Raw genomic sequence first — 144179 nt, forward strand, 5'->3', positions numbered from 1 at the left:
CATATGGATGGAATTGACGGAGGAGGAGTATTTCTCACCCATTGTTTCAAAAACGAAATGTTTATGGATCTTGTGTTCTATGAATCTGATGTTGGGGAGAGAGGGTGTCTTCCACCCCTGAGCAATTGTAGCTTTTGTAGCAATCAGCACATGACCCGTAATATATCTCTCGCCACGTGATAATTCCCCAGGATAAAAGTGGAATAAGGCAACTAGAGGCTCCGCCTGAATAGTTACACCAACTATTTTACTTATAAAAAATACTGCATTCCACAAGGGGCGAAGTAGAGGACAGGACCAAAAGACATGAAAGATGTCTCCTACCAAACCACAACCTCTCCAGCAATATTGCGAGACAGAGGGCCAGATCTTATGCAGTCTTTCAGGAGTAAATTTGACACAATTTTAAAGCCTTCCAGCTTGTTTAGTTTAATTTAGCTCCCCCCCCAACGCTTCATAAAACAACGAAAACGTTGGCCACACACTTTGATGTAAATGACCCAGATTAAAATGAGGCAAATGTAAAAAACATCGTTTGGATTATTTAAAGTTCTACAATGTTTTGCCTTTGTGGGGCTGTACCTTGTGCTCAGAGCTGGGGTACCACATTCTGCATGCACTCTGGCCATTTCAATTTGAAAATGGATAATCAAAGCGTATACACATGCAAGTAATGTTTTAAAATAACAAATTTGTGACGCAGTTGCCCAACACTGACTGACACACAGAAATCACCAAATGTACTTAGGTAATGTCTAGCATAGTGAAATGGAGTTGCCTTTATTCACACACCTCATGAGATGCAGATCGATCTGTTGTTAAATGTAGTTAGCTGTAGTTAAGGAGTAGCATCAACATCCAAAGGTGTATTTTTGAGTAGTTAAAACACAGCCTCGCCTGCAAAAAGAGGCGACTCAGGGGCGTCTGATGGAGACACTGTTGTTCTTGATTCAATTCTGAATGTTTGGGTGTTTGTTAGCTGAATCTTTGGAGCTTGGGCCAAGGATGGTCAACACAACATTGATAACAAGTGTAGCTACCCATGTTGTATGCTCAACCATAACAATTCCAAATGATGTACCTTCATCCTCCGATTCTGATGGCTCACGCAGCCTTATCTGCTTCCTTAGGTCGGTGGTGGGCAAGGTCCTGGAGGTTCCTTGTTAATGAAACAAACCAAATTACTACTGTACATACACATTTGTTTGTCTAAACAAGTAAGACACCATGTATGTACCTGCATCCTCGCAATCAGACCCCTCACGGCCCCTAGAACGCCTTTGCTGTGCTGCTATGTCCTGTGTTCTTGCGGATCCTTGGTAAACAAGTTTTTCTTAATTTGAATTTGAGGCAAACCTATGGAGGCTGAAACAAAACGTGGGTAATTTCTAATGTATGTACCTGCATCATCAGAATCTGAAGCCTCACGCATCCATGTTGGCTTTCCCAGTGCCGCTGGTGCCTGTGTCCTGGAGGCTACTTGGAGCAAAACATTACATCTCAAAACTAGGTAAGTAGACATCTTGTATGCATGCCAAAGTATTGTACCATGTAAGTACCTGCATCCTCGGAATAAGGCCCCTCACCCCCCTGGAATGATTTTGCTATGCTACTGTGGCCTGTGTCCTTGTGGATCATTGCAAAATAACATATTTAACATTACAGTTGTAGGCACACATTTGGAGGCTGCCCCAAGACTTTGCACATTTAGGTACCTGCTTCTTCTGTATCTGAGGCCTCATGCCCCCCTGATGGCTTTTGGTGTGCTGCTGGTGCCTGTGTCCTGGAGGCTATTTGTACAAAAACAAAACATCTGTAACAAAGGTAAGTACACATCTTGTATGCAGGGCCAAGTATTGTAAGATGCATCCTCAGAATAAGACACGTCACGGACCCTTGAATGCTTTGCCAGTGTTGCTGTGTCCTGTGTCCTGCTAGCAGGGCTGCCATCAGAAATTGTAGGGCCCGGGACTGACAAAATGGGCAGGGCCCCCCTCCTCCCCTCTTTCCTTATCACCCTGAAGATGGCTTTTTCTCCTGGTCTGACTGGCAGACGCTTCTCACGTGCTGTGGCTATTCTGACCTCACAGTTGTTGCTACTGTAAATCCAAGTTGGAGAAAGGATCTCTCTGACATCACAACCACGTGACTGCTGCAGCAGGGCTGGACCGCTCCAGTGTTACCATCCATGCGGGCATGGAGGGGAATATAAACCTGTGGTGAGCGAAGTGAACCTGGGTCCCTTTTGACCCCCCTGTTCTGTACCTGGCCCCTCCCCCTTTGGTTGAGGGTCAGGTGGTTGTGATGTCAGAGATCCTCTACAGCACCTCTTTCTAGACCTAACCCTGACCTCACCCTTCCAGTGGCAGTGACTCAAAACAAAAAAACTTTATTAAACAAGTTGTATTTGTTTATTGTATTTATGCCCCCCCCTACATGTCTTACAATACATATGTATTTTATGAGTTTGTTCCCCAAGACCACCTTTCCATTATACAGTATGTGTTTAGTAATGTTGTGTCCCCTTTTTTTTTTTTTTAAACTTGCATGTTTCTCCATTTCATCCTCACCTGTTGTTTTATGATTGCTGCTGCTGGGGCTTCCTGGGAGGAACCTTTTTTGAAACATGAAAAAACCTAAGAACTAAAAGTACACATCTTTGAAGCTGGACAAAGTCAAAGAACATGCATGTACCTGCTTCCTTTGTTAAAGACCCTTCACGCACCCTTGTCCGTTTTTGATGTGCTGCTGTGGATTGTGTTTTGGAGGTACCTTTGAACATTTAATCAATGTGGTTACAAGTGAAGGAACACATTTGGAGGCAGGTGTACGTTGTGCTGTGAATAATTGATAATGCAAACTAAAATTAATCTTGTGTCAAAGTAAAGGCATTGTATTTATATGTTCCCAAAAAATGCAGAGTCTGAAACCATACATATTCTGCAGAAAATTAGGATTGGCAATAAATACAGATATTAAACACTTACAATATGATGTAACGTATAATTTCCATACATTTTTCAAAAATATTACAATGTTTACATGGGATTCCAAATAGGAAATACATGTTAAACAAGGAAACGTGGAAATACAACAAGACACAGACCAGATGAGTGTAATTTTTGGCCAAAAAATAGTTTCGACTGAACAACACATACCAGCATATACTGACAAACCAAAAAACATGGATTAATGATATCGCTCTGACAAGGCCAGGCTGGGATGTCCAGGAACACAGACTTACTAGGTTTAAGAGGAGCCAACCATTGAATGATGTGGGTTAGGGGTCTATTTACTAGTCAGTGTTAGGAGACAGAGTGAAAAGGTACCAGCCAATCAGCTCCCAACTGCCATCTCACAGGCTGTGTTTGAAAAATGACAGTTGGGAGCTGATTGGCTGGTACCTTATCACTTTTCACTCTGTCTCCTAACACTGCTTAGTAAATAGACCCCTTAATATGTTTGTTTTCAATGAAAAATTAAAACCTAGCAACTTAAGAAAATACCAGCAATCATTAGCTAAACCATGTTCTATTCTTGAAATACCATAAAAGTATAGAGGCTGACCCTAACAAACAATTACACTGACCAATAAACCTAATAATGCCACGTTTAAATAAAAAAAAAAAATAGGTATTGGAGGAACAACATCTTCACATCTTAAAACTGAAAGTAGTCATCCCCTATGTGTTTACATAAAGTATAACCCAAATGTTTCATGTGTGTTTTAAGCATACAATGCACAAATAACATAAAAATTGCAGGGATTGAGGAAAGCAATCCAAATCATACTAGGCCGACATTCAGCTCCCTCCTTCCGGGAGGGAGCTGAATGTCAGTTTAGAGCGGGGGGTGTGGCCGTACAGTGATGACGTTGCAGGGGTATGGCTGCGAGATCGCGTCATCGGGGCCACGATGACCGAATTTGGCATGAAACGCGTCACTGGGCCCCCGATATTCGGGAGTCTCCCGGCCAAATCGGGAGGGTAGGCAAGTCTGAGCCAAATCCTAAACTGTACGCCCCAAATTACCCAAACAAGAGACAGGTAATGTGGCTAAGCACAGACTTATTCAACTGAAAATAACTTAAAAAATAACACTTAACCAGCTGCCCATCACGAGTAAGCAACTCCCCCCCCTGCAACATCAACCTAGCGTGACATGGATAATTTGAATATTAGGAAAATACTTTGACATTGAATCCAAAAAAAACTAAAAATAAATAAAAAATAATTCCCATGCGGCTTTGGGGTATCTGTATCCCGCACATTGATGCGAGTTATGACCTCTGGTGGGATCATTGCCTGGACCGGTAACTCGTAGTCGAGGTAGTCTGGCTGGTATGGAGATCCACCACCGGTTTGTTGGGCTGCCTTTGCCTCTGCAGCCATCTTCTCCTTCACTTTCCGTATTATATCAGAAAAACATTTTTTTCTTTTTGCATTTATCCATGGTGCGTTTAATGGCCCCTTCCGCATTGACAGCACTGGCAACATCACTCCAAATGGCACTCTTACGTTGTGCAGTTGTGCTGGAAGACTTGAGCCCAAAAAGGAGATGGTGCGACTTCATCACTGTCTGCACGAGGGCCATGTTATCCTCCAAGGTAAACTGGACATTGCGCCCAGTCTTAGTCTTCCCCTTCTGCCTGGGGGCATCATTAATGCTGTCATCCAAGCTCAAGTGGGCTTGAGACCCAGCCACCTCTTCCACCTCACTCTCTCCCTGGCCTTCACGTCCCCTAGGCATAGTCTGCAGACTCACAAAACACAGACCACAACACAAACAAAACAGACACACACACAGCAACAAGGAAAAACACAGGATAACTTACACACACCAAGCACCAAGCACTCTATGCCTCTTCCACAAAATTTCACAAGCTCCTACTGTACTGTACACTCTCCCTTTTCCAACTCCAAACTGACAACCCCACAATGATCCAGCTGTTTGGCCTGTTCATATATGCTTGGTGATTCAGGACATAACATGTGACAAATTCAACCAATCAACACAGGTTTCCAGCCTCATGAATGCATTCCCACTTCCTTTCTCGTGCGAGTTTACACTTGTTGGAGTTTAACAAATACGTAGCGAGAATCATGCGAGTTTGGGTGTAAACTCACAAAAAAACACGAAGTCAAACACTATCAAAAATCTCGCTTTAAACAAACATGCTTCTTAGTAAAAAAGTAGGATAGACACAGCTCACCAGCACAATCACATAAATAAAATAATAAATCCCATTGGGAAAGTAAAAAATATATTAGACTCAAATCCTTTTATGGTAGTCCTCAAAAGAAAAGGGTTCTTGGTCCGGTCCTTTTCAATAATCAGTCATCATAAATCTCCAAGAAAAGAAAAAAGGGGTGTATATATAGTGTAATACAATTTAATAATCCAATTAAAACATGATACAAACAACAAAAATGACATGGATTAGTGAATCCCCCAACAGCTGAATGGGTAACAATTACCAGATCTCAGGGAAAAACTCGCATCAAACAGTCCTTTAGGAACAGTAGATGGTGTATTCACCAACAGGTATCCAGGATCCACAGCCGGCTAGGAATCCTTTTTTGTCACCAATATTCAATCAGTGGGGTCCTCAGTCCATAAACACCGACGCGTTTCCACCCCTATCCTGGGGTCTTTTTCTAGGTTCAGCAGCAAGCAGAATGACTTAAACCGCTAAAAAACATTCTATATATACCCAAACTAACCTATCATATCAGCGCTAGCACAGCTGGTTCCTATACATAAATAAACTACAAGTCCCATGAACCCCTGCTGTGCTAGGCCTTACCTACGTCAAACCGGAAAGCATCCGTAATCACCCCATTATTGCTGGATTCGCTCCTTTCCTTAGTACGTTCTGTTGCTATGGGAACCGTCTCCATAACAATCTGAGCGTTATCACTGTGTTCCATACGGAACGTCACTTCCAGGTAGTTACCCGAGTAACCGAGTACTCCTTTACGATTCATTTGTTCTGTTGTGATGGGAGCCATCTCCATGACGATCAGGACGCTAACGCTGTATTACAAGCGGAGAGTCCCTTCCGGGTTGTTGCCGGAGTGGCTAAGGAATCCTTTACATTAAAGTCCTGTGTCTCCACGTCTTTAATACTTAGATGTGAATTATCATCCAGCTTATCATCATAATGGAGTCCTACATGTACTTGAGGCATCCGGTATTAGTTTCTATGGCGTGGGACATGGAATATAGACTTTATTCTCTACAATAAAAAGGGAATGATATCAATAACACAGAATATAAAAAAGAATATAAAACCATTGAATAAGAACAGGACCTTAAAATAAATAATAAAGTGCCCAGTGCAGGTGAGTGTGTGATAAAAAACTTATAGGAACCATTTAACTTCAAAATCGAGATTTAACCCTCCAGACTTCAAGGTGTTAAATTCATATATTTTCTGCATCTCCAGCTTAGCTAATTCACTTGCTAAATCCCTTTGTCTCCAGTTGCCTTTTACCCACATCAACCCCACAAATCTTTTTATACCAGAGGGTGAGCAGTTATGATACATTTTAAAATGGTTGGACAATGCATGCGTCTCTAGCCCTTTCCTAATGTTCCTAAGGTGCTCACTAATTCGCACCTTAAGTGGCCTACTGGTACGACCTATATAAAATAGGCCACAGTTACATTCGATAGCATAAATTACATTGCTGGTGTTGCATGTTATAAATTCTCTGATTGGGCTATTTTTCCCATTTATCTCAATTTCAGTTGTTTTCATGGTTCCATTTCCAGAAATATGTCTACATCCCAAACATAACCCACAGCGAAAAAAACCTTTTGATTTAATGGTTGCAACAGTTTTCTTCTTGGGTAAAGCACTTTTAACCAAAGCCAATTTAATGGTAGGTGCCTTTCTATAGATACATTTAGGTACTACTGGTAATAGTGTACCAATAACTGGATCTTTTTGAAGGATTTTCCAATGTTTCTTGAGCGAATTTTCTATTAATTTAAATTGACTACTATAGGAAGTAATGAAATCCCATTCATACACTCCTGAATCTTCAACCTTTAATTTATCTTTCAAAAGATCTTCTCTTGGAATTTGGTCTACTACCTTCAAAACATCGTTTAATTTCTGTTCTTGATAACCACTCGATTTGAAATTAGACACCATCTCTCTCGATTGTGCCAAATACGTTTCTGTATTGGTACAGTTTCGCTTCAATCGTCTCAATTGGCTGCCTGGGATTGAATGTATCCAATTAGAATGGTGGCAGCTATCTGATTGTATATAAGACTGCGAATCCGTAGAATAGGTTTTGAATAGTTTTTGGTGTTTAGACAATTATTTTCAATAAATATCGTAACATCCAAAAAATTAACAGTATTTTCATTGGCTACAAATGAAAATTAAATATTTAAAATATTATCATTTAAATATCTAAAAAACTCAAGTAAAAGGTCCTGACTCCCCTTCCATATAAAAAATACATCATCGATGTATCTAAGCCAGGACACCAGGTTCGCACTATATGGGTTGGGGTTCCATATCGCTTCATTCTCCCATTCCCCCATAAAAATATTTGCATAACTTGGTGCGAACCTGGTGCCCATCGCTGTCCCTACTTTTTGTATATAAAAAGCATTGTCGAAGTTAAAATAATTATTATTTAAAATAAACTCTACTCCCTCAGTGATAAAATTCTGTAAACCTGGTTGTAACTCACTTTTTTGTAAACACATGGTGATAGCTTTTAACCCATCTTGATGCTTAATGATGGTATATAAAGACCGGACATCAGATGTAACCATCGTCATACCTTCCTCCCATTGGATAGACCCCAGTTTATTTAATAGGTCTTTGGTATCTTTCAAATGAGACCTATTTGTAACTACCAAGGGTTGCAGGGAGAAATCTATGAACTCAGATAGGTTAGAAGTAACTGAATTTACTCCAGAAACTATCGGTCTTCCGGGTGGATTGAGGGAGTCCTTGTGAATTTTAGGGAGTATATAAAGAACTGGAATGGTAGGATCTTTAACCATCAGAAATTCACCTTCTCTATCTTTAATAACTTCATTAGTCTTATATTTGGTTATCAGTTCTTGCAACTTCGCTACAATTCTTGTCGTGGGATCAGATCTCACTTTCAAGTATGTTATTTGATCCTCAAGTTGTCGAAATACCTCTTTTTCGTAGTTGATCCTATCTAGGATCACCACTCCTCCGCCTTTATCGGCGGGTTTGATAACTATTTCCAATATATCCTTTAGTTCTTTAAGCACCGTTCTTTCCTTAAATGACAAATTATGTTTACATTTTTTAGGATCTATTTTTTGTATATCATCCTGAACCAACTGGGAAAAAGTCTCAATAAAATTCCCTTTTAAATGTGATGGGTAAAAAATAGATTTTGGTCTAAAAGGAGTCTGCGACCCACTAACTGTTTCTTCTATTATACTTGTCCCCTTATTTAAGAAGAATTTTTTTAGAGTTAATTTCCGTATATATTTATTCAAATCCACAAATGTGGAAAATGTTTTTAGTGAAATTGCTGGTGCATATTTTAAACCCTTCTCCAAGACATCAGTTTGTTCTTTGGAGAGTACATGACTGCTTAGGTTAAATATTTTAACCTTCTTTAATTCCATAGAGTAATTTACATCATTATTTCCAGTAGCCTTGACTTTATTCTTTTTTTTCTTTTGTTTCTCTTATGTTTCTTCTGTAGAAGACCCCCTCTACAACCTCTTTTTTTATGGTGAATTATCTGAACCTGGGGCGACGTCTGTCCCTGGATAAAAAAGATTGATCATTCAAACTATCATTTTGTAAGGGCAAATACCTATTTCTTGTCAGCACAGACCTATCTGACTTTGGGGTCTCATCTCCATTTCCAATATGGTTTCTCCAAGAGGGGCCTGCTCCAATGTTTCAAGAGGATATCCACTTATTTCTTTGGGGTAAAGGAATATTATCCTTCCAATAACTACCTTTTAACCCCAACATTGTTTTTTTATTTTCACTAAAAAGATTTTGATCTTCTCTCTTATCACTTGCAGATAATCGTCTTTTATTCTTTTTTCTATATAAATTCGAAGGAACCCACATATTTTTAGGGGCAGTGAACCTAATCTCTCTCAGAGCATTTAACTTTCTCAAGCTCTTATTTTCTCCATCTTCTTCTATTGTTCCCACCTTAATCTGCTTTTTGTCACAATTGAACTTCTTAACTTTACAATCAATCAATGCTTTTTCCTCTTTTCTAAGGCTATACTCTATTCTTTTTTCAAAGTCCTTATAATCCTGGGAATCTGAAAAACATTCCACTATTTCTTTATAAGAGCAGATTTCTTCTTCAAATTCCCTAAATCCTTTTTTCTTTCATTGATTATAAGGTTCATTAGGGCCAGGGAGCATTCATTTAAAATAGCTTCCCAATTTGATTTAAAAGTTTCTGTGGCCATCGAAAAGGAGGCTGCCTTATGTATAACAAGTCCCTTTGGAACAATCTTGTTGGCCATGTACTTTTCCAATGTTACCATCTCCCACCACGCCCTATTTTCCTTAAGAAGGATGTTTTCCAATTTTCTCATAACATCCTCTAAATTTTCATCAACCACATCAACATTTTCACCCTCCTCTCTAAAGACATTCTCAAATACTGATCTTCTCTGTTCCCTAAATGTAAACATATTGCAGCACTCCTTGTGCTTCAACAGGAGAGATACAACAAATATTAAAACAGTGTGTGAAGAACTAAAGTGCGCAAGGCGTAATAAGAGCAGCTAAGGTATTCTGTGTCTAAAGGAGTTCTCCTCACCTCCACCAAACAGAATATGTAAAAAAGTAGGATAGACACAGCTCACCAGCGCAATCACATAAATAAACTAATAAATCCCATTTGAAAAGTACAAAATATATTAGACTCAAATCCTTTTATGGTAGTCCTCAAAAGAAAAGGGTTCTTGGTCCGGTCCTTTTCAATAATCAGTCATCATAAATCCCCAAGAAAAGAAAAAAGGGGTATATATAGTGTAATACATTTAATAATCCAATTAAAACATGATACAAACAACAAAAATGACATGGACTAGTGAATCCCCCAACAGCTGAATGGGTAACAATTACCAGATCTCAGGGAAAAACTTGCATCAAACAGTCCTTTAGGAACAGTAGATGGTGTATTCACCAACAGGTATCCAGGATCCACAGCCGGCTAGGAATCCTTTTTTGTCACCAATATTCAATCAGCGGGGTCCTCAGTCCATAAACACCGACGCGTTTCCACCCCTATCCTGGGGTCTTTTTCAAGGTGCAGCAGCAAGCAGAATGACTTAAACCGCTAAAAAACATTCATAGATAGGATCAACTACAAAAAAGAGGTATTTCGACAACTTGAGAATCAAATAACATACTTGAAAGTGAGATGGCCAACAAGATTGTTCCAAAGGGACTTGTTATACATAAGGCAGCCTCCTTTTCGATGGCCACAGAAACTTTTAAATCAAATTGGGAAGCTATTTTAAATGAATGCTCCCTGGCCCTAATGAACCTTATAATCAATGAAAGAAAAAGGATTTAGGGAATTTGAAGAAGAAATCTGCTCTTATAAAGAAATAGTGGAACGTTTTTCAGATTCCCAGGATTATAAGGACTTTGAAAAAAGAATAGAGTATAGCCTTAGAAAAGAGGAAAAAGCATTGATTGATTGTAAAGTTAAGAAGTTCAATCGTGACAAAAATCAGATTAAGGTGGGAACAATAGAAGAAGATGGAGAAAATAAGAGCTTGAGAAAGTTAAATGCTCTGAGAGAGATTAGGTTCACTGCCCCTAAAAATATGTGGGTTCCTTCGAATTTATATAGAAAAAAGAATAAAAGACGATTATCTGCAAGTGATAAGAGAGAAGATCAAAATCTTTTTAGTGAAAATAAAAAAACAATGTTGGGGTTAAAAGGTAGTTATTGGAAGGATAATATTCCTTTACCCCAAAGAAATAAGTGGATATCCTCTTGAAACATTGGAGCAGGCCCCTCTTGGAGAAACCGTATTGGAAATGGAGATGAGACCCCAAAGTCAGATAGGTCTGTACTGACAAGAAATAGGTATTTGCCCTTACAAAATGATAGTTTGGATGATCAATCTTTTTATCCAGGGACAGACGTCGCCCCAGGTTCAGATAATTCACCATAAAAAAAGAGGTTGTAGAGGGGGTCTTCTACAGAAGAAACATAAGAGAAACAAAAGAAAAAAAAGAATAAAGTCCAGGCTACTGGAAATAATGATGTAAATTACTCTATGGAATTAAAGAAGGTTAAAATATTTAACCTAAGCAGTCATGTACTCTCCAAAGAACAAACTGATGTCTTGGAGAAGGGTTTAAAATATGCACCAGCAATTTCACTAAATACATTTTCCACATTTGTGGATTTGAATAAATATATACGGAAATTAACTCTAAAAAAATTCTTCTTAAATAAGGGGACAAGTATAATAGAAGAAACAGTTAGTGGGTCGCAGACTCCTTTTAGACCAAAATCTATTTTTACCCATCACATTTAAAAGGGAATTTTATTGAGACTTTTTCCCAGTTGGTTCAGGATGATATACAAAAAATAGATCCTAAAAAATGTAAACATAATTTGTCATTTAAGGAAAGAACGGTGCTTAAAGAACTAAAGGATATATTGGAAATAGTTATCAAACCCGCCGATAAAGGCGGAGGAGTGGTGATCCTAGATAGGATCAACTATGAAAAAGAGGTATTTCGACAACTTGAGGATCAAATAACATACTTGAAAGTGAGATCTGATCCCACGACAAGAATTGTAGCGAAGTTGCAAGAACTGATAACCAAATATAAGACTAATGAAGTTATTAAAGATAGAGAAGGTGAATTTCTGATGGTTAAAGATCCTACCATTCCAGTTCTTTATATACTCCCTAAAATTCACAAGGACTCCCTCAATCCACCCGGAAGACCGATAGTTTCTGGAGTAAATTCAGTTACTTCTAACCTATCTGAGTTCATAGATTTCTATCTGCAACCCTTGGTAGTTACAAATAGGTCTCATTTGAACGATACCAAAGACCTATTAAATAAACTGGGGTCTATCCAATGGGAGGAAGGTATGACGATGGTTACATCTGATGTCCGGTCTTTATATACCATCATTAAGCATCAAGATGGGTTAAAAGCTATCATCATGTGTTTACAAAAAAGTGAGTTACAACCAGGTTTACAGAATTTTATCACTGAGGGAGTAGAGTTTATTTTAAATAATAATTATTTTAACTTCGACGATGCTTTTTATATACAAAAAGTAGGGACAGCGATGGGCACCAGGTTTGCACCAAGTTATGCAAATATTTTTATGGGGGAATGGGAGAATGAAGCGATATGGAACCCCAACCCATATAGTGCACACCTGGTGTCCTGGCTTAGATACATCGATGATGTATTTTTTATATGGAAGGGGAGTCAGGACCTTTTAATTGAGTTTTTTAGATATTTAAATGATAATATTTTAAATATTTAATTTACATTTGTAGCCAATGAAAATACTGTTAATTTTTTGGATGTTACGACATTTATTGAAAATAATTGTCTAAACACCAAAATCTATTCTACGGATTCGCAGTCTTATATACAATCAGATAGCTGCCACCATTCTAATTGGATACATTCAATCCCAGGCAGCCAAATGAGACGATTGAAGCGAAACTGTACCAATACAGAAACTTATTTGGCACAATCGAGAGAGATGGTGTCTAATTTCAAATCGAGTGGTTATCAAGAACAGAAATTAAACGATGTTTTGAAGATAGTAGACCAAATTCCAAGAGAAGATCTTTTGAAAGATAAATTAAAGGTTGAAGATTCAGGAGTGTATGAATGGGATTTCATTACTTCCTATAGTAGTCAATTTAAATTAATAGAAAATGCGCTCAAGAAACATTGGAAAATCCTTCAAAAAGATCCAGTTATTGGTACACTATTACCAGTAGTACCTAAATGTATCTATAGAAGGCACCTACCATTAAATTGGCTTTGGTTAAAAGTGCTTTACCCAAGAAGAAAACTGTTGCAACCATTAAATCAAAAGGTTTTTTTCGCTGTGGGTTATGTTTGGGTTGTAGACATATTTCTGGAAATGGAACCATGAAAACAACTGAAATTGAGATAAATGGGAAAAATAGCCCAATCAGAGAATTTATAACATGCAACACCAGCAATGTAATTTATGCTATCGAATGTAACTGTGGCCTATTTTATATAGGTCGTACCAGTAGGCCACTTAAGGTGCGAATTAGTGAGCACCTTAGGAACATTAGGAAAGGGCTAGAGATGCATGCATTGTCCAACCATTTTAAAATGTATCATAACTGCTCCCCCTCTGGTATAAAAAGATTTGTGGGGTTGATGTGGGTAAAAGGCAACTGGAGACAAAGGGATTTAGCAAGTGAATTAGCTAAGCTGGAGATGCAGAAAATATATGAATTTAACACCTTGAAGTCTGGAGGGTTAAATCTCGATTTTGAAGTTAAATGGTTCCTATAAGTTTTTTATCACACACTCACCTGCACTGGGCACTTTATTATTTATTTTAAGGTCCTGTTCTTATTCAATGGTTTTATATTCTTTTTTATATTCTGTGTTATTGATATCATTCCCTTTTTATTGTAGAGAATAAAGTCTATATTCCATGTCCCACGCCATAGAAACTAATACCGGATGCCTCAAGTACATGTAGGACTCCATTATGATGATAAGCTGGATGATAATTCACATCTAAGTATTAAAGACGTGGAGACACAAGACTTTAATGTAAAGGATTCCTTAGCCACTCCGGCAACAACCCGGAAGGGACTCTCCGCTTGTAATACAGCGTTAGCGTCCTGATCGTCATGGAGATGGCTCCCATCACAACAGAACAAATGAATCGTAAAGGAGTCCTCGGTTACTCGGGTAACTACCCGGAAGTGACGTTCCGTATGGAACACAGTGATAACGCTCAGATTGTTATGGAGACGGTTCCCATAGCAACAGAACGTACTAAGGAAAGGAGCAAATCCAGCAATAATGGGGGGATAACGGAGGCTTTCCGGTTTGACGTAGGTAAGGCCTAGCACAGCAGGGGTTCATGGGACTTGTAGTTTATTTATGAATAGGAACCAGCTGTGCTAGCGCTGATATGATAGGTTAGTTTGGGTATATATAAAATGTTTTTTAGCAGTTTAAGTCATTCTGCTTGCTGCTGTACCTTGAAAAAGACCCCAGGATAGGGTTGGAAACGCGTCGGTGTTTATGGACTGAGGACCCCGCTGATTGAATATAGTTGACAAAAAAGGATTCCTAGCCGGTTGTGGATCCTGGATACCTGTTGGTGAATACACCATCTACTGTTCCTAAAGGACTGTTTGATGTGAGTTTTTCCCTGAGATCTGGTAATTGTTACCCATTCAGCTGTTGGGGGATTCACTAGTCCATGTCATTTTTGTTGTTTGTATCATGTTTTAATTGGATTATTAAATTGTATTACACTATATATACCCCTTTTTTCTTTTCTTGGGGATATATGATGACTGATTATTGAAAAGGACCGGACCAAGAACCCTTTTCTTTTGAGGACTACCATAAAAGGATTTGAGTCTAATATATTTTTTACTTTCCCAATGGGATTTATTATTTTATTTATGTGATTGCGCTGGTGAGCTGTGTCTATCTTCACACACTGTTTTAATACGCTTCTTAGTAAATTTGCGAATTTAAAAAAAAAAAACTCAAGCGAGTTCGTGCAAAACTTGTTAGAGTTTAATCTCACCCAAACTCGATTCTTAGTAAATTTACCCCTTACTCTGGCTTCTGCTATGTGAATTAGCTGTATAATATTAACCCCTACAGCTCTATAGAAAACCTTAAATTGAAGTCTGTTATTATTGAAATAATATTTATGAACTCTGGTATAGAGGTTATCCCTGACATCAGGGTGTCTATTTAGCAGAGGTAATCTTCCTAAAAGAAAGCTTCAGACCAGGAGATACAACTAAAGAGGCAAATAACTTTAAGTACATTATAACCGGAGGTCATAATAGATACCACGGAACTACAACTAAAACTTTATCACAGTCAGGAGACATAGGGATTCGGACTTTTCTTCCCAAAGACATATTACTATTTGTTGGTGATATATGGTGGCATACACAAGGATAGGTTCCACCTGCTAGTAGTACTCTAATGAAAATGTATACACTGGATGGTATTGTGTAATGAATTGTATAGTGTGACCTGTAAGTGGAATGTTATGTAAGCTAACTACAACTGTTTAGGATAAAAAATAAGAAAATATATACATGTATGTGATTATGTGTATGTGAGTTTACTTACCAGGAGGAGTGTCGGTAGGAATCCAGAGCTGACCGGACCTGTGGAGAGAATAAGGGAAGTTGGTATACACATAAAAAGTGTAAATTATATATGTATGCATAGGGAGTTGAGTTAAATATCACTTCATATTCTTATACCATAACACATCCTAATATAGGAACATCAGTAGTCTAGGCTTACCCAAGCAAGTCTAACTAAGCATAACAGCATAGTATAGCTTTGGTGGAGGCACTGTTATCCCAAACCCTACACCAGGGTTACATTTACATCTAGCCACATATTGCTGCATCATATATCAGTAACCGCGCTACTAAGTCTTATATTTTGGAGAACTCTTTAATAAAAGTTAGTAATACCGGAGTCCTCACTCACCTTCCAGCAGGCTCTGCTGCTTGTCCCACTTGAGTGTTACTCCCTTTCCATCTCCCCCCATTCTGAATTAGCACTTCTATAAGTGTGGCGTCTGTTATAGGTTACAGAGAGCATATAGTGACATCTCTGTGCTGGGGCTCATTCACTAATGCACACAAATCCCAGATACAATGTCACACTTGTGCTTGGATTTGTTGGTGGATCCGGACTTGGGCTATGAACTGGACTGGGGTCAGAGTGAATGAAACTGGCTGACTTGAGATGTGATCTGCGCGTGTTCAAGAATCTCTGGGAATAGCTCTGGGCCGGAACACTGGATCACTGGAATGGGACCAGATGCTGTACAGCAGGAATGGAACCAGATTGGCTTGAACACATCAGGGTTTGGCCTAGGATTGGCCATTACTCACCACAGCACCGGCTTCCCCTGACTTCTCTTGTGGTCAGACATCAGGTGCGGTGGCGTGTGAAGCACTGAGGATTTTGCCTTAGGTTCTCTTGAACCTTGGTTTCTGAGGTTGCCATCATGGGCGCCGCCATGTTAGTCTTTCTTACCTGACTGTTCTTTCAACCAATGGTTGCGTAGTTTTGGTCAGCTGACGCTGATCTCCAATGAACTGCTACCTTAGGGTACATAACTGGGCTCTGGATACCAGGAATTTGCCTGTGCAACGTTGTCACTACTGGTATATGCTTATTGTCATTCCATTCCAGGTTCCTGTTCCTCACTCTCCAGTTATCGCCAAATATCATCTCGATACCACCCTCCGGTGCATCTGGATTCGCATGTTGTGTACTCGGTATACACAACTGAGTACAATTAACTAACCATCCTCCGGTGTGTCTGGATTCACACATTGCATACTCTGGGGCTGAATCAGACCCACTGTGCACTTGCAAGTGGATCGATGTTTACCCCCTGCACATGCACCACCTCTGGCGTGCGGATGCATGAGACCCGGCCAGCGACGGGCGCTCTGTCACTACAGGTCTCGCAAAATGGGGCGCCTGTCGATTGTGATTGACAGCTTGCTCCGTTTTGGAGGCAGGCAGGGGGGGTGGCTGGACAAACAGACAAACGTTTGTGGGCGGCCCTACTGACATCACTAGTGTTGTCAGTAGGTGGACTTCCTGCTCTATTAGAGCAGGAAGTCCACTGGGGCTTGCGATGGATGAGACCCTACCACAAGGGTCTTGTCGCAAGCCCGATGGTCGCGATGGTCGTGACTATCACCTGGCCACTCGCAAAAGCTGTGGTCACCCACAACTTAGCGAGTGGCAAGGAGAGCAGCCAGGAGACCAGCTCAAAAAAAAAATGCTGCCCTTATTCAGAGCGAGCGCTCTGAAAAAGCATCCGGCTCTGAATCAGGGCCTATGTACACACCAACCGAGCACAACCACTGAATCACCTTCTGTACCAACGGTGCACCAGTATCCATACTCCGTGCAGTCAGCGCAACCACCACTCGCCTCCAGTGCCAGCAGAGTAACCTACTCCTCAGTGAATCTTCCCTCTTGTCGATCTGTACCACTACTGGAAGCAATCCCCATTATGCCAACTCTGTACTGAAAGGTATAGAATACGTATTAGTACTTCTCCAAAGTACTTCCTCTGGGCCATAGTGATGTACCTCTCTCCATTTCCCACTCGTATCAGGTTTCCTGATGAAAGGGTCGCGACCTGCTTGCCGGGAGCAGCTAAACCCATATCCCGCTTGGAGGGGTCACTGGTGAACACCGTCCGGCAGGTTAGACTCCGCGCCTTTAGTCAGGTCTCGTCAACATCCAATATTTGTGGATGAGGAGAACTTACATTCAGGCCCCTCACCTCCAATTCCTTTCTCAACCCAGGACCGCAGCTGTCAGTCCCTCAGTAGGGGATTGCCCAGAGCCGGGCATGACAGAACACTGGAATGGGAATGAATTGGCTTGAACACCATGTCAAAGTCAAATAATTGGTTATGATCGATGTGCCATTATTATCTGACGATCTGATAGTCTATGGTCTGACGATGTGTTTCCATGACGCTACTTTGCCTCGCGCAAGCCGATGCGCTAAACTGCGTATTCACAACACACATACACTGATGCACATAATGCACTCACATATAAATGTGTATATATACATGGACGCTCATATGCGTATGCACATACTTACACATGGACGCTCATTTGTATATAGTCACATACATACCGACACATCTTTGCTATTTCGACACACAGATGCACATATGCAGACGCATATGTGCAAGATGGTTCCCACACATTATAGTTAATAACCAGAGTTATTAGAGGTTTTGTTTGTTAATAATCATGATGTAATATGTGCTTAAACGAGATCTAAGGTTTAGAATACAGTGGACATGTCATGTTTGGTATCATACTAAATCCCTGTTTATTTGCAGAAATTCGTTTCTATCGGCGAAGGATTCGCATCTTGCGTTCGCTAGTTATGGATTATAAGGAGTTATTGGTTAGAATGCTATTCTCTGTATGCAGTGTTTTTAGCCAGTTTAAACAAGTTCTTGGGAGGGAAACTACACAAAGAAGCTGTTGGAAAACTGAGCCATACCTCTGATGACACCGTATGAACTGATCAATGACCAAATTATCCAGATGCAAGAACCAATGAAAACATGCCAACTTGTCTCTTTGTTGTCCTTGTAACCGGTACCACATATATTCTGTGTGCTGGGCTCAGTGTTCAGTCATTCTCCATTTTGGGTGACCGCAGGATTCAGGATTGAAGGACTGCAGACTGGGACCAGTAGCGCATGCATATGTATTGGCTTGTACTTTATTACTGCTTTTTACTCTAATTGTTAAATCTTTCATCGTGTTACTTTTTCTTTATATAAATAACTTTTTGTGCTTTGGAACCACACGATTGGACTGGAAAGCAATTCTTTCTTAAGCGACTTGCAAAGCTAAATAGCGACTAGTGACTATTAGGAATTAATAGATGGGGCTCGGCCTTGAGGTCACACTACCGGAAATTACTCAAAGCGACGACCGGATTTCGATTCCTCAACAAAGGGTGGACGCGTCACATATGGATAACGTAATGTTTAATGGGTTTAATGTAATGGGTAATGTTTTGAACCTGTTTTGTACTCAGTGTTGTGAAATTGGATATCCGTTCTTTGGGTGATCTAAGGAGCGCTGATTAGAATCCAAGGACAAGAGAGAAAAGTCAGTTTCTTTTATTGTCACTTTGCGCTGCAATAGGCGATTCGCAAATAGCGTATGTGTCTTCCCTGTATTACTGCCGTATTTTTAAACAATCGTTGTAATAGATAGTCTTGTATCACTTGTTAAAATCCTCTGAATAGGTATTGCCACTAGGGAAATCATTTTTCTGGTCAGAAAACAAAGGGATATGAATGTGAACGTATGCTTGTGATGTGAAAATAAGGAAAAAGAAAAACTGAGAGGTTTTTGCTTTTTGAACTGTTGGTAATAGACAGGGCCGGCTAAGGTGTCCAAGAGGCGGTTAGGGCAAGCTGAAGCAGTATACATAGCAGGTATAACTGAGCGAGAAAACAAAGGCGCTTTTCTTGGCCGAACCCCAATAGTAATCGCAAAGTCCATTGATAAGTTGTAGTGTCTCTGGGCAATGTGATCGGACCGTATGGTGGTGTAAACCGTGATTGTGATTTGGGGGTTGTGGGAGGAAATCACTGGCAGGACTAAGTGTTATTGGAATACTTAGACGCTACCAGTGGAAGGTAACTCAAAGTAGGAAGCGGTAGACGAAGCTTGGTGTAATTCGTCTGGAAAGCAGGAGTATAGTATAGGCTAGATTCTGTTTCCTCATTTGTGCAAAACTAACAAAATACGCTTAGCGGTCGTTTGTGCACAGTGGGTAGAAGTGCGTGGACGCAGCTTGGTTAGTTCGTCCACCTGTTGAAATCTCTAGTGAAAGTAGCCAAAGCATTGTTCCAGATGGGTGCTAAGCAGTCGCTAGAGATGGTCGATGAGATGCTGCTTATGAATGGGCCGACCGGGTCGGCAAGGTATATAATGAATGTGAAGTATGGCGAGTACGCTACTGCATACTGCGACATATGGGTCAAAATGACCAAAGGATGTGTGAAACCCTTTCCTAAAGTTGGCAGTTTCGATTTGGAGGTACTAAATACAGTTAAAATATGTTTAGTCAAATCTTTAAAGAAAAGAGTAAAGTAAATGATTGTTTAAAGTTATGACAGCACGAGGGGAACACGTGGCACGGTGGTGTATGTGAGTCGCACAACAGCGTACTTATGCCGCAAAGCAAGACGCCACCCAGTAGCGTACCCACGCTGCAAGGTAGCGTCACAGTGCATAAAGAAGATAGCGCATTGCGCACCTCTGCCGCCTTATGCGGCCACAGGTGGAAGTACAGCCAATAACAAAAATAAAAAATAAATGTAACAAGTAACTTATATCCTGTTTTAAGGCATTTTTTTAAGGTAATGTTCCTGAAGAAGATAATGAACCCACAGTAAATTCAGCCACTGCCTGTGCTATTAACATGCAAGAAGTACCACGCAGGTAAGGAAGGGGAGTGCCCCCCCCCCCAGCAGGGGCAGCAGCTGAAATTAGTGAGATGAGTGTAAAAAGTAATGGTTATGTTAGTTCAAATGTGTTGTCAATCAAAATAATTTATCATGGCCATAAAGGGGCAATTGTTAACATTTTAGATATTTAAGTAATTTTAAGTGTGTGCAAGCCTTAGTCATTGTACATTGTGGAAAGATCAGGCGTCCTTGTTTACAGTAAATATTGAGATTGGAATATGGTAATAAGAACAAGCTTTTCTTTGGTCTCCCTGGAGGGTTAGACAACAGATTCATTTGTTGTTGCAAGAAGTTCACTTTGATCAAGTCACAATTGGTAAAATAGAACTCTTTATAATGTCATGGCTGCATTGCCATGAGGCTCCACCATCCCATTCAAAACAACACAAATCACCCAACACACACATGCACATACATGCACAAATAATTATTTTATCTGATAGATTGCTCTCCACAATCTATCTCTAGACCAGTAATGGGGCCGGAAGTGCTGGTGAATAATTAATATTCCCTTAAAATATACATACAGTATATCATATATCCTCCCATACACACACGTGTGTACACTTTACACACATACAACCACGGAATATCACTCCATTTCACCATGTAGCATATCTGCAGTGAAACATGTGCATTAAGGTCACATAATACCCATTGGCACATGAGAGAATTCATAATTAATTGCAACAAACCCAAAAAATGAATAATATTTTTTTTTTATTTTTTTTCCAAATTCTTTTTATTGAATCAGAGATATATAGACAAATGATTCAAGTCAACATTAAGTCGGAAAGAAGACAAATTTGTGGATATAGATTGACAGACATTTTCAAGTTGATGCAATCAAAATATCAGAACATATACAATATAATACATAAATAACAGTATATTGAAAATAAAATTACTTTTAAACATTGTAAATAATATAAGTGAAGGGTGCGTTGTGTGGGATATCACTATGGAACCACTGGAGGATCACTGTCAAGCAGACGTAAGAGGTACCATGAAGTAGAAGAAAAACATTTAATGAGAAGTTGTTGAGTGATTACCGGGAGTATAGAGATATAGCTCTCCCATATTTAAAAAATTTTTTCCACCCTAGACTCTTTGTCCAAAGAAGCCTCCACCCAATCCATTTGAAATAAATAATATAACTTCTCTTTAAATAGTGAAAAGGGCGGTGTACCTGGCTGATTCCACACCTGTAAAATGGTTTTCTTAGCTGCCGCGCTAACCACCAACAGTAGTCTGCGACAACCTTTTGTTATATGTTGATCTTGGGGAAAAATACCCAATACTGCCCATAAGGGGTCAAATGGCACAAAGTTAACTAAATTATCCATAGTATATTTGCGAACTCTCAGCCAAAATATTCTAATCAAAGAGCAAGACCACAGAGAATGAAAAATATCCGCATTGTCCTCTCCACAACGTCGACATGCATGTGAAGTCGAGGATCCCATCAGGAAGCTGCGATGTGAGCTAATATACGTTCTGTGGTAGACATTTAAAAATAATTCTTGATAAGAGCTAGCAGAGATAATTCGACAAGAGTCATATAAATTTTTAAGTAAAATATCAGGTGTGAGTTGGGGGAATTGGTGCAACCATAAGGGCAAACCAGTTTGAAGAGTGTTGTAATCTAAGCTATCTCTCAAAAATAAGTAATGGTGGGATATCGCTTTACATGAAGGTGGAGGAACTGATAGTAGGGCGTCTAAATTATTGACCCAATCTTTTTCTGAGAAGTATTTAATGACTTGCTTTATATAATGTTGTGTTTGGTAGTAAGTAAAGGGAAAACAAGATAACAACTCAAATTTCTCTACCGCCCTATGGAACATGAGAGGACCTCTAAGATCGGAATCCACCAGACAGCGCACAGACCTAATACCCCGGGCAGCCCACATTGAAAAGGGAAATGTAGCAGTTCCATGCTGAAAATCTGGGTTTCGATGTAGGGAGACAAAAAGAGTTTTATGGGAATTTAATCCCTGTTTATGCCTTAGTACATGCCATATCCTGCGTGTGGTCCATAAGAGAGGGTTAGATTTTTGGTCTAAGGTAACCTCACAGTCATGAAGATGTAAAAATGAGATTAGATTATAATATGTTAAGAAATTATCTTCCAGAGTTAAATCAGTGTATATAGATGTGCCATTCAACCAATCTCGTAAATGGCGCAATAAAGCAGAATGGTTGTAATGGACGATATTTGGGAAATTAATTCCCCCCGTTAGATTTACATTGTTGGAGCCGAATCAGACCAATTCAACTTCGCTTATTATTCCAGATAAACTTAACAAATGATGCGTTAAGTTTTTTAACGTCCTCTTGAGACAGCAGTAGCGGTAATGATTGGAACAGGTATAGTAAACATGGAATCGCTACCATTTTAAGCAAGCTAGCCCGTCCCAGGTAAGAGAGCCGAAGATGCCCCCAACCATTTAGAACCCCAAGCAGAGTTTTAATAGCCCTTGATATATTAGTATAATATAGGGATGAGGGATTTTTAGTTATTTGAACTCCCAGGTATGTAAAACAACCCCTCGCCCAGGTAAAAGGTACAGTAGCATGCCACTGTGGGCGAATGAACCCCGGCCGTAGATATAAAGCTATAGATTTTTCCGAGTTTACCCGAAGTCCAGAAATATCCCCGAATTCTCTAAGTAAAGATAATAGATAAGTTATAGAATTTTTGGGTTGAGACAGATATAGGAGCACATCGTCTGCGAACGCTGTCACCTTTAGTTCATTAGTACCTATCCTAATACCCTTAATAGAAGAATCCTGCTGAATAAGACGAAGTAGGGGGTCTAATGATAAATTAAAAAGAAGAGGGGACATTGGACACCCCTGTCTAGTGCCTCTATGTAATCTCATCACACCTCCCAGTAAGCCATTAATTAAAAAATTGGTCTGTGGGGAGTTATAGAAGTAATGTATTAAATTAATAAAATCCTTTCCAAAGGCTCTACTTGACAAAATTGCGAATAAATGGGGCCAAAGAACGGTGTCAAAGGCCTTGTGTGTATCAAGACTTAGCAATAGATTGGAGGAAGATATATCTTGAGAAGAAATAACGGTAGCCGCTATTGCTGACCGAATGCCCTTGACTGAGTGTTTACCTTTTACAAAACCAAGTTGGTGTGACGTCAACAAATTAGGAAGAATAGATTGTAATCTATTAGCCATAATCTTTGCCAGAATTTTGAAATCAACATTGAGCAGGGATATAGGTCGATAGGAGGCCACCAACTGGGGGTCTTTATCGGGTTTGGGCAAAAAAATAGTATGGGAGGAGTTAAATGATGGGTATGGAGGGGATTGTCTATGTATTAAATGATATAAATCCAACAAAATGGGGGACACTTCCTGGCGCAGCATCTATTAGGACTCACCACTAAAACCGTCAGGACCTGGAGCTTTATGAGAGCCCAGACCTGAAATGGTTTCCAAAAGTTCCTCCATCGATATATCCTCCTCCAAACAATCCACCTGGTCCTGGGACAATTTAGGAAGACAAGCACTATTCAGTAAACTATCTTGCCTAGCAATATCTACACTTTCAGAACTATATAGTTGTTCATAATAAGAGTAAAAATGTGAGGTAATGTCTGTGAGACAAGTAAAGTAGGATCCTGTTGATTGATCTCTAAGAGAGTGAACAAAAGTTTTTCTTTGTTTAGGCCTGGCCATATTTGCGAGTAATTTACCCGGCTTGTTTCCCCACCTAAAATATTTGATTTTAACAAAGTCTAACTTAGACTTGGATTGGGACAAAAGATAAGACTCTAAGAGACGGCGGGCTTGTTTATATGATGAGAACGTTTCATCACTAGGCCCATCCACATACGCCTGAAAAGCCGAGGCCATAGTTCTCTGCAAAGAAGCATAGCGAGCTCTTTCTTCTCGTTGTTTTTTAGCAAGGTAGCTGATAATATGGCCCCGCATCACTACTTTGGATGCTTCCCAAAACAGAATTCGGGTATCCCAGTGACCAATATTGTCGTCTAAATAGTCGTTCCACTTACAGGTGAGGTAGTTTCTAAAATCTTCTGAGTTTGATAGGTAAGAAGGGAATTTCCAAAGGCGTGAGGACAAGATGGGGGAGTGGTAACATAAAGATATGCTTATAGGGGCATGGTCTCAAATTACGATATCTTCTATGGTCGCATTTTGTACATAAGAGAATAAGGATTCTCCTATTAATATACAGTCAATCCGCGATAGGGAGCGATGGACCGCAGAGAGGTGGGTGTAAGAATGATCGGTGGGATTAAGGATACGCCAAGGATCGACCAAGTCACACGATGACATAAATCTAGTTAAATGTTGCCAGGCAGAGCTTCGCAAAGAGGTAGGGGGCGGAGATTTATCAAGTAATGGATCAGTCACCGTATTAAACTCACCCCCCACCACCAGACCTGGGGTGTCTCGCTGAGCTAAAAATTGGGACAGATCTAGCAAAAATTCAGCAGGATTATTGGGAGCATAAACATTCAATAAAGTATATTTAACCCCATAGATAAGTATGTCTAAAAGGATAAATCTACCCTCTGGGTCTAAAAATTGGTCTAATATTTGGTATTGTAATGAACGACTTAATAATATTGCAACTCCTCTAGCTTTGGTGCGAAAGGGGGCAGAAATACATTCCTGGATCCATCCATCCCTCAGAGCAGAGTCATCTCCAGCCCTCCAGTGAGTTTCCTGCAAAAATACTATCTGTGCCTTATAACGCTTTAAATGTGTGGCAATTCTTTTCCTTTTAATAGCTGAATTAAGTCCTCCCACGTTCCACGAGACTATATCAAGGCCCGAGCTCTGAGGCAAAGATGACGGGTCCCGCTCCAAAGAACAGGAAGTCATCCTATACCTCGAGAGGGGAAATAGCTATCAAAGATTAATAATGTACAGTAAGGCCTCTCCCCGTCCCAGCCTGCGAGGAGATTCAGCCATGACATAGAGCCAACACAACGCTTCACCTTCATAACATTAAAATTCCATAGAAAAAAATCGAACAATAATACCATAGTTGAATCCACAAAATATATACTACATAAGCAATAAAATGGACATGTCTCTGAAAAAAGCAATTTTCTATTTTTCCAACCAAAAAAAAAATTGAAGTGTCTCTTTCGAGTATGAAGAAAGAAACGAAAATTAACAATGATAATAACAAGAAAGCATTAAATTTACGAAGTATTGACACACTAGTTAAAACCAGTGTATAGAATATGAAGTGGGAACACTCCAGGTCCCCAACCTCCAGAGATCTAATACAAGTATAATCACAAATCAATATATGATATCATACTGAGTAATAGTAAACCAGGTTAAACTTCAGGGCGATGAGCAGGTGACCGCGGGGGGGGGGTAGGATAATGCAAAAAGTGAGCCTTAGCTCTATGTGGATCTGTAAAAAACCTTGTTTGACCATCTATGTCAACTCGAAGTCTTGCCGGGAAAAGAAGAGCGAATCGAAGATTATTCTCCACTAAGTGACGACAAACTGGAGAAAAGGCCTTCCTTTTCTGTGCCACCGAAGCCGAGAAATCTTGGAAGATTAACACACGGTGGTCTTCTATTATTATTTGGGGGGTTTTTCTGGCAGCTGCCAAAATTTTTTCTTTAACCCTAAAATCTAAGAACCTGGCTATTACAGGACGTGGGCGGTCATTGACTCCATCTCTCTCCAGGCCTAAACGGTGTGCTCTTTCAATTTGAGGTGGGATGGGGTCTGTAGATATGTTTAGAGCACGAGGTAGTTTAGTACTGAGATAATCAATTAAGTGTGGGTTTTTTACTAATTCGGGGATTCCAATAAAACGCTAATTATTTCTTCGATTCCTATTTTCAAGATCATCTAATTTTTCAGAGATCGAGTTTTGGGTTTGGGCTTCAATAGTGGCTTGTAAATAGTGTATAGTGTCCTCCGTGTGACTCAAACGTTGTTCAAGACCAGAAATACGGGAGGTATTAGAGTCTACTTTGGTCATAGCCACATCTAATGAGGCTTGCATAGTTTCGAATTGTTTGTTGATTTGGGGAAGAAAAGCCTTGGTCATCGCCTCCACCATCTCAGCGATTGACGCAGGAGCCACAACAACTCCCTGTTCTGAGTGGGCAGTATCTGAGGTATTCGAGGGACCTGAAGCCCCTTGTGAGGATGAGGCTTTGTTGTTTGTACCTCTGTTTCTGCCCATTTTTGATGGAGTTTCCTGTGATATATCACCGGGGTTTGTTAACTTATCAAAGTATTTATCCATTCCACACTGAGCGACCTATAAGAGAGGAAAAAATATTGCGGTCACCTGCTATAATATTTTGAAATACAGAAAATTTATGGCATGACAAGTATGATAGTAGACCTGGAGTGGGGCTCCCACATTTAAATTGAAAAAATCACTTCATATATTGCACAAGCAAAACACAGTAAAAGAGAAAAGAGAGATAGACAGACGAGAAAAAAATACAGTAATTGTTATGGCTCGTATGGTTTAAAGAATTCAGTATGTAGAAAGGATAACATACACAAAGCGCCCAAGAGTTCTCTGATTCTCCTCAACAATACACAGATTATTGTCAGGAGAAAAGGGGGGGGGTGTTACATGGGTATTTGAAGGTTGGAAATTTTAGAATTTCCCAGATTAGGGATATTTTCATTCTTTGGAGATTTTCATCGAAAATGTTGTTTAACAGATCGTTGGGAAGGCCCTTGCCAGGGGTTGATGACCAGTGCCACATCTTTGGGGGTAGCGGAAAGATACCTGGGTCCATTCCACTCACTGCAGAAAGGTCAACCACCCAAAGGAGATACAAGGCGGAGTTGAGACAGATAACGTGGACCTGTCGATTGCGAGCCTGTTCCGGGAGATCTAGAGATTGCAGTGAAAACACCTGAGCCAGAGACATGTGCAGACCACTATTCCAGCAATGGAGTGGCGGGCTGTTTTTGTGTCCTTACCTCCTTCGAGGGTTCTCCTCATCCTTATTTGTTTCGGGATTTCCTGCTTCTGTGATGGAGGACAGATGACGGAGAGGGAGGCCGATAGTGATGTCGATGGAGTGGAGTCAGAGAAGAGAGCAATAAAACAAACAGGGCAACCTATGGTCAAACCCAGTTTAGGAATTGTTAAGAGATCTGTTAGCCATGGAACTCGGAGACAGTGTGAGGGGTTATTGTCTGATGAATATTGTATTTGCGAGTACTGTGGGTCCCTAGTTGATGAGAAATGCATCCAACAATGCCAGTCCAAGAGTAATCTGTATTTGGGCAAGCATCCTTTAGAGGATTACCATTCCTTAGTGGGTAAGGTCTTAAACCAGACTGAATGTTGGGTGTGCACTCATGTACCTCAGGGACAACATAATGTAGGATTAGTACCATTCCCATTAAATTTCTCTGAGGTCCTTGAATTACAGGGAGGGAGGTCCATAGAAGGGAAGTATAACATTACCAGGTCCCCTAGTTTAAAGGTGCTCCGATACTCCATAGATTGTTGTTTGCTGTGTCTGAACATTTCATACATAGAAAGACTGGCAAATTGGGAAGCAGATGTATTGGTTCAGACAATGGCTCGCCACACCAGTAGTGACAAAACCAGAGGTGAGGACGTAGGAACAAACCGAATGTGGTGTCTATTGGAAAAGTTCCTATGGGGTATTGTCAAAATGTTATTAAGGCTGAAACGTGTCTTGAGCAGATGACAATAGGCATAGGTAGTTTTGTTAAAACTCTATGTGATATTGTGCAGGATCGTAATATACCATATGTGCTCCCAGATAATGTATACTATGTTTGTGGAAGGAGGGCTTATTCATGGTTATCTCCGAGTTCCAAGGGTTTATGTTTTATAGGTAAATTGGTCCCAGAAATCATGACCTTACACATGATGAAATGATTGGTATCCATAAAACTGCACCACCCCTGTACATACACACACAGTATGAACATCGTGACAAAAGGTGATTAGTGAAACAACTGGCTTCCAAATTTTGGTAGCATTAGATCCCACCAGGATCACTCGGGGAACTTTAATTTTAGATACATCCAAGACCTGGCTAAATTAATAGACAACATCACCGAGATGTATGATGACACTTTCAGGTATGTGGATAGGGAGCTACAGGCTTATAAAAAGGAATTGGTACAACATAGGTTATTGTTAAATTACCTGACAGCTGTTACTGGTGGATATTGTGTGACTTTGGCCACCCAATTTGGTGTCAAGTGTTGCATGTACATCACCAATAATACTGATGACCCCAAAGAGGTGATAGACCGGAAAATGGATGAAATCTTACAACTGAAGTGGGAATTTCAGAAGGACCATAATACTTCCTTGTGTGAGACTGAGGTAAAGGTAGAGAAATGGTTCTCGTGGTTAAACCCTGTAAAATGGTTCACCGGTCTGGGAGAGTGGGTACAGGAGATGGTTGCTAGTGTAGGTAAGCTCCTTATTCTTATGCTTGTTGTCATCTTAGTAATTGGTTTATGTGTCAGATGTGTTCTTACTGTGGTAAAATGTGGAAAATGTAACACCAAGGTTAATCCTGAAAATGAGATCATGATGGTGGTGAGTGGTGGTGGTATAGGTACTAAGGTTAATGAAGAACTGCATTAAAATCCTGAAATTGAATATACCATCAGATAATAACATGTGAATAGGCTTGGTCATGTATGATAAAATATTGTAAATGTTCCGTTAAACATCCTAGATAATGTAGTCTCAGTTCCCCCCCGAACTTCCTTTATAGGTTCAATGAGGTCCCACATCTTACCAATGGTCCCCTATAGATCCGCTGAGTGCATATAAGGGTTGTTTTACCCTTTCTTGAAACACATTATTGACGGTTAAGTGACCAAATTGTGTCACACCATCCAGAACATTGAATAATAATTTATTATGCATGACTAAGTAGGTTAAGAATAGAAGGTGATAGTTTGTTTGCTATTAAAGGGTGGACTGTCAAAGTCAAATAATTGGTTATGATCGATGTGCAATTATTATCTGACGATCTGATAGTCTATGGTCTAATGATGTGTTTCCACGACGCTACTTTGCCCTGCACAATCCGATGCGCTAAGCTGTGTATTCACAACACACATACACTGATGCACATAATGCACTCACATACAGTATAAATGAGTATATGTACATATATACACGGACGCTCATATGCGTATGCACATACTTACACATGGACGCTCATTTGTATATAGTCACATACATACCGACACATCTTTGCTATTTCAACACACAGACAAACATATGCGGACGCATATGTGCAAGATGGTTCCCACACATTATAGTTAATAACCAGAGTTATGAGAGGTTTTGTTTGCTAATAATTATGATGTAATATGTGCTTAAACGAGATCTAAGGTTTAGAATACAGTGGACATATAATGTTTGGTATTATACTAAATCCCTGTTGATTTGCAGACATCCGTTTCTATTGGCGAAGGATTCGCATGTTGCGAATGCTAGTTATGGATTATCGGGAGTTATTGTTTAGAATGCTATTCTCTGTATGCAGTGTTTTTAGCCAATTTAAACTAGTTCTTCGGAGGGAAGTTACACAAAGAAGCTGTTGGAAAACCGAGCCATACCTCTGATGACACCATATGAACTGACCTATGACCAGATTGACCATATGCAAGAACCAATGAAAACATGCCAACTTGTCCCTTTGTTATTCTTGTAACCTGTACTGTATATATGCTGTGTGCTGGGCTCAGTGTTCAGTCATTCTCCATTTTGGGTGACCGCAGGATTCAGGATTGAAGGACTGCATACTGGGACCAGTAGCGCATGCATACGTTTTCTTTACATAAATAACTTTTTGTGCTTTGGAACCACCGATTGGACTGGAAAGCGACTTGCAACACTACATAGCGACTAGCGACTATTAGGAATTAATAACCAGAATGGATGTAATCAGGTATTGGATTGGAACCGATGGTGCTGGTTATCAGACTGGAGCTGATGGTATCAGGTATCAGACTGGAGCCAATGGTATCAGGTATCGGACTGTAGCCAATGGTGCAAGTTATCAGACTGGAACCGATAGTGCAGGATATCGGATTGCAGGATCACTGGGATGAAACCAGATTGCAGGATCACCGAAGGGACAGTGTAAAGATTCAGTATAGCTCTCAAAAACTAGCCAGAAAAACCAAACTTGGCAAGAACCCGAGATAGGAAGAGCCAGTGGAGCCTGTCAAAGGCTTTTTCTGCATCTAGAGATAATAAAACCATAGGCACGGAACAAGCAGCTTGGGATTCCAGGAGGGAAAAGACTCTTCTGGTATTATCTGGGGCTTGTCTCCCCATGGTGAAGCCCACCTGATCTAGAGACACTAAGTTAGGAAGAATAGGATTTAATCTATTAGCGATTAATTTTGCATATAATTTAATATCCAAATTTAATAGAGCTATCGGTCTATAATTTGGGCATAGTGTCGGGTCCTTGCCAGGCTTCAATATGGTGATGATTTGGGCTTCTAACGTTTCTTTAGGAAATGGATTATTAGAGACATCATTATATAAATTTACTAAAATAGGAGTTAAAAGTTTGAAAGTGTGTATAAAAACTGTTAATGAGCCATCTGGGCCAGGTGCTTTATCTCTTTTAAGGGATTTAACTGCTCTTAGTACTTCACTATCATTCCAGGGAACACATAGAGCTTCTGCTTCTAGAGATGACAGACATGGAAGATTAACAGAGTCTAGAAAGGAGTTGATCACAGATTCAGAATGCTGTGGTATAGAGGTATTTTGAGAAAGATTATAAAATTTTTCATAATATAAAGCAAATTGTTGGGCAATATCTTTAGGATTTGAGATTGGGGTTCCATTAGGGCTAGAAAGACTTTTGATTCTATTAATTGCGTTTTTTCCTCTAAGTTTGTGAGCCAGCAGTCTATTAGCTCTATTCCCAAGAGAGTCAAATTTCTGATTTAATTTAGTGATAGCACGTTGGATTTAGGAGAGGTGTCAATTATTTAGTTTCTTTCTGGCCTCAAGTAAAGCACAAAGAACAAGAGAGTCCTTTGGATGTTGTTTATGTTGTGTTTCTAATTTTAATAGATCAGATTGATATGCGAGATGTACTTCTTGGTTAGTTTTCCGAATCTTGACTGCGGCTTGAATAGCAGCACCCCTCATACCTGCCTTAAGTGCACACCAATGATTTGTGGCCGAAGTATCATTGGGAGAATTTATTTCTACATAAGAAGTCAGCGCATCCTTCAGAATACGCGAGCCTTCATCATCTAATTGGATATACTCTTGTAAACGCCAAGGTCTAAAGTGGGGAGACGTAGGAATAGGGATCCAAGACCATAACAAGGAGGCATGGTCAGACCAAGTAATTAGTAATATATTGATCTGAGGAATATACTGAAAAGACCATTTGTCAGTTAAGAGCAAATCTATTCTAGAGTATGATTTGTGAAGTGCGGAGAAAAGGGTGTAATTGCGTGTTCCTGGATTTTTGACCCACCATACGTCATAGAGATCAAATTCAGCCAATAAATGTGAAAAAGAATTAACTAGAGAATGGGCCACGTTAAGTGATTGTTTATCAAGGGAAGAAGATTTATCCAATTTAGGATCGGGTGCAATATTAAAGTCTCCCATAATAAATATAGCTCCTTTTTAGTCTCCTGTAGTTTTAGTAAAAACTTTTTAAGAAAGCTAGGTTGTCAGGTATTAGGAGCATACAGTGACACAAGGGTGATGTATTTAGTCCCGATCTTCCCTACCAAGATAAGGTATCTACCACCACAATCCACCCATTTGCTCTCCAATGTAAAAGGACAAGATCTGCTTAAAAGTATGGCTACTCCATTTCTTTTAAATGGACTGCAAGAGGTTTAACATATTGGGAAAGCTTTATGAGTAAACTGGGGGGTGGAATGTAATGGGAAATGCGACTCTTGAATTGCCTCTACATCAGTCCTCTGATCTGAGAAGTATTTTAATGCAAGATGTCTCTTATGAGGCGAATTAAGTCCCTTAACATTGATACTTAATAAATTTACCATGGGAAAGAATCGGATAGGTGTGATGTGATTCGGCTAAGGTCAAACTCGCACAAGAATGGATAGTACATAAAGTGTGTACATAGTAAAAATAAAAAAAAATACACAAAAAATAAAATAAAATCACAGAAAACAAAAGGTAAGTACAAACTGAAATGGCATCCATAGAGGAGCTAAAGCTTCTGTCATTAAAACAAAACATGACAGAAACATTGGAGGTATGGGGGCATAAGCCCAAATGGAAAACCCACACAATACCCCTTACTACTTATAATTCCTTCAATTGTAATATTAATAAAATAGTTAGCTAACAGAGCAAAATTTAGTACCACATATAAAGTAAGAAAATATAATATAATAATATAATGTAACCACTAAAGCGATAAAAGACATTAAAGAAAAGGAACAGCTCCCAAAATAAAGGGAAGACTATCTAAACACAGTCCACCATTTATCTATGTACCTACTTATCAATCTACCACTGACACTGCAAATTTGCTTCTGCTACCAAACCTGTGATACAACTGCAGAGATATGATATATATAATCAGCTATAAATAGGCTAATCAAAAAACCCTATATATAGTACTTCATATGACAATAAGCCTAAATTACATAATAATTACAGGTATGAAAAAGAAAAAAACAAAACAAAAAGATCATATTAAGTAACAGATATCTAAATAACATGTTGGATGGTAGAATGACATCCAGTAACTGTAGGGATACTTCACCTCGAGGAATCACTTCGGCACAGAGGACCAGTCTTGGGGTCTAGGCTTAGGAGGTATATTGGTAGAGTTATCAATAGAAATACCACAGTTTTGAAGAATAGCTGGACCATCCTCTGGGGAGTGTATGATCGTATATGAACCATTTCTTGTTACAATCAGTTTATTTGGGAATCCCCATCTATACTGCACATTTCCTTTACGTAAGGCCAATGTAATCGGGTGGAAAAGGCGCCTTTTTGCAAGTGTCGCTGGAGAGATGTCGGGGAAAAGTTGGAGATTGACCAGACATTCTACTGTAGAGGAGGAAGGAAGAGCAGCCTTAAGGATACGTTCCTTAATATGGAAGAAGTGCACTCTAAGAAGAGTATCTTTAGGTGATTGGGCTGGAGCTTGTTTGGTTTTCGGTAATCTGTGGATTCTGTCAATAAGGAGATCTGAAGGCGAGGCGTTAGGAAGAGGTTTCTGGAAAATTTCCGTAGCATATTCATAAAGCTCAGCATTTGTAACGGAATCCGGAATGCCACTTATTTTAATGTTGTTACGTCTTGAGTGGTCTTCCAAGTTGGTCACCTTGTCGTGCATAGAAACTAAGTCTTCCTGCAAGGAATCATTTGCTGAGATTAGGTCATTATGTGAAGCTACCAGTTCTTCCATTTTTATTCCAAATGGTCGGTATGATCTCCAATTTATATAAGCTCTTAGTGATTGGATGGTAGATTTTAGTTATTTCCATCTTAAATGAAGTTAGCATAGTACGGATAGATCGCAAGGTAACAGGACCATCCTGAGAGTCCATGTCTTCCTGGGAAGGCAGAGAAGGGCTACGCACTTGTTTAGATGAGGTCTTTGAAGAAGTAGCCAACTCAGGTGGCGATTGTTGAGGACGACTTTTAGTAGATGTAGAGGAGGATCCAAAAAAGTGGACAGGTGGGGCTGATTTGGCTGCTTTTATTCTTTTCGGAGCCATAGGGAAATTATCCAATGAAGTAGCGATTCTAATTTGGAGTGTCATATAGATATAGGCAATGGTGGGGGTTCAATTTGTGATTAGTGGTTACATTGAGGAGGAAGGATTAGATCTGCATGTTGATTAATTTCAGAAGGGGCATCAGAGTCATCACAATGAGCTTTTTAGCAGGGAGACATAGTGTGCTACAGCTTACATGGTCTCTTCAGTGACCTGACAGGTTCTCTAGAACCCCTCCGCAGCTGAAGACCTTTCCAATCATACATAGGACACCCACCTACTGCAGCATAGAAAACGCTCCACATAGAGCTGAGAGCCTCTGGGATCCAAGATGACCACCAACCAGAGGAGTCCAAGCAGTCGTGCAGCAGTGGAGAGACCAGGTAAGTGGGTCGCTGAGGAGAGGCTAAGGCATGTCCAGAGCACCCCCGGGAGCCGCCGATTATCAGGAAAGCCAAGGGGGCAGCGGAAGGGACGGGCGAGTCAGCCACATCCGCAGCAGGCCAGAAATTGAGCCTGTGGCTTTGCATAGAGCTGACACCAATCACGTGGCTTCTGGGACTCAAAACCAGGTCCACAAGATCAGCGGTCAGGCAGCAAACACCTGTGAGGGAGTTCAGAGACTCCTGACCAGTATTCTTGAGACATTACTACTCACTAACCAGCTAAAGTTTAATTACAAACGCTCTTGGCTGTATGTGGAGTACATGAGATACTTTTCAACTAACCACACGCTTATTATGCTAGCTGCTATTTCATATGATTTTATCTTCTTGGAAGTGATTATTAAATATTTTACCTCTGTTCAGTGCTCTCTATTTCCTTTACTCTAAATTCGGAGATGAGAAGAAGCTGCGGCTGGAGGCGGTCTATCTCAGAGCTGGATCATGGAGCGGGAAACCAGATTAGTGATCCGGTGGCTGCAGCAGTTCTATGAGAATCACGTCATTTGGCCCCACCCCCTATTTATATATGTGGGATTCATGACATTTTACTGCGATGGGGCGGGGCTTAATGGTGCAGATAGTCTGGCCCCTCCCTCCCATCACCACCCACCTGCATCTCCTCTCAGGGCTTCTCCCAGAGAGGCAAAACAGAAAGTAGGCAAGTATGAGATTATGTTCAGACATCAACACCTCCCATTAGTAAATGCTAGCAACCAGACAGTAAAACCACCGGCAATCCACATTGGGTTCTAGTCCACACCAAAATGCTGTTTATTAAATTAAGCCCCAGATATCAATGAGTAATGCAGGGTCAGATCAACATGAAGCAGACTTAGGACTGGCTAAACAGAATGATCTGGCTGGGGAGTGACGCATAGTTGTGAGGGATGCTAAACCATAATGATGGGATTTCTTATCTGCAGGCCAGGCTGCCTAACCTCCCCCCTCAGCATAACCCTAACCATCCCGTCTGCAGCCTAATCCTAACCTACCCCCACAGTCTAACCCTAACCATCCCGCCTGCAGGCTCACCTCCCCCTCAGCTTAACACTAACCTTTCTGCCCGCAGCCTAACCCTAACCTCCCCCCACAGTCTAACCTTAACCATCCCGCCCGCAGCATAACCTCCCCCTCAGCCTAGCCCTAACCCTCCCATCTGCAGCCTTTCCCTAACCTCCCCCCACAGCCAATCCCTGAGCTCCCCCTGCAGCCTAACCCTAACTTCTCCACGCAGAATTTCCATAACCTCCCCCACACAGCCAAACACTAACCATCATGCCTGCAGCCTAACCCAAACCTCTCCCGGCAGCCTAGCCCTAACCCTTCTGTCTGCAGCCTTTCCCTAACCTCCCCCCACGCAGCCTAACACTAATCATCCCGCCTGCAGCCTAACCCTAACCTACCCCCGCAACTAATCCCTAACCTCCCCCCGCAGCCAAACCATCCCGCCTGCAGCCTAGCCCTAATCCTTCTGTCTGCAGCCTTTCCCTAACCTCCCCCCACGCAGCCTAACCCTAACCTCCCCCCGCAACCAATCCCTAACCTCCCCCCGCAACCAATCCCTAACCTCCCTCCGCAGCCTAACCATCCCGCCTGCAGCCTAGCCCTAACCCTCCTGTCTGCAGCCTTTCCCTAACCTCCCCCCACGCAGCCTAACAGTAACCATCCTGCCTGCAGCCTAACCCTAACCTCCCCCCCATAGCCTAACCCTAACTTCCCCCTGTCTGCAGCCTAACATTGTCATTGTCGACCTTTGGACTACATCCCCTTTCATTTAATAAATAAACTAGGTCTCTGTGCTGTTCATGTGTAAAATTGCTATATAATTCCGTAAGGACCATTTGCTATCCGCTGGCCCAATGAAGTCACGTAAGGAGACAAAGGACCTCATTCAGAGTTGGTCGTAAGCGGACGCTCGGTCGTACGCCTAACGACCGCAAAACTGAAAAAGGAAGCCATCGCACGGCCGGTCGGTCGCAACCAAAGTGGCGCCCATACGTGAACAATGCACCTCCTCTAGCTAGTCATTGTCAGTCGCTGTATGTTATGATGGTTGCAGCCGCTTGTGTTGTGTGTAAATTACTCCAAAAATTACCAAAAAACCTCATAGAATAAGCCATCCCCATGAAATGTATTTATTCTTATTATTCGCTAATGCAAATGCAGCTGAATCAATTACATGCCAATTAGCAGTGTTATTAGCTACAACAAACGAATATTAGCTGCTTGCATTGTGTGGCTCAAAATAGAAACATCACTCCGAACATCAGTAACATTCGATAGTATCGATTGTACTCTGGGGCTTGAGAGAGCACGTACCCTACCTTAAGCTGTACGATCAGCCAGGCCTCTAACCTTTTCGCAGAGTGACGTTTTACTACTTCCGGCCTTCTATGTCAGTCGTAGCAGGAAATTTATGTATGCCCCTGAAACGCCCTGAAAATGGTGAGGAACGCCTGTGTTTTCAGATCACCACCCCCGTCACCACCCACAAACGGCCTTTCATGTCAATCAACTCCTGGAAGCCACTTCCTGCTCATAAGCCATACGATCGACAGCATTTTGGATCGCAATGTCTCGTACGCACATGCGCACAACTAACCGTACGCATGCGTGGTTTGAAAACATCGGATGCGTACGACCGAGTGGCCGCTTACGACCGACTCTGAATGAGGTCCAAAATGCGTAGGGTAAAGAGGCTCTGAGATCCACTATAAGGATACACAATCGAACTCAGGGCCTGATACAGACCCGCTCGCTAGGATGCGTTCGCACGCAGGCGTCAGCAGCCAAAGTATGCAAATCCCACAATCGCTAGCAAGACATTAGCACGCCCACTGTGTCTTGCCGTGCGATCGCGGTATGTATTTCGACGCCCACCAACCTGACACAAAACGCCCACTGTCCCTTAGTAACATTCATCATCTCCAGGAAGTGTCTTAAACAATCGGTAACATCGAGTAACATCGGACCCATACGCAGCACTTGTGGCTGACCATACCCTACCGCAAGCACTGCGAGTGCTGCTGTGTGTAATTCAGCCCTGTGACGTGTACGCTGATTATGCGTCTTAATTATGCACGCCCCTGAAATGGCGTTCCAATGCACAGACACACCTGCGTTCGCACCACCACACCCCCGTTACCACTGACCACCCCCTGTCACCACCCACAAATGACACGTCCTGTCACTCATGTTTGCAGTGTGTCTGTGTACAGACTGTGAATGCTTCCCAATTGCATGTACTAGTCTTGTACGCATGTGCAGATTGCAAACATCGGCAGGCTGCGTGCGAACGCAGCCTTGCGAACGGGTCTGAATCCTAGAATAAGGGTGAAAAAGTCTTATGCATTTAGAGTGAAACTTCTGCAATTAACGGTGATATAATATTTACTGTGAAAAGTGTGTTTTATATAAATAATGTTAAAAAGATTTTTTGTAGTATTGGGTTTGCAGCCCTATGGTAGTATCTACTGAATATTGGGCATAGCACCACTGATATTCAGGTTTGTTGTGGCAGGTTTGTAATTTCCAGACACTAGATGCCCCCTAGAACAATTGAATCATTTTCAGTTACCAGAAAATCTCCAGTTAATCAGCTAGGAAACAGAGGCCCTGATTCAGAGCCGGACGCTATGACAGAGCGCTCGCTCTGAATCAGGGCCGTCCCTCTTAGTTTTTAGAGGGGCCTCCTGGCCGCTCGCATAGCTTTGGGTAACCACCCACAGCTATAGCGAGCGGCCAAAAAGATGGTCGCGATGAGACCCTTGCGGTAGGGTCTCATTGCCGCAAGCCCTGGAGTGCTTCTGGTTCTATCAGAGCCAAAAGCACTCCCACTGACATCACTTGTGATGTCAGTGGGGCCGGCCCCAGACGGTAGGCGTTCCCATGGGAACGCCTCCGTCTGGGCAGCAACGCCCCTGGCACGCCCACCAAAGGGGGCGTGCTGTCACTCATATATATATATATATATATATATATATATGAAGCGCTATTCTGCGGCACTCAGTGGACTTTGCATAGATGATGTAAATAAGACTCTCGGGGCCTGATTCAGAGCCGCTCACACCCACAGCTTTTGCGAGCGGCCAGGTGATGGTCGCGACCATCGGGCTTGCAACAAAACCCGTTCCCGCAAGCCCCAGTGAGCTTCTGGCTCTAATAGAGCCGGAAGCTCACCACTGTCAGTGGGGCCGCCCCCAAATGGCAGGTGTTCTTTCGGGAACGCCTTCATTTGGCAAGCCACCCTCCCTGACCCGCCTACCAAACGGGGCAAGCTGTCGATCAACATCGACAGCCTCCCCTTTTGGATGCGAGCGCCGGAGCGAGTGATTTCTCGCTTGCTCCGGGGGTCGCGCTGTGCGCAACCACCGCGCGTGCGCACTGCATGGCCATCGACCCGCTTGCGAGCGGGTCTGAATCAGGCCCTCAGTCTGCACTTTCTGCAACGTTTAGAGGTTTATTCCTCTTCCTCAGTCATTACAACAATAAAACAAGCTTATCTTTTCATTAAACACCTCGTGAACAAGACGCTGATCGGCTCCTGGCACCTCCGGTTGTGGCTGTAGGACTTCCGGCTGAGAGACCTGTCCATTTAGCAACACTCCCTCCATTGCCATGGCCACACAGCGTCAACAGAAAGTGATGTTACCCGTCACCCTTCAAAAAGTTAAGAAGATATTAAAACAGTAAGTTATTTTGTCACAACATAGCAAATTCTTCAATAGGTAACATCATATTGTACTACATTTCTCCTAATCATATGGGTGGAAGATTGGACGCTCATTTAGAAGCAATGTAAACAAAAAAATTGTCACAAATACTATTGGATATAAATATATATCACAGGTGGTTAGATGTTCCGTTATGTCTGTGTGTACAGTCCAATCACGTATGTTCCTTCCTCTTTTATGACACGGTCTTGGTTGCATTCTTTTCAGACCTTTTAGATCTTTATCTGCTTGTATAATGGGCCAAAGAGATTTTGTAGTCGCCTGTATCACAGTTGCGTCATTTAGGAAAGTCTCTTTATATCCACGTTCTATAAATTTACTTGTCATCTTATCCAGATCTATTTTGGGTTGTTCTTCTTCACTCGTTATTCTTCTTAATTTTAGATATTGAGAAAAGGGAAGACCTATCTTAGTGGTGGCAAGGTGATGGCTTTCTGCCCATAGGAGCGTATTCCTGTCCATTGGTTTTGTGAAAAGGCTCGTAGATCTTCTAATATTCTCAATTGCTATTCTCACGTCTAGATATGTAACGGATTCAACACTCATGTTGTGTGTGTACTTAATAGGACAATCCTGTCCATTAATACCTTCCATTAAGCTTTGGAATTCTTCAAAATTACCTCCCCACAATATGATCACCTCATCTATATATCTCTTGTAGAAAATGATTAATTATCTGACGTCTGTAGTGAAGAACTGTTCTCTTTCAACTGAACACATTTAGGTATTTGCATAAGTGGGGGCTACATGAGAACCCATTGCACATCCGTTACATTGGAGATACAATTTCCCATTATAGTAGAAATAAGTTTTCATCAGCACCATTTCCAATAATGTCAAGAACACGTTCACATCGGGGCCTGTATATAGGGGATTATTTTCAATAAGTTTCCTAGTAGCCCAGATTCCTTCCGTGTGGGATGTTCGTGTATAGGCTAGTAATATCCAGTGTACACATCCACACCTTATCTGGTAATGTACCCAAGTTATTTAATTCTATTAGGAAATCTGTGGTATCCTTGAGATATACAGCCTCTGCCTGTACGCATGGCTGCAAATAAAAATCCAAGTATTTGGAAACATTGCTTAATAATGAATCACGAGCTGAAACAATTGGCCTCCCTGGTGGATTATCCAATCTTTTGTGAATTTTCGGCAGACTGTGCAATAGGGGGACTCTCGGGAAGCCACCCGCACAGGCGCCGGGTCCCACAGCTGCTGGGTGCCGCCACTGATGACGTTGTGAGCCATTATTGGCTCGCGGCGGCCAACTTGGAATTTCAAAGATGGCCGCCGCAAGCCGATCACAGCTCCTTACATCATCGGAGGTGGCAGCTGAGGGACCCAGCACTTATGAAGAGGACACCGGAAGCCCTGGGGAGGTGGCAGCCACCTCCCAGGTGAAGACGCCAGAAGCCCTGGTGGGTTGGCACCCGCCAGGTGAAGACGCCATAAGTCCTAGTGGGTAGCAGCAATGAAAAAGAGCTGACACAGGCTGTCACCCACTAGGTGAAGACGCCGAAGCCCTTGCAGGTTGGCGCCCACCAGGTGAAGACACCAGAAGCCCTAGTGGGCTGCGGCCACGTAAAAGAGCTAACACAGGCTGCTGCCCACTAGGTGAAGATGCCGAAGCCCTGGCAGGTTGGCACCCACCTGGCAAAGATGCCGGAAGTCCTAGTGGGAGGCAGCCACGTAAAAGAGCTGACACAGGCTGCCGCCCACTAGGTGAAGACATCGAAGCCCTGGTGGGTTGCCGCCTGCCAGGTGAAGATGCCGAAGCCCTGGCGGGTTGGCTCCCGCCAGGCGAAGACACCGGAAGTCCTAGTGGGTGGCGGCCATGTAAAATAGCTAACACAGGCTGCCGCCCACTAGGCGAATATGCTGAAGCCCTGGCGGGTTGGCGCCCGCCAGGTGCAGACGCCAGAAATCCTGGTACTTGGAGGACCACAAGTATCAGCATGCAGGGCATTATGGGCCTGCTAGTAGCTGTAGTTCCACAAAAAATGCAATATTAAAAAACCACACAACACACACCGTAGAAAAGTATAATTTTATTAAAACATACATTTACACACACATGTACTCACACATGTATACACTATCTCACATACTCACCTATGTATCCCTGAAGCCAATCTGTCCTATTCTCCACTAGGTAATCCAATGGTGTGCCTGTAATAAAAAATTTCATAGTAACCTTCTCCTATGCGTGGATCTGTCCTCTTCGTTGCAAAGTAGGCAAATCCTGGGTCTTGGCAAAAAAAACAAACGAATTTTCCGAACCCACGGACATTAGTAGTGTCCTCTAAGGACACTAATACCCAAATGACAGGTCCGCCGCTGGATTTCAGTCAAGAAATCCCGGTGCGGAGCACTCATTGGCTGAAAGAGGCGAGCCTTCTGCCTCTCAGCCAATGAGCGGTTCAGTTCCTCTCAGCCAATGAATTCAATGGTGAGAACCGAGCGTGTCCTTTTCAAAAATGGCACCTCAGCGCCATTTTTGAAATTCAAAGATGGCCACCGTGAGCCAATCATGGTTCGCGACGTCATCGCCCCTCCTCCTCGGCTGGCTTAAATACTGCCAGCGCGAGCTGCTGTGCACTCAGTCGGTGGCGGGGAGGCAGCAGAGAAGAGTTGCCGAAGACAGAAGATGCCGCGGAAGCCCTGGATGGGTGATGGCCAGGAAAAAACGCTTAAAGGCTGTCGCCCTCCAGGTGAAAACACCATAGAAGTCCTGGGGGAAGTGGCAGCCATGTAAAAGAGCTTAAGGCTGCAGCCCCCCCAGGTGAAGGTTCCGCTAAATAAAATATTTTAAAAAACGGTGTCTGTCTGTTTTATTTTAATATTTATTTTGCAGGGGTACTATAGGTACCAGCAGGCCCTTACTGCCCCGTCTGCTGGTACTTGTGGTTCTCCAAGTGCCAGTATGCGGGGGATGCCTGCTGGGACCTGTAATACTACTGAAAAAGTCAATATTTATATATTCATGTGCACCACACAACACAAATCAACCCAGCACTCACCGCCCAGGGGTGCTGGGGATAGCCCCGGGCTATCAGCCTGGGTCTGGGGTGCCCTGGAGAGGGGGGGCCCCATTAATGGGAGGATCCACAACTCCCCTGGGATCCCCGGCCTGGGCTGACTAGCAGTCAGGGGTGATGCTTCGGCTGGGGGGCCCGGTGAAAGGGTTAGGCACTGGGGGGGTAGATTAGGGTTAGGCACTCCTAAGGGAGGGTTAGGGTTAGGGGGTAGGATAGGTTAGCAAATACTTACCTTAGGATGATCAGGATTTTCACTGCTGCCGGGATGCTGGTGTCGAGATTCGAACCACCAGCCCTGCGTCCAGCGGTAAATCGTACCGATTCCGTCACCAAGACCTCAGGTGTCTTCCATCTCATGGTAGTCAGGAGTGTTCCTCGATCTACATCTTGAATGTTGGACTATCTGCCAAGAGGTGTGTTCTTCAGGGCAAGAAGGTAAATCCAGCTGAGCCAGAGGATCCTTCCATTCAGGTGTCTCAATTTTGGTAAAGGCCCAGGGCATAGCAGAATGAGGGGAGCTCAGATGGAGCGTGGTGGGAATGAGTTTTACCAGAGAACGTCACTTGGAGATGAAATGGGTATTCCCAATGGTATTTTAGTTAGCGTTTGCAAAGTTCATTCGTCAAAGGTCGTAGTGCTCATTGAAGTTGTAAAGTGTGCCAGGATAGATCCTAATAGATGTGGATAGCTTCACCGTTGATGTCAACTCCATCCAATTGCCCGACCTTACGCATTATCTCCTCATTTTGGGTAAAATAGTGAAGTCAGAAAATGCACACACCATCTTCATCCCCACACACCATCCTCATCCCCACACACCATCCTCATCCCCACACACCATCCTTATCCCCACACACCATCCTCATCCCCACACACCATCCTCATCCTCACACACCATCCTCATCCCCACACACCATTCTCATCTGCATACACCATCCTCATCCTCACACACCATCCTCATCCTCACACACCATCCTCATCCCCACACACCATCCTCATCTGCATACACCATCCTTATACTCACACACCAACCTCATCCCTACACACCATCCTTATCCTCACCCACCATCATCATCCCCACACACAATCCTTATCCCCACACACCACCCTTATCCCCACACACCATCCTTATCCCCACATATCATCCTCATCCCCACACACCAATCTCATCTGCGTACACCATCCTCATCCCCACACACCATCCTCATCTGCATACACCATCCTCATCGACACACACCATCCTCATCCCCACACACCATCCTCATCTGCATACACCATCCTTATCCATACACACCATCCTTATCCATACACACCATCCTTATCCACACTCACCATCCTCATCTGCATACACCATCCTTATCCCCACACACCATCCTCATCTGCATACACCATCCTTATCCATACACACCATCCTTATCCCCACACACCATCCTCATCTGCATACACCATCCTTATCCCCACACACCAATCTCATCTGCATACACCATCCTCATTCCCACACACCATCCTCATCTGCATACACCATCCTTATCCATACACACCATCCTTATCCATACACACCATCCTCATCCCCACATATCATCCTCATCCTCACACACCATCCTCATCCCCACACACCATCCTCATCCTCACACACCATCCTCATCCCCACACACCATCTTCATCCTCACACACCATCCTCATCCCCACACACCATCCTCATCTGCATACACCATCCTTATCCATACACACCATCCTTATCCATACACACCATCCTCATCCCCACATATCATCCTCATCCTCACACACCATCCTCATCCCCACACACCATCCTCATCCTCACACACCATCCTCATCCCCACACACCATCCTCATCTGCATACACCATCCTTATCCCCACACACCAATCTCATCTGCATACACCACCCTTATCCCCACACACCATCCTCATCTGCATACACCATCCTCATTCCCACACACCATCCTCATCTGCATACACCATCCTTATCCCCACACACCATCCTCATCTGCATACACACCATCCTTATCCCCACACACCATCCTCATCCCCACATATCATCCTCATCCTCACACACCATCCTCATCCCCACACACCATCCTCATCCTCACACACCATCCTCATCCCCACACACCATCCTCATCTGCATACACCATCCTTATCCCCACACACCATCCTCATCTGCATACACCATCCACATCCCCACACACCAATCTCATCTGCATACACCATCCTCATTCCCACACACCATCCTCGTCTGCATACACCATCCTCATTCCCACACACCATCCTCATCTGCATACACCATCCTCATCCTCACACACCATCCTCATCCCCACACACCATCCTCATCTGCATACACCATCCTTATCCCCACACACCATCCTCATCTGCATACACCACCCTCATCCCCACACACCAATCTCATCTGCATACACCATCCTCATTCCCACACACCATCCTCATCTGCATACACCATCCTCATTCCCACACACCATCCTCATCCCCACACACCATCCTCATCTGCATACACCATCCTTATCCATACACACCATCCTTATCCATACACACCATCCTCATCCCCACATATCCTCATCCTCACACACCATCCTCATCCCCACACACCATCCTCATCCTCACACACCATCCTCATCCCCACACACCATCCTCATCTGCATACACCATCCTCATCCCCACACACCATCCTCATCTGCATACACCATCCTCATCCCCACACACCAATCTCATCTGCATACACCATCCTCATTCCCACACACCATCCTCATCCTCATTCCCACACATTCCCATCCTCATTCCCACACACCATCCTCATCTGCATACACCATCCTCATCCCCACATATCTTCCTCATCCTCACACACCATCTTCATCCCCACACTATGGACCTCATTCAGAGTCGGTCGTTGCGGCCGCACGGTCGTAGGGGAAAGGGGCCGGATATCCTCATCCCCACACACCATCCTCATCCTCACACACCATCCTCATCCCCACACACCATCTTCATCCTCACACACCATCCTCATCCCCACACACCATCCTCATCTGCATACACCATCCTTATCCATACACACCATCCTTATCCATACACACCATCCTCATCCCCACATATCATCCTCATCCTCACACACCATCCTCATCCCCACACACCATCCTCATCCTCACACACCATCCTCATCCCCACACACCATCCTCATCTGCATACACCATCCTTATCCCCACACACCAATCTCATCTGCATACACCACCCTTATCCCCACACACCATCCTCATCTGCATACACCATCCTCATTCCCACACACCATCCTCATCTGCATACACCATCCTTATCCCCACACACCATCCTCATCTGCATACACACCATCCTTATCCCCACACACCATCCTCATCCCCACATATCATCCTCATCCTCACACACCATCCTCATCCCCACACACCATCCTCATCCTCACACACCATCCTCATCCCCACACACCATCCTCATCTGCATACACCATCCTTATCCCCACACACCATCCTCATCTGCATACACCATCCACATCCCCACACACCAATCTCATCTGCATACACCATCCTCATTCCCACACACCATCCTCGTCTGCATACACCATCCTCATTCCCACACACCATCCTCATCTGCATACACCATCCTCATCCTCACACACCATCCTCATCCCCACACACCATCCTCATCTGCATACACCATCCTTATCCCCACACACCATCCTCATCTGCATACACCACCCTCATCCCCACACACCAATCTCATCTGCATACACCATCCTCATTCCCACACACCATCCTCATCTGCATACACCATCCTCATTCCCACACACCATCCTCATCCCCACACACCATCCTCATCTGCATACACCATCCTTATCCATACACACCATCCTTATCCATACACACCATCCTCATCCCCACATATCCTCATCCTCACACACCATCCTCATCCCCACACACCATCCTCATCCTCACACACCATCCTCATCCCCACACACCATCCTCATCTGCATACACCATCCTCATCCCCACACACCATCCTCATCTGCATACACCATCCTCATCCCCACACACCAATCTCATCTGCATACACCATCCTCATTCCCACACACCATCCTCATCCTCATTCCCACACATTCCCATCCTCATTCCCACACACCATCCTCATCTGCATACACCATCCTCATCCCCACATATCTTCCTCATCCTCACACACCATCTTCATCCCCACACTATGGACCTCATTCAGAGTCGGTCGTTGCGGCCGCACGGTCGTAGGGGAAAGGGGCCGGATATGCAAATTAAGCGATCACAAGTTGCGGTCCTAAGATGAGTTCGTTAGCTGAATGATCGAGGGTAAGAAGCGGCCGTAAGACTAAATAACGCCCCCTTCTCGATCACACCACACGTCATCTCCTGGGATATAAGGATTAATCGAGAGGATCGGGAACCATCGGAGCTGGTTGTAGAGCTTAAGGTTGACCATACCATCTCTTAAGCACTACGATCAAGTCAGTGTAAAAACCTCCCATGTCACATGTGCCATGACACTACTTTGTTAATTATGCACTCCCATTAAACGCCGTTCGCATAATTAGGCACGCCTGCGTTCGGATCTCCACTCCCCCGTTTTCAAGCACCTTCCCCTGTTACCACCCACAAACGCCTCATTTTGTCACTCAAACTAACGACCTGGCTATGTTCAAGGAGAGAGAAATTTCTGATCGTAACAGCAAGTTTGCGCATTGCGAACTTTACACATACGCAGTTTAGCGAACATCGGTGGCGTACGACCGTGTGGCCGCAACGACCGACTCTGAATGAGGTCCTATATCCTAATCCCCACATATCATCCTCATCCCCACACACCATCCTCATCCCCACACTATGGCCCTCATTCAGAGGTGGTCGCAAGAAGTGATCGTTCGCTCTGAGTGAGGGTGGCCGCTTGTTTGTTTATGTGCGGCCTCCTGGTCGCTAGCTAAGCTGTGGGTTACCACCCACAGCTTAGCGACCGACCAGGGTGATGGTCGCGATGGTCAAGACCATTGCGACCATTGGGGCTTGCGACGAGACCCTAAGGTTTGGTCTCTGCAACCGCAACCCCCATAGAGCTTCCTGCTCTGATCGAGCAGGAAACTCCCCACTGACATCACTGCGGATGTCAGTGCGGCCGCCCACAAAACGGCAGGCGTTCGCTTGGGAATGCCTCATTTTGTGTAGCCCCCCCGCCCCGCCTACAAAACGGGGCGAGCTGTCGATCACCATCGACAGCCGCCCCTTTTGTAGTGAGCTCCGGAGTGAGTTTCTCTCTTGAACCGGGGCTTGCGCACGCGCAGTGCGGCCGCTGCGCATTCGCAGGGCCTTAACATTGACCCGGTCGCGAGCGCTCAGCGCTTGCGACCGGGTCTGAATGAGACCCTATATCCTCATCCCCACACACCATCCTGACTTGCATACAGCCATGGCCAAAAGTTTTGAGAATGACACAAGTATTGGTTTTCACAAAGGGCCTGATTCAGAGCCGGTCGCTATTTGCGCTTGCTCGTCCAGAAAATAGGGGTGGCTATTCAAATGAACCGTTCGCTGTTTGCGGTCTGTTCACGCCTCTAGGTCTGAACGAGCGAACAAAACTTGCGGTCGTTTTTTGGGAAACTACACCCCCTGGCCGCTCGCATCCTACGTTATGTCCGCTATTTATTAGATTAATCGAGTACATCGAACAGGGTATGAGCTGTTCGCTATTCTTGTGGTTGGTTTTTGCTACCACAATTTTGCGAGCAGTTCTGGCTAAAAAAAAACCCAGTGACGTTGTCAATGACGCTGCTGTTTTAAATATGCACACCCATAAAACGCCCGTTTTGACCTTTAAGCACGCCTGCGTTCGGATCTCCACTCCCTGTTTTCAAGCACCTTCGCCTGTTACCACCCACATACGCCTCATCCTGTCACTCAAATTAGCAGGCATTCGCTATTTTGCGAGCACATGAATTTCAGCCGCACTGACTGGTTCGCGCATGCGTTTATCGATCCGTACGCATGCGCAGTTTGGCAAACATCGCTCGGCGCGAACGAGCTGCCGCTTACGAGTGGCTCTGAATCAGGCCCAAAGTTTGCTGCTTCAGTGTTATTAGACCTTTTTGTCAGATGTTACTATGGTGTACAGATGTAACATTACAGGCATTTCATAAGTGTCAAAGGCTTTTATTGACAATTACATTAAGTTTATACAAAGAGTCAATGTCCCTCATTCACAGCCGTTCGCTATTTGCGTTCGTTCGTTCAAAAACAAGGGGTGGCTATGCAAATGATCCGTTCGCACATTGCAGTCTGTTCACACCTCTAGGTCTGAACGAGCGAGCAAAACATACGCTCATTTATTTGATAAAAACGCCCCCTGGCCGCTCGCACCATACATCATGTCCGCTATTTATTAGATTAATCGAGTACATCGAACAGGATATGAACTGCTCGCTATTCTTGTGGTTGGTTTTTTTCAACCGCTATTTTGCGTGCAGTTCTGAGTTAAAAAAAACCAAGTGACGTGGTCATTGACGCTGCTGTATTAATTATGCACACCCATAAAACGCCCGTTTTGACCTTTAAGCACGCCTGCGATCGGATCTCCACTCCCCGTTTTCAAGCACCTTCCCCTGTTACCACCCACATACGCCTCATTCTGTCACTCAAAATAGCAGGCACTCGCTATATTGCGTACAAATGATTTTCGGCCGCACTGACTGGTTCGCGCATGCGTACTAAAAACCGTACGCATGCGCAGATGTGCGAACATTGCTCGGAACGAGCGTACTGCCGCTAGCGAGTGGCTCTGAATGAGGGCCAATATTTGCAGTGTTGACCCTTCTTTTTCAAGACCTCTGACAGCATGCCAGGGCGAGCTGCAATCACCTTCTGGGCCACATACTGACTGATGGCCGCCCATTCTTGCCTAATCAATGCTTGGAGTTTGTCAGAATTTGTGGGTTTTTGTTTTGTTTGAGGATTGACCACAAGTTCTCAATGGGATTAAGGTCTGGGGAGTTTCCTGGCCATGGACTCAAAATGTCGATGTTTTGTTCCCCGAGCCACTTGGTTATCACTTTTGCCTTATGGCAAGGTGCTCCATCATGCTGGAAAAGGCATTGTTCCTCACCAAACTGTTCTTGGATGGTTGGGAGAAGTTGCTCTTGGTGGATGTTTTGGTACCATTCTTAATTCATGGCTGTGTTCTTAGGCAAAATTGTGAGTGATGCCACTCCCTTGGCAGTCTTGGGGGTATATTCAATTGAGCGCAAGGTTTAGCGAGGCTAAAACCTCGCGCCACTCGCGGCCAATTTCGGAATCCCGCGGGCATGCGCGCTCCCGATACCCGCGGGATTCAATTTAATAAAACAGTGTATGTGGGGTTTTATGACTGAAAACCATGCGCTGCATAAATTAAAAAAAAAAAAGACACTTACCTGCCCGGGTCTCCGCGGCTCCCGGTGGCATCCCCCCTCTCTTCTTACTGGAGAGGGGGCTGCTGGGAGTCCCAGGGGCTGGTGGGAGGAGCAAGGGCTGCTGGGAGATGTAGTTCTCCCAACGCCCATTCCGGGGGGGCCACACTAGCACTGCGGGGGCACACTGACACACCGGGACACACACAAACACTCATGCAACCACACACTCATACACACTGACATACTCACCGCTGCTGCAGAAGAGCCGGCTCCCGACGCTGGATGAAGAAGAAGATGCAGAAGACAGCGCTGCTGGAGGTGAGTAATTAAGGACTAATTAAGCTAACTGGATACTTCCAATTGCTTAATTAGTCCTATGGGGGGGGCGCTGCGGGGGTGTCAGAGTAAGTGTCGGTGATTTAACCTAAAATCAACTATTTTAGGAAAAATCACGCTTGGTCAGGAGGTGCGTGGAAAAAAACCTCTTGATACGTGTTTAATAAAAAACCACGCACCTAATAGAATAGCAAAAAACCGCACCTGCAGGAATAACCTCGCAGATGCGGGTTTTTTGCTTTTCTCGCAGCCTATTGAATATGCCCCTTGGAGTGCAAGGAGTCCTTGCACTTCAAGACTGCACATTTAATAAGGCACAGTGAGGGTAAGACCTACTATATACTGTATATGCTGTGTATAAGTTATGGGACTGGTATTGGGGTGCGGGGCTCTCTGGGCTGGTGTGGCTGGACTGCTTCATGACATCATAATGTACACTTTTTCACTTTAGTTTATTTTTTATATATGTAGCACTTCAAATACTTTTAATTATAACCTCTTACTTATGTAATATTTAACACATACAGTAGGAGTTTCTTTATAACTCTTTAACTATCACTTGTAATCTCGCACTAGTGTGATGCCATGGGGCGGTTCTGCTGGGTTGGCTTGGGGGGTCCCGTGCACTGTTTTTGTTCCGTAGGAGTGTTAGGGACCTCTTTGATGCAATATAGCAGTATTATTATTAGGTTTAGCATGGTTAGAGTGTGCACTTGCATTTTTTCTCTTTTTCTGCTTGTAGCACTGCTAGTCTTAGCAGGTAGCACCTCACATTGTGCTTAGGGTGTGCAATCTAGGACCCCTCACCCTATGCAGGTAACCATGGTTAACAGAGAAAGAACAATGATTTCAAGCTCCACCTTCCTTTTAAAGCTTCCAGTCTGTTATTCTAACTCAATCAGCATGATAGAGTGATCTCCAGCCTTGTCCTCGTCAACACTCTCACCTGTGCTAACGAGAGAATTACTGACATGATGTCAGGTGGTCCTTTTGTGGCAGGGCTGAAATGCAGTGGAAATTTTGTTTTTGGGATTAAGGGCCTGATTCAGAGCCGGATGCTCTGACAGAGCGCTCGCTCTGAATCAGGGCTGGCCTTCTGTTTTTTTAGAGCGGCCTCCTGGCCGCTCGCATAGCTGTGGGTGACCACCCAGAGCTATAGTGAGCGGCCATGATGATGGTTGCGATGGTCAAGACCATCGCGACCATCGGGCTTGCGATGAGACCCTTGTGGTAGGGTCTCATTGTCGCAAGCCCAAGAGTGCTTTTGGCACTAACAGAGCCGAAAGCACTCCCACTGACATCACTTGAGATGTCAGTGGGGCCGGCCCCAGACGGTAGGCATTCCCATGGGAATATATGCAAATTGCCATCATAAACACTGAAGCAGCAGACTTTGTGAAAACCAATACTTGTGTCATTCTCAGAACTCTTGGCCATGGCTGTAGAATCACTGCCGGGATCTGTGCTGGTGCACAAAGCCAACGGGCTGCCAATCCTCCTCCAGTGCCCACTTTTGGCGACGTTACCAGCACTGTGGTTTAATTATAATCTTCTGCAGAAATGTGCATGGCTCATTTATGTGTGTAATGGAGCATACACACGGTCAGATTTGTCAGACTTGTCAGATTTGTCAGATGAACGATTAAACGATTTGAACGACTGAACGATTTTTAAATCGTTATCGTTCATATCTGAAGGAAAAATCTGACCGTGTGTATGCACCATTAGAGCTAGCAATAAAGTTCATGTTTGATAACATGTTGCCATACTTTTGACGGAATCGGTATCTATGACAGCTGGACCTCAGCCCGGCGTTTCAAATTCCGACGCCGGAAAGGCCTGCTGTACTTTTCGCCTACATCATGTATTTTAGTCATGGAAACTTATTGCGTGCGTACCCGTGATTCGCGCTATTCGATTCCAAAAGATGCGAAACCGCAAATCAGGCAAAAAGTGCTGGCAGAATTGGGGAAATCAGCCTGATACCCCCTAAAAGATGCACTACCATTGGGGATCAATGTACATGCCCCCGATTAGTCCTAATAAAGCTATTTGGGGTACTTAAGGTGTGTTAATTTCTTATAATTAGCGTCTTTGCACAAGTGGTGAAGAATAGCATTAAGCAGGTTTTTTTTGGTGAAAATAAGTGGTCCTGTGAAATTTAGGGTACTTGAAAATGGGTGCTAGCATGGTCTAAAATCGCTAAAGTCAAGTTTTAAAAAATGCACCTGAAGCAAGCATCTGCAATCCAAAAAACACCTCCCCAATACTTGCAGACCCCCAAAAGTATATTTCGCTAGTTTTTAAGTTTGTACCCCCACTTTGCACTTTTTCGCCCCCTTTTTCAAAGTGCTTTTTTGGGGTGTTCCTCATTTTTTTTTTTGGACACAGTTATCCTTTGGGTGCTGTCCCAAGGGTGCTGAGTGGTTTCCCCACCTTTGCACCCCAAAATAGCGATTTTGCACTTTTTATCTCCACCTATTCTGAGGTGAATCTTTTTGCCTATTACATTGCATTGCGTTTTCGCGTATGCAAAAACTGGATACAATTGAATACGGCGATACTTTTCCAGCAGGCGAAAAGTCGCAATCGGCGATACTTTTTTGCAAATTTCTGACTTTTCGCTGCTAATTGAATAAGGTAAATAACTACCCTAACCCTCCCCTCTCCTCCCCTAACTCTTAACCCTCCCTTAGGAGTGCCTAACCCTAACCTCCCCCCCTAGTGCCTAACCCTAACCTCCCCTCAGGGGGTGCCTAAACCTAACCCTCCCCGGGGGGGTACCTATCCCTAACCTCCCCCTGGGGGTGCCTGACCCTAACCTCCCCTTCCCTTAGCCTAAATCTAACCCTCCGGGGGGGGGGTGCCTAACCTAATGTCCCTCCCGGGAGACCCCAAACATAGCCCTTCCCCCGTGGTTATCCGCTCCCAATGCCCGGCTTACCTACGATCGGTATGCCGGGCGTCGGATTTTTGGTGTGGGGCTTTTGATAGGCATCAGTATTTTGACGCCTATCATTAGTCCCATGCCGGGATTTCAGTGTCAGGAAGCCGGCAGTCGGCATTTTAACCATCGGCTTCCTAACTACATCCCACCTTTGACACATGCAGCGACATGCCATTTAAGTGTTGTGTGAGAAGTGACTGTATTGGGCAAACATGTACATTAGCTAATAAGAGCATTAAGAGTAATCACACTCATTAGTATAGGCTTACCATACTATGCCTTTAAACCGGGACACTCATGAATTACACAGGTTCTGTGGCTGATTAAAATCAGCTGATATCCGGCTTGAAATTAGCCAACCAGAACCTGTGTGATTCATGAGTGTCACGGATAACAGGGATAGTATAGTATTAGTAAGCCTACAGTACATGTCACACACATATATAACAGCACCTGGTTTTTGAAACCCTGTACTACCCACATTAATCCTGGTGGCTAACGAGTCGCGGTTGTACAGTGAGAACACAACACCCTATGGGAAAAGTAGCTGCATTGTGTGCGCAGGCTTATTCTACAGGTAAAATATAAGGAAGTATTGAAAAATACCTAACAACAATCACAGTACAACAATCACAATACAACAATCACAATACAACAATCACAGTACAACAATCACAATACAACAATCACAGTACAACAATCACAGTACAACAATCACAATACAACAATCACAGTACAACAATCACAGTACAACAATCACAATACAACAATCACAGTACAACAATCACAATACAACAATACAACATACAGATTGTCCTCTTGCATCTTTGCTGTTTTAGTGGCAAATCTCACCACGCATGACGCAAGATGCTTACTCGCAACTCCATAGGGTTGCATGGAGCGAAAGCAGCTCGCGGCATGGCGTACCGTAGGGCACGTGGCCGTGGCTAATCGCATGGCGCAAGGCGTGCGCATGTTTGTAGCGTGATCTGCAAATATGCAAGAGGACACATCTGTATAACCAATAATGTGCCCAATGTCTCAGTTGCAAATAAATAAAAAAAATATACATATATATATAATTTCCAGTGCTCCAGCACTCCATAACTCAATGTGTAAGGGCATGCAGCCCTAACTTGCTCCGATACCCTCCTCAGGGGTCAGCACCCCCAAATTAATATTCCAAATATTCAGGCGGCACTCGGAGACAAATAAATTCAATACCCTCACCACAGGGATTTTATCGTGGGTCAACGTTTCGGGGTCTTTCACCCCTTCCTCAGGACAACATAAACAATGTGCAAACAAACAGTTCTGAAATACATGATGTGTAATCACACTCACCCCATCCCTCCATGTTCACCTGGCCTCTGTCCAGAAGTCGCACTTCCGGTCGCGGCAGCTCCGCGAAACCGGAACTGACGTCACCCGGACGGGCACTGGTGCCATGGAAACCTGAACACAGCATCAGGATACATATAAAAAAACATAATACAGTACATATTGCACATGAATCTGGCAGAGTGTATGCATAGTATTCACAAAAACTCAGTATTTCTATAAAATAGTTAAAAACTTCTATAACGCACAAATCCATTATCTGGACTATGAAAAACACCATAATGTGTACACTCCTTATTCTTTAAAATGTATAAAACCTGGCTGCCCTACAGTCTATGGAATAATTAGTCTCTAACACACCCACGCACGCAGGGGGGGTTTCCGAGTACCTAGAAACCCCCCCTGCCCGCCACTCCATCGCAGCCCAGCTTAACAATATTTTTTTTTTTTTGTGTAAAACATGTGAGCCAGCAACTGTTCCTGGCTGAGCTGCCTGTAGGGGGAGCTGCAGCTCTTGCGCACAGCTCCTCCCGGGCAGTTCCCACAGGGCACCGCACACCGGCATTATGGGAGGCTGAGACATCGTAGCCTGCTGTATGACAGTGACCGGCGCTCTCTCCCAGAGCCGCACCACATGTGGGTGTAATGTTTTACATGTGGGGGTAGGGTGATCTTTGTCAGTGTGCCTTCTGTGTGAGTAGGCTTTGTCAGTGTGTATGTGTGTCAGTCTCTGTGTGTGTGTATAGGCTTTGTCAGTGTGTATGTGAGTAGGCTTTGTCAGTGTGTGTGTGTCAGTCTGTGTGTGTGTGTATAGGCTTTGTCAGTGTGTGTGTCAGTCTCTGCGGGAATTGGTATGAAATACCGCAGCCCGACAGCGCTGGAAATCCCGATCGTGGATAGGTAAGTATTGTCTAACCTAACCCCCCTAACCCTAATCCCCCCTCTAAGTGCCTAACCCTAACCACGCCCTTCCACGCTGCTAAACCTAATTCCCCCCCCCCGGGTGCCTAACCCTAACCCTCCCTCCCCCAGCCTAACCCTAACCTCCCGTGGGGGATGCCTAACCCTAAGCCCCCCCGGGAGCCCTAAACCTAACCCTCCCCCCCTGCGGCTGTCCGCTTGCAGCGCCCGGCATTACTACGATCGGTCTCCCGGCATTTCTCCCGGTGTCGGGGAAATGCCGGACGTCTACATCTAGACGCCTGGTATTTCACCCTTGCCGGGATATAACAGTTGGGAAGCCGGCTGCCGGTATTTAGGCAGTCGGCTTCCCGATTGCATACCATCTGTGTTTGTGTATAGGCTTTGTCAGTGTGTGTGTGTATAGGCTCTATCAGTGTGTGTGTGTGTGTGTGTCAGTCTCTGTTTGTGTGTGTATAGGCTTTGTCAATTAAATTTAAGACAAAATCATTATTCATTTCTGCAGATCAGTGTTGCTTGTTTCTTTGTAGTGTGTGTATAGGCTTTGTCAGTGCAGTGTCTGTCAGTGTGTGTGTGTATAGGCTTTGTCAGTGCAGTGTCTGTCAGTGTGTGTGTGTGTGTGTGTGTGTGTGTATAGGCTTTGTCAGTGCAGTGTCTGTCAGTGTGTGTGTGTGTATAGGCTTTGTCAGTGCAGTGTCTGTCAGTATGTGTGTGTGTATAGGCTTTGTCAGTGTATGTGTGTGTGTATAGGCTTTGTCAGTGCAGTGTCTGTCAGTATGTGTGTGTGTATAGGCTTTGTCAATTCAATTTAAGGCAAAATCATTATTCATTTCTGCAGATCACTGTTGCTTGTTTCTTTGTAGTGTGTGTATAGGCTTTGTCAGTGCAGTGTCTGTCAGTGTGTGTGTGTGTGTCTAGGCTTTGTCAGTGTATGTGTGTGTCAGTGTGTGTGTGTATTTGCTTTGTCAGTGCAGTGTGTGTCTAGGCTTTGTCAGTGCAGTGTGTGTGTGTTAGTGTGTCTGTGTCAGTGCAGTCTGTGTCAGTGTGTGTGTGTATATGTCACTGTGTATGTTTGCGGTGCCGCCTTTTTATTTCTTCAAGGAGCTGAAAAGCTCCATAAAAATATAGTCAAGTGGACTCCAAATAAAAAAGTTCAACACCCGGGGTGCAGATCCTAAGAACTAAGCAGACCGCTCAGTCTTGAACATACAATCACATACAGGCAGCGCTCCTCAGGTACTCAATAAACCAAGCTTGTTAATCCATTACTGTGCAACGTTTCAGATGCAATTATTACATATTTCGTCAAGCATTGATGAAATATGTAATAAATTAATCTGAAAAGTTGCACAGTAATGGATTAACAAGCTTGGATTATTGAGTATTGATTATTGAGTACCAGAGGAGTGCTGCCTGTATGTGGTTAGATTTTTTGCCATTGGTTTTGTAACCAAGTATTGGAAACCCCCTTTCAAAATCCTGCGTTTGCCACTGTAACAACATATACAGCATAATCACTGACCAAGCATAAATGCAACTATGAACAACTAATATCAACCTGTTACCAATTGATGCAATACTGCCATCTAGTGGACTAAATCTAGAAATACATATACAGCAAAATCCTAATTTCTTGAAGCTACATTATACATCAAAAAAATCCTCATTTTATCAAAACAGCAGCAAAAATTAACTTCTGGTGTTTCATACAAAATGAATCAAACCTAAAGATTCATTGAGACCTCGAGGGGAGAGTGTATCTAATCGATGTATCCATCGTGACTCTAGTTGTAAAAGCTTCTTGCCCGTGTCTCCATCTCTGGGCCTGATTCAGACCCGCTCGTGAGCGCTGAGCGCTCGCAAGCGGGTCGATGGTGCCCTAGTGTGCATGCGCACGATAGAGGGAGCTCCGTCGTGCGCATGTGCGAGACCCGCATAGCGACGGCCAAGCCGTCGCTATGGGTCTTGCACCAAAGGGGGCGTGCTGTCGCTGGTGGGCGTGCCGGGGGCATTGCTGCCCAGACGGAGGCGTTCCCATGGGAACGCCTACCGTCTGGGCCGGCCCCACTGTCATCACTAGTGATGCCAGTGGGAGTGCTTTTGGCTCTGTTACAATCAGGCCCTCTGAGCGACTTGGGTACATGATCTATAATCTTGTATCTTATGGTGGCCATATTGTGTTTACATTTAGAGAAATGTCAGGCCACTGGTTGCTCGCTGTTGTCAAACATCAAAGCTGCTTTAATTGCTGATCTATGTTGTGCCATTCTAATTTTAAATTGGCACTCGGTTTTGCCGATGTAATATGCACATACTTACGTAAATTATATTTTAAAGAATAAGGAGTGTGTATTCCAATGAGCACACAATTTTGTGAATTAGCAGCTCCACCATTTTGTGAGTGACAGCAATCTCACTCTGTGAGAGTGCTTAATCTGCAGTTAACCTTTTGGTGATGTGGCATACCATATCTGTATTACGCAAGGAACACATCCATTAATGCGTCAGCCTTAATGATCTAAATTTAATTGCTTTTTGGAGTTTGAGTGGTAGAAATTCAATAGGTTTTGTGAATTTTCAGATAATGTCTAAGCAGCCTTAAATGGGACATGTGAAACCGTAAGGTTTTTTGTCTATGGAATTTCATAGCTTTTTTATAATTTATTAACCATCAGGGTTTTGACGAGCAAACCTGCCACCTGCAGGGCAGAAGGACAACAAATAGCAAATAGGTACACTAAAATGGGTGGAGCAGACAGCACACAGGAGGTGTTTTAAGGGTGCATAGGGAGAGATGGCTGTGGGGGCAGGCTTCAGGTGTGTGGGGCAGTGGCAGCAGCGGGGTGTGGCAGCAACATGGCCATGCGCAGAAGCATCAGCGGGTGACAGAGGGACTCATTGGTGCTGGGCATGCACCTAAGAAAATCAAATCAATAAGACACAGATGCATGGATGTATCAGGGAGATCCATCCACGAGTTGTTTAAAAAAAATAATGTGTAATATAAAAAAAAAATAACGTGCCCCCACAGCACAACGAGTATTGGGCTTTGGAGCCCCAGTGCTGGTTGTGCTAAACACAGGGGACAAATGACATAGGGGTTCCCTGTATAAAGCACAACCAGCACCAGCCTAATCAGAGCCAGTTCTGGTTACCAAAATCCAGGGGACAAACAACGTAGGAGTCCCCTAAAAAAAAACAGAATTCTCCCATAGAGAATTCCAGAGGAGGGGGCATGGTGTTTAAGGGGCTACACCTCAAAAGCTATTGCAGATACGGAGCTGAAACTTGACATGGGCTGGTAGAATTGTCACACAGTGCTGCATGCCAAATTTCAGGGCAAAAACATAAAAATTGAGGACTTGGTAGTAATCTAAATTTCCAACTGTCAGTTTTTTCTGACCACTTTTCTGCTTTTCTCTATGGTGGATTTTTGGGAAGGCAAAACTCAGGGTAGGGGGCGAATTTAGACTTGGGGTTTGTTTTATTAGATAAATATTGTTCAACGGTAGGTGCTTTTGGGGTTTAGGTAATTGAGAAAGTTACAGTTTTAAAACTATTACCTCATGAATCCACCATTATAGAGATAGGAAGTTTCAACTTGATACGCAGTCTTAGTAGGAGCCTCCATCAGGTGTACTCACTGTGGCTTCACTTGGGTGCACCAAGATGGTAGGTCAGTGCGGGCGGTAGCGGCGGATGGGCTTGGGGGAAGAAAGCAGCCGTAAGTTACGGCAGGAACCAAGGGGGCCAGCAGACATTAGCTGTGGCCGGGACTCGGGGGCATTAGTGATGGCATTGGAGCAGGCGGAAGGACTCGGGGGAGGTAGCAGCAGACAGATGCAGGCTCGGATCTGCATCTGTGTATAAATAAACACAAAAGCACGGATGGGATCAGTGAGACCCGTCTGTGCTTCTGTGATTAAAAAAAAGACCCTGTGTAAAAAAAAAAAAATGGCATGGCCCCCTTCCCAAAGAAAACAACCAGCACCGGGCTTTGGAAAGCCAGTACTGGTTGTGCTAAATACAGGGGATAAATGATTTAGGGGTCCACCATATTAAGCACAACCAGCACCAAGCTTTTCAGAACCAGTCCTGGTTGCCGGAATATGGGGGACAAATGATGTAGGAGCCTCCATATTCAGAGTAACCAGCACTGGGCTCTGAGCCAGTCCTGGTTCTGGCAAACACAGGGGGATAAATGCATAGGGCCCCCCTGTATTTCCCAGAAGCAGCACCGGACTCTTTCTAGCAGGGGAGTGATGCCACAGCAAGGGGAGCCCTTTCACTGGGCTCCCCTGACGAAGCATCATCCCTAACCACTAGTCAGCCCAGGCCGGGGATCCCTGGGGACCCCCAAATAAAGGGGTCCCCCTCCTCAGGGCACCCCAGGCCCAGGCTGATAGCCCAGGGCTATCCCTAGCACCCCTGGGCGATGGGTGCTGTGTTGATTATGTAGTGTAGTGCATATGAAAATATAAATATTGTCTTTTGCAGTAGTACTACAGGTCCCAGCAGGCATCCCTGCACACTGGTACTTGGAGAACCACAAGTACCAGCAGGTGGGGCATTAAGGGTCTGCTGGTACCTATAGTACCCCTGCAAAAGAAATATTAAAATAAAACAAACAGACACAGTTTTTAAAATTATTTTATTTAGCTGCACTTTCACCTGGGGGAGCGGCAGCCTTTAAGCTTTTTTTCATGGCTGCCACTTCCCCCAGGACTTCTATGGCATCTTCACCTGGATGGCGGCAGCTTTTCAGCTCTTTTGCATGGCCGCCACCCATTCAGGGCTTCCGCTGCGTCTTCTGTCTTCGGCAGCTCTTCTCCGCTGCATCCCGGTTGACGGACTATGAATGGCCTGCGCCACATGCTAGCTGTATATGAACTAACCAAAGTGGGCGGGACGATGATGTCGCGAGCCGTGCTTGGCTCGCAGTGGCCATCTTTGAATTTCAAAATTGGCGCTGAGGCGCCATTTTTGAAAAGGGCACGCTCTGTTCTCACCATTGAAGTCAATGGTGAGAACAGCTCATTGGCTGAGAGGCGGAAGGCTCGCCTCTCTCAGCCAATGAGCGCTCCGCAATGGGATTTCTGAACTGAAATGCCGGGTGGAGCTGTCATTTGTGTCTGTGGGTCTGCGTTTTTTCGTGGGTGGAGCTACTTCGGTGGTGGTGCATCAATTGGTGGGATGCTAAATATGGTGGGGGTGTAAAAGGCAGGGAAGGATGGACATTACTGGGGGGACACAGGGCAGGGAAGGCTGGACAAGTGGGGGCACTGGGCTGGCAAGAGTGAACTGGAGTGGCATAAAGCAGGGAAGGCTGGTTTGTTTCGGGTGGGGCAAAGGGCAGGGAGGGCTGGACTAGGGGAGAGGCAAGGCAGAGAAGGCAGGCAGGCTGGAGATGGCGGGGGCCATAGGGAAGACTGGCTGGCCATAGGGAAGACTGGCTGGACTGGAGCAGGGAAGACAGGCTACCTGGCTGGACTAGGAGGGGGTAGGGGTGCAGGGAAGGCTGGCTGGATTGAGGGGCAGGGAAAGTAGGCTGGCTAAACTAGAGGGCTGGCTGGACTGGGGTGCGGTGGGCAGGGAATGAAGGCTGGCTGGACTGGGGAGGGGGTTAGGGAAGGCTGGCTAGACTGGGGGAGGGGCAGAGAAAGTAGGCAGGCTAGCTGGAATGGGGGTTGGGCAGGGAAGGCTGGCTGGCTGGACTGGAGATGGGAGAGCAGACAGGGAAGGCTGGCTGGAATGGGGGGAGTGCAGGAAAGGCTGGCTAGACTGGGGGGGGACAGTGCAGGGAAGGCTGGCTAGACTGGGGGGACAGTGTTGGGAAGGCAGGATGGCTTGCTGGACTAGGGGGTGGGCAGGCTGGCTGGACTGGGGGGACAGTGCAGGGAAGGCTGGTTGGACTCGTGGGGGGCACAAAGCAGGATTAACATATCTGCTCTTTTCATAGTACTTCCTGTCCTGAGAGAGAGCATCAGCGCTGCGGCATGTGAACTATGGAGCTGGCCATGAGTTAATCATCGCTTGGAGAATGGCAGCCAATCAGAGCAGCTGCTTCTGATTAGCTGACGCACCGTGAGCTGTAATTGGAACTGACCACGAGCCAATCATAGTTTGCGGAACAGCAGCCAATCAGGAGAGGCTGCTCTGATAGGTTGCCGTTCTGCGAGCTATGATTGGTTCACAGCCAGCTCCATAGTTTACATGCTGCAGCGCTGATGATTTTCCTTGCCGGCTTGCTGCTGCCACCCGGGCCCCCTCTCTCTCCGGACCCAGGACTGGAGGCCTGGCAGTCCCCCCCTGATGGCGGCCCTGGGAGGAGGTGAGTATGGAATTTTTATTACAGGTAATCCATTGGATTGTCTACTAGAGAAGAGGACAGATTGGCTTCAGGGATACATAGGTGAGTATGTGAGATAGTGTGTGCATGTGTGAGTACATGTGTGTGTGCATGTATGTTTTAATAAAATTATACTTTTCTACGGTGTGTTTTTTTAATATTGCTTTTGTTGTGGAACTACAGCTACCAGCAGGCCCATAGTGCCCCGCATGCTGATACTTGTGGTTCTCCAAGTACCAGCATCCGGGGTAGGCTTGCTGGGAACTGTAGTTCCACAGCAAAAGACAATATTTTAAATGTAATTGCACCACACTTTACATAATCAACCCGGCACCCACTGCCCAGAGGTGCTGGGTGGGCTATCAGCCTTGGCCTGGGGTGCCCTGGAGAGGGGGACCTCTTTATTGAGGGGGTCCCCAGCTCCCCAGGGATCCCCGGCCTGGGATAATTAGCGGTCAGGGGTGATGCTTCGGCTGGGGGGCTCCCCTGGCTGTGGCATCACCCCCCTCGCTAGAAAGGGTCTGGTGCTGGTTCTGGGAAATACAGGGGGCACCCTATGCATTTTTTCCCCCTGTATTTCTAGAATCAGCTCAGAGCCCAGTGCTGGTTGTGCTAAATACTGGGGCTCCATAGCCCGGGTCTGGCTGTTTTTTTAGGGAGGGGGCCACTGTTTTTATTTTTAAACACAGAAGCACAGACGGGTCTCACTGACCCGTACGTGCTTCTGTGTTTGTTTTTTTTAAACACAGATGCAGGTATCACGGAATTTTCAGATCCGAGCCTGCATCTGTGTGCTGCTACCTCCCCCGGGTCCTAACGCCTACACCACCGCTGCCCACACTGCCGCCGCTAACACACGCTACCGTCCTGGGTTCCTGGCCGCAGTTAATTCCTGCTAACCCCTCTCCCCCGCATCCCGGCCGCAGAAAACGCCGACTTCCTGCCCCCCCTGTCCTGGCCCCCGCTACTGCCTGAAAACAACGCCCATCTTGCTGCACCCAAGTGAAGCCACTATGGGCCTGATTCAGAGCTGGACGCTATTTGCGCTCGCTCGTCCAGAAAATAGGAGTGGCTATTCAAATGAACCGTTCGCTGTTTGCGATCTGTTCACGCCTCTAGGTCTGAACGAGCGTACAAAACTTGCGGTCGTTTTTTGTGAAACTACGCCCCCTGGCCACTCGCATCCTACGTCATGTCCACTATTTATTAGATTAATTGAGTACATCGAACAGGGTATGAACTGCTCGCTATTCTTGTGGTTGGTTTTTGCTACCACAATTTTGCGAGCAGTTCTGGCTTAAAAAAAACCCAGTGACGTTGTCAATGACGCTGCTGTTTTAAATATGCACACCCATAAAACGCCCGTTTTGACCTTTAAGCACGCCTGCGATCGGATCTCCACCCCCCGTTTTCAAGCACCTTCCCCTGTTACCACCCACATACGCCTCCTCCTGTCACTCAAATTATCAGGCATTCGCTATTTTGCGAGCACATGAATTTCGGCCGCACTGACTGGGTCGCGCATGCGTATAACGATCCGTACGCATGCGCAGTTGGGCAAACATCGCTCGGAGCGAACGAGCTACCGCTTACGAGTAGCTCTGAATCAGGCCCTATGACTACACCTGCTGGAGGCTCCTACTACAGGTTGAAAAGTCCTATCTTTACAATGGCGCATTCTTAAGGTAATAATTTAAAAACTGTAACTTTATAATTTACCTGAACCCCAAAAGCACGTACCCTGGAACAATAGCTACCTAATAAAACAAACCCCAAGTCTAAATTTGCCACCAACCCTGAGTTTTTCCTTCCCAAAACCCCCCCCCCATAGACTGCAGCAGAAAAGTGGTCCTAATTGAGAATGTCAGAAAAATGTGACAGTTGAAGCTTTAGATTACTCCCAAATTCTCATTTTTTATGTTTATGCAGCACCATACGACAGTTCTACCCGGCCCTACCAAATTTCAACTCGGTACCTCCTATAGCTTTTGAGGTGTAGCCCCTTAAATACCCTGCCCCGCCTTCGGAATTCTCTATGGAGAAATCCATTTTTTTTAGATGCAGCCTTAACATAAGGGCACAACTGTTACCCTTATAATATATCTTGGTATAAGGTTTATCCTGTCATTCTCCCTTGACTCCACCCTATTTGAGCTTCTGTGTTGATAGATAGACATGTCAATACAGGATTTTAGATCCTTAATTGTTAAAATCTCTCTCCATTATATAGGACTTCTCCTGAAGTTAAACTGATGGTGATTAATATCAGTATAAGCAGGTCTCTCACCACCTAGTTGCTGCAGTCTTGTCTTCCCTGCCTTAAACTTCTATATTCACCAATCGAAGATATGTTAGAGTTTTTTATGGTAGGGGAAAGAAACCTCAACCCTATGCCAGACACATACCCTGCTAAGGCCAACAGCGCTGGGTAGTCAGAGTTGAGCACTCAAGGGGGAACTGCTGTCTAAAGGTGCATATACACGGAACGATATATCCTTACGATATGAACAATAACAATATCGTTCAACGATATATCGTTCATATTGTTCCGTTTGTATGCAATGAACGACCAACGATGCGCGCTCACCGCTGGACGATAATGATATCGGGCATGCATGCAGGCCAATCTGGACGATATTGTTAATTTTCTATATGGGAGAACGAGCGTTGGACGTTCATCGTTGGTGAAATCGTTGGTGTGTGGATGAACAATATCGTTCACCCGGCACACCTGGAATTTCAAGGGAGATTGTTCAGCGATATCGTTAGCTGAAGAGATCGTCCCGTGTGTACCCAGCATTACCCTTCCGGCATCTGCACACACCCTTTTACTGCCAGTGTCTCACGCTCCCCCTCTTCTCAGACCGGCACATAGTCTTCCAGACCTTTCCCTAGCATGCGGGCTGTTGCAGAGCTTATTCCAGCAGCTTCCATAAGCTGTCCCCTGAGTCTCCCCAGACCTTGTATGTGGGGGAGCACAAACCTCACAGTAAATAACATAAGAAGCAACATGCATAACATGAGCAGCACTTAACTTACAGCTCTATAAATATTTATGATAACCAATGGGCGTTGGGTGTTTCACGGGTGTTACAGAAAGGACAGACTTGCCCACGGAGGTCCCTTCTAAAATACAAGAAAGTACCTAGCTGTCTTGACCTGCCTTAGTGCGTGTAGGATAAGCCTAGTCTTCTATATAATTCTATGCTGCTGTGACTCACACTTATCATGGACCCAGATCATTTGGTTTATTTGAGAATCATAAAATATGATTTACATGTTTGTTTACCGGCTTCAAGTTCCAGATTTGCACAATTTATGATTCAGCAGAACTATTGCTGGTTACAACACGTCTGTGAATAGTGAGAGAAGCATAAATTACATTCACATTCAAAAATATATACATAGAGGCTTCTGTTCCTCCACTCCACAGGCCGCAGTCTGTATTGTATCACACTGCAAGATGGCCACAGCCTGTATTGTATCACACTGCAAGATGGCCGCAGCCTGTATTGTATCACACTGCAAGATGGCCGCAGCCTGTATTGTATCACACTGCAAGATGGCCGCAGCCTGTATTGTATCACACTGCAAGATGGCCGCAGCCTGTATTGTATCACACTGCAAGATGGCCGCAGCCTATATTGTATCACAATGCAAGATGGCCGCAGCCTATATTGTATCACACTGCAAGATGGCCGCAGCCTGTATTGTATCACACTGCAAGATGGCCGCAGCCTATATTGTATCACACTGCAAGATGGCCGCAGCCTGTATTGTATCACAATGCAAGATGGCCGCAGCCTGTATTGTATCACACTACAAGATGGCCGCAGCCTGTATTGTATCACAATGCAAGATGGCCGCAGCCTGTATTGTATCACAATGCAAGATGGCCGCAGCCTGTATTGTATCACACTGCAAGATGGCCGCAGCCTGTATTGTATCACACTACAAGATGGCCGCAGCCTGTATTGTATCACACTGCAAGATGCCCGCAGCCTGTATTGTATCACACTGCAAGATGGCCGCAGCCTGTATTGTATCACACTGCAAGATGGCCGCAGCCTGTATTGTATCACACTGCAAGATGGCCGCAGCCTCTGTTGTATCACACTGCAAGATGGCCGCAGCCTGTATTGTATCACACTGCAAGATGGCTGCAGCCTGTATTGTATCACACTGCAATATGGCCGCTGCCGTTCCCGGTCAGTGGTATTGAAAGATGATAAACCCCAATTGTGCTGGAAGGCAAATGGCCCTTGTCACCTGGTGCTGGAGAATTAGCACTTACTATATACTACATATATAATACATTGATGTAATGTACTATACTGTACGTGCCTCTATGAAATTCTACTAAATACATTTTATTTACAGGATACAAAACAAGGAAACAATTTATACACATTTGCATGATTCTGCCCTTTGATGCTCGATTCAATAAACACACATTTTATTCTGCAGCTTCTAACATTCATATTAGAGACATAGGAGCATATTCAATTGGGTACGAGGTAAAAAACCAAATGCCCCTCGCACCCAATTTTGGATTACCACAGGTATGTGCGCTCCCGTTACCCACGGTATGCAAGAAAAAAAAGTGGTCGCGGGATTTTCAAAATAAATACATTTTAAAAAAAATTACACTTACCTGCGCGAGGGTCTCTGGTAGTCCCTGCGGCTCCCAGTGGCCTCCCCTCCATCTTGTCACTGGGGAGGGGGCTGCTGGGAGTCCCAGGGGCTGCAGGGAGGCTTCGAGGGCTGGTGGGAGGAACAAGGACAGCTGGGTAATGTAGTTCTCCCAGCGGTCCCAGAGCAAGTCCTGCTGATTTTTCCTACAATTAACGATTATAGGTAAAATCAGACTTGCTCTGGAGGTGCTAAAAAAAAAACCTCCCGGAGCCGGCTCCGTCGTGCGCATGCGCGAGACCCCGGATAGCGAAGGACAATCCGTCGCTCTGGGTCTCGCACCAAAGGGGGCGTGCTGTCGATGTTGAGTGACAACATGCCCTCTTTGGTGGGCGGGCCGGGGGGTGGCTGCCCAAATGGAGGCGTTCCCATGAGAATGCCTACCATTTGGGGCTGGCCCCACTGACATCACAAGTGATGTCAGTGGAGAGATTCCAGCTCTGTTAGAGCCGAAATCTCTCTGGGGCTTGCGGTAACGAGACCCTACCACAAGGGTCTCGTCGCAAGCCCGATGGTCGCGATGGTCTTGACCATCGCGACCATCATCATGGCCGCTCGCTATAGCTGTGGGTGGTCACCCACAGCTATGCAAGCGGCCAGGAGGCTGTTCTAAAAAAAAAAAGACCGGCCTTGATTCAGAGAGACTGGGTCTGAATCAGGCCCTGTGTCTGGTCGAAATTGCAATCTTGGGTGTGTTTAGAGAATTTGCGAGTTGTAAAAAAGTGACCAAAGGCAAACTCGGGTGAGAAATCATGAAATTCTCTGCAAAACTCAGGTGAATACTAGGGGTGAGCGGGTTCGGATTTCTGAAATCCGAACCCCCCCGAGCCCCCCCGATCCGAGTCCGATCCGAGTCAGGCTCGACTTTTCCCGCCTGACTCGGATCTGACATCGAGGCAAAACGTCATCATCCCGCCTTCCGAGTCTCGCGGGTTTTGGATCCTATATAAGGTACCCGCGTCGGCGCCATTTTCTCACTCGGCTGTGGACAGTGAAGAGGGAGGGTGGGAGTTAGTGCTGTGTAGTGTAGTGTAGTGTAGTGCTGCTGTTGTCCACTACTTCAAAGTCCATAGGGGCTGGCTGTGTTGTGCTGTGCTGCTGTTGTTAATAGGGGCTGTGTCCACTACTTCAAAGTCCATAGGGGCTGGCTGGACTGTGTTGTGCAGTCAGTTCTCCATAGGGGCTGTGTCCACTCCAAAGTCCTGTGCAGTGTCCCAGTCCTAAAGGGGTGCTGTAGTGTTGTCCAGGGGGTGCTCTGTCCATCAGGGGTGCTCCCCCCAAGTGCTAAAAAAATAATATATTTTCTGTGTTTGTGAATTGTGTGCGCAGTAGCCGCACGTGCATCAACAAAGTAGTGCCAAGCGTGCGCCTGTGTCATAAGTAAAGGGCCGGCTGGCTTGACCGTTAAGGGTGCTGTAACCCCCGAAAGTACACTCCAGTCCAAACCAAAAAAAAAATTATTTTCTGTGTTTGTGAATTGTGTGCGCAGTAGCCGCACGTGCATCAACAAAGTAGTGCCAAGCGTGCGCCTGTGTCATAAGTAAAGGGCCGGCTGGCTTGACCATTAAGGGTGCTGTAACCCCCGAAAGTACACTCCAGTCCAAACCAAAAAAAAAATTATTTTCTGTGTTTGTGAATTGTGTGCGCAGTAGCCGCACGTGCATCAACAAAGTAGTGCCAAGCGTGCGCCTGTGTCATAAGTAAAGGGCCGGCTGGCTTGACCGTTAAGGGTGCTGTAACCCCCGAAAGTACACTCCAGTCCAAACCTAAAAAAAAATTATTTTCTGTGTTTGTGAATTGTGTGCGCAGTAGCCGCACGTGCATCAACAAAGTAGTGCCAAGCGTGCGCCTGTGTCATAAGTAAAGGGCCGGCTGGCTTGACCGTTAAAGGGTGCTGTAACCCCCGAAAGTACACTCCAGTCCAAACCAAAAAAAAATTATTTTCTGTGTTTGTGAATTGTGTGCGCAGTAGCCGCACGTGCATCAACAAAGTAGTGCCAAGCGTGCGCCTGTGTCATAAGTAAAGGGCCGGCTGGCTTGACCGTTAAGGGTGCTGTAACCCCCGAAAGTACACTCCAGTCCAAACCTAAAAAAAAATTATTTTCTGTGTTTGTGAATTGTGTGCGCAGTAGCCGCACGTGCATCAACAAAGTAGTGCCAAGAGTGCGCCTGTGTCATAAGTAAAGGGCCGGCTGGCTTGACCGTTAAAGGGTGCTGTAACCCCCGAAAGTACACTCCAGTCCAAACCAAAAAAAAATTATTTTCTGTGTTTGTGAATTGTGTGCGCAGTAGCCGCACGTGCATCAACAAAGTAGTGCCAAGCGTGCGCCTGTGTCATAAGTAAAGGGCCGGCTGGCTTGACCGTTAAAGGGTGCTGTAACCCCTGAAAGTACACTCCAGTCCAAACCAAAAAAAAATTATTTTCTGTGTTTGTGAATTGTGTGCGCAGTAGCCGCACGTGCATCAACAAAGTAGTGTCAAGCGTGCGCCTGTGTCATAAGTAAAGGGCCGGCTGGCTTGACCGTTAAGGGTGCTGTAACCCCCGAAAGTACACTCCAGTCCAAACCAAAAAAAAAATTATTTTCTGTGTTTGTGAATTGTGTGCGCAGTAGCCGCACGTGCATCAACAAAGTAGTGCCAAGCGTGCGCCTGTGTCATAAGTAAAGGGCCTGCTGGCTTGACCGTTAAGGGTGCTGTAACCCCCGAAAGTACACTCCAGTCCAAACCAAAAAAAAAATTATTTTCTGTGTTTGTGAATTGTGTGCGCAGTAGCCGCACGTGCATCAACAAAGTAGTGCCAAGCGTGCGCCTGTGTCATAAGTAAAGGGCCGGCTGGCTTGACCGTTAAGGGTGCTGTAACCCCCGAAAGTACACTCCAGTCCAAACCTAAAAAAAAATTATTTTCTGTGTTTGTGAATTGTGTGCGCAGTAGCCGCACGTGCATCAACAAAGTAGTGCCAAGCGTGCGCCTGTGTCATAAGTAAAGGGCCGGCTGGCTTGACCGTTAAAGGGTGCTGTAACCCCCGAAAGTACACTCCAGTCCAAACCAAAAAAAAATTATTTTCTGTGTTTGTGAATTGTGTGCGCAGTAGCCGCACGTGCATCAACAAAGTAGTGCCAAGCGTGCGCCTGTGTCATAAGTAAAGGGCCGGCTGGCTTGACCGTTAAGGGTGCTGTAACCCCCGAAAGTACACTCCAGTCCAAACCAAAAAAAAATTATTTTCTGTGTTTGTGAATTGTGTGCGCAGTAGCCGCACGTGCATCAACAAAGTAGTGCCAAGCGTGCGCCTGTGTCATAAGTAAAGGGCCGGCTGGCTTGACCGTTAAAGGGTGCTGTAACCCCCAAAGTACACTCCAGTCCAAACCAAAAAAAAATTATTTTCTGTGTTTGTGAATTGTGTGCGCAGTAGCCGCACGTGCATCAACAAAGTAGTGCCAAGAGTGCGCCTGTGTCATAAGTAAAGGGCCGGCTGGCTTGACCGTTAAAGGGTGCTGTAACCCACAAAGTACACTCCAGTCCGAACCAAAAAAAAATTTATTTTCTGTGTTTAGCCGCACGTATATATCAAATCGATATAACATAAATGGAGGACCAAACTTTCTCCGATAAAAATAAAATAGAGAAAGATCAAGAACCACTTCCTCCTAGTGCTGAAGCTGCTGCCACTAGTCATGACATAGACGATAACATGCCATCAACGTCGTCTGCCAAGGCCGATGCCCAATGTCATAGTAGAGGGCACATACAATCCCAAATGGCAAAGTTCAGGAAAATGACCTTGAAAAAGACATTTAAATCAGCTGAAGAGAAACGTAAACTTGCCAATATGCCATTTACGACACGGAGTGGCAAGGAACGGCTAAGGTCGATCCCTAGTATGTTCATGACTAGTGGTTCAGCTTCACATGACGATGGAAGCACTCCTCCCACTAAAAAAATCAAAAGAGTTAAGCTGGCAAAAGCACAGCGAAGAACTGTGCTTTCTAAGAAGATATCACAAATCCCCAAAGAGAGTCCAAGTGTGGTGGTGGTTGCGATGCCTGACCTTCCCAGCACTGGACGGGAAGAGGTGGCTCTTTCCACCATTTGCACGCCCCCTGCAAGTGCTGAAAGGAGCACCCACAGTCCACTTGCTGATATGCAAATTGAAGATGTCACTGTTGAAGTACAACAGGATGAGGATACTGGTGTAGCTGGCGCTGAGGAGGAAGTTGGCGAGGAGGATTCTGATGGTGATGTGGTTTGTTTAAATCAGGCTCCGGGGGAGACAGTTGTTGTCCGTGGGATGAAAAAGCCCATCACGGTCATGCCTGGGCAGAAGACCAAACATTCCACCTCTTTGGTCTGGCAATATTTCTATCCAAATCCGGACAACAACTGTCTTGCCATATGTACCATATGTAAAGGTGAAATAAGTAGGGGTAGGGACGTCAACCACCTAGGAACATCCTCCCTTATACGGCACCTGCAGCGCGTTCATAAAAAGTTACTGTCAAGTTCAGAAACTTTGGCTCAGACCGTAAGCAGTCCAGGGACACCTAAATCCCGTTGTCCTGTTGTATCCAAGCGCCTGCAAACCACACCGTCAACTCCCTCCTCGTCAATTTCCTCCTTAGTCAGGATCGGAAGTAGTCCTGCAGGCCATATCACTGGCATGACTGACTCTCCTATCCGGGATTCCTCCGGAGGATCCTGCATTGCTACGCCTACTGCTGCCGCTGCTGCTGTTGCTGCTGCTGCTGGGAGTCGTTCATCATCCCAGAGAGGAAGTAGGAACACCACTACTTTTACTAAACAATTGACCCTCCAACAGTCCTTAGCGAGGAGGATGAAGTACGACAGCAGTCATCCTGAAGCAAAACGTATAACTGAGGCCTTGACTGCTATGTTGGTGTTAGACGTGCTTCCGGTATCCGCCATTAGTGCAGTGGGATTTAGACAATTGATGGAGGTAGTGTGTCCCCGGTTCCAAATCCCGTCTAGATTCCACTTCACTAGGCAGGCGATACCGAGACTGTACAGAAACGTCAGAAAAAGTGTCCTCAGTGTCCTGAAAAATGCGGTTGTACTCAATGTCCACTTAACAACGGACATGTGGACAAGTGGAACAGGGCAGACTAAGGACTATATGACTGTGACAGCCCACTGGGTAGATGTACCACCTTACGCAGCAACAGCAGCAGCGTCACCAGTAGCAGCATCTCAGAAATGCCAGCTCGTTCCAAGGCAGGCTACGCTGTGTATCACCGGTTTCAGTAAGAGGCACACCGCCGACAACCTCTTAGAGAAACTGAGGGAAATCATCGCCCAGTGGCTTACCCCACTTAGACTCTCCTGGGGATTTGTGATATCTGACAACACCACCAATATTGTGCGGGCATTACATCTGGGCAAATTCCAGCACGTCCCATGTTTTGCTCACACAATAAACTTGGTGGTGCAGAATTTTCTGAAAAGCGACAGGGGCGTGCAGGAGACGCTTTGGGTGGCCCGAAAAATTTCTGGCCACTTTTGCCATTCAGCGACTGCGTGCCGAAGACTGGAGCACCAGCAAACACTCTTGAACCTGCCCCACCATCACCTGAAGCAAGAGGTTGTGACGCGGTGGAACTCAACCCTCTATATGCTTCAGAGGATGGAGGAGCAGCAAAAGGCCATTCAAGCCTATACATCCACCTATGACATAGGCAAAGGAGGGGGTATGCACCTGTCAAGTGCAGTGGAGAATGATTTCCGTGTTGTGCAAGGTTCTCCAGCCCTTCGAACTTGCTACACGTGAAGTCAGTTCAGACACTGCCAGCTTGAGTCATGTCATTCCCCTCATCAGGCTTTTGCAGAAGCAGCTGGAGAAAGTGAAGGAGGAGCTAAGATGGAGCGATTCCACTCGGCATGTGGGACTTGTGGAAGAAGCCCTTCATTCGCTTTGCCAGGATTCCAGGGTGGTCAATCTGTTGAAATCAGACCACTACATTTTGGCCACCGTGCTCGATCCTAGGTTTAAAGCCTATGTGGTGTCTCTCTTTCCGGCCGACTCAAGCCTGCAGAGGTGCAAAGACCTGCTGGTGAAAACACTGTCAGCTGAAGCAGAACGTGACACGTCAACAGCTCCTTCTTCATTTTCTCCCGCAACTGGGGCTGCCAGGAAAAAACTTAGGTATCCTAAGCAACCCGCTGGCGGTGATGCAGGGCAGGCAGGACCAAGTTTGGACATCTGGTCCGGACTGAAGGACCTGGCAACAATTTCTGACATGTCTACTGTCACTACATATGATACTGTCACCATTGACAGAATGGTGGAGGATTACATCGGTGACAGAATCCAAGTAGGCATGTCAGACAGTCCATACCTGTACTGGCAGGAAAAAGAGGCAATTTGGAGGCCCCTGTACACACTGGCTCTATTTTACCTGAGTTTCCCCCCCTCCAGTTTGTACTCCGAAAGAGTGTTTAGTGCAGCCGGGAATCTTGTCAGCGAAAGGCGTAGGAGGTTGCTTCCTCAAAATGTGGAGAAGATGATGTTCATAAAAATTAATTATCAACTCTTCCTGGGAGACCAGCCTCCAGAACGTACAGAGGGACCTGTGGTGGTGGATTCCAGTGGGGACGAGTTAATACTCTGTGAGGATGAGGATGTACACAACACTGAAGCGGGTGAGGAATCGGTGGATGAGGAGGATGAGGACGACATCTTGCCTCCGTAGAGCCAGTTTGTGCAGGGACAGATTAATTGCCAGATTGTTTTGTGGGGGCCCAAACGAACCAATCATTTCAGCCACAGTTGTGTGGCAGACCCTGGCGCTGAAATGATTGCTTTGTTAAAGTGTGCATGTCCTGTTTATGCAACATAAGGGTGGGTGGGAGGGCCCAAGGACAATTCCATCTTGCACCTCTTTTTTTTCTTTGCATTATGTACGTGGGGCCTAGTTTTTCAAACTGCCATCCTGTCTGCCACTGCAGTATCACTCCTAGATGGGTCACGTGTTTGTGCCGCCCACTCGTGTCGCTTAGCATAGTCATCCAGCTACCTCGGTGCAACCTTTTGGATATAAAAACACTATTGTGAGGTGTGAGGTGTTCAGAATAGACTGGAAATTAGTGGAAATTAAGGTTATTGAGGTTAATAATAGCATAGGAGCAGAAAAACCAACACATTCTGTGATTTTAGCTGTTTTTATGCTTTTAAAAAAAAATACAGATTAAAAACACAAAACCCAGAACCCAAAACACGGAAGGGTGGTTTTGGCAAAACCAATCCAGATCCAAAACACGAAGAAAGATCCAGATCCAGAACCAAAACACAAAACACGAAAAGTGGCCGGTGCACACCCCTACTTTACAGTTTATTTTGTATACCCCAAGTGTAAAATAAAATGATCCTGTGGCTTTATAAAGAACTCCTCAGTGACTTCTGATATCATTATAATTTATAGAAGGGGCAACGATGCATAATTATTCTTACTGCAGGGTTTTGTTAATTAGACCTGTAAAATACATGTGATAGAAACCTAGGAGCAATGCACACATTGTCAACCTGTTTTTCTCTTAGTTATTTCCCAAAAAACACATTAAACCAAAATGAATGGAGAAACTAAGTACAGTATACCAGAACTGAGTTCTATGACCTGCATGATCCGCCTGTGTCCTCATGCTTTTTAATGGACATGGGAACTGATTCAGATTTGTACGTTAATGTCGCTGCATGCGAATCTGTATGCAGATGCCATGTGAAAATATGCAAATATCGCACTGGGAGCTCCAGGGCACCGCAGACAAGTGGCCCAGACTCACCGACAGAAGACAGGTGAGCCGGGAGGAGAGCATGCGGCAGGGATTGGACACCCGCAGGGGGAGGGGAGGCCGGATAGGACACCCGGGTGGCCGAATCCGACTCCGGAGGCCGCACGATGTGAAAGACAGCGGGGAATAGGGAGGGGAGAGACATGCAGCAGTGAGGAAATCCTTGTGGATACCTCAGCTGCAGGGGAAAACTATCACTTTTCCAAAAAGCTGACTCCGCAAAAAGAGCAGTATTTCAGAAGTGATAATTTTGTTAGGGAGGCATGATGTATGAGGCATGATGAATGAGGTATGATGTATGAGGCATGATGAATGAGGCATGATGATGAGTTTAAAACATAATTATCACTAGTGATAAATATGTCATGATGAATAGGCCTCATAAACTGGACAAGAGCCTAGCACAGTGGGGTTTTTTTTTTTGTTTGCAATTGCCTGTTTCACATTGTTCAATCCAGAAACACCTACTTTTGGGTGAGGCTTTACCCCGTTCTGTCCAGCCAAAATCAGGACAGTTAGAAGGTACTGTATGACCTTTATTGCTTTTTATGTATATCTAAATATAGAGCTCTGCTAAGCTCCACAATTCCCAATGGTGATTTTACGCACATCAAAGTTATAACAGAATTTCTTCTATAACCAGAATAGCAATTTACAAGGGGATGTAGTCAGGAAGCCGAAGGCCGAAATGCCGACCACCGGCTTCCCGACAGTGAAAGCCCGGCATGGGACTAATGATAGACGTCTAAATACCGACGCCCTACACCGAAATCCTGACGCCCGGCATACCGAACGTAGATATGCCGGGCATCGGGAGCTCAACGCCGCAGGGGGGGAGGGTTAGGTTTAGGGACTCCCGGCGGTACTTATAGTTAGGCGCCCCACCAAAAAGGGTTAGGCTAAGTGAAGGGAGGGTTAGGGTCAGGCACCACCTGGGGAAGGTAAGAGTTAGGCACCCGCCTGGGAGGCAATGTAGTCTGGAAGCCGACGGTCTAAATGCCGACCACCGGCTTCCAGACTACTTAATCCCGGTGAGGGCGAGTCATTTTACAGACGCCAGCATCCTGATCGAAGTGATGCCGGGCGCCGCAGCGGACAGCCGCGGGGGGGGGAGGGTTAGGTTTAGGGTTCCCAGGGGGAACTTAGGGTTAGGCACCCCCCCCGGGAGGTTAGGGCTAGGCTAGGGTGAGGGAGGGTTAGGCACCCCCGGGGGGAGGTTAGGGATAGGCACCCCCCCGGGGGACTTAGGTTTAGGCAGCGGGGAAGGGGAGGTTAAGTTTAGGCACAGGGGGGGAGGTTAGGGTTAGGCACCGCTAAGGAGGGTTGGGGGGGTTAGGTTAGTTGACTTGATACTTACATTTAGGACGATAGGGATTTCCTACTTTGTCGGGCAGCCACCGTGCGGCCGACGGTAATACATATCACACCCCCTGGGAGGGTTAGGTTTAGGGTGCGGGGAGGTGGGGTTAGGTTTAGGAACTAGGGGGGGAGGTTAGGGTTAGGCACCCCTAAGGGAGGGTTAGGGTTAGGGGGGAGAGTATAGGGTACTTTCTTACCTTAGTCGGGATCTTCATCTGCCGGCCTTCCAGCGTCGGGATTTCAACCACCGGGCTTAGGTCCGTCGGTAATACATACCAATTCCTTTACAAGGAATATTAACGATACCATTGGACCAATAGTTTGGAAACCAAAGACTGCATATATGAATATGGGTCTTTTGCAACCTAAACTTACATTGGTCAGGGTGAGCTGATGGCTCGCGCGGTAGTTAACTTGAGTTGCATCTGAACTGCTAAATAAATACTAAGGGGTACATTTACTAAAGGTCGATTTAAATAGGTTTAGATCAATATTAAATCACTCTAAATTGATGTGTTTCAGAGTCTAAATCGCACATTTATTAACAGACAATTAATTTTTTCATGTTTCTAAATATGTGATTTAGCTCCTGAAACACAACATCGATTTAGAGTGATTTAAATCGATTTAAAAACCTGATAAAATCAGCCTTTAGTAATCTTCCCCCTAAGCCTTTACAAGAAAAAGTGTGATATGGAAAATGAAATCAATGATGGAGTTTAATAAGATCTGCATTGGTTTGCTGCTTCAAATATATCTTAACACCTTGATATCTTACTTAACCAATATATAAATAAATAAAGACACGGACACCAGAGCTTGGCTAAAAAGGTCACATCTTTTTATTTATAAATTATTAATCAACCTAACCAGGGTGGCTAAGAGACGCTGCAAACTCAGTTGTCTTACGCCACTTAAAGCCACTGAGTTGCAGCGTACTCCCGCCGTGCTGTGCCTCACCTGAATTGGAAAATAAAAGTTAGTGCACACAACTTAACAAACGTGGGTGGGATGGTGGGTAAAAAGATCACTAAAGAGACTGAGCTGAGTTCTGGCAGCCCTTAAATAGACAAAACCTAGCTCCACCTACTAACAATCCTATAGGCTAATCCACTCAATCTGACACAAACAGTTTAACCCAGCAACAAGGCTGTCATCAACACCCACACACAGCAGAAAACCAGCAATCTTACCTTTCCTCAATTCTATTCAAATTTCGTCCTCCATAAGATCTGCATTGGTTTACTGCTTCAAATATATCTTAACACCTTGATATCTTACTTAACCAATATATAAATAAATAAAGACACGGACACCAGAGCTTGGCTAAAAAGGTCACATCTTTTTATTTATAAATTATTAATCAACCTAACCAGGGTGGCTAAGAGACGCTGCAAACTCAGTTCTAGCTTTCACGCTGATCAGAATACTCGGAGGACTACTTAAAAGTCCCTCCTCTAGACGTACTAACGATGTGAGAGTCTCACTTCCCTCTAGGGCCAATCCGAGGTGCTACCGTACAGCCAGCACCCGGGTCCCCCGCACAGAGCAGGACAAATTCGCCAGGGGCAACGAGAGTCAGTGCCCCCACAAAGTTGTCTTACGCCACTTAAAGCCACTGAGTTGCAGCGTACTCCCGCCAAAGCCGGGCCCTAAAAGAGACCGGCCCGCCACCCAAAAACCTAACCCAGGAACGAGAACAAGTCCTTAATAAACAAAGCTGTGCCCACAGCATTAAGATGTACCCCATCATGCCGAAAAAACTTCCCAAGCTCTCCGACCAGAAAAACATGTCTAATCGCCATTCCACCCAGAGACTCAACATGTCTCGTAATTGCCACATTCACCTTCTTCCGTGACCTATCCAACGCACCATGCTTGCGCACACCTCTCCAATTCAAACGCGGCATCATATCCGACCAAACAATCTGAATAGTCGGCCATCTGACACGCATCTCTTCTAAAACTTCACGCAGCCTCACAATCAATTCAACTCCTTTCAGCTGACCAAGATCATTCCCTCCAACATGGAGCACCAAGAATTTGGACGTTCCCCATTTGGCAACAGATGAAACAATCAATCCTAGCACCGACTCCACACGTAAACCTCTCACATCAGTCCAGCGAACACTAACACCACTCGGCCACAAGTTCTGACCCTGTGACAAGACATGCTTTTCCGCCCAAAAAATATAAGAATGGCCCACTAGCCACACTGTCACATCTTCATTTGCCAAATCTTTGGAAAAAGAGAAAACCCTAACCTTAACAACCGCACCATACCCAAAAACACAAACACAACTTTAACAACACATGGCAACTAACTAGCAGGGATGCAAAATGTGGGGAAACTGGAACCCGAGTGAAGAAGAAAACCCAAAAAACCTTCCCGTGAACCAAATATGGGCCAAATCATGGCTAACGGGAGGAAAAATTAAAAAATCCCTTCACACCCCCAATTACTCAACGCTAGTCGTTGAACAATTGGCGGGTAGGCAACGCTTTCGGGTTGACGCCAGGAGCGCATCTACACCTTGTCGCAGCGCACATACTTCTTAAAAGCAGCCGACTTCCAACGCCCTACTTGCTGAATGGAGTCTGCTGAAGCTCCAGCGAGAGCCGCGCTAGTAGCAGCGCCAATTCTGAAGGAATGAGTACCATACTCTGACGGATCAGCCCCTAATTCAAGCAAGCCTTTCCTGAATACTGCTGCGAACTGGTATTTCGTGAGGGGTGAATTATCAGCATGTAGCAACCATTGCGCTCCCCCCGAAGGGCGCTTTACCATGTAATCTGCCGCTAAGTGTACCGGACAAATATTCCGGTCCTGCTGTTGTTGTAAAGTAACCCACTTACCCCTGCCTGTTTGATCGGTTTTAGAGAAACGAAGCCGACAAAGCACCGACGAATCTCTAAAAACGATATCGCTCAACAAAAGTCCGGAGGAATTGGACGCCTTGCTGGAAGCTACCAGCTCACTAACTCTAAATGCACCAAAAAATGCTGTTGCAAATGAAAGACGGAAAAGACAAGCCTCAAAATTATCAGAGGCCACCCTCCCCATAACTGATAACAAATTTGCCAACAACTGTAAGTCCACAGGCCGCCGTGAATCCGAACGAACGGGGAAAGCCTTAGCCCAACCTTTCATGGCCTTCGTTAACACAAAAGACTTGGTGGGGTCATGCAAACCCTTCAGCTTACAAAAAAAAGAAATCCCTGCAAGCGCGGATCCCATGGAGGCCCTGGACCTACCCTGTTGATATCTTTCCCAAACAAAGGAAGAAATCAACTCATCCGCCGACTTACCCTCCTTCTCAAGGAGTGCACCATGAGTGCACCAATCCCGCCAAGCGGCCGAATAAGCCTTGAGAGTCGACGGGGCAAGCGATTGTAACGCCAAACCTTCTAAGCCGGCCTGATGATCTGCCACACAAAAGGGGGGCACACCAAACCAACGTCAGAAGCCGACGGGACAAGAGCTTTAAAGCGCGCAAATTGAAAGCGAGACAAAGCATCAGCAATTTCATTACAGACACCCGGTACATGTCTAGCTCTAAACCTTATATTGCCCTCGAGGCAGCGCAAAACTAAATGCCGAAGCAAACGTAAAACAAAAGGTGAGGACGAACGTTGGTTTTGATGGCGTGAACCACTCCCAGATTGTCACACCAAAATATTACTTGGCAGTTACTCAGTCGTACAGACCAGAGTTCCACCGCTACGACAATTGGGAACAGTTCCAACAACAACATGTTATTCGTCAGCCCCTCCCTGTGCCAATCAAGAGGCCATGGAGCAGCACACCACTCCCCATTGAAAAAGGCCCCAAAACCAGACGACCCAGCCGCATCCGTAAAAAGTTGAAGCATACTATTCGCCAACGGGGGTGAAGGCCAAATGCGTTCACCATTGAAACGCAACAAAAAACGCTTCCAATTCCTAAGATCCTCTTTAATCTCTCCCGACAGGCGAATATACTGATGCGGCTGCGTCGCACCGACTGTGGCCCTCTCCAATTTTCTGCAGAAAACTCTACCCATGGGAATGATCCAACAGGCAAAGTTTAAGGAACCCAGGAGCGACTGAACCCTGCGTAACCTAACTGATTCTGCTGATAAACACGACTCAATTAGTTCCTGCAATTTCCCCACTTTATCCTTAGGTTGCCTGCAACATCCCGCTGCCGTGTCTATCTCTATGCCTAAGTATGACAAACACGCCACCGGACCCTCCGTCTTGTCATGGGCAACGGGGACACCTAACACTTTGAACAAAGCCTGCGCCGAAAAGAGAAGATCAGCACAAAGTTCGCTCTTTCCTTGGCCTATAAAGAGAAAATCATCCAAATAGTGCGCTATACCCATCTGGCCTGTACCGGCATGCAGACACCATTGAAGAAAAGAGCTGAATTTCTCAAAATAGGCACAGGAAACCGCACAACCCATGGGCAAACATTTGTCTACAAAATAACCCGAATCCAATTTAAAACCCATGAATTGCATGGCCTCCGGATGCATCGGTAACAAACGAAATGCAGCCTCTATGTCTAGCTTTGCCATTAAAGCGCCACTACCAAAACTGCGAACTAAGTCTAAAGTAGCATCAAAAGATTGATACACTACACTACAATAGTTCCCAGGTATAGCATCATTCACTGAACCGCCCCGAGGATGGGAGAGATGTTGAATCAAGCGGAACTTACCCGGCACTTTCTTAGGAACCACCCCCACCGGGGATATACAGAGGTTATGCAAAGGAGGACAGGGAAAGGGACCCTCCATCCTCCCCAGCAAAACCTCCGCACTAACTTTCTGCCTCAATTCCCCTGGGAAGTCCCTGGCGGAACGCAAATTCTGTGACGCCCTTATCCGCAAAGGCCCCTTTATAGGTAAACAAAAACCAACTGTGAAACCTTCTAACAAAAACAAAGCATCCTCTCTACAAGGATATAACTTTAACCATCTGGTAGGAGAATCTAAGCATACCGGAGAAAAGGCTTTAACCATTTCCTTTGTGACCCTCTCCTCTATCCTGTGACGCACTTCCTGAACCCCGTCGACAATCCTTGGCTGGATGCTCCCCCCCCGCAGAGACGACAGGAGTGGCGAAAACGACAGCCTGCACCACGCGTACACTTGGAGTCATTATAGGCAAAACATTTACCTCTCCCCCCTCCCGCCGTCCCCTGTCTGTTGTTTGTGAGATTCTTACGAGGGGGAACACCATCCATGGGGGGCCGACGCTGCTGCGACACCTCCAGCCAAACCTCTACGTCTTTAACCCCAAATGGAATGAGGAGAGCACCGTCATGCTTCTTGCGAAATTGAGAGTCATATTCGCGCCATGCCAGATTACGAGACCTGACAAACATGTCGAGTACCAAAAATAAATATCTTATAATGTTAACATGCTCGTCTGCCCTGGTCTCCAAATAACATGTCGCGAAAATGAGCATTCCTTTCAACCATGTGTTGAAGCTGCAAAAGGCATCTTCGCCAATGCCGCCCGACTTTTTCGCCTGCGTGAATCCCTTTTTCATATCATCTGTGAGCGAAAAAATGTCCACGAATTTTCCCCTGCGTATTCTGCTTCTAACACTTTTACGCAAGCCCCTAAGCACCGCCGTATTAGCACAGTGAACTGTGTCTGCGCCTGCTTCTTGCGCTTTAGCCCCTATCTCATCATCCTTCCTAGTATTGTTACTGGACTTTTTAGCTAGACGCCGCGCTACCATTCGCGCAATTTTGCGGGGGCGTGCAGGGGATCCAGAAGAGTGTGAAGAGGAAGAATCGGTAGAAGACATGTCATTTTCATGCTCACCAGAACCTGATGGGCCCGGAACTTCTTCTCCCACTTTATCTCTTGTTTCCGCACCTGTCCCGGTCACCGTGGTAGAAGGATCGTGCGCCGTTTCAGACAACGAAGACATTACAGCCACCGCGGTAACTTGCCTGCTAACCGCATCTGTACCTGAAACTGAAAGAGACGTGTGAGGCACCGGCAACGTGGAAAAGGTAGCGATAGTGGGCGAGGGTGTCGGGTCCACCACCGGAGGGGCAATGCGAGGACCTCGAGCCGGAGATGCTTGACTGTTATTATCAACAGGGGGGTTCAAAGGAAACGTATGGGAAATAGGAGGATAAAGCACAGGTCGAAGAGGGGGTGCGGCCGGGGCAGAGGGGTAAACTTGCCAAGGCGGTACGTAAGGGTAATACAATTGCTGCTGTGTTAAAGCTGAAGGGTAGTAAATGGGGGGTGCTGTAAAATGTGCCCCGTACACAGACGAGGAAGGGGCCACTGCAGGGGAGGATAAAACAGGTGGGGCAACACCTGAACTCCATGACGCTTGGCTCCAGTCAGGATCAGCCATTTAAAGGGGCATTGGTGACGCGCTCGCCGCTGCCTGACTACCTGCTGGCGTGAACTACGGGGGCTGATAAGCCGCCTGGGATACTACACTAATGGGTACCACCCCACCTTGAGTGGGGAACCAGCTGGGAGCTGGTAAGCGTGGCGCTATGCTGCTGTGCAGCTGACTGACCGTGCCGGCAAAATAAGGGGAGCTCATCCCCAAAATGGCGCCCGGCTGTAAGATGGCCGCCGGACCCGCCGTGTGAGCCAGGCCGGCAGGACCACCCAGCGCTAAAGAGGCAGAGGAGGAGGTATGCGGGGAAACAAGCCCGCCTCCCAGGCCCGCATAAGGCCATGCGGAAGGACCAGCTATGTGCCCGGCTGCAGCGTAGGGACCTGTCGCCGACGGGTGACTCGCGGAAGAAGCCCCCGCCAGAACAGGTAAGAAGGGAGTGCTAGGAGGGGGAGAAAGGCTAACTATGCTGGGCAAACCTGGTAGAGGCGCGGGACCAGAGGAACCGGAAGGTGTACCCGGCGACAGGGTGGGGATGCCGTCGGTCGCGGAAGGAGGACGCTCCGCCATGAGGCCTGAACCTGGTGCAGTCTGGGGAGGGAGAGGTGCTGGGGAAGCCTGCCTGCTGGAGGGCTGCAAAAGCAAGGGAGGGGGCGCGGCCAAAGAGGGAGAGCATGTTTGTGCTGGGGGACTGCCGGGGGGGGGTGATGGATCCACCCGGAGACAAAAGTAAGAGGGCAGGCTGAGGAATGGGGGATGAACCGTGGGAGGGAGCGGAGCGAATGGGGCAGGCAAAATCAGCCAGCCGGCTGGGGGGGGGGAGCAGAGGGGGGGGGGCCGTGACATTATGAACGGAAAGGGGAAAGAATCGAGTGCTGGCAATGTGCAACAATGAGCAGACTAGCAACCCAGATACTTAGCTCATGTAAGAAGATCACTAAAGAGACTGAGCTGAGTTCTGGCAGCCCTTAAATAGACAAAACCTAGCTCCACCTACTAACAATCCTATAGGCTAATCCACTCAATCTGACACAAACAGTTTAACCCAGCAACAAGGCTGTCATCAACACCCACACACAGCAGAAAACCAGCAATCTTACCTTTCCTCAATTCTATTCAAATTTCGTCCTCCATAAGGTGTTTAGATTTTAAATATATGCATATGGTTGGCCACATGCTATCGTAGAAATCTTACTCTGTAGCAGAATGTCCTTTTTCAATAAGAATTCTTCATTAATAGGGGACATATTTATCAAAGGAAAAAAAGTTTTGTGTTTTGCCCTATACATCAATAGATTACCACCAGCATTCACACTGATTTGCTGGGTTTCATTTTTTTAATAAGCATCACGGTCACAATACTCCTATTTTCGCTATATTTTTCTGATATCTCAGGATGTTGATAACAGAAGAAAGTGAATAAAAAAATATTTCATCCTTTGATTAAGCATTTTTTTAATGTTCAAAATATTAAATATTTAAATATGATTTTTTTTCACAAGCTTCCATTGTTAAATTTAGATCTTCAGTTCCACTGCACCCACGGGAGCTGGCTAGCCAGGTTATGCATGTGCCATGAGACTAGGCCCAGGGAAGCGGTAAATGAACTCTGAGGGCCAGTATTGAGGAAGCAACGGAGTATTTTCTTGATAAATTGCAGCGATAATATATAGTGGTGATAAATAAAATGTGCCTTGTTGCTCTTGTTGTGGCTATTGATAAATGGGCTACACATTGGGCTCGATTCAGACCCGCTCGCTAGATGCGTTCGCACGCAGCGAAAGTATGCAAAACTGCAATCACGTGGCAAGGCATTAGCACGCCCACTATGTCTTAGCGTGCGATCGCTCTGTGTATGCAGACGCCCACCAGCCTGTCTTAAGACGCCCACTTTCCCACGTCATGTCCAGGAAGTGTATGCAACCATCGGTAACATCGAGTACCATCAGTAGCAATCGCAGCACTTGTGGCTGACCATACCCTACCGCAAGCACTGCGAGTGATTCAGTGTGATTTTCAACCATGTGACATGTACTATGATGCTGCGTCTTAATTATGCATGCCTCTGAAACGGTGTTGAGATGCTCCCCCGTTTTCATGGACCATCCAGTCACCACCCACAAACGGCTTGTCCTGTCACTCTATCTAGTGAGCTGTCTATGCACAGCGACCGAGCACTTCCCGATCGCATGGGCTAGTTCGTGCACGCGCACTGCGATGTGTACGCATGCTCAGATTTCAAAAATTGTCTGGCTGCATGCGAAAGCAGCTTAGCGAGCGGGTCTAAATTGGGCACCAGATTTCAATCCAGCAGCACTTTAAACTGAGAGAAGAACGCAGGGGAAGAATGGCCCTATCTGTGTGGAGTTTACATATTCTCCCTATGTTTGCGTGGGTTTCCTCCGGGTATTCCGGTTTCCTCCCACACTCCAAAAATATACTTGTAGGTTAATTGGCTCCCAACACAAATTAACCCAAGTGTGTATGTGTGTGCATGTGATAAGGAACATAGGGCCTGATTCAGAGCCGGACGCTCTGACCAGAGCGCTCGCTCTGAATCAGGGCCCTCCTACCTAGACTTGGAGCGGCCTCTTGGACGCTCACATAGCTGTGGGTTACCACCCACAGCTTATGCGAGCGTCCATGATGATGATCACGATGGTCAAGACGGTAGGGTCTCGTTGCCGCAAGCCCTGGAGTGATTTCGGCTCTATTAGAGCCAAAATCACTCCCACTGACATCACTAGTGATGTCAGTGGGGCCGGACCCAGACGGTAGGCGTTCCCATGGGAACGCCTCCGTCTGGGCAGCCACGCCCACCAAAGGGGGCGTGCTGTCACTCACCATCGACAGCACGCCCCCTGTGGTGCGAGACCCCGAGCGACGGCTACCCCGTCGCTCGCCGGTTCTCGCGCATGCGCACGACGGAGCTCCCTCCGTCGTGCGCATGCGCATTTGGGTACCATTGACCCGCTTGCGAGCGTCCTGTGCTCGCGAGCGGATCTGAATGAGACACATAGATTGTAAGCTCCACTGGGGCAGGAACTGATGTGAATGGGCAAATACTCTCTGTAAAGCGCTGTGGAATGTGTGCGCTATATAAATAACTGGTAATAAATAAATAATAAATAATTGATGTCCGTGGATATGTGATTGAGAAAAGTGCTATTTACTGTGACTGAGCCAGGAACTTCCTATCTTAACCTCCTTTTTGTGATGTCTCTTATTTCTGTTAACCCTGAATTATTGATCCCTATCACTTCTGTAAAACCAGCAGAATAGCAAAGTCCAGACACCAGCTGTATCTCTTATATTACCTTGTTGTCCACAATCTGGTTGAAGAGTTAATTTAGTGAGTGGCGACTTAATCATTTGCACATCAAACAGGCGCAATAGTAAATTGCTTTATTTTTATTTTGCTGTGGAATTTTTCATTAACGCTCAAAAACAAACAAGGCAGCAGCTTGTTATATTTGAGGAGATTAAGGAAGACTTAAGTCATCCATTGAAGGATAGAGGACACAGAATCAGAAGTTGTATGTAGAAGCAGAAGGGGAGCTTAGGTCTTTCATCATGATGGATCAAACTGGTCTTTTCTCTTACTACTGGTTTTTACCTGTAACAAATGATGTCGGCCGCACGTTGTTGGGATGGAGAATTAACATTATTGCATTGTGTCAAGTAAGCATTGACGATGAGCTCTCTGTATCACACCCCATACAAGCCCCTACTGCATGATATATTTAATATGATGAGCTCTCTGTATCACACCCCATACAAGCCCCTACTGCATGATATATTTAATACGATGAGCTCTCTGTATCACACCCCATACAAGCCCCTACTGCATGATATATTTAATACGATGAGCTCTCTGTATCACACCCCATACAAGCACCTACTGCATGATATATTTAATACGATGAGCTCTCTGTATCACACCCCATACAAGCACCTACTGCATGATATATTTAATACGATGAGCTCTCTGTATCACACCCCATACAAGCACCTACTGCATGATATATTTAATACGATGAGCTCTCTGTATCACACCCCATACAAGCACCTACTGCATGATATATTTAATACGATGAGCTCTCTGTATCACACCCCATACAAGCACCTACTGCATGATATATTTAATACGATGAGCTCTCTGTATCACACCCCATACAAGCACCTACTGCATGATATATTTAATACGATGAGCTCTCTGTATCACACCCCATACAAGCACCTACTGCATGATATATTTAATACGATGAGCTCTCTGTATCACACCCCATACAAGCACCTACTGCATGATATATTTAATATGATGATCTCTCTGTATCACACCCCATACAAGCACCTACTGCATGATATATTTAATTCTCCGGTAGAACCTCTGAGTTTATTGTTTGTAACAGCGCTGTCTTGTCAGTAAATGGGCACGTTTATGGTACAGTAAAGCTATAAAGTAAATTGAAATGCTCTTAGCAAATGTGTAGCAAACACATTAGGTAGCTTTCCTATACTATTAAATTTGTTGGTAAGCAGACGTTTCAGTCTCATTGTTTGAGCACCATGAAAAAACAAGCAAATTATTCCGATTGCAGGTGCTGAGGAATGAAGATGATGAGACTGACTTACTGAGTGACACCAATAGGCTGACATTTTTATACCCGAATCAAATTCCCAATGATAACTACTATTAGTATTTTGCCAATAATCACTATTTTTATTCTTAGAAAATGTGCAGTCAGTTTATGCCATATAATTACAATAAAAGGTCTTTTTCAATATGATTTAGAACCAGTTGACGTTATTCAGACGACATCCCTGAATCAGCTTTGAGATTTATGATTCAAATTTTTCCTTAAAACCTACATTATTTACTGATGTGTACAAACTAAGGGGACGATTCAATACAGAACGATGCTAAATAGCCCCAGGAAGGAGTTCCCAGGGATTTTCAATTGCCTTTTACCGCTCCTTAAGCTGGGACTTTAGTCTCGCTAACCAGCATTCTCAGACTAAAGTGCCGACCACGCGGCTGTTAGCGCTGCTCTAAGCCGGAAAACAGTATCGCAGCCAGACATAAGTTGGATTTCTGCTCGCACCTCCGGCGGGTACAAGCAGAAATCCTGTAGTCGGACTTAACAGCATGGTCAATTGAATAGCTCTGGGAACTCCTTCCTGGGGCTATTCAGCATCGCGCTGCATTGAATCGCGCCCCCTAAGTGTATTATTTTTAAATAGGAAGAGGAAACACAGGATTCAAACACCATGATGTTGAACACTTTGGGCCTGAATCTGCGGTGGACGTGTCTATTTGCTAATGCCGCATCCAATTTTCAAAAAAAAGAGAGGCGCCCACTGGCAGCGTCTTAGGACAGTGGATTTCCGTCACTGCGTATATTTAGACATCACCTATGGCAGTTGAAGTTCCTCCGTCTGAGAATGGCCTCCTGTGCGAGCGCTATGTGTTTTCGAGCGCAGCTGCTTTAAGCAAAATGCCCGCGTCCCCTTTGCCACCCCCCTGTTACCTCCTGGGAACGCCAACTAAAATTCTAAGATTTCACATAAGAGCCGGAACATCTGTGTGCATTGCTCATACTGCATTTGCTTTGCCGAGAATAATATTTCTTTAATCCTCAGCAAATTTATATTGTGTTTTTAAAATAGGCTTTTATTGGAAAGTGTGTATATATAGGTGCATGTCTTTTGTCCAAGACAATATTGTAAATTCTAATTGGGAGATTAGTGCTGTAAGACATTTAAATCCAAGTTATGGCCTTCCAGATGCATAATGAGACTAAATTATAGCAGAATTATTATTTTACGGTAAATTAGGTTGTCATTGGCAAATATCTGCAATTGTCTGGGGAAAACGTCTATTTGTGCTCTGTCTTACTGCGTGACGTAAAGAACAAGTAAAACATAAAATACTGCGCATAGGGCCTGATTCATTAAGGATCGCTACTGCGATCGCAGCTCCGTAATCACACGCAGATCCACTGCGAAAATATGCTGATGATTGCTTTTGCAATGCCGTTGTACTGCCGGCATAGAGACACCCACTGCCTCCCACTACCGCTATATCACATCTGTAATACCTTGCAAACCTCCATAAACATTAGTAACATCCGAGTACCATCGGCTCCTCACGCACAATTACAGACCTTACTTAGAAATTGCTGACCTCATTGCACGCAGTGAGTACTCAAGCTGCGTATGTAATCGCACTGGCTAATGTATGCACGCTCTTGCAACGGCGTTCAAGTGGTCAGGCATGCCTTGCGTTTCTCTGACCACCCCCCCGTCACCACCCCCAAACACTCATTATCTGTCACTCACTCTGTGATGGCTCTGTGTGGTGTCCGTTATGTCTAGTAAAGCTTTATATAGCAGACTCGCCAATCGCCATCTGATCACTGTGTCTATATGGATGTGGCTGTCAATATTTGCCAGGCCAGCTTATTCTGACTGGCAGGTACTATGATGCCTGTCCGAGTGGGAGAACAATGCTTGTAAAGGAGTACTGCTGGTAGAGGGCTGTGTTTATGTTGATCTCAGTTGATGACTTGGGATGTGTTGTGGACTTTTGTAGACATGTAGCAGTGGTCAGTGAGCAACATCTGAAATACTTTCTCACTAACCAGTGCTATTCTGTCATTTCTGGAAAGTACAATAGCAGAGTTCTCCCCCCGCAAACTTATCTAAATATTTCTCCTGTTTCTTGTGAAAATAGGCAATATAAATCTGAGTTTATTGTTCTTGCTGATTACATCTTTTATATTTTTGGGACTATTTATTTTCCTTTGAATACAGTTTGCACTTTGAATTGTCTTGGGCTTTATGGCATACTGCACAGTAGCTTTTCTATTTTTGTTGTTTGATGATCATTGTAACAAACTAACTGAAGACATTCTGCATTTTAAATAAATAAGAACAATAGAGTTTAAATTCCATTGTTATATTTCATTGAACACTTTTCACTCCGCTGTGCTCATTTAGTCTATTTAATTGCTGCCATTTGAATAACTTAAAACAAAGTTTGAGGGAAACATATTATATTAGGATATTGAAGTATTTGGGCCTGGCACTGAGTTGCCCACAATTCTGAATGCTGATGGACTCAGCGATGTTTAGCCAGCTGTGCCTATGTCGCCGGCTGTATACGTATCTTACATACCAGCGATTCTGAGTTATACACATCTTGGTCACTTCTCACTTGGAGCTGGATGGGCGATATTGGGTAGTAAGGGAGCGTTCGCATGTAGAATGCTTTTGCCGTGGGCGTGTACTCAGACTTGTGTACTATTGTGTGCTAGGCAGACATCTGTCCAAATTCAGTCTGATGCCCTGCACCAATGCTGGGGCTGGCACAATTGCAGATGATGGCGGCACTCACAAGCGAGGGGCTAGGGTCCAAGCGGTCACATAGATGCATCTGACTTTAAATAATGCCGGATGTTCACATGGTATTTCGGACTGCTGTAAGCGGCCGAAATTGCGACCACATTGCGTGCTTCTCAGAATCAGGCCATTTGTTTCTCTGATAGAATTTGCACTTATTATATACGTCTTTCTACTATCCCCACCGTAACCTCACAATCCAATAAAGCACATCTCAGCGAGACTGGGCACAGCAAGGTTCTGATGTGACATGATAAACAACTCCGTGTTCATTCCTTATCTACCTACTGTATGTTCTGCCTTCTTCTATACTTGTCCATGTTCTATATACTGTATTTCATTTCCTCCTGTGCGATGTACAGTAGTTACCATCCCGGGAGTCGGGATGCCGGCACTCAGATTGCCGGTGCCGGAATCCCGACCACCGGCTTCCCGATGGTAAGTATTAGGGATAGGGGAAAGGTTTGGTTTAGGGTAAGCGATTAGGCACTATGGGGTTGGTTAGGGTTAGGAGCAGGGGCGTATCTATAATGGGTGCAGGGTGTACGGGGAACACGGGCCCCACACCGCACACCCTGCACCCATAATATTACTTACCTCTCCGGAGACCCACGTCGGTGCGGGGGTCCGGCGCTGTAAAACGACTGGAAAATAGCCGCGGCCATTTTCCCTTTGACCTGTGCATACATTATAGACTCTGGGCACACTCTAATGCCCAGAGTCTATAACTCCAGCACTGGCCGTGCACAGCTCAGTGCGCTGCCGGGCGGAGAGGAGGGGGCCCGTGTTGGAGACTGCACACGGGCCCCCTCCTCTCTAGAAATGCCCCTGGTTAGGAGCCAGAATCTATTGCTGCACCACCCTCCGCGGCACCGTAAGAGAGAGCGGAGGGGGCCCGCACTGAGTCTGCACAGGGGCCCATCCTCCTCTCTTAAAACACCCCCTGGTTGTTGGGATGCCGCTGTTGGTATTCTGACCACCAGCATCCTGAATGCCGGGATCCCTTACCCAACGCCCTCCGTATTTTGCCATCCATCTGGCTGCATTCATGTGATGTCCACACATTTTTATTAGAGAGAATTCTTAGGCCCTGATTCAGAGCCGGACGCTCTGACCAGAGCGCTCGCTCTGAATCAGGGCCCACCTCCATAAATATGGAGCGTCCTCCTGGACGCTCGTATAGCTGTGGGTCACCACCCACAGCCTATACGAGCATGCAGGATGATGGTCGCGATGGTCTTGACCATCGCGACCATCGCCAGTGCGAGCAGAAGCCTGCGGTTGAGTTTTTCAACCGCAAGGCCAGGAGTGATTTTGGCTCTAGTGATGTCAGTGGGGCCGGCTTCTGACTGTACGCCTCCGTCTGGCAGGCACGCCCCGGCACGCCCACCAAAGGGGACGTGCTGTCAATCAACATTGACAGAACGCCCCCTTTGATCAGACACAACGAGCGAAGGAAAGTCCTTCGCTCGTCGCGTCTCGCGCATGCGCATGACGGAGCTCCCTCCGTCGTGCGCATGCGCAGTGCACACCATCGACCCACTTGCGAGCGGACAGCCGCTCGCGAGTGGGTCTGAATCAGGCCCTTATTCCCAATTGATAATAATATTTTCCACTTTTCTATAACCTATATCTTAAAGTTGTTACTATCCGATTTGTTGATGGCGATTTTCATAGAACACAAACAGCAATATACTGCACATAATGATAATAACTCGCACATCCACTGCTATCCCCCGGTCACTTCAATTGATCTTGGCAGAGAGCCAGGACTAATGCTGTTCTCTATGTTGCTGAACCAAGGTTGTAACTCTGCAAAACAGTTACATTTATTGCTGCAGGGTAGCTGATAAGTTAAGTTTGTTTTTTTCTTTTAACTATAAAAGAGAAAAATTATCATACGTAGTGCATTTTAGGACACCAAGGTTTTCTGACCCTATGGCATTATAATGTGATCATATGCTCGGTTGGGGCGTGGTATGATATATAGACACGCTGGACAGTGCTGCTGAGTGTACGGAGGAATCCTGAATGGATGGTAACCCTATCATCAGGGCCATAGGGAGGGAGTACGAGCAGAGCCTTTGCCCAGAGCAACATCACAGCCCCGCGGCCCTACATCTGGCTAGCAGGGTGCCATTCGCCCAGTAGCGCTGCTTCCCGGAGCTTCCAAAGGACAATGAACAAACCTATTTTTGAGAGCGATATTTTGAAATGTCGCTGAATGCATGTAGGGTTTATCACCGGCGATAACACTGCTGTCACCAGTAATAACACTGCCGGGGGACGGGTATGATTAGCTGGCTTTTAACAGGGAAGCCTCCTTAACAGATAAATATAATTTAAAAAGTATGTATTCCATGTAGACGTCTCCTTATGTGCAGAAGCTGGACCGACAAGCAATAAGTTACTTTTCTAGGCCATTACTGCAATCGTTTTTTTCATTTGATGTTTATTATATTGCAATAAAAAAAATAAAAAAAAAATATATATATACATACATACAGTATTAGTGGTAATAAATACCTATGGTAAAATGTTATGCTGCCAAAATGCTGCATTACTGGTTGATAACGAATGGAGAGTACGGTAATTACATTCTTGTGATTCATTTTCAAATGAAACTCAATCCATGAAAGGTATTTAGTGTAGTTACTGAATCTTAAGATCTGCATCTTGTCCATGTTGTATATTCCAACACTGTCAGCCTTCCTACACACAGCGTTTTTTTTTCTTTTTGGGTGAAAATCAAGTGTTTTGAGATGGAACAAAAGGTTAAACACAAGGGAAAGCTCATTTTGTACCTGGCGTCTTATGTTATGCTCGGCTATCAGTACGAATGTGGCAACACTTTGATCATACAAAGTTACGGCTGATGAAAGAAAAATAGCTTTTTTTTACAATAGTTATCTTCAGGGTTCAAAGATCATATCTCATGTGATGAGCTCAGATGTGTCTGCATTCCCGAAATGTGATCACAAAGAGGAAAACTTTTGCGTGTGTCTATGTTTTGGATCCCTAGAACCGGTGACTCACAGTTATTGTCAACACGTACTGTACACTGATTAGGCAGCTGCAAGTATAGTACACATGGATAAGGCTCTGAAAAAATATATGTCACACACATAGGGGGGTATTGAATTAGCCAAGAACATTGTTCGGGCGCTAATGGATAGCTGCGATCGACGAAAAACTGGGATTTTTCTACGATTGTCCCCGTTTTTCGCTTATGTTTTTTTTCACCCTATCCTATTATTTTGGTCGAAGTAATAGGATAGTTCTCCCGAAAACACACAGGACCCACGATAAGCTTGGGGACCTATGTGTTTCCGCCATTTAGGTGGTGAAAAATGGCACTTATCATGGCTTATTTTTTGGGACACATCAGGTACCGACAAATATCCACGATAAGTGCTGGCGTCGGGTAGCATTTTGGGGCTAATAGGATAGCCCACCGGGGTCAATTAGCACCGCTACTTTAGCGCAGCTAATTACATACCCCCCATTTACTACTTCTACATGCATGCTTTACTTATAGCAGTATATATACCATACTTATCAACTTACTGGCTGCCCCCTCCTTTGAACACTTCCCAGTGCCTGCGGCCCGACCACCTGGACGTGACGTCATTATGTAATCTGATCAGGGAACATGTCTGGCATAGGGCGCAGTACTGACCCTGTCTTGGCAGTGTACATTATAGCTATATATATATATATATATATATACACACGTGTGTGTGTGTGTATATATATATATATATATATATTATGAATACATAATCTTTATACCCAAATATCGCTAATTAGTGTTGCAAGTTGCACAAGAAATAATTGCTTTCCAGAGTTTGAGTGTGGTTCCAAAGCACAAAAAGTTACTATTACAATAAAAGAGTATTACGTGCTTTGATCTAAACAATGAGCACAAAGGATTATTAAATACATAAGGTACAGTCAATACATACGCAAGCGCACTGGTCCCAGTTACAGTCATCAATCCTGAGGTCTGTGGTCATCCATGAGAATGGCTATTAACTGGGACCGGGACACAGGCTATATACCCTAACAGATCATAATAATAACAATGTAGACAGAGAAACATAATTCCATTGGTTCTTGCTCTTGGTCTTTGTAGTACGCTGTAGTTCATAGGACAGTTCACTAGGGGTATGTCCCAATTCTCCAGATTACATTGTCTTTCTTTAATTGATTTAAACCAGATAGAGACACTACATTACAGTGTATACATTCTAACCAATAATTTCCTATATTCCATAACCATCGAACGCAAGATGCGACTCCCTCGCTGATAGATTCAGATATCTGCAAATAAACAGTGTGTCAGTTTAGTACCAAACATGCCATGTTTATCATGTATACCATTAATATCAAATACATACATTTTACATCATAATTAATAACTTTAATATAAACCATAATGTGCAGGAACCTTTTATGAGTGCGTGCATATTTATGATTATATGTAAGTATGTGTTGTGTGTCTACATGCAGCGTAAAAGGTACGCTGTATGCAGGGTTTGTGTTACAGCGCAAAACATGTGTTTCTATTTATAATTGCAACTGTACATATATGTGTGCACGCATTGTGGATACCCATGTGATCGTTTAAGTGTATATATACATATATATACACCAATATATATATATATATATATATACATACATAACTCCAAACAGTAATAATACATAACTCCAAACAGTAATATTACCTCTGTCTGAACTAAAATAATGACAGACAATGGAGTTTGTCCTGTTCACAGGTTGAGCAAGCTTAGGCAAACAGTCTGATAATTTTAACAAAAGGCTTTCCTATGTTTATTCAGAATACAATTGTCAGTCCCTCTTAACCACATCAGCATGGGACACAAAGCCTACAATTTCTAATGATAGCTAAATGTCTGACAATTGGTTCTAAATCCACTCTCTCTGAGCATATCAGTGTCTGTGTTATACTTCAATTGCCACAGACATACTGTTTCTATATGCAAAGTAAACACTCACAGTATGTTTGTGTATTCTTAATTATTTGTCAAAAACATGTCCACAAGATTTGTCTGTCATCACTGAATTTATGAAGTCTTTAAAAATGTATTTAAATATTTGTATCCGTGCGCATTTATTATATATTTTTAACAGTGTGCAGTAACACAGCAGATGTACACAACGCTAAAATAGCGCCGTGCACAATGATATTATACCGACTATGCCAGATGGCGTCATGCAGACAACGCAAACATGGCTTCTTCAGATATTAATTTTACAATTTAGGTCTCAGCCAACATCCGGCTTCGACAATATATATATATATATATATATATATATATATACAGTCAGGTCCATAAATATTGGAACATTGACAGAATTTTCAGATTTTGGCCTCTATTCACCACCACAATGGTTTTGAAATGAAACAAACAAGATGTGCTTTAACTGCAGACTTTCAGATTTAATTTGAGGGTAATTACATCCAAATCGGGTGAACGGTGTAGGAATTACAACAGTTTCAATATGTGCCTCCCACTTTTTAAGGGGCCAAAAGTAATGGGACTATCAACTCCAAAGCTATTTCATGGACAGGTGTAGGCTATTCCCTCGTTATTTCATTATCAATTAAGCAGGTAAAAGGTCTGGAATTGATTCTAGGTGTGACATTTGCATTTGGAATCAGTTGCTGTCGACTCTCAATATGAGATCCAAAGAGCTGTCACTATCAGTGAAGCAAGCCACCATTAGGCTGAAAAATCAAAACAAACCCATCAGAGAGATAGCAAAAACATTAGGTGTGGCCAAATCAACTGTTTGGAACATTCTTAAAAAGAAAGAACGCACCGGAGAGCTCAGCAACACCAAAAGACCTGGAAGACCACGAAAAACAACTGTGGTGGATGACAAAAGAATTATTTCTCTGGTGAAGAAAAACCTCTTCACAGCAGTTGGCCAAAACAAGAACACTCTCCAGGAGGTAGATGTATATGTGTCAAAGTCAACAATGAAGAGAAGAGTTCACAAGAGTGAATATAGAGGGTTCACCACAAGATGCAAACCATTGGTGAGCCACAAAAACAGGAAGACCAGGTTAGAGTTTGCCAAACAACATCTAAAAAAGCCATTACAGTTCTGGAACAACATCCTATGGACAGATGAGACAAAGATCAACTTGTACCAGAGTGATGGGAAGAGAAGAGAAGGAAAGGAACTGCTCATGATCCAAAACATACCACCTCATCAATGAAGCATGGTGGTGGTAGTGTCATGGCGTGGGCATGTATGGCTGCCAATGGAACTGGTTCCCTTGTATTTATTGATGATGTGACTGCTGACAAAAGCAGCAGAATGAATTCTGAAGTGTTTCGGGCAATATTATATGCTCATATTCAGTCAAATGCTTCAGAACTCATTGGACGGCGCTTCACAGTGCAGATGGACATTGACCCGAAGCATACTGCAAAAGCAACCAAAGAGTTTTTTAAGGCTAAAAAGTGGAATCTTATGCAATGGCCAAGTCAATCCCCTGACCTGAATCCGATTGAGCATGCATTTCACTTGATGAAGACAAAACTGAAGGGAAAATACCCCAAGAACAAGCAGGAACTGAAGACATTTGCAGTAGAGGCCTGGCAGAGCATCACCAAGGATGAAACCCAGCGTCTGGTGATGTCTATGCTTTCCAGACTTCAGGCTGTAATTGCCTGCAAAGGATTTGCAACAAAGTATTAAAAAGTGAAAGTTAGATTTAGGATTGTTTAGTTTGTCCCATTACTTTTGGCCCCTTAAAAAGTGGGAGGCACATATAGAAACCAATGTAATACACCGTTCACCTGATTTGGATGTAATTACCCTCAAATTAAATCTGAAAGTCTGCAGTTAAAGCACATCTTGTTTGTTTCATTTCAAAGCCATTGTGGTGGTGAATAGAGGCCAAAATATGAAAATTCTGTCAATGTCCCAATATTTATGCACCTGACTATATATATATATATATATATATATATATACACATATATATATATATATATATATATATATATATATATGAATGGTATGATATATGTGTGTCTGTACACTGGTTTTGTCCCACTTACACAACCTCTGTTTATGAGGAAGACCCACATGCAGATTGCAGAAGTGTATACAGGGCCCCCCAGTGTCCGCTGGGCCCTAGGTGGGAGCTTAGGCTGAATCATACGACCTTGTGAGATGCCTCATCATGAAATATTAACACTTTTCGATTCATTACAATATTTAATGTCACCAATATTTTTTCCGGGGCAGTTTTCCTTTAAATACACAGTTTTCTGATACAATTGTTATTTTTTTTATTCAGTTCATACATGTTATAATAAAAACAGATATGTTCAAAAGAATAAATATAAAGCTATATGCCAATTTTCCTCTGCCTGTTATTATTAGGAAATGATTGATTGAAATAAACCTAACCGACTGTATCAGTAGATATTATTATATTATCGTATTGGCACAATAAGTCACGAGCTATAGTCTGGGACTAAAATATACTAATATTAAGATACATGTCTAGCTTTGTGTGGAGTTAAAGAAAAGCTTCATTTAATGTTATATTATTCATGCAGGATACTATTGTCTAAAACTAGCCTGTCATTCATGTCCCATTATTTCTGTAATCATGTTATATGCTTCATTGTCTTAAATGAAAAGATATCCGGATGTGTTTGTAATCCCAGATAATACAGTTCAGTATTGCACATGGTACATTGGATGCAGATGTTATGGTTGCATAACATTGCTTTCCCAGAATCCTTTACACTATAGAGCAGGCATTGCAACTAAGACAGAGCTTGGAATTCTCTTTAATACAAATGGACCGAAATGATACAAAGGTGATAAAAGCGTTGCAACATCTGTTTATCACTGAGCACCAATAGACATTTTGGGGTATTTGTAATAGCGTGTGAGTTACAGGCAGCCTGTTGGCGATTCAGCCGCTAGATTTAAATGATGGATTGGCTGGAAGAGCCATTTGTCTATATTGTACTACAGGTGAAATGTTTTAGCCTTTACTGTATAACATTTTGCTTCTAACACCCAACAAAACTCGACTCACCTAGGAAATAGGTGTGAATTTATTTATTTTAAAAAAAAGAAGAAAAGTTTAAATAATATTAGAACTTGTTCCATAGGGTATAACCATGGGGAGGTAGTTAATTTGACGACAATCACAATGTCAACAATGACATAATCGCCAGCGTTGTGTCCAGCACAGTATGCCGATAGAGTACAGGTGTTAGTTGCATTGCAACTGTGTCGGCAGTATAAATTTGAATATGATGCTTCTTCATTATGGTGCTTTAACTAGCATTACAGGTCACTATTTTGTGCTAAACATTAAGTTGCTTGACAGTGTCATTTTCGACATTGTGAAAGTCGGCAAATCATACCGATTCCTAACCATGTTATATATATAGTTGCAGTTAGACAGAAAACTTCCCCAAAGCTTCAAATCACAAACGGTGCCACCCTGCCAATATCAAACACTAAGCAAATGTGGTATTTGCTATTATGTTCAAAGGTATGTAATCACATTTCCATCAATATATAAATTCAGCAATAGTTCTCTCATGTATAAGGACTTCATATATGGTCACATACATTGTTATGTAACTTCTCCTCTATTGCCATCTCTGATTGTGGCTCCACACAGAATGGATTCTGGAATGTTTGAGTGGTCATCTTCCAATGGGTCCTTCTCTTTAAATGTAAGAATTCTACTGAGGATGTAGAGTGGAGATCTCGATCAATTCATATCTCTTCAGTGAAACTCTATGGAAATCCATCTGTATATATGTCTCTAAAGCAGTGGTTCCCAAACTGGATGCCAGTGGTTCCCATACTGGGGTGCCACAGGGCACTTCGAGAGGAGAAATGAGGCCCCTCTCCTTTTGAGGACCCAAGCTGCATGCAACTATTTCACTGTCCCAAAAAAAACTTTGCAATAGACTTAAAAATCTAATTACATTATGTGAGTGAAGAGACATGAGAGCAGGCTAGAATGACCAGGGGTGCCATGGTGGGGGTGGAGCAGGTACTGATTACACAAGACTGTTGGAGGCTTGTGTCCCCTTAGTAGCAAGTGCCGTCGTATACTATTTTTCAGGGCTTTTTTTGGGTGGGGGGGTGAAGGGATGGCTACTCCCCCCCCCCCCCCAGTACCCAGGCCCCGTTGATCTCTCAATGGCCCTGGGCCCGACAGTCTGCTCTGCACAACTCTGCAAATGTGGCCTTTGTTGAAGCTAAAACATCAATTTCTATAGGAATAGATTTGAAACTGTACTTAATTTGAATAACATTTTAATGTTGATTCCTTTAATAGGAAGTATTAGTGACATTCAGTGGAGGCAGGCATTTTGGTTTTTTTTAAACAATTTCTTTTATTGAGACACTGCACATAAGCACAATCAAATACATCAAAATAACAATCACGAAAAGTATAGATATACATAGAGTACAGTAGACATATAGATCATAATTGTTTTGGACATAATATAGTAACAGTGTGTCTACCAAGGGAGAAAAGAAAAACCAAAAAACAAATCAAAAACCATACATACATATATATAGCTTATGATAGCAGTACTCCACCATGTAAACACTGCATATATCCTAGTTATTAGATCATATTGTATATCAGATAATATTTGAAACTTTCAACGAAGGCAGGCATTTTGTGGACCGAAGCAATGTTCATATATAAGTTCAGCACGAAAATATTAATATTGTGGATCCTAACAAAGCTATATGCAACATTCCCATGAACATTTTTTCAGCTTAGAAGAAGTGACTACTGAAGTGCCTTGGGGGCGATAGTGTTTCCTAAAAAAATAAAATAAGCTTCCTTCTAATGAATATTCAATTAGCCCTCAAAATGGCTGCCTCCATTATGTGTAGGTGACAGGTAGATTTAAATTTTTGTCAACTATAAACGCCTGACATTCCAAAGGAAAAATCTGAAGGTTTTATTATTTAATCTGATTTATATTACTCAAGTGTGCAAACCTAAAACCCGCAGAGTTTATATTTTAACTCTAATCCTAACTAAAGCACATTGTAGTAATTATAAGATATAACAAATTATTATCCATTTTCCTTTTCCTTTTCCGCATGACTGAGCTACTGCATCAGTTTTTATAATGGGTATATAATACAATATCTGTATTAAAATATCTGGCAGGGATTCAAAGTTCAATATTACATTATTGTTTTAATGAGGAAATATCATTGCTCCATAGACTACATTTGGCTGCCTGGAAAGAACTTTCAGGATTTATCAGCAGTTATATTACCGCTTTTATAGAGTTCTTTTAATTCAGGCGGAGAATAGTATAAAGAGATTACACTGCAGAGTAAGACAGACAAACAGAAGCCGAGTTGGGATCTTTCTATGTCAGCGATCCCTCTTCATACTTGCCGACAATCGGTTCCCTCCTTCCGGGAGGGAGCTGTTTGTTGGCTAACAGCGGGGGGCGTGCCCGGCCATTGACGGCACATTGGGGGGCGGAGCTGCGTCATCGTGGCCCCACCCCCTCTTCACAATGTCGTTATTTTCGGCATTGAGAAGCAGGGGGCGGGGCCACGATGACGCGATTCAGCACGAATCGCGTCACCGCCCCCCCCACTGCAGGGTTTTTTAGTTTATTCTGGGGGGAGGTCGGGAGGGCTGCTGGCTGCCGGGAGGCTTGCCTGCCTTTCCGGGGGGGCGGGAACGGCACCCAAAAATCGGGAGGCTCCCGGCCAAATCCGGAGGGTAAGCAAGCCTGTCCCACTTGCCCCTAGGTGCCTAATGCATTAATTTCAGCTGGTTAATCTCTTCTGTATCTTGACCAATATTAAATGGAAGAATTTTCTTGGCTACATGTCATTGGCTCCAGATGTCATTATTTTAAACAGACCACAGTTATGTTATTTCATATTTTCAGAGCAGCATAAAGTATTTATTTTGTTTTCTGAATTCTAATCAATTTCAGTATCTGATATATATATCTGTCTAAAAAGTTGTATGCAACGCTTGCAACAAGGTCGCTCATGTGCGCTGACATGCATGGACATGTCTGGACTTGCCCCCAGTCGGGGTTTACCCGAGGCCGCCACCGCACTGCCATTGCATTCATCTCAACAGAGTGTCCCGAGCAGCGTGCGTCAAACAGCGATGGAGCTTGTCTTCCACCGATTCCTTGCCACTGCGAAAGCGTGCAAACCAATCGTACACACATTTTCTACTCACAGCATCCTGCCCGTATACTTTCACCAACATTTTGTGCCTCTCCGTCGCCGATTTACCCAATTTGAAGCAGAACTTAATGTTGTGTGGTTGCTCCATTGCTATTCGATGCACACTGCTCGGGACACTCTGTTGAAATGAATGCAATGGCAGTGCGGTGGCGGCCTCGGGCAAACCCCAACTGGGAGCAGGTCCAGATATGTCCATGCATGTCAGCGCACATGAGCGATCTTGTTGCAAGCATTGCATACAGATTTATTAGACCATTCACCAAACTTTTTAGACAGACCTCATACAGGTATATATAATTTATGTAACTCCAAAGTTATGCAGCGTATCCATTTGCAGATATAAATGAGCGATTGAACAATTATGACATCATAAGCATTCAGTCGCTCATTAATCGTGCATAAATCGGGCAGCTTAATGTCGGAAACGACCAGCAATGCGCGCATCCGCTGGTTGGTTCCGACATCAATCATCGCTTGAACATGTCGGTCAGTCTGCCCATAACGACAGATTGGTCGTGTTCAGGGATGAGGGAGGGTGCCTGCACTGAACAACATATCGTTCAGTGTAGGCAATACAGGAGATGAGGAACGACTGTACGATTACAATGTTGTAATCGTACTGTCGTTCCACTATCTGCAAGTGGACATGCGGCATTAGTTAACAATCGGGCTCTAGCAATCAATTTTCAGTGTTTAGTAGATAAAAGAAAACATCTGATTGGTTAGTTTGGTTTACGACACTTATTTTCCTGTGCAACAGTTTCATAAACGACTGCAATTATGTTCCACTGCTATAAAGAAGCTGACAGCCAGTAGCTCTAAAGCTGAATGTTATGACACTTTATTGAAAAACTATTAAGATTCTATGTTATTTCAAATGAAATAGAATTGAGAATTGTCATTTATTTTATTAGAGTCAATATACATTTTATTGTATGTATTGTTTTATTTTCAGAAGAAGTAACACTGCCATTATTCTGATTGCAGAACTTTGTAAGAGATGTTATTTGTCAGTGTTTGCTACTAAAAAGGTGAAGACAGGGACATAGCAAGATCTATTGGCTCCCCATAGCAAAATGTTACCACATGTCCCTCCTTGCTGCTGTAGGGAAGCATATCTGCTGCAATGGGCCCAGCCAGCTCTATCTCTTCTTGCTAATGCTGGGAGGAAGAATGGCCAGAGATGTAGTCATGACACCAGTTAAATATTAGGGGCAGAATTGGATTATAGCCACTTTATATACAGACTTTAGGATTAGGGAGACTATGGGCTCTATTTATTATCATTATTTTTACTAAAATAAAGTGAAAAAGGTTGTTTTCACACCCTTTTCACATTATTTTAGTTTCACCTAAAGTTACAAAAGGGCAATTGGAGTAGAATTCGTAAAATTCTACTTCAACCCCTAATTATCACTTATTTTTAGTAATCAGATTGCACTTCCCATCATTGTAATGGTAGTTACTAAAAATAAATTGTGAAAAAAATACCGGGGGAAGCTCTGTGATAATAACGCCACCTGGAGGTGGCGTTGTCCAGGGTCTTCCCCGGTTACCGGACTCCTGCTCCACTCTAACATGCAGAGCAGAGCCTGGAGCCGGCCCCAGTGATCAGCTGTGTGGTCTAAACAGCTGTGTGGCTCTGCACAAAAAAAAAATTGTAAAAAAAAAATTACTTACCTGAGTCCAGGGACCGGAGAACGGTGCTCCGGTGATGTCCTACCTCCGGTCAGCTGATCTCCCATCCTGCACTGGGACCAGGTCATCAGGTGACCGGGTCCCAGTGCAGGATGGGATGTCAGCTGACTGGAGCCATGGAGGACATCACTGGAGCCCCGATCAGTGCACACCCTGCACCCATAGTATTACTTACCTCACCGGAGTCCCACGTTGGCGCGGGGGTCCAGCGATGTAAAAATGACTGGAAAATGGCCGCCGCGGCCATCTTCCCATCATTTGCGCATGCGCAGTACAGGGAAAATGGCCGCCGCAACCATTTTCCCGGTGACCTGTGCATACTCTATAGACTCTGGGCGCACTCTAGTGCCCAGAGTTTATAACTCCGGCGCTGGCCGCGCACAACTCGCCGCCCGCCGGACAGAGAGGAGGGGGCCCGTGTCGGAGGCTGCACACGGGCCCCCTCCTCTCTAGAAATGCCCCTGGATGGAGCTACTAAGTTTCTGGGTTCAAGGGGTGGGCCTGGAGGCGGCCTGAGCCCCATAGTAGTCGCACCCCCTGCACCTACTGTAGCTATGCCCTTGTGTGTAGTAGCATCATAATAAAACAATGCCATTTTTCTGTCTGAATGCTGAGCAAAATTCAATTATTTTTGCTTTTTGCTCAATGGTACTGAGTACAGTATTGTAGCATGTTAGCCATTAGATTTCAGACCACTTATATCTCTTAATGCAAAAGCCTACAGTCTAAATCGGTCAATTATATCACTTTAACTGCACTTTTTCCTAATAGTTACTTACATATGAACGATACAATTAAACCTGGAAAATTAAACAATAGTTTGATTGACAAATTAGGCTGTCCAGTCTGATTCTGATGTTTGACAACTGATGAGGTATTACAATACACTGTAGTTGTTTCATTGTAAGCCCATGAAGCTGTCTGTTTCTTCACAGACTTTTTTGTTTGACATTGTTATTTTTCTAAAGTTTAACAGTTCTAATTAGGTTCTAGTGAACTCTAATTCACTGTAATGACATTTCGTTATCATTTTTTACTTAATAGGTAAATACAAGATGCCACTGCAATGAATGCAGGAGCTGGGCTCTAGTAGTTGGCTTGTATATAGAAATATGTGTTATCTCCTGTATAGCACCTCTCAGCAGTTGGTACCCAGGTCTAAAGACAGTGAATATTAAAGTGTTTAAACACCTAGGTTAACAATTTGAAAGATCATTGAAGTTACCTATGAGGAATGTCTATGGGTCTGAATCAGAGTTGAACCAATTCGAGCCGATTTTCACGCAGTTGAGCGATTATCGGTGGTCTGCGCGTGCGTCGCAGCAGCATTGTGCACGCACAGCGAATGACATGCGATCAAGCTCGCTGTGAGGAGTTAATTGCAAGTGATTGACAGGTAGAGAGCGTTTTGGGGGCGTTGACTGGGAGTTCCGGCTAAAACGCGGGCGCGTCGGGCCATTTCCCAGGCGTCCTTCATTACATTGTTCTGTTGTGTACTGCAGATACGATATGTCGCCCCGTCAGCTGCCATATTTTTCCGAGTATACATCGTCTAGTGCAGTGGTTCCCAACCACGGTCCTCAAGGCACACTAACAGTCCTGGTTTTAAGGATAACTATACTTGAGCACAGGTGTCTTAATTAGTAACGCAGTTATTTTGATTTAACCATCTGTGCTCAAGCATGGATATCTCTAAAACCAGGACTGTTAGTGTGCCTTGAGGACCGAGGTTGGGAATCACTGGTCTAGTGAGTACCCAGCATTTGTGTTTTATCAGCTGTGTTCATATTGTTTCCTTATGCACTCACAAATAAATAACTGCAACACTGCCTATGTGTTATCACAGCATCATGTACCACATATCACCTCTCATGGTCTTTCTGCTATTGCTATAGCCAGCTATTTATATACAGGTAAATAAGACAGTGCTACATATGACTTTATCAGTAGGAGGTTAATGAGTAGATAACCCTGGGGGGTTCTTTCCATCAGTAGAAATACATTTCTCATTATAATATATGTTGTTATGATTATCACATACAATGTGAGATATAAAAATGTTGGTAAGTGTTAGCTTGTGTGAAATGACAGATTTTGCTGTGTTTATCCCTTTGTGACTGGTGTTCTGCACTGGTGTCAATGAAATGTGTAGAGTGCATCTGGACCCATCAGTTATTAGGGTCACAAACAGTCAGTACCTGTATCTGGTTATCAGCGACATTATGTAGTCTATATCATCGAGGATTAGAAAAGGTGTTACAGTTTGTGGTTGGTATAAGTGTCAACTTCGGTCATTGAAAATAAATTAATAGTACAAACACCATCCATCACCTCAGTTCCAGACAGGACCCTTGTCCTTTGAAGTATTTGTGAAGTCAAACAAAATCAACCACTATTAAAATTCATATATAGATGGTGATTTTGATGACCATGTAGGTTATTTTACCATGGACTGGCCACGATTTGCAGCCTATTTGGCTCAGAAATTTTGAACTTACTAGATGATGACGACATCTAATCGTTTGTGTGGTCATCATCCGTTTGAGCTAACTGTGGCCCTGATTCAGAGCCGGACGCTCTGTCAAAGCGCTCGCTCTGAATCAGGGCGGCATTTTTTTATGTCAGAGCCGGCCTTCTTGCCGCTCACTAAGCTGTGGGTGACCACCCACAGCTTTTGCGAGCGGCCAGGTGATGGTCGCGATGGTCGCGACCATCGGGCTTGCGACGAGACCCTTGTGGTAGCGTCTCGTCCATCGCAAGCCGCAGTGAGCTTCTGGCTCTAATAAAGCCGGAAGCTCACTACTGAGGCCGCCCGCAAACGGCAGGCGTTCCTTCGGGAACGCCTCCGTTTGGCCAGCCACCCCCTTGCCCGCCTCCAAAACCGGCAGGCGTGCGCAGTGGGGGACCATCGACCCGCTTGCGAGCGCTGTGCGCTCGCGAGCGGGTCTGAATCTGGCCCTGGGCCCTGTTGGATCCATCCATACAGCCCAAATGGTGAGAGGCTTCCTTAGTGGGAGATGCATCAAACCTTCTTTAGAGAATAAGTGAAGAAGTTGCCCATAGCAGCCAATCAACTTCTAACTGTCATTTCATATATGGTGCTAGATAAAATATACGAGAAGCCCATCCCGCTGGATCTTTCAGACTTGGCCATAGTGTCCCTGACTGCTTGGCGCCAGGATCAAGCTGTCTGTGGACAGCCAGGTGTGGCCAATGTCAGCTGACCATAATAGGAGAGATTTTAATTGGCAAATTTGACGAGATGCACTAATCATGATACCATTTGTGTCCTTATTTTGCCAATTCAGAATGATTTGCATTAAATCTGATCTTTTGCTGTATGATAGAAAATTAGCCGATTGTTTTGGCTAGTGGTGGAGGAGGATTTGTCATCGTTCATGATGTGACCGTGGTATACCTGGGTGTCTGAGAAACCCAATAGGTGAAATGTAGACATACAGTACTAAATGTGTATGCAGATTGCTCATTGATCTTGAGGTTCACCATTGTAGTTCAAGAGAGCCAGATAAATGTGTTCACTTCCAATATTTTGCAGTCTCTGGGCCTGATTCAGAGATTCATGCAATGCCGATAAGCACGCAGATTGAGCGATGTTTAGCCATTGTGCATGCGTGAAAGCCACGATTGCTTTGTGATTACGCTCACACAGAGGACTTGCTCGCAAAGTGAGTGAAAGATAGTCAGCGTTTGTGTGGGGGGTAACGGGGAGTGGCAATGGAATAGCAGGCGTGTCTGACCGTTTAAATGCCATTTCATGGACGTGCATAAATTAGCCATTGCCATCTCCTTCTCAGCATGCGAGCTCTCTGCGCGTCAGGAGAGTCTGAGACAGGTCAGACTTGCTGCATGGCTGCCCCATCTGCGTCCATGTTACCGATGTTTACGCTGTTGCACTTCACCGGGCGAATATGGGAAGGCAGCAGTGCTTTGGAGACATTAGCAAATTTTCACAGTTGCGATCCGTCAGAGATTGCAGTTGCGATTTCACTAATCTAGCTTTTATTTGACTATTTTGACTTCATTGTTATGATCAATTTGTTACTGTTCTTCCAATATTAATATTGTTTCTAATTAGTCAACTCAAGTTCTTGGTTCTACCCACTGCCCAGAATGTAGGGACAGTTTGATATAAACACAAATGAGAGAGAAAATATTGAATTAATTACTTTCTTTCTGGTGTTTTTTTTGGGGGGACTGTTGGTATCTGCGAGGGATATAAACTAAGAACTAAAATATGGTGTTTGTGTGTGTGTTGCTAACAGTGTGCCTAATGTCAGAACACACATTGTAATGTATAAACCTCGAGCTTGTTCCTGATGGATAACGACATCAATTAAGCCTACCACAGGAACTGGGATAATTGATCCCTATGTCCACATTAACTATGGGTCTGACAAAAACATCTGAATAAAAGTGCAGTTTTTATAGCATTTTGAACTCGAGTATCACCAGTTTAGGCATCGGTATTCCCGCATTCCATTTGGTGCACATAACAGTCCCTAAAGGGGTAGATCGAGGAACAAAATTGCATCTCACACTTTAACGTAAAACTTTACACATGAATGACTTGTAACATTTCGTAGCAGAAGTACAACAAAGCTTTTTGACTATAGTCTGTCTTATAGTATTATGTACTTTTATTTTATACAATCCAAATATAAATTAAAATTTGAATTCACCTTTCAAGTTTGTTTAGGAAACCTGAATTCTCTGGAACAAGAAATGTTGTTTAGTAACTTCTGTAGCTGAGCATTTCAGGAGAATGTGCAGTCCCAGGTGCAGCCTTCATAAATATTATATATAGTTCTGATCTGGAACAGATTAGTGCGGCAGAAATTCATTTTAACACCAGTTTCTTCCATACACAATCAATTACAACAGCCTGTTTTTAATTCCAAGTATTTACAAAGCATTTTAGTAAAGTGGAGCTGTTTGAATTGTTAGGAGATTAGAAAGCAAACAGGAAGAATGGCATTAAATCAAAGGCTCTGTTTACTAAGTCAACACTAATTTAAAGATTTTTTAAATCTTACATCCCCAATTACTTTGTTACATAAACTGAAGTTTCAACTCCTTTTCCCTATCGCTTTAGCTGCAAAAGCTGCACTGCAATCAGCAAATGTGTTATTTTCATACCTGTTCGCCAAAATGTATGACCGTAGAATCATACAACCATGTTTTGGATTATATTATTAATTAATTGATATGTAATGATAAAATAGTGCCAACTTTCCCTTGATTACTTTGTTTAGACGTAAATCTTTTTCTGCTTTGTGTTGTTTTGTATTTTTATGCCTTTTGTTATCAATTCATCTATACTCTAAATCAAATGGGTACCAGTGACTTTAGGTGTCCAGCAGAGGCTCTGACTTGAGTTCTGTCTAAGGTTTAATTTAAAGGGATACTTAGGGACATATTTATTAATTATTGGGAGTTGGTAATGATAATTATAATTTTTAATTGTTGCAATAAATAATTAAAGATCATCAGTATTTATAATTGTTCACAGGGCAGGGGGTTCCGATAGGAGCCTGTTCCAGCAATGTGCTAAAAGTAAAGTGATCACTAATTCAATCTCTTTACTTCTAGCTGCTTTTGCGATTGAAAATGAGGGGGACTGCATCAATTATCGGAGATCCTTAGGGGTCTATTTATTAACATTATTTTTACTAAAATAAAGTGAAAAAGGGTGTTTTCACACCCTTTTCACATTGTTTTAGTATCACCTAAAGTTAATAAAGGGCAATTGGAGTAAAATTCGTAAAATTCTACTTCAAGCCCTAATTATCACTTATTTTTAGTAAGCAGATCGCATATCCCATAATTGTAATGGGAAATGTGATCTGGCCAAATTAATTGAAAATAAATTGTGAAAAAATACCAGGGAAAGCCCTGTGATAATAACGCCACCTGCAGGTGGCGTTATCCAGGGTCTTCTCCGGTTACCGGACTCCTGCTCTGCTCTAAAAGGCAGAGCAGAGCCCGCAGCCGGCCCCAGTCATCAGCTGTGTGGTCTAAACAGACCACATGCTGATACACTGTAAAAAAAGAAAACAAAAATTAGTAAAAAAAAAAAAACCCCAGGGACCGGAAATCGGGGCTCTGGTGATTTCTTCTCTCCGGTCAGCTGGTCTTCCATCCTGCACTGTGATCCGGTCATCAGCTGATCGGGTCCCAGTGCAGGATGGGATGTCAACTGAATGGAGCACGGAGGATATCACCGAAGCACCGATCACCGGAGGTGAGTGTAATTAAGGGAGGGGGGGTCACGGAAGGGGAGGGGAAGGGTCGCGGGGGAGTTGTAGTCATGGGGGTGGGGCTTAGTGGTGGGGGCGGGGCTTAGTGGCACCCGGTCGGCGCATTCACCGGCACTTGTCACCGTATTTTTTGCAAAAATACCGTGTTAAGTGTGCGGAGGGGATTCGCAGGGATAGAGCTTTAGCGCAAAGTTTTTTAGTAAATCCCTGTGATATTGGCTGAATTTGCAATGCGAATTCAGTCGGTAATATCACACTACAATCTGCATTCAAAATGCGGATTGTCCCCTGGACTCAGGTAAGTTATTTTTTTTAGCAGTGTGGTCTGTTTAGACCATACAGCTGATCACTGGGGCCGGCTCTGGGCTCTACTCTGCATGTTAGAGCGGAGCAGGAGTCCGGTAACCGGGGGTGACCCTGGGTAATGCCACCTCCAGGTGGCGTTATTATCACAGGGCCTCCCCCGGTATTTTTTTCACAATTTATTTTTAGTAACCACTAGACAGAGTGCATTTCCCATTATAATTATGGGAAATGTTATCGGATTACTAAAAATATGTGATAATTAGGGCTTGGAGTAGAATTTTTACGAATTCTACTCCAATTGCCCTTTAGTAACTTTAGGTGATACTAAAATAATGTGAAAGGGTGTGAAAACACCTTTTTTCACTTTATTTTAGTAAAAATAATGATAATAAATAGAGCCCTAGTCTGATGATCTTCCAAATGTTTTTTTTTTCATACTATTCACCGGCCCTGAGTGACGGTACCGCCGCTACCGCCAGCATCGCTCGCACAGCCCTAGTTATGGGTTTTGGACACTTGTATTGTTCACTAAGCTTTCAAAAATGTAATACTGCATTCATATTTCTGCTTAAAAAAATAAATAATAATAGAGACATAATTCACCTAAATTACAATGGAGTTTGGGGTTCTCCCTCATACACGTATTGTAAAGGGTGACATATGGCCGGATCTGTACAGTTAATGTTATATTATACTGCTCTATAGTATATTATACATATCGGGACACTGCTGGTAAAATACTTTTCAAGGTCAAGCCTTTAAAGTGTCACAAAAACCATAGACAAACATTAAACAACTACGTGATGAAACTGTGGTTTTAATCAAATATTAAAATGAGAGAGCTAATAGCCTGCTTTATTATATCAATGCTCTCAACTTCTTCCACCATTATCGTAATGTGTTTAATTCGTTAAACAATGTTTTGCATGGCATGCTGTTCGCTGTGCTATTATGACTTGCTTTAAGTAGAAGCTATTTTAATTACAAACATCTTTTATACAGTCAACATGTTACATTAGAGGCTGAATAATGAAATGCTCACTGAAAGCCAAGTTTGTTTCTTGAATTACAGGGATGAATGCATTTCAAAGTGTCACTCAATGGTACGTATTTGAAAGTAGGCCTTAGGGCTCCTAATAGATGCAGCAGCTTTGGCCAAAGTATTATTTGTTCCAAAATTTAATACAGAATACAGTAATGTGGAAAGGCTACGCTATTACAGTACAGTGCCAATTTTTTAACTTTGTCTCCTGTTACATTATTTCTATAAATCCAATTCCACAACTACTGTTCTTCTGTTCCTTAGGTTTGTTTTTGAGAAGCTTTTTTGTAAGTCATAATTTCTTTATTTTTGGTACTAGGAAATATGCTATTGTGGTCTGATTAATTATTAAAATAAAGTAGACAACAATGCCAGATGTAATGAGTCATTTACAAGTGATCAGAGTACAGTATTAGGAAAATGCTACCTACAGTTATCTACTCTTCTAAGCATTAATTTCAGGTCACATTGGTAGAAGACATGTTTAAAGAGCAAATACAGGACCCATGGCTATTATTATTATTATTTTTTCTCTATATGGCGCCACAAGGGTTCCACATCGCCAAAGAAAGTACAGTACATAAACAAATGAGCTGAAGAGGAAAACAGTAACTTACAGTACTATAGAATGCAGGACAAGTACAAGGTTTATAAACATTGCTGTATCAGCAGTCATAACACTCAAATAAGCAGCAGGGAGGCAAAAATCTACAGTTAGGCACCATTGTTGGGAGTATGCAGTAAATGATAGTATAAGTAAGGGAAAGAAAAGCACATTGGGAAAAAGGGCCCTGCTTGTGTTACATTCTAAAGAGGAGGGGCAGACAGACAGGGGTGACACAGATGGAGTAAACAGTCAGCATGGGACAGAGGGTTAGGATGAGAGATGGATGGCTCTGATAAAGAAGTGGGGTTTGAGACCTTGTTTGAAGTTTCGTAGAGAGCTGGAGAGCATACTTGCCTACCTTCCCGATTTGGTTGGGAGCTTCCCGAAAATCGGGTCCCGAAAATCGGATTGCCTGCCTTCCCGACCTCCCGGGAAGGCAGGCAATCCTCCCGGCCCCGGCGATGTGTCCGCACCCCACCGTGCTTTTAAGTAAAAACCCCGGCAGCAGGGGGCCGGTGACGCGATTCGCGCTGAATCGCGTAATCGTAGCTCCGCCCCAGGCTGCACAATGCCATTAATCACAGCATTGTGCAGCCGGGGGCGGAGCCACGATGACGCAATCGCGCTGTCACACCCCATGCTCCACCCCCAACATTGCATCAAGTGCCAGGCCCCGCCCCCTTTGGCCACATCACGCCCCCAGCCCTGTAAGCCCGACAGCTCCCTCCCGGAAGGAGGGAGCTAAATGTCTGCAAGCCTGCTGGAGAGTTTGATAGGGAAAGGTAGAGAATTCTGGAGGTAGGGAGCAGCACATGCAAAAATTTTGTAGGCGGAAGTGGGAGGAAGTAATTAGTTGGCAGGAAAGGCGGCATTTATTTGTAGTGAAGAGGGAGTGCAAAGGGAGATCAGGTCAGAGATGTAAATGGGAGAGGAATGTGTGAGGGCTTTGTGAGTGTGAGAAACTTGAATTGGGTTCTGAAGGGGAAGCAAAGCCAGTGTAGGGTTTGTAGGAGAGTGGAAGCAGATGTAGTATGTTTAGAGAGGAAGATGAGCCAGGCAGTAGCTTTGAGGTCAGATTGGAGTACACAGAGTGGGGAGTCAGGGAGGTCAGATAGAAGGAGGTTACATTAGTTCAATCTGGAGATGACCAGTGAGTAGATGAGGGTCTTTGTAGTATCCGGGTGAGAAAGGGTCTGATTCTAAAAAAAATTTTGTGAAGAAAATGGCACAACTGCAAAAGGTACTGGATGTGTGTTTTGAAGGAGAGGGAGGTCAAGGATAACTCCAAGACCGCTTACTTGGGTGCTAGAGGAGATGGTTGTTCCAACATTGTCACGACCAGGGTTTCTCGGCATGGTGGTCGACGGGTATTACCTGTGAGGTCACTGTGGCGGGGGGCGTCTGGCGGTGGTGCTGGTGTATGGCGAGGGGCATTGGCTGTGCGTGGCTCTGCGCGGGCATTCTGTCATGTTTGGCTGGTGAGGCCTGGCAGTGCTTCCATTCCGTTTGGCATGGGCGCCGCCATCTTGCCTCTGGCCATGTGATTTGCTCGCCCAATCCTGGTTGGTCACATGCTCTCTCTGGCCAGTCACGGCACAGCACTTGGTAGTTAGGGAGGTTCAGAGCCTCACTTCATTGCCAGTGCAATGTGTTTCTCAGCATAGCTGAGAGAGAGTTCCCTGTGCTCACCACCTGTTACCTGTGAAACGCTACCTGCCTGCCTGCTTGTCTGCTCCAACCCCGCTGGACTACCTTGCATCCTCCATTACCTTTCCCTTGATTGAGTACCTGAGTCCTGCTGTTCACCCTGCACCTTGTCTCCACTGACACTCTACTGGATATTTCTTCCTCAGTCTGCATTCTCCATTAATCAGTCACCACCTGGACAGTTCCCCTTGTCTGCCACTACCTGGACATTTTCTATTTAACCAGTCACTACCTGGACATTTTCCATTGCCTGTCACTAACTGGACTTTCTCTTATTTGTCTCACTACAGCTCCCAAGTGCACTTTAGTGCTATACCCTGACTTTCTGTTTTACCACATTCATGTCTGTTAAGGCACTCAATAAAACTCCTCCACATTTACTTTCAAACCTGCTTCAGTGTCTGCTCCTACTACCACCCCGGGTCCACAACAAAACCAGAACCTCACAAACATTAATTATATTGTGGGAAATTAGGTTAAGCGGGAGGGTGGGAAGATGATCAGCTCAGTCTTCGACACGATAAGTTTAAGAAAGTTCTGGGACATCCTGGAAGAAATAGCAGAGAGACAGTTGGAGATACTAGTGAGGAGAGAGGGGGAGTGGTCAGAGGAGGGAAGGTAGATCTGAGTGTCATCAGCATAAAGATGATATTGGAAGTATAAAGAGCTGTTGAGCTTACCTAAAGAAGAAGTATAGAGGCAGAATAGAAGAGGTCCCACAACAGAACCTTAGGGAACTCCTAATGTTAGTGGGAGGAAGAGGAGACAGAGTAGGAATGGTCAGAGAGGTAGGAGGACAGCCAGAAGAGGGCAGTATCACAAAGACCGAGGGCGTGAAGGATTTGCAGGCGTAGATGGTGGTCCACAGTGTCAAAAGCAGCAGAGAGGTTGTGCATAATGAGCAGAGAGTAGTGGCCCTTGGATTTGGCAGCAAGGAGGTCATTGCTGACTTTTGTGAAGGCAGTTTCAGTGGAGTGGAGTGGAGTGGAGTGGATGGAAGTCAGGCTGAAATGGGTCAAGCAGGGAGTGGGAAGAAAGAAAAGTAGTAAGACTTTAGTAAACAATATGGTCATGGAGTTTGGAGGCAAAAGGGAAGAGAGAGATGGGTTGGTAGTTGGAGAGAGTGTTAGGATCAAAGGAAGTTTTTTAAAGAAAGGGGGAGACAAGGGCATGCTTGAATGCAAAGGGGACAGTGCCTCATGAGAGGGAGAGAGCGAGGAGGTGGGCAAGATGGGAACAGGCTAAAGGAGAGAGGCAGGAGGGGAAAGGGTCAATGAGGGAGTCTGAAGGAGGGGAGTACCGGATGAGGGCTTTGACTTGAGTTATTAAGATGGATGGGGAGGAGTAGGCTGGGAAAGGAGGAGGTGGGGTGCTGAGGGTCTGGCAGGATGTAATGTCCTGACAAATGTAGTAAATTTTAGAAGTGAAGTAGGTGGCAAAGTCAAGCGTAGAGTGCGCAGAGGCCAGTTATGTTGCAGCAAACATACTGTACTGTATCTTACATGCTATGCATTGGATTTTCATTTTTATGTTACAGTTACAGTATATAGCCTTACTACTTTAATAATTATCTTTTATTTAGCTTGCACAAATATAATACTCAATGCTGTATATTGAGGGAGGGATCATAATACAAACATATATAATAAAAATTATTATATGAAAGTTAAAGATGTCACTGCTCAAATGAGATAACAAGAGGTTTTGAGGAGCAACGAATACATACGGTATAGAGTAACAATTGTAGCTGGCACTGGAGAAAGTGTATGACTATGGTAAGGCAGTAGCATTATCACTACTAGCACTATCATTAGCCACTTATGTTATAGCAGCCATAGTGGCTGGCATTCCTGCACAGCTACCGGTGGTGTGATACAGTTAGAATAAGGACATACTCTACAGTGGAAAATGGAGGAATAAAATATGAAGTAGCCATTGAGAGGCACCAGGGGAGTGGTGTCCGCCGACAATCAGGGGCTGTGTATTATAGCTATAGGCCACACAGCCCCTGCATTGCACAGTGGAGGAGGTGTAATGGGCGGTCTTTAAGTTAAAAGACCACCCATTACACCTCTTCCTCTGTGCCTACTCCTCCCTGATGGTTCCACCCTACCCTTCTTACTTGGTGACGGCTTCCTCCTCCTTCATGCTACCGACCCGCAACAGGTAAGTTGGAGGGGTGGGAGTAATGGGGGGGGGGCACGCTAAAATTAAATCATCTCTTGCCTCCCCTTAACATAAAATTATTGTGACGCCCTTGACTACATGGGCACTTCTGTGTTTCATTTGCAGCTGATAGTAGGTGTGCCATGTATATTGTTTGGCATCATGCTGACTGATAGACTCAGAAGTTGTGGTGGCAGCTCTCGTCTTGGCCAGATAAGAAACAGAGATGGCAACAGCAATGACAATTGAGCTTACTGGGTGGGGGTGGGGTGTATTAAACATAAAGAGGACAAGTAGAGAATTTGTCCATAGCAATTAATCAGCATCTATCTATCTATCTATCTATCTATCTATCTATCTATCTATCTATCTATCTATCTATCTATCTATCTATCCTTTATCAAGTACATTCTATAAAATGATAGCTACAGTACAAGCTGATTGGTTGTCATGGACAACTTCTTCACCTGTCCTCTTTAGAATCTTTAATACATTTCCCACTGGATCAGACAACTGAACTGAGACGGTATTTCAGCAGAACCTTAACCATCGTGACATGTCATAAGCAGGGCTGTAGAGAGCCGGCCCAGGGGAAACGGACGTGGCCTAATTGTGGAAGGCGTGGCCACGCCCCCTTAGGGAGGAAAAAAAAAAGTGCAGCGACACGAAACGGCTCTGTGCGCTGGAAAGGGGGTTGCTGTGAGCCTCTCAGCCTGGTGCAAATCCGAGGCAGGGGGGGGACCCGGTCAGTGTGATCGTTCCCCTTTACAGCAGAGGATGCTGCCGCTACTCAGCAACAGCGAACTTTCTCCCACTGCAGCCCAACCAGTGACGTGTGCTGGGCCACTGACAGTATGAGGGAGGGAGAATGGCGTCAGATAAGGGCCTCCGCCATTTTGTTTTATGAAATTGTTTGTGTCCTGTTAGATTGGGAGCCTCAGTGCTCCAGTGTTGGCTGATAAAAATTGTGTTATTGGCAAATCATTTTTTTTAGGTACTTTACAGGTTTTATACATTTTGTTGAATTTTTTCTAAGACAAAATATTTTAGCATATACCCTATATAAATCCTTGAATGATCTTGAATGCTACGTTTTAATCATATCAGTGCAAAACGTGTGGTTGAACAATATGTGTGGAAATCTGTTTCGGCACAGTGTTTGCTTAATGTCTGATTCTATTTTATGATGCATTCTTCACCAGTAAAGTAAACAGACTTTCATTTGGACTTAATCAAAGGCATTTCATCAAATATTTCACGCAATTACTTATTTTTCCACAAAATGCATTGCTAAAGAAATAACGATGTGCAACATTATGGTATATAAGATCATACTGCAAAGGTGTCATGTTTTGTGTTATTTTGTTTTATGTGTTTTTCTGTTATTTTTTATTTTGCCACGCCTTCCCTGTACCGGGTTCCATCAGAGATCTGGACGGTTCTGCCTCTTAAGCCGCATACGCACTAGACGATTTTTATTAACGATATGGATGATAAAAATATTGTTCAACGATATATCGTTCAGTGTGTATGCAGTGAACGACCAACGATGCGCGCTCCTGTGGGTCGTTAACGATGTCTTTTGTTGTCCATGCATGCATGCCAATCTCATAGGCAAACGCAGGGGAGGGTTCCGTCTGCCTGGAAACCCACCCTCCCCAGTAATAAATAACCTGTGAACCAACTAGGAGATCTGGAATACATTCACTGTTAAGGATGTGCTGCTACAGAGCCCAATATGTACATATATGTTAAGGGCAGTGCTATGTTCCTCTGCTGCTCCCCCAGACTCCCGGACTTGCTCTAATACTCTGGAATGGTGCCTACATCTAAAATAAAACCATTCAGCTCAGGCAGGATGGCCCTACTGCCGCATTTAAAGGGTAACAGTGATTGCTGGTCCTCTATATGCTGGAATTATGACACACAATACACTTTGTATGACGCATATTAAAGCTGGTTAAGTGCTAATTCTACCCTCTTCATGGACTGGCCACACTCACTCTAAAATCAGGCATTTGGAAACCCCCCTTTAGAAATCCTGCGTTTGCCACTTAATCTAACGATATCGTCAACAATTTCCTGTTCAGAGATGTGGCAGGATGACTTCACTGAAAGATATCCATCAGTGTGTACACCCAATATCATTTGTCCTGCACTACAGAAAGTTCAAGGGAAATCTTTCCCCAATATCGTTCATACAGCACATCGAACTGTGGGCCTGATTCAGAGCCGGACGCTCTGACCAGATCGCTCGCTCTGAATCAGGGCCTTCCTACCTAAAAATGGAGCGGGTGACCACCAACAGCTTATGCGAGCAGCCAAAAAGATGGTCGCGATGGTCATGACCATCGCGACCATCGGGCTTGCGATGAGACCCTGCGGTAGGGTCTCGCTGCCGCAAGCCCAGGAGGAGCCAAAAGCCCTCCCACTGACATCACTAGTGATGTTAGTGGGGCCGGTCCCAGACGGTAGGCGTTCCCATGGGAACGTCTCTGTCTGGGCAGCAACGCCCCCGGCACGCCCACCAAAGGGGGCGTGCTGTCACTCACCATCGACAGCACGCCCCCTTTGGTGCGAGACCCATAGCGACAGCTTGGTTGTTGCTATGCGGGTCTCGCGCATGCGCACGACGGAGCTCCCTCCGTTGTGCGCATGCGCATTAGGGCACCATCGACTCACTAGCGAGCGTTCAGCGCTCGCGAGCGGGTCTGAATTAGGCCCTGTGTGTATGAGCCTTTACACCATTGCTGTCCTGTTTAACATGTAAGCCTCTGCCAGTCTTTTTCTCCCTCTGAAATGAAAATGAGCAGTGTGCTGATACCTGCCAACCTGCTCTGTGTCACTTTTGAGAAGTGTCTATGGGCCTGATTCAGAGCCGGACGCTATTTGCGGTCGTTCGTCCAGAAAATAGGGGTGGCTATTCAAATGAACCGTTCGCTCTTTGCGGTCTGTTCACGCCTCTATGTCTGAACGAGCGAATAAAACTTGCATTCGTTTTTTGAAAAAATACGCCCCCTGGCCGCTCGCATCCTACGTCATGTCCGCTATTTATTAGATTAAACGAGTACATCGACCAGCGTATGAACTGCTCGCTATTCTTGTGGTTGGTGTTTGCTACCACAATCTTGCAAGCAGTTCTGACTATAAAATAACCCAGTGACGTGGTCAATGACGCTGCTGTATTAATTATGCACACCCTTAAAACGCCCGTTTTGACCTTTAAGCACGCCTGCGTTCGGATCTCCACTCCCCGTTTTCAAGCACCTTCCCCTGTTACCACCCACATACGCCTCATTCTGTCACTCAGAATAGCAGGCATTCGCTATTTAGCGAACAAATGAATTTCGGCCGCACTGACTGGTTCGTGCATGCGTATTACGATCCGTACGCATGCGCAGTTGGGCAAACATCGCTCGGAGCGAACGAGCGGTCGCTTTCGAGCGGCTCTGCATCAGGCCCTATATACTGTATATTGTATATAACATTTGCATAGCTTCAGAAGTTTTGTTGAAATATACATTTTGTTCCAAGCTCCGTTTGTCACCGGAGACCATGCATGGCATTGGGATCAAAGGTACTTAGGCCTGCTTTATTTTCTCCTGTGATTTTATTCTGTCTGTTTAAAGCAGGTTGGCAGGAGAAACCAAAATATGACTACAGCACTGCGTCTATGAAAAAAAAGAACTTTGTACCTAGTTAGCTTACATTCATTTTTTTTTTTTCTTGAAAGCCACTGAAGGTATCACTTTTAGATAATATGGTATCACATGTATCCCCTCAAGCTGCCCTCACATTACAACTGCTAACATGATCTGCCAGTCTTTTAGTTTTATAGTTCATTGATTAAGAGACCGCAAGTTGCCTGAACACTCCAGACCACCCAAATTACCGTACCAGATGGAGTTTCCTGCGAAATATAGTCACTCTTGTGCATTCAGACTGTGGTTTAGAGTTTTGGAAAAATAAACGAAGAATGTATTGGATAGTTGTAGATTCCATCCCAAGCCCAGTATTAGTAATTAATGTAGTAACCTGATAATTAGTCAGTTATGCATTTCATTGAGTTATTGAAAATCATTTGTTTTTACCTGGGCACTCTTTATATTGTAATTTACAGTTGTAGCCAATAATTCTGATCCTAACACAAATTCTCTATGTTCTGCATTGGATCATTTTCACAGAGAATAACCTTTTCTTTATATGGGAAATCTGATTGTGCATTTACACTTTTTTAACAGCACGGCACAAAATAGATAAGTAAACTATATTTATTTGTGTATATGGAATAGTATTCATGCATATTATATGTCCCTGTCTGTATTATTAAGGATCTTTCTGGGCCTGAATATGACACATCGCACACAGCTCTGTATGTGGCGGAATGTTAGCAGACTGCACATGCTCAGTAGTGAACATACGCATTTATGCGTGTCATCAGGCAATTCTGAGTCGTATGGGTCTCTGCTGTTTCATTCCATATGTGAAATATATGTTCCGGCAACAAGAGAACTGTCTTGTGGGCGTGTAGCCGGAATGGCGCCTTATTCTGAGTCATTCCTATTGCAGAGGGGACGTCTATTGCAGACGGTTCTTTTGGACCCATCATGGGGAAGGTGTAAGTGCTAATACTAGTGATAATGGCTGCGGGTGGGAATACACTGGGCGGCGTGATGTGTACCCCTGAAGATGCGAGTAACCTGGCATACTTATTCCATCAACAAAACCTCAGCATGCTGAATGTAGACATTTTCACTTTTAGCATGGCACATTTAGACACTAGATACATAGGAGGAATGTTATACCATTTAGTGTAAATCATGTAGAAACTGCTGATTAATCTACCTCTAAACAGAACTTGTAGACCAGGCTGCTCCAATTCGGAACCTTACAGCATAATGGGGGCAGGGTGTGTGGTGCACACATGGGGAGGCCCACGTGTAGCGGTGGGCCTCCCCATCCTGTAACAGCGCAAATCACAGGGAAAATGGTGCTGCAGCCATTTTCCCGGAGATTTGCGTATACGTAGTAGAAGGTGTTTCCGGGACAATGGCGCGGGCGCCATGTTACCTGAGACCTGCACATGGACAGTACACTCTGGCACAACGCCAGTGTCTACTGCACCACAGAGAGGAGGGGGACATAGGGAGTAGTCTGCACACGGGCCCCCTCCTCTTTTAAACCGCCCTTGCTCACACTCTATGCACGTGCTTACCGGGGCACAAAGCCTCGGTGTTGCCATCTATATAGCATAACAGTTGGGTGCCTCATGAAATCACTGAGCATATCAGGATTCTGGCATGTTTTGGACAATCCTTCAGTAAACAAATGTCTTCGTTCTACAATCACTAGGACATACAGTCAGGTCCATAAATATTGGGACATTGACAGAATTTTCATATTTTGTCCTCTATTCACCACCACAATGGCTTTGAAATGAAACAAACAAAACATGATTTAACTGCAGACTTTCAGATTTAATTTGAGGGTAATTACATCCAAATCAGGTGAACGGTGTAGGAATTACAACAGTTTCTATATGTGCCTCCCACTTTTTAAGGGGCCAAAAGTAATGGGACAAACTAAACAATCCTAAATCTAACTTTCACTTTTTAATACTTTGTTGCAATTCCTTTGCAGGCAATTACAGCCTGAAGTCTGGAACGCATAGACATCACCAGACGCTGGGTTTCATCCCTGGTGATGCTCTGCCAGGCCTCTACTGCAAATGTCTTCAGTTCCTGCTTGTTCTTAGGGCATTTTCCCTTCAGTTTTGTCTTCATCAAGTGAAATGCATGCTCAATCGGATTCAGGTCAGGGGATTGACTTGGCCATTGCATAACATTCCACTTTTTAGCCTTAAAAAACTCTTTGGTTGCTTTTGCAGTATGCTTCGGGTCATGGTCCATCTGCACTGTGAAGCGCCGTCCAATGAGTTCTGAAGCATTTGACTGAATATGAGCATATAATATTGCCTGAAACACTTCAGAATTCATTCTGCTGAATTTTGTCAGCAGTCACATCATCAATAAATACAAGGGAACCAGTTCCATTGGCAGCCATACCTGCCCACGCCATGACACTACCACCACCATGCTTCACTGATGAGGTGGTATGTTTTGGATCATGAGCAGTTCCTTTCCTTCTCTTCTCATCACTCTGGTACAAGTTGATCTTTGTCTCATCTGTCCATAAGATGTTGTTCCAGAACTGTAATGGCTTTTTTAGATGTTGTTTGGCAAACTCTAATCTGGTCTTCCTGTTTTTGTGGCTCACCAATGGTTTGCATCTTGTGGTGAACCCTCTATATTCACTCTTGTGAAGTCTTCTCTTCATTGTTGACTTTGACACATATACATCTACCTCCTGGAGAGTGTTCTTGATTTGGCCAACTGTTGTGAAGGGGTTTTTCTTCACCAGGGAAATAATTCTTTTGTCATCCACCACAGTTGTTTTCCGTGGTCTTCCGGGTCTTTTGGTGTTGCTGAGCTCTCCGGTGCGTTCTTTCTTTTTAAGAATGTTCCAAATCGTTGATTTGGCCACACCTAATGTTTTGCCATCTCTCTGATGGGTTTGTTTTGATTTTTCAGCCTAATGATGGCTTGCTTCACTGATAGTGACAGCTCTTTGGATCTCATATTGAGAGTTGACAGCAACTGATTCCAAATGCAAATGTCACACCTAGAATCAACTCCAGACCTTTTACCTGCTTAATTGATAATGAAATAACGAGGGAATAGCCCACACCTGTCCATGAAATAGCTTTAGAGTTGATAGTCCCATTACTTTTGGCCCCTTAAAAAGTGGGAGGCACGTATTGAAACTGTTGTAATTCCTACACCGTTCACCCGATTTGGATGTAATTACCCTCAAATTAAATCTGAAAGTCTGCAGTTAAAGCCCATCTTGTTTGTTTCATTTCAAAACCATTGTGGTGGTGAATAGAGGCCAAAATCTGAAAATTCTGTCAATGTCCCAATATTTATGGACCTGACTGTATCTCTAATAGCTACTGTACATATTGTAGTTATTTTTTTTTTTTTTTCTTTTAAAAAATAAAATGATCATCAAAATACTTCTCTTCGTGATACTTATGGGCCTATTTATCAGTAATTATTTTCCTGATATCCCCCCAAAAACCAGTGGGCAGATAAGAAGTTTCCTCTGAATGTATGTATAGGGGAATGCAATAGATATTGGATATTCTGTATCTGCTGCAGTCTCCCGTATTCCCTGCAAAAGCAGCTCCCATATGTTTCTATGACGGCTGCTCTTTTGCCGAAATTTACCAAGCTCCACTGGCCACAGTAGCTAATGCCATATGAAGATGGTGTTAGCCATTGCAGCCTATAGGCTACTATTCACAAGAACTACTGGGAGAAGGATCTGCAGGATCCCTCCACGGCACCGTGCTAGCCAGAAGCGAGAGGCCGTGTGGTGGCAAATGTGCCACCAACAGAGCCCTTGCGCTCTGTGTGGTGGCACCGGATGCACACCCCTAGTAACGGCCCTGAATGGTGGTTCAGGACATCCACTATGTCCAACCCTGGATAACATCATAGATATTAATATTGAGGGGCGCTATCAGGCTACATAGTCATGAATAGGACAAACTAGTAGATAAATAACCATGATAATAGCTTGGAGTAGTAACTATAGATAAAATATTCTTTACATTTATATATCATTGTTAATATCTGCACTTTTGTCTCATTTATTTCCAAAATTCTATCACTGTCAGAGTCTGTCATATCATTGCAGCTTAGTCGCTGGGTTTTTAAGGTCATAATTCAAAATGTCCATCTGCTGTAATATATCATTCTATAAAAAATTAATATTTGCCATACCATCAATCTGCTTCCTTAATGTCTCCCCTGCCAAATTTTTTGCAGGTTGCGGACGAAATGTATTTGTTTCTGCAGTGTGAGAACAGTCTTGTAGTTATTTATTTTCTCAGCTTTCACCAAACAGGACATTTTGGAAAGCAATGACAACGTAAAAGCAATGGCCCTCATTCAGAGCCGTACGCTCTGAGCAGAGCGCACGTTCTGAATGAGGGCCGCCCTCCATAATTATGGAGCGTCCTCCTGGACGCTCGTATAGCTGTGGGTCACCACCCACAGCCTATACAAGCGTGCAGTTTGATGGCCGCAATGGTCTTGACCATCGCAACCATCGCCACTGCGAGCCGGGGCCTGCGGTTGAGGTTTTCAACCGCAAGGCCCGGAGAGATTTTGGCTCTATCAGAGCCAAAATCACTCCCACTGACATCACTAGTGATGTCAGTGGGCCGGCTTCTGACGGTAGGCGTTCCCTTGGGAACGCCCCAGTCAGGGAGGCATGCCCCCGGCACGCCCACCAAAGGGGGCGTGCTGTCAATCAACATCGACAGCACGCCCCCTTTGATCAGACACAACGAGCGAAGGAAAGTCCTTCGCTCGTCGCGTCTGGCGCATGCACACGACGGAGCTCTCGCCGTCGTGCACATGCGCAGTGCACAACATCGACCCACTTGCGAGCGGACAGCCGCTCGCGAGTGGGTCTGAATCAGGCCCAATGTTCTTTATGTGGTAGCCATGGCATTCCTTTAGTAAATATAAATAATAAAACAAACATCACTTCAATATACAGTTATCTCCTTATCTAGACTGCAAAACAGCTGAGACAAGGACTATTTCTAACCCCTGCATCAGGTGAGCCCACAGGAAATATCCTGGTTTTATTGATATTTCTGTCAGGCAGCAAAACAAACATGAATTGAAGTGTATCTCTTGAGCTGTTTTGAAAACTCTATCATTAATAGTGTAGTATGAGCAGCAGCAAATAGCAATGTACAGTTATGATTACCTGCACCTGCCATAATGCATAATTTAACTTAGTTGTTGACTTGGGCTAAGGATCATGTGACTGTCATTTCAAGCGACCATTCCTAGTAAATCAGAAAGCTTTCATACTTCTCGCAGTTTAATGATATGACAGGATGGTTCTGAGGAGCACAGTGAGCATGTTTCTGCTGGAATGTGGAATGTCCACTAATATAAATAGCTATACTTCATCAAGAGACCTACAGGTCACGCATTCGCACAAGAGCCCCGATGTCCAGAGGAAGGAGCTGGACAGGGGCGGGAGGATCCTAAAGGCAAATATACTTCAGGCTTGCCTACCCTCCCGATTTGGTCGGGAGCCTCCCGAATATCGGGTGCAGCTCCCGACCCCCCGGAAAGGCAGGCAAGCCTCCCGGCTGCTGCCTGCCCCCCGACTACTACAAGAAACCCCCGCAGCGGGGGGCCCAATGATGCGATTCGCGTCATTGTGGCTCCGCCCCCTGCTTCACAATGCCAATATTATCGGCATTGTGAAGAGGGGGTGGAGCCACGATGATGCAACCGCGTGGTCCCACCTCGGGCTCCGCCCCCAAAACCACCCCATGACCCGGCCACGTCCCCGCTGTGCGCAGACATTCAGTTCCCTCCCGGGAAGAGGGAGCTGAATGTCGGCAAGTATGATATACTTGGGTTACTCAGTGTGCCCAAAACCCTGTCAGACACCAAATTGCTAAATAGGCTTCAGCTATGCGCAATTTACTTACGGTTACAAGTCCTTTTGTGTCTGAGGCGAAGCTACTTACTACAATCTTTTCTTAGAGACCTACTGCATGGGCGTCCATTAGGAGTTTCAATCACGTCAGAAATTCTGTTTTCAAACAATGGGTAGTGACATTAAAAAAAAAAACTGGCTCTTAGTGTATGAGTATTGGTAAAGCGTTCAAAATGGCCGCCACCACCGTGTGTAATGCACAGGTCGACTAACGCAGCCCTCATACAGCTCTTGTACACGGGTGTTGAGTTGTACAGGATTGCACAATATAAGTCCTGTTGACTTGCTTAGCCAAGCATCCATTTTGTTTGCTTTTGAGTAAGAGAACAGATTTGATTCTGGTTTAAGTTACTTGAAATTCTTTGGGGAGCTGCAAACTAATCTCACATATCTCATAACAACTTCAAATGTTCCTGACTTGCAGTCACAACCGCATTTAACAAGCAAGTAAACAGTGAGAAATGTTTGTCTTATTTCCAATCCATCGAATCTTCTAGTTCCCTGAACATATTTTTTTAATCTGCACAATTTGTACAGCTCTGCTTACATGAGCAACATGTAGAGAAACGTAATGTAGCGGATTCATCAAACTGGCACCGTGAAAGCAGGTCACCACTTCCAGCCACACAATTTATCAGGTGATTTATCAAACTTAATGAGCCAGGTCATAAAGCAACTTATTAATGTACTTACAGGCGCATTACTTGTTTGAGGGGAGATGTTTTTGTGATGTAATCAAAACAGGAAACCTTTGGTGGAAACACTCAGGAGCCAATTCATCAACACTAAAATAATGGTTTTAAGGACATTTTCCTTAATTACCGTTATTTTAGTATTCATTTAACACAGGAGATATCACTGATATCTGCTGGTTAAGTCCGCCTGCGATAATTTCCACACTCCCCATACATTAGTACATTAGTATGGGGATGTAAAAATTAGGCTATTCATCAAATTCCAAAAATTATGTATTTTCGGAATTTGATGGTGTTACTATACACAACTCTCAGGTGGTGTATAGCGGGTTACACTTACCTGCTGTCAGCTTGGCAGGTACTCCTCTATCAAGTCACTGACCCTCTAGTACAGGCCTAGCCAACCTGTGGCTCTCCAGCTGTTGTGAAACTACAAGTCCCAGCATGCCTTGCCACAGTTTTACTATTAGGGAATGCTAAAACTCTGGTAAGGCATGCTGGGACTTGTAGTTTAACAGCTGGAGAGCCACAGGTTGACCAGGCCTGCTCTAGTAGAGTAACAATGCATACTTTGAGTGGATGGCCCGGAACCTGACCCATAGAGGATGCAATGGGGCCCTCAGGCAATAATGCCCACTGGGGATTTCCCCTGTACACCTGTGGGCCAGTCCAACCCTGACGATACTTTAGCACAAAGGATGGACAGTGTGAATGGGTAGAGACGGACGTGACACACGTGAGACATAAGGCTCAAGTGAGAGAGAACAGTTTGGAGGGATAGGCAGAGAACAGTGGCAGATCCAGGAAGGAGGGGCATCAGGACAACTTCCCCATGACACACAAACCAACTCCAAGGGCACTTAGGGTGGGTGCGACCCCCCTCAACATACTGGGGCATAGCTCTCAACCAGCTGCACCTCTTCACTCACACAACAATTCGGCAGTGGAGACGGTGTGTTTATTACAGGGGGTGTTCGCCCTGATCACCCCCTACCCCCACCCCACTAGGAACCACCACTGACAGAGAAAGACTGGAGGAGTTGGTGACAGGGTCAGATTGGACAAGTGTTGGTGGATATATCATAGAAGCTCTTTACCCATCTGATCTGCAGATGGGCTTTTTCAGCAAGATAATGGCTGTGAAAGTTCTGAAAACTTCCTAGGAAGGAATATCACAGTGAATTATGTTAAATGGATAAGCCTCCCAGTTAAGCCAGATAATTTGCAACACTTATGGACATAGGGCCTAATTCCGAGATGTACATAAATTCGATAGTTTTCATACATCTCCGATGTTTAGAGATCTGCGACTACATTCTATCTTTCTGCAACTACATTCGCGTGCCCCTAAGCCTTTTGGGGGTGGGGTCAAGGCTGCGCTGGACTGTGTTCCCGAAATCGGGGGCTTGACGGCTTCTGATGCAGATTATATAAAAATTAGGGGTGAGCGGGTTCGGATTTCTGAAATCCGAACCCCCCCGAGCCCCCCCGATCCGAGTCCGATCCGAGTCAGGCTCGACTTTTCCCGCCTGACTCGGATCTGAAATCGAGGCAAAACGTCATCATCCCGCCTTCCGAGTCTCGCGGGTTTTGGATCCTATATAAGGTACACACGTCGGCGCCATTTTCTCACTCGGCTGTGGACAGTGAAGAGGGAGGGTGGGAGTTAGGGCTGTGTAGTGTAGTGTAGTGTAGTGCTGCTGTTGTCCACTACTTCAAAGTCCATAGGGGCTGGCTGTGTTGTGCTGTGCTGCTGTTGTTAATAGGGGCTGTGTCCACTACTTCAAAGTCCATAGGGGCTGGCTGGACTGTGTTGTGCAGTCAGTTCTCCATAGGGGCTGTGTCCACTCCAAAGTCCTGTGCAGTGTCCCAGTCCTAAAGGAGTGCTGTAGTGTTGTCCAGGGGGTGCTCTGTCCATCAGGGGTGCTCCCCCCAAGTGCTAAAAAAATAATATATTTTCTGTGTTTGTGAATTGTGTGCGCAGTAGCCGCACGTGCATCAACAAAGTAGTGCCAAGCGTGCGCCTGTGTCATAAGTAAAGGGCCGGCTGGCTTGACCGTTAAGGGTGCTGTAACCCCCGAAAGTACACTCCAGTCCAAACCAAAAAAAAAATAATTTTCTGTGTTTGTGAATTGTGTGCGCAGTAGCCGCACGTGCATCAACAAAGTAGTGCCAAGCGTGCGCCTGTGTCATAAGTAAAGGGCCGGCTGGCTTGACCGTTAAGGGTGCTGTAACCCCCGAAAGTACACTCCAGTCCAAACCCAAAAAAAAATTATTTTCTGTGTTTGTGAATTGTGTGCGCAGTAGCCGCACGTGCATCAACAAAGTAGTGCCAAGCGTGCGCCTGTGTCATAAGTAAAGGGCCGGCTGGCTTGACCGTTAAGGGTGCTGTAACCCCCGAAAGTACACTCCAGTCCAAACCAAAAAAAATATTATTTTCTGTGTTTGTGAATTGTGTGCGCAGTAGTCGCACGTGCATCAACAAAGTAGTGCCAAGCGTGCGCCTGTGTCATAAGTAAAGGGCCGGCTGGCTTGACCGTTAAAGGGTGCTGTAACCCCCAAAGTACACTCCAGTCCAAACCAAAAAAAAAATTATTTTCTGTGTTTGTGAATTGTGTGCGCAGTAGCCGCACGTGCGTCAACAAAGTAGTGCCAAGCGTGCGCCTGTGTCATAAGTAAAGGGCCGGCTGGCTTGACCGTTAAGGGTGCTGTAACCCCCGAAAGTACACTCCAGTCCAAACCAAAAAAAAAATTATTTTCTGTGTTTGTGAATTGTGTGCGCAGTAGCCGCACGTGCATCAACAAAGTAGTGCCAAGCGTGCGCCTGTGTCATAAGTAAAGGGCCGGCTGGCTTGACCGTTAAAGGGTGCTGTAACCCCCGAAAGTACACTCCAGTCCAAACCAAAAAAAAATTATTTTCTGTGTTTGTGAATTGTGTGCGCAGTAGCCGCACGTGCATCAACAAAGTAGTGCCAAGAGTGCGCCTGTGTCATAAGTAAAGGGCCGGCTGGCTTGACCGTTAAAGGGTGCTGTAACCCACAAAGTACACTCCAGTCCAAACCAAAAAAAAAATTATTTTCTGTGTTTAGCCGCACGTATATATCAAATCGATATAACATAAATGGAGGACCAAACTTTCTCCGATAAAAATAAAATAGAGAAAGATCAAGAACCACTTCCTCCTAGTGCTGAAGCTGCTGCCACTAGTCATGACATAGACGATAACATGCCATCAACGTCGTCTGCCAAGGCCGATGCCCAATGTCATAGTAGAGGGCACATACAATCCCAAATGGCAAAGTTCAGGAAAATGACCTTGAAAAAGACATTTAAATCAGCTGAAGAGAAACGTAAACTTGCCAATATGCCATTTACGACACGGAGTGGCAAGGAACGGCTAAGGTCGATCCCTAGTATGTTCATGACTAGTGGTTCAGCTTCACATGACGATGGAAGCCCTCCTCCCACTAAAAAAATCAAAAGAGTTAAGCTGGCAAAAGCACAGCGAAGAACTGTGCTTTCTAAGAAGATATCACAAATCCCCAAGGAGAGTCCAAGTGTGGTGGTGGTTGCGATGCCTGACCTTCCCAGCACTGGACGGGAAGAGGTGGCTCTTTCCACCATTTGCATGCCCCCTGCAAGTGCTGAAAGGAGCACCCACAGTCCACTTGCTGATATGCAAATTGAAGATGTCACTGTTGAAGTACAACAGGATGAGGATACTGGTGTAGCTGGCGCTGAGGAGGAAGTTGGCGAGGAGGATTCTGATGGTGATGTGGTTTGTTTAAATCAGGCTCCGGGGGAGACAGTTGTTGTCCGTGGGATGAAAAAGCCCATCACGGTCATGCCTGGGCAGAAGACCAAACATTCCACCTCTTTGGTCTGGCAATATTTCTATCCAAATCCGGACAACAACTGTCTTGCCATATGTACCATATGTAAAGGTGAAATAAGTAGGGGTAGGGACGTCAACCACCTAGGAACATCCTCCCTTATACGGCACCTGCAGCGCGTTCATAAAAAGTTACTGTCAAGTTCAGAAACTTTGGCTAAGACCGTAAGCAGTCCAGGGACACCTAAATCCCGTTGTCCTGTTGTATCCAAGCGCCTGCAAACCACACCGTCAACTCCCTCCTCGTCAATTTCCTCCTTAGTCAGGATCGGAAGTAGTCCTGCAGGCCATGTCACTGGCATGACTGACTCTCCTATCCGGGATTCCTCTGGAGGATCCTGCATTGCTACGCCTACTGCTGCCGCTGCTGCTGTTGCTGCTGCTGGGAGTCGTTCATCATCCCAGAGAGGAAGTAGGAACACCACTACTTTTACTAAACAATTGACCCTCCAACAGTCCTTAGCGAGGAGGATGAAGTACGACAGCAGTCATCCTGAAGCAAAACGTATAACTGAGGCCTTGACTGCTATGTTGGTGTTAGACGTGCGTCCGGTATCCGCCATTAGTGCAGTGGGATTTAGACAATTGATGGAGGTAGTGTGTCCCCGGTTCCAAATCCCGTCTAGATTCCACTTCACTAGGCAGGCGATACCGAGACTGTACAGAAACGTCAGAAAAAGTGTCCTCAGTGTCCTGAAAAATGCCGTTGTACACAATGTCCACTTAACCACGGACATGTGGACAAGTGGAACAGGGCAGACTAAGGACTATATGACTGTGACAGCCCACTGGGTAGATGTATCACCTTACGCAGCAACAGCAGCAGCGTCACCAGTAGCAGCATCTCAGAAACGCCAGCTCGTTACAAGGCAGGCTACGCTGTGTATCACCGGTTTCAGTAAGAGGCACACCGCCGACAACCTCTTAGAGAAACTGAGGGAAATCATCGCCCAGTGGCTTACCCCACTTAGACTCTCCTGGGGATTTGTGATATCTGACAACGCCACCAATATTGTGCGGGCATTACATCTGGGCAAATTCCAGCACGTCCCATGTTTTGCTCACACAATAAACTTGGTGGTGCAGAATTTTCTGAAAAGCGACAGGGGCGTGCAGGAGACGCTTTGGGTGGCCCGAAAAATTTCTGGCCACTTTCGCCATTCAGCGACTGCGTGCCGAAGACTGGAGCGCCAGCAAACACTCTTGAACCTGCCCCGCCATCACCTGAAGCAAGAGGTTGTGACACGGTGGAACTCAACCCTCTATATGCTTCAGAGGATGGAGGAGCAGCAAAAGGCCATACAAGCCTATACATCCACCTATGACATAGGCAAAGGAGGGGGTATGCACCTGACTCAAGCGCAGTGGAGAATGATTTCCGTGTTGTGCAAGGTTCTCCAGCCCTTCGAACTTGCCACACGTGAAGTCAGTTCAGACACTGCCAGCTTGAGTCAGGTCATTCCCCTCATCAGGCTTTTGCAGAAGCAGCTGGAGAAAGTGAAGGAGGAGCTAAGACGGAGCGATTCCGCTCGGCATGTGGGACTTGTGGATGAAGCCCTTCATTCGCTTTGCCAGGATTCCAGGGTGGTCAATCTGTTGAAATCAGACCACTACATTTTGGCCACCGTGCTCGATCCTAGGTTTAAAGCCTATGTGGTGTCTCTCTTTCCGGCCGACACAAGCCTGCAGAGGTGCAAAGACCTGCTGGTGAACACACTGTCAGCTGAAGCGGAACGTGACACGTCAACAGCTCCTTCTTCATTTTCTCCTGCAACTGGGGCTGCCAGGAAAAAACTTAGGTATCCTAAGCAACCCGCTGGCGGTGATGCAGGACAGGCAGGACCAAGTTTGGACATCTGGTCCGGACTGAAGGACCTGGCAACAATTTCTGACATGTCTACTGTCACTGCATATGATACTGTCACCATTGACAGAATGGTGGAGGATTACATCGGTGACAGCATCCAAGTAGGCATGGCAGACAGTCCATACCTGTACTGGCAGGAAAAAGAGGCAATTTGGAGGCCCCTGTACAAACTGGCTCTATTTTACCTGAGTTGCCCCCCCTCCAGTGTGTACTCCGAAAGAGTGTTTAGTGCAGCCGGGAACCTTGTCAGCGAAAGGCGTAGGAGGTTGCTTCCACAGAATGTGGAGAAGATGATGTTCATCAAAATGAATTATCAGCTCTTCCAGGGAGACCAGCCTCCAGAAGGTACAGAGGGACCTGTGGTGGTGGATTCAAGTGGGGACGAGTTAATACTTTGTGAGGATGAGGATGTACACACTGAAGAGGGTGAGGAATCGGTGGATGAGGAGGATGAGGATGACATCTTGCCTCCATAGAGCCAGTTTGTGCAGGGACACATTAATTGCCAGCTTGTTTTGTGGGGGCCCAAACGAACCAATCATTTCAGCCACAGTTGTGTGGCAGACCCTGGCGCTGAAATGATTGGTTTGTTAAAGTGTGCATGTCCTGTTTATACAACATAAGGGTGGGTGGGAGGGCCCAAGGACAATTCCATCTTGCACCTCTTTTTTTTCTTTGCATTATGTACAGTTTGGGGCCTAGTTTTTCAAACTGCCATCCTGTCTGCCACTGCAGTTTCACGCCTAGATGGGTCACGTGTTTGTGCCGCCCACTCGTGTCGCTTAGCATAGTCATCCAGCTACCTCGGTGCAACGTTTTGGACATAAAAACACTATTGTGAGGTGTGAGGTGTTCAGAATAGACTGGAAATGAGTGGAAATTAAGGTTATTGAGGTTAATAATAGCATAGGAGCAGAAAAACCTACAAATTCTGTGATTTTAGCTGTTTTTATGCTGTTTTAAAAAAAAATACAGATCCAAAACACAAAACCCAGAACCCAAAACACGGAAGGGTGGTTTTGGCAAAACCAATCCAGATCCAAAACACGAAGAAAGATCCAGATCCAAAACCAAAACACAAAACACGAAAAGTGGCCGGTGCACACCCCTAATAAAAATCCACTCATACTTGGTTGTTGCTATTACTCTGACTTAAAAAAAAAATATTATTTTCTAAGCTTTGTACTTTAATTAAGATGCTTCTACAACAGACATCCCCTTTGTGAAATGGCAGATTTAGATGGCAGCCCATGTTTCTAAATGTGATTGCACATCAGTGCTTTCTAACTTTGCTTGTAATGAGGGCTTTGATTTTTCCAAGCCAAGTACTTGTGTTTCGAGCCATAAACTATAACAGTAATTCTGTGGAGGTAATATACAGCACACTTAGTGGCCACTGTTTTCTCCTGTTAAAGTACTTGAAATAAATGTGTATATCTGTACACACTAAACAGAACAAAACGGAATGATCACATGTTCTGTTAATGCCTTTCACCCTTTGCTTGGAAATGAGTACAGTATCTATACATAGTATAAAATAAATTCCTGGTAGGCGCCTGTCTGTCTGTTCGGGCTGATCTCGAGAACCACTTGACGGATTTTGATACAGTTTTTACTATTTTATAGAGCATTTGTCGAGGAAGGTTCAGGTGTATTAAACATTAATGTGTGACAAAAGGGAGCCGGGCAGTGAAGATTTTAGTGAAACAAGTCTATGAAAATACAGATCTAGAAGCGTTTTCTTGGCGTACGCTGCCTAAACCGTTAAAGATAGATCACAACGATGGACTTTATTTTATACCATGTAAAGATTGATATGTATTATCTGATTTCTCCCGAAAATTGTAAGCTCAGTTACTGATACAAAATGTCAGTTTTTCCCTTTTTTACCATTCCTATTCCATTTATGGGAAAAACGATTCTTTAATTTCAAAAGAGTCCAATTCCCGGTAAGAGTCCGCTTTGCCATGACAATAAATACAGCACAGGGACAGACACTTAACGCGGCTGGATTTGACCTAAGTGGAGACTGATTTTCTCATGGTGACCCTTATGTGTGTCACGTCAAAACTAAATCTTTTCGTGTTGACGTCAGGAGGGAAAACGACTAATGTCATCTACAAGACCTCGGTTAAAAAAGACGATCGCCATAAATTCGAATTGCTCCCGTGCGAAGCCGGGGCGGGTCGGTAGTATTAATATAATATTTATGTCGTAGATCACACAACACATGATTTAAACTGATGTGTAGAATATTACTTATTGGCATGGTGACAGTCTTATAATTCAGTAGAATATTACTTATTGGCAGTGTGACATTCTTAGAATTCAGTAGAATATTATTTATTGGCAGTGTGACATTCTTATAATTCAGTAGAATATTACTTATTGGCAGTGTGACATTCTTATAATCCAGTAGAATATTACTTATTGGCAGTGTGACATTCTTATAATTCAGTAGAATATTACTTATTGGCAGTGTGACATTCTTAGAATTCAGTAGAATATTACTTATTGGCAGTGTGACAGTCTTAGAATTCAGTAGAATATTACTTATTGGCAGTGTGACATTCTTAGAATTCAGTAGAATATTACTTATTGGCAGTGTGACATTCTTAGAATTCAGTAGAATATTACTTATTGGCAGTGTGACATTCTTAGCATTCAGTAGAATATTACTTATTGGCAGTGTGACATTCTTAGAATTCAGTAGAATATTACTTATTGGCAGTGTGACATTCTTAGAATTCAGCAGATCCTACATCTCTAATAGTCTGTTCTGTTGGTGGGTCTCCCTTCACCTTTTACCTGTCTGTCTCATATAGTTCATTAGGATGGAAAGAGGATAGATTAAAGAAAATAATTTCTGCCTGTCTGAAACAGATCAGGCCTGAGCTGCGTAGATGCGAACAGCGTCAGACAAACCCCGTAAGTAAACTATTTCCTTTTTCAAAATAAATCTGGAGGGTGCAGAGTTTGGCTACCAGTCCCACAGACTGTATGTTTGTCATATGTAGGGAAAGGGAACGGAGGAACTTTACAGAACACAGGCCATTCAAAAGCCTGTCTGCTCTTTACACCATGTGCCTTGTGATTATATGGTAATGGTCTTCCAATTAAACTGTGCAGCATACTAAATTATTACTAGCAGCCTGATGAAACAAACCAAGGAAAAATTTAAATATAAGGATTCTTTTTATTTCCTGTTTCAGTGAACTATGGAACAAAAACCCCACCTCATTTTTAATGGAATTGCTGATTTTAATTTTGATATTGGGATTTGCCAACATTTGTGAGAATTAGTTTTCTCATAAATAGTGTAATATATAGCACTTTGTATGAATATTTAAAGTCATATAGTTGATTTGGCCATACAAATGTTCAAGCTGCAGGTTCAGCATGACATGCGACCACGCCAGCCTGCTCTGTCCCTGGCCTATTCCCGCTCTGTCTCTGGTCTTCTTTAGCAGAGGAGATCTCTTCTGCACAAGTGCAGAACGGGTCTCCTCTGACTACCTGGACCCCCATGCATTGATGCTGCGGTCTATGATTGCTGATATCGCTGCTGGAATCATGCCCCAGAATGCTGTGCGAACTGCACTCTGGGATGCATGCGCCTAAAGTAAAATGTGAGGAGGGGAACTTAGTTCCCTTCCGAGCACAAATATGCTGATCTCTGCATGTGCAGAGATCAACTGCATTTCGGGGAACTGATCAGTCCCCACGCTCCTCTGCACTCTGCAATAGGGTGAGGGGGCGGGGCTAGGTCACGGAGGAGGGTGGGTAATGGTAGGGGGGGCATCGTTTGGCAATGGGGGGGGTTATGCTGTCCATGATAGGGGTGAGGAAGGGGGCTCTGCCACGGGGCTCAATTACCACTGGGAGGGTGGTGGTTGATACTGCTGGGGCTCTTTTGACACTGGGGGGGTGATATTTTTGATGGGGGGTCGAAAGTGACCCCCCATAAGTGGGGGCCTATGGACACAGGAGTTAGTGGGGGGGGACACCCCCTAGGTATATTTTTTTGTAAATAAAATAGAAATTAAATATTAAATATATTTTATTAAATACTTTTTAAACTTAAAAAAAATAAAATAAAATAAAAAAAATAAAGTTGTGTCATTTTGGAAAAAAAATTGTCAATTAAGTGGTTAATAAAACAGCACAAACATTTTTAAAACTAATGACCATATGCCTTTATTCTGCAGTTGTTGCAAAACAAAATTACTAGAACAGAGTAAATTCTGTAAGTCTGCTGGTCTGTGACACTGTAACATAGGGCTGTATTCAATTGCCGGCGAAAAGCCAAGACAGTCCTCCAAAGGTAAAAAAAAAGTAAATAAAATACTTTCAAACACCCCTAAAAAGTACTTTTGTTTTGGGGGCAAAAAAAAAAAAAGTTGGTGGACAAACTTAAAGACTAGCTAAATCGGCTCCAGGGGGTCCCCCAAGTATGCCCAAAGTTTTTTAAAATGTTTTTAAAAACACACTTTAGCTAATTTTAATAATGCTTGCACCCATTTTCATGTACCCCAAATTTGCTGGGACTACTTCTTCTAACCAAAAAAAACTGCTAAATGCTATTCTTCACCACTTGTGTAAAGACGCTAAATAGCACCAATTGAGAGCATTTAATAAGCACCTCAAATACCTCCAGCAGGGCTATTCGGGGGCATCCATAGTGATCTCGCATGTCAGTGCATCTTTTGGGGGGTGTCAGGGTGATTTCCCCAAATCTTACAAGACTTTTCTCCGATTTCATTTTCGTCTGGACGCGTTCTCGTGTCCTTTGCAATTGAATAGGGCGAATTGCGGTGACGAGCGCAATACTTTTCCAGAGGCAAAACTAGCGATGACGGCAAAAAAGTCCGGGACTTTTCGCTGGCAATTGAATACGGCCCTTACAGTTTCTCATGCACATACACCCGCAGCCGCACACAGAATATAGGCATGCTGCATATCATTGTAATCAGTAGAAGCTGCTTGTGCATCCTATTCACATCGCTGTGTAAATAAGACACATGGGAAGGTAAAATTGTTTAATGCGCAAGGAGGCTCTATGTAGGTCTACAAGTCTACTTGGACACAGCAGAAGACCGCAAGCCACTGCTTAGCTTGAACTTACAGAGTGATGGCTTCATCCTGCCATTAATTATCAGCACATACTGTGCACAAGTTAGAGTTCTATATTTATAGATACATTACTTAAAATGAGGATCCACAACTCCTGGTATAAATATGTGCCTGGAGTCTGGACCTCTACTAGTTTTATCTCTCAGCCTTCCCAGTGGCTTGTTTCTCTCATCATCTTCCAGTATAATATATTTTATTACATTTATTTTCTTTGTAAATTGTATTTTTAGTATTATAGTACATTTTGTTTCGATTTTCTTAGATTGGCTAATAAACTGTCTCTCTTGACAAATAGGATATTTAAAACCGTTAATCTTATAGAAGAAGTCAATCTTCAGAAAGGACATGTTAGTTCACTGACCTACTGGCTGCAAGGTAATATTTATAACTACAATAATTCAAATACAAAATCTTGACAGATGATTATCCACTATATTCCAGACCTCCTGTAGTGTTAGGACTGGCAAATTAATCCAGATAAGATACCCTTGTGGTTCAGTTAGGCAATCACTGGTCATGCCGCAGACAAAAAGAATTTGAACTCTAATCAGTCTGGGCTCGTGTCAGCTGGGGAACTTTGATTACTGAGAGCTGCAGAGTTGGTGATGAGTGGAATTTGTTTTAGGCGTCTTTTCGAAGTGTTCCCTCGCATGAAAACAAATGTTTAGATTTATGTCTGCAAAAAGAATAATCATCCCTGGAATGTCCCTTACAACACAAAAACTGAGAATATCGACTAAGACACTATAATTGAGGTTCTTTTTCTTGCTTACTCAGCCATTATTACAAAGGTGAATGCTGTCTATAGAAAATGGAATGATTTTTATGAACAGGTTAGAAAGTAGAATATAATTTGGCTGATGTGTAACTTTCTACATTACTGTTTAACAACGTTAGGGGCGCCATTGACCAGAAACGATTACACAATGAGATTTGTCTTATTATTTCTGTGTTCATATTTACCATATACATATTTTGGGACGTTTACAAACCACGAAAATAGCTTAGGCTTCAAATCCTTCTTGGAGGCGCCAGAAGCTTTTTATTTGCGCGGATGCACCTTCAGTATATTGTCCTTGCGCAAGATCAGAAATTCCATAATTGCCGATAGGAGAAGTTGGCTTATCGGGGTGGCTAGTTTTTTTTTATCTTGTACACTGCAAAAAATAAGATTTCATTTTGCAGAACAAGATTACTGGAATGAGAGATTTAGCACTCTATTCTGGCCCGCCCCCCAAACATGTGACATCATGATGTCACGCTGAGGGTGTGGGGCTGCCGGCACCAGGAAGTTCAGCACTGTCCGGAACACCTTTTGGGGTGCTCCGAGCAGCTGTACAGGCTGCCAGGGCGCGTGCCTGGAGTGCTCAAACCAAATGCAGGTGCTATTGTACAGCGATTGTATCACCCCCTGAGCAACAACACTGCTCACACACCCCCTAGCCACGGCCCTGTTAATAGGTGCCCAATAGCAACATATAATGATCACAGGTCTGTTATGTCCTCAGTCTCATGATTAAATTAAACCATAACCTAGGATAAACCCAGCAGTATTTACTGAATTTTAATCAGTGAATGGGGTAGGACGTTGCAATTTTGATGTGAGATTTACACAATGCGCCTCTTCAGATTGTTTTACTTCCACAACAAACAACTTTTTTATTAGTATTTTCCCTGAGAGTGGAGCAACAATTTGTATAATGAAGTGCGCAGGGCGAACCATCAGGGCACATCATTACCATCAATACTAAGACGTTTTGCAGTATGCAACCAGTCAGGGCAGTAACTGGGGTGGTACGACCAGTGCCATGGCACAGGTCAGGGGGCGCTGTTTGGGCCTGTCAATTTTCCTGTTTATTATCATTCTCACTTGTAGCTTCCTCTTCTTTTATCCCCAGCATCTCCTGGCCTCCCCTACCTCTTCCCTGGCCCTTCCCCATGAGGCCATGGCCCTTTTTCAGGTGCACTATTTTTTGTCCTTATTTAAAAATGGGGGGGGGGGGGTTGTACCAATGCTCTCTCTGGCACAGGGCACCAAAAAGTCTAGTTACGGCTCTGCAACCAGTGCTCACCACTATTAAGTCTACTTTGTGCAGCCTTTACAAAATGCTGTACTCAATTTTAGCGCTAATGTAAAGTGCGGTGTAACAATACTTAAACAGATACCACAGCAAGTCCCCATCAAATGAACATGTATTGCAGAAGGAGCAGTGGCTATCCCACTATTGAGTTTGGTTTATATTTAAACCAGTGGTCGAAGTGGGAATTTTGAAGTGGGGGTATGGAAAACCTAAGGTTGTACTTATGCGCGTGTTGAAAAATGGGGGATGGCCACTCATCAGTGTAGTGTACCCTACCGTAGTACCCGTTATACACATTATGCTATACAATAGTAGTGCCCCTTATACAATGGTCATAGTAGTAGCGCCCCTATACAATGCGCACAATAGTAGTGCCCCTAATGCAATGCCCACAGTAGTATTGTCCCCCATGCAATGTCCACAGTACTAGTACCCCTTATAGAATGCCCACATTAGTAGTTCCCTTATACAATGCCCAGACTGCATTGTGCCAGCAGCAGCTGCAGAGGGCACTTGTTCAGACAAAATTACAGTCACAGATTGAAGAGGTGGGCATGGAGTGGAGGCAGACGGGGAAGCGGGTGCGCAGATGGGAAAGAACAGAAGGTGGGTGAGATAGATGAGGAGGCATACTAGTAGCTGGGAGAGGAATGGAGGTGGGCAAGGACTAGATGCAGGTGAGGAGACGAGTGGGTAGAAGGGAGTGTACTGGAGGCAGGTTAAAAGGCAGGAGAGGACTAAAGGCAGGTGAGGAGCCGGGAGGGTAAGTGGGAGAGGAGTGGATGGGGATGGAGACTGATGCGGAGGAAGGCGTGCTGGTAGGCAGGAGAGGACTGGGGGTGGGTGATGATTGAGGGTAGGTAAGGGAGGAGATGGATATGAGGAGAGTTCAGCTTTTAAAGTGAAAAGCTTTTAAAAAAAGTAACATTTCCAAATGCTAGAGTACCTGTCTGGATTATCAACACTTAGGATAGAAATCAGGTCCTCTGATTAGTAATAATTACTCAGACCTCCCTGTGCACTAATAAGCTAATGCCGGTGACAAGTATTGACTGCAGCTCCACCACCTCCCGCTCGTGGCCATACTCCTTCCCCTCCCTCCCCCCGCACCCATACTCCCCCGCCGATCCTGGCCCTACACCCTCCCCCCTCGGCTGTACTTACGAGTCCTGATCTCCCCCACTCGTGGCAGTACTCCCGACATCCGCTTCTGGCCCTACACCCTCCCTCCACGGCTGTCCTCAGGAGTCCGAAACCCACCCTCCTCCGTGGCTGTGCTACAGAGTCCCGACCTCCCCCGCTCACGGCTGTACTCCCGCTCCTGGTTCTACACCCTCCCCCCACGGCTGTCCTCAGGAGTCCCAAAAAACCACTCCCCCCCCTTCACGGCTGTGCTCCCAAGTCCCCCCTCCCCTCCCGCTGGCGGCAGTACACACTCGTAGAGGCAGTATAGCACAGGGTGCCTCCGCTGTCAGGATGCAGGTAGCTGTGGCACGAGCAGCTGGCTGTACTACACTGACACTCTGACAGCCTATGAGCAGTGTCAGTGTAGCGGGCGGGCGGAGGCATGTAGCCTGCTGTCCTTTGAAGTTGAAAAAAGATGGTTTAGTACTCGAAGTGCTGGTATACCATACCGTTGTATACCGGCACACTTCGAGCACTGATTTAAACAATTGTTACTGTATCATAACACCTGGTTTAAAATGTTGTAAATGGTTTCAGATAAAATTTTCTTTGTCACTTTGAAATAACAAAACTACAGCTTCATCTGTATATAACACAGACACGACAAGACTTTTTTCCTATAACATCTGGATTATGGTGAAGCCATGTAGAAAGGAAGTTCTGTGGTGAAGCCCTGTAGATAGGAAGTTCTGCAGCAAGTACTGAATCAAGGCACCAGTATAGCGCACCAAATGGGTGTAATATACTCTATATTCTTCAGTTGGCTATTAAAGATATTCATTTAATCACCATTGTTACATATTTGTTTATTTTGTTTTACTTATTCCTCTGTTCTGGCCAGAATGCCATTTATCTTCACCTTTTGCATAAGTAAAATACAACTGTGTCACAGTATGCTGGAGTCCGGGGGTTACTTACCGAATCCGGCAGTGCTGGGTTGCGGGGTCTGTGGTGGGGCTGCCGCTGAAGGTTGGCTCCCGGCGCCCGCAACATTGATGCTGGCTGCCTCCTCTTCCCAGTGGCCGGTTTATCCTCGGCCATGTACAGGAGGCCGCAGCTCCCCCTAGGGGCGCACATGCCGAACTATTTAAAGGGGCAGACATGCTAAATCGTGACGTCATGCCTGGCGCCAAATAAGAAAACTTCCCCTATATAGGGAGGTTCAGGACGTTCCCCTTTTACCAGAGTACTAGGCTCATTACCTAGCTCCAGCATTTTGAATGTTCATGCCCCTGTTTGTTCTGTTAACTCATTCCTGACCTTGGCTATTCCTTGAGACCTGAGTCCGTTTAACCCCTGGTACTACGCTTGGTGAATTCTGGTTTGACCTTGGCTTTCTGTGACCTGATTTTGTCTAATTCCCTTGCACACTCTGTTGTTCAGCTCAGATCCAGCTCTTGTGTCTGCAGACCATGTACTTGGGAATGACTACCAAAATGCATTTATCAATAGTCTAGGACTGGAACAAAAGTTAAACAGAACCTAGAATTGGGAAGCTACGTCCAGATTTATGTTACATGTTAAAGTGTAAAAAGGTGCAAATTATGGCCCTCATTCAGAGCCACTCGCTATTTGCGGTCGTTCGTTCTAAAACTAGGGGTGGCTATTCAAATGAACCGTTCGCTGTTTGCGGTCTGTTCACGCCTCTATGTCTGAACGAGCGAACAAAACTTGCGTTCGTTTTTTGGAAAAATACGCCCCCTGGCCGCTCGCATCCTACGTCATGTCCGCTATTTATTAGATTAATCGAGTACATCGACTGCTCGCTATTCTTGTGGTTGGTGTTTGCTACCACAATTTTGCGAGCAGTTCTGACTATAAAATAACCCAGTGACGTGGTCCATGATGCTGCTGTTTTAAATATGCACACCCATAAAACGCCCGTTTTGACCTTTAAGCACGCCTGCGTTCTGATTTCCACTCACCATTTTCAAGCACCTTCCCCTGTTACCACCCACATACGCCTCTTTCTGTCACTCAAAATAGCAGGCATTCGCTATTTTGCGAGCACATGAATTTCGGCCGCACTGACTGGTTAGCGCATGCGTATAACGATCCGTACGCATGCGCAGTTGGGCTAACATCGCTCGGAACGAACGAGGGGCCGCTTACGAGCGGCTCTGAATCAGGCCCTATGTTGGAAGACCTATCATATTATGGTCCTACAGAGAAACAGAAGTCACGTAAAATCTGAGCATTACCGGTCAGACATCCTCTGAATGTTACTCATAGTTGAAGGACACATGGATGTCATTAATACATCATTTCCCCACTAACATGGAATTTAAACTGAATTGTTCTCTTCAAGTACATTAAACAATTAACCGCTGTTATGCTGGGTAAACGGGTTATGACTGCTTCTCCCTATTTATCAATCCCTCTATTATCGCATGTTACTGTGGTATCCATAGGGCCATATTCAATTAGCGGATGAAAAGTCTGTTTTGGGGGCGAAAAAAACAAAAAGTTTGGGGACAAACTTAAAAACTAGCGAAATTGACTCAGGGGGGGTTCCCAAGTATGCGGCAAGTGTTTTCTAGAATGCAGGTGGTTGCGGCAGGTGGATTTTTGAAGAATTTTGAAAATTCTCTTTAGGAACTTCAAAATATGCTTGCACCCATTTTCAAGTACCCCAAATTTGATGGAACTACTTGTTTTTTTTTTTTTAAAGTTTCTAAATACTATTCTTCACCACTTAATCAAAGACACATAAAAGCACCTGCCAACACCTTTTAAAAACCCCAAATACCTTTAGCAGGCCATTTCGGGGGTACCCATAGTGATCCCCCATGTCAGACCATATTTTGCGAGGTGACATACTGATTTCCCCAAAAAGTGACAGGACTTTCCACTACTTACCTTTCTGCCGGGTCCTGATTTTTTTTATCCCCTGGAAAAACGGCGATGATGGCGAAAAGTCCGACCTCTGACTTTTTGCCTCCAATTGAATATGGCCCATAGTCTGCTATGTTGACTGCAAAGTGAGATGACACTGAGTATACCACGCAATAGCATGGACCAGCTAAGTGGTACCCTGCGGGTCATACCCTAAATAACAGCTGTGCATAGCTTTAGGTTGATATGCAGCAATACAGAACAAACCCGCTGATCCACCTATAATAAATGCAATTCTTCATCCTTTTTGGAAATTAGGCGCACATTCCTGTGTAACTGGATCATACAGCCAACCAAAAACCTCTTTGCCATTGTACTGGGCCAATATGTATCGGGTACTGTAGCACCTATCCTTGTGGATCAATGCCTAGTTCCTTATAGAACGTAAGCTTGTGAGCAGGGTCCTTTCACCTTTATGTTGGTCTGTTATTACCCTGTCTTGTTCTATTACTGTTTGTTTCTAGCTGTAAAGTGCAACTGTGTATGCTGGCACGTTATAAATAACTAATAATAATAATAATAATAATAATAAAATCAGTTTAGGAGGTATATTAGACCCGCTGTAATAAGCAATGCTAGTTAAAGGTATTCCCTAGTTAAGAGGATTATTGAACACCCCAATCACACACTGACACAAAGAGGAAATCTGAGAATTTTGCAGACTTGACCAGTCACCTGAAATAGCAATTAAAATGCCATCTATATTACCCAAGCTAACATAAATGTTTGTGTTATTATAGCACATATTATATAATGCAGCTGGTTACATATTTCAAATTCCCTATGGTATATTTTACTGTTGCCCAATCCTGATTTTCATACAACTGCACACCTATCTCATTGTAGGCTCTCATCTGGTCCATGGGCACTGGGCAAATCAAAATTTATATCATAATTCTTATAAGGAGCTGTTTGGTGGATGTAAATACTTCCCCTTCTCCAAAATACTATATGTGTTCTAAACTGCTTATGAATTTTACTTATTTAAATCTTGCTACAACACATTAGGCTCAAGGTTAATAGTTTGGTCTTGTACTCAGTCCTCTTTTAAGAAAGTTCCAATTTCCATGGGTTCAGTAAATGATGTGGAAAGCTTGTAGATGCTTGCAGTGATAATTATGTCATGTGTATAGAGGAGTAAATGTATACTTGTTGAGGTTGTTGATGACCGTATATAAATTGATTGACTAACGTGCAAGCTGGAGAGGAACAGACTAAATGCTCAACGTGGCTCTTATCCACAGTCAAAGTGTGTGTGTGTGTATGTACAGTATGTGTTATACACATTCTTCTATTAGCAGTACAGTATTATGGGGCCTATTCATCATCACTTAATTTTCACAAAAGCAGGTGGAAATGCACATTTTCACCTGCAATTGTGAAAATTAAGTTATTGGGCCATTCATCAAGAAGGTAAAGCAGGATATATCACAGATATTTCCTACTTGCCTTCCTCTTGCGGAATGGTCCGCATACACTAGTATCACAGATATCTCCTACTTACCTTCCTCTCGCGGAATGGCCCACCGTCCCCATACACTAGTATCACAGATATCTCCTGATTACCTTCCTCTTGCGGAATGGCCCACTGTCCCCATACACTAGTATCACAGATATCTCCTGCTTACCTTCCTCTTGCGGAATGGCCCACTGTCCCCATACACTAGTATCACAGATATCTCCTACTTACCTTCCTCTCGCGGAATGGCCCACTGTTCCCATACACTAGTATCACAGATATCTCCTGATTACCTTCCTTTCGTGGAATGGCCCACTGTTCCCATACACTAGTATCACAGATATCTCCTGATTACCTTTTTCTCGCGGAATGGCCCGCTGTCCCCATACACTAGTATCACAGATATCTCCTAATTACCTTCCTCTTGTAGAATGGCCCGCTGTCCCCATACACTAGTATCACAAATATGTCCTACTTAACTTTCTCTTGTAGAATGGCCCACTTTCCCCATACACTAGTATCACAGATATCTCCTACTTGCCTTCCTCTTGTGGAATGGCCCGCTGTCCCCATACACTAGTATCATGGATATCTCCTATTTACCTTCGTCTCGCGGAATGGCCCGCTGTCCCCATACACTAGTATCACAGATATCTCCTACTTACCTTCCTCTCGCGGAATGGCCCACTGTCCCCATACACTAGTATCACAGATATCTCCTACTTACCTTCCTCTTGTAGAATGACCCGCTGTCCCCATACACTAGTATCACAGATATCTCCTGATTACCTTCCTCTCGCGGAATGGCCCGCTGTCCCCATACACTAGTATCACAGATATCTCCTACTTACCTTCCTCTTGTGGAATGGCCTGCTGTTCCCATACACTAGTATCACAGATATCTCCTACTTACCTTCCTCTTGTGGAATGGCCTGCTGTTCCCATACACTAGTATCACAGATATCTCCTGATTACCTTCCTCTCGCGGAATGGCCCACTGTCCCCATACACTAGTATGGAGA

The sequence above is a fragment of the Taudactylus pleione genome, unplaced genomic scaffold (assembly GCF_031769625.1).
Source record: "Taudactylus pleione unplaced genomic scaffold, aTauple2 ptg000201l, whole genome shotgun sequence".
Taxonomy (NCBI): Eukaryota; Metazoa; Chordata; class Amphibia; order Anura; family Myobatrachidae; genus Taudactylus; species Taudactylus pleione.